Source organism: Solea solea, chromosome 19 (assembly GCF_958295425.1).
Source record: "Solea solea chromosome 19, fSolSol10.1, whole genome shotgun sequence".
In the NCBI taxonomy this organism is placed as follows: domain Eukaryota; kingdom Metazoa; phylum Chordata; class Actinopteri; order Pleuronectiformes; family Soleidae; genus Solea; species Solea solea.
The window spans coordinates 5033103-5177281 of record NC_081152.1 but is presented as its reverse complement, the minus strand read 5'-3'; the positions used below and the strand labels follow the sequence as shown (position 1 = coordinate 5177281).

The window sequence follows — 144179 nt, the reverse complement described above, 5'->3', positions numbered from 1 at the left end:
TGGTGATTTTGATGTCATGGGAACATTAAGGGATCAACTAAAGATGCGGCAACAGCGAGGCAAAGTTATCGGTTCACAAATTCATTTGCAATCCATCGTTAGAGCCATGATGATCATACATACATGTTTGTATTTATTTGCCTCTGAATGATCTAATGCATCATTCCAGAGGCATCCCTTAAATTATTGTTAATTTTTTCCATTAAGAAAATGATATATTAACATATGTATTCATCAGTGACCCTATTATAGATTAATTGATCATTTGCCATTCTTAAAAAAAACACCTTAAATATGAAAGGATGAATGTGCTCCCATTATGCTTGATTGATATTTTAATTTCCTCGTCCTTTCCCCATGCATTTGTGCTGAAGGATAAATAACCACAGCCCCCCACCCACCCCACGCCGCTGCTTTGATGCCTCTTTATTCCTCTCAGCGTCTTTACAGCGCTGCCCTTTGACCCCTGAGATCAGTCATTTTTGTGAGCCGAGTGTGACTGATCCTCGTGCAGCCTCTCCCTCTGAAGACGAGCTCACAGGATCGGCCCATCCCTCGCGTCTCGATGTGGGAACCTCACTTTAGCTCAAGTGTGTCTGTGTTAACATTCCTCAGCATTCCGCGACTGGACTTGACATGGTGTCATGCCTCCGAGTGCAAGTTCAACCATGTCCAAGGTGCTTATTTTCACCCCACAAGATAATTTTCCTTCATAACAAAAATACACGCAGGCTACATTCCTAAATATGAGGTTAGAATGTCACACCCACCCAATGCCACAAGCGCTCCTTTGAAGACAAATGCTGTGTGCAGTGTGTGCACCTTTACACTATGATACAAGCTTCAGTGGACTTATTTTATAAAAAAGAAGTATATTTGTTTTTAAGGTGGTACATTTTAGTATTTAGTGCAAAGTTGGTTAATGATGACTCATGTCTGTAGACGTGGGAATTCCTGCAATTTATTTACTATATACTGTAGCAACATTCTCTTTACTGCGGTGGCGGAGTTTTGCAACGAGCCAGTCTTTTTTTATCGCAGGAAGACGGAATGAAAGACATAAACAAGGGTTGTAAAAGGTGAAAATGTGTGACAAATAAACAGACTGGTCCACTGGGAGAAAGCGAGTGAGTGGGCAGAGCGAGGGAGAGTGAGCAGAGAGCGAGTCTGTGATGTGAGTGCAATGTATGTATACGTATACATACTGCGTGGCGATATTCAGGGAAGGCGGATGCAGCACAAGGCTCTACTGTTAAGGGCAGGACGAGGGGGAAAAGGAGCAGCTGACTGCGATAGCCCCACTCCCCCCCCCATGCTTCAGCTGTCAGAGCCTGGAGAAATGGTCAATTCACATACAGGACATTGGGTCAGTGTTCAAGGACTGATGGGACATCGAAACCTGCGCCGCACATACAGGAAGTTGTGCTTTTTCTGACGACATTGCATGAAAGGAACGCGCACACAGAAGAACGTTTGTGCACAAATGTATGTGAGTGCTTAAAAACAACAAGCAATGTGTGATCTCTGTGTTCATTTTAGGATTGAGTTGTGATTGTCAAGCTTATCATGTGCCTTATACAAAATTCAACAACAAAAAAAATGTAATGTCTGACAAATATTTACCTGCTTCATATTCATAACTCATCAGTTGAGGGTATTCCAATAATTTGATACCTTTTTGGATCATGGTCACAGACTTTCATTCGGCTTCAAATTCAGATGTGGCTTTGTCATAGATAAGAGAGGTTGAAATTGCCTGCTGAGGCAAATTCAAAGGCGTTTCAAGTGGCTTTGGTGGGCCCTCGGGCAAGAGAGACTCTACTCCACAACCTGCTTCTACAAATCAATGATTTATTTAACGTCACACATTTCTTGTTGGGAATAAAAATATTAATATTTCAAAGCTTTGGCAGCAAAGTGGCGGCATGGAGTCCAACCATAGTGCCGATGCAGTCTGCTCCACATAGCCAGAAAAATTAAAGGTTCAGTGTGAAACATTCAAGTATCATTAAAATCATTCAGTTTTCACAGCCTTATTTATGTATATGTATGTATATATGTATATATGTATATGTATATATATACATATATACATATATATATAAACATATATGTTATGTATATATATGTATAGGTGTGGAACGGTTCACACAATCCACGGTTCGGTTCCTATCGCTGTTTTGGGGTCACGGTTTTCAGTTTGGTTGCTTTTTATTTCTATTTTTTACACTCTAAAAATACCATGTATCAGATCTATAGCCTAATAATTAGATTATTTTATCAGATATTCTTAAGGACATGTCATGCAACCATGCAAAAAATTAAATAATGAGGCATCTTGATTAGGGTTTAAGCACATAATTGTAACAATCCAGAGATTGCTACATTTACACGTTTATATTGTTATTCTAGTTTCCATTGCATTCTGTCACTGCTTGTTTCAGAAAGACGCTCACTTGTGTGGCTTTCATAAAGTGGGCGGGTCTGCAAAACGGAGCTTTTCATCTCCCATGCTTTCCATGTTTTGAAGCGGAAGCTTACCACTTAAATAAGGAAGAAAGCTTAATCAGAAGATCTCGGGGGCTCCTCACAGCTCAGGGCCCAATAAGTTCCCTGCTGGGTATATTAATTGTCATCACTTGCTGAATGTGGGCAGCGCAGACGATGACGCACACAGACATCATGATCATGTGTGTGGTCTGTGCTCCGTTTGATGTTGCAGTTGCGGTTGTTGGATCAGCAGTTCTTTGGGTTGTGACATCGATGCAGCGCAGTTCATATCAGGGTCTCCTCCTCCATCCAGCGAGTGACTGTCAAGTGGGCTCAACCATGCAAACATTGTTTCCATTGGTTGAGGTTGCCTTGTCATTGGTATGTATGCACTATTTGAGTTGGATGCCAACTGCCATTAAAGTGGCAGAAACAACAACAAAAAAAGTGACTGTAAAAATAAACGTATACAGCGAAAAAACTCAACACCTACCTTTTATTTTCTGCCAGACACGACTCAAGTTGAATTTCTTTGTCCTTGACAGCAGTCGAGACTTGACACTTCTTCATCTTGACAGGAGGCTTTGTGGTAGTAAATAGTAATGGGGAGAGAGAGGGGAGGGGGGGGGAGCAAAGGACACAGGAATTGCTATTCAGTCCTGTCAAGACCAAACTAGACATGGAGGGAAGACATTCAGCTGGAGATGAGGGCAAACAGCCAAGTGATGTTTTGAAAAAAAGAAGTGTAGAGCCGAGTGTCATCAGTATAATATTTGTCAGAGGAGGAACTGGATGTGATGGTAGAGCTGACATGTGGTCTGCAGAGGGAAACAGTCAGTCCTTGATTAGAGGTGAGTTTGGTGCAGGTGAGTTTGCAGGAAGCAGAAACAGGAGGATGTGCAGACAAAAAATGCCAGATCTCATTTGGAAGGCCTCTGTAAAAAAAAGGCAGGTTCAAACGTAAATGCCTATAAGATTTGTTATTAATCTATCTATCTCATCTTTTATTAATTTTGTTTAATTTCTCAAATCCCTTAAAAGACCCCCCCACACACATTCACCTTCTAATCGCTCTTTTGTTAATTACTTTTTGCAAGATGATGGACTTTTTGCCCCAGTAACTATTTGTCTTGCTCTATTTCAATTAAAGTGACACGTTAATTCCATCTTTATCTATTGATTTCCAGGAGAGCGGGGAAATTCTTTAGCCTCCGTTTCACAATTTTTATCAATTGTACAACCAGTTTACCCACTGATTGCAGATATGAAGATTAATGGCCTGGCCATGATTGTCTAATGATTCTTATTCCAGCTATCGTTATTAGTTGTTTCTACTATAGAAAATCTTATTAGAGCTATACCACTTGATTGGATAGCCTTGGGCAACTATTAAAAAGGTGATAAAAAATAAATTAGACTGATCTTAAGTAAACATTGATTTGCTGAGAAGATACCTTGGGTGTGTTGGGAGTTTAAATAAGTTATAGCATGAGTTTTTTTTTACGGACGGACCACAGATGGAATAAGACAAGATCATAACTGATGAGAAAACATGGTGCAGGATGAGAGGTATCGGCATAGGTGGCAGTATGCAGCTCACAGTATATCCTGTGGAGGAAATGTACAGTACAGAGGTAAAGGAGAGGTCAGGCGACCATGGAAGGAAGAAATCAGCTGGTGGGAACAGAAAGATAGATGACTGTGGGTTTGGGATGAAAGAAAAGGAATTTTCCTTCAGATCTTAAATACCAGAGAGCCAAGAAGGAGTCACGAAGTGGACTGTAACATCTGAGCCCGTAGAGAAGAAAAGTTCAGAGAATAAAGTTGGGAATGTCCGACAACTGAAGACGAAAAACAGCAGGAAAGACTGGTTTCTGCAAATGATCTCACGAGGGTTTAACAGGAGGCGGTGAGAAGGTATCAAATTGGGAGCAGTTGAAAAAGAGAGGCCGCCTCGCTTCTGATCTGCTGCGGATTTAACTCACACACAAAATGTGAGTGTCAGTTTCTTTTCCGGCCACCTACCATGTTCGAATCATAATTAAAGACGGGAAAGTATCAGACACATTAGGTGCGGACTTGAATAATAATAGTAATGATAATAATAAAAAAGTTGAATTAATGCTTTTATATTTGACCTAAGCTTTATTTCAACCTTTGAGGTGTATTTATCGTCTATAAAAGCTTTTATTTTGAAATGACAATATAATGGTGACCAGCGTCGCTTATTAAAAATCCAAAGAAGCATGGGTTAGTTAAACAAAAAGTCAGTGACACAAGCAAAAGTATCCAAAACCATGAGCAGAGGGGTGAATAAAGCACGACGCGACTATTAGGCAGGGAGTGACAGGTGACTGGAGAATATACAGGAGTGAGCTGAGGTGATAACAAGAGACAGGCGAACTAACAGAACACAGACACACCAGAAAGTAAGAATAACTGAACACAGACACCAACACTGATATAAAATAAAACAGGGAATAAAGTTAAGAACACTACAGTATAAGACACTAAGTAATGCAAGAATGTGAAGTGATTTATGACGGCAACAGCAACATTCTGCTGAAGTAAGACAGCTGCAAACACGTTGGAGTATGACTGAAAACACAAAGAGGCGCCCAGAAAAAAGGGAATTCTACAATTATGAAGCAGTTTGATTGGACAAATGCTTCTTGCTCAAACTGGCCTGTGCACTGCTGCTGTTTACCCACAAACACTCCCTCAGTCAGAGCTGATAGTATTGCTTGACAAACCCTTCTTTGAGAAGTACATTTACATGTAAGCATTTTGCAGACACTTTTATCCAAAGCGACTTGCCAAAGAGGAATAAGCTACGTACACAGAAGACGTCTTGGAAAGAAATCCACGACATAGGAACAGTGGACTGACAGAGGGTGAGAGTGCTGAGGTGGATCTAAGTGTAGAAGGAGTGCAGGAGAGGGGGTAAGGTAAGTGCTAGGACAGAAGATGTCCATGAAGACCAAACAGAGTCTGAATAACATCAACAACAAAAATCCCCAAAAGTTACAGACTACAGCTTTGAGTCCAAGGATAATGACAAAAAAGGGCAGAATATCCACATCTGAAAGCATGAAGGCATTTTGGTAAATACAGAGTCACCATCTTTTATGCTCATAATCCTTCAATCAATTCAAGTGATATATTTTTAGAAGTTATTTATATATATATACTTAGGTATATACAAAACACATCATAGTCTAGTCAGCTCACACTAATTGTTGGTACACCATTAAAGGCTCAGACTAAATAGCTGTTATACATAGCAACTATTGAAGGTGCCTCTAAATTACAGCCTTGTCTCCTAGAAATTGAGACAGCATTGCAAAATAATCTGTTAATCTTCGGAACATCAATGTGACACCACAGATAGAAAAGACAGCGGGCAATTCTGAGGGATCACATTTAATACGAGCGCTGAAAGAACATGTGGAAACAGAGCAAGTAAATCACCGGAATATCAAAGTCTTCATTGAAACCTTATGGCGTGTTTCCACCAGCGCTACTCGACTCGGCAAGGCACGCCACTGTTCATTTGCTTTTCCATTAGCTGTAGCACCTGGTCCCTAGTACTTTATTGAATACCTGCTCAGGTGAGGTCCACAAGAATCTACTGTAGATCAGTTAAAAAGACTTCACAACACTGAAAATGTGGGGTTAATCTCCAACATTTAGTAAGGAAATGTCTAAAATCTCATCATTTAACAGAGCAGTCCGGTGTATTTAGCGACAACAGCGAGCCGCATCACAAACCCTGCCGATGTGTCTGACGGAGTCTGTGCTCCGGTCATGGAGGACGAACTGAACAAATCTTTTTAATTAACTGATTCTAATGATTCAGTTACACTGAAGAAAAAAAAACTGCTTTACAAGTCACTAGTTTGTGTCATCCGTGCTGTGATGACTCCGCCCATGTTCAGGAGGTACTATATTGTAATGGAAAACCAACCAAACCACGTAGAGGAGAGGCGGGTTCTATATAGTGGAAAAACGCCATTAGTGTGGATCCAAAAGTGAAAATGTCTCTGGCATTACAGGGAGAAAGTGAAAGAGAGAAAAAACACTGAGTATTTGTGTATGAATTTCCCAGCTGAAGACTCCAGCTGAACAGTATAGATATGTAAAAAGAAAGAAAAGAGAAAGGCAGCGGTGCTGTTTGATGATGAGTGAAAGAAAAAGTTTGCTCTTTGGTGCAGGAGTGAAACATACGACGGTACACAGCAAAAGATTTGAAAACAAAGACGCTCTTGCAGTAGAGAAGTTAAAAAAGCATGGTGAATAACTGGACATAGACAGGAAATATTATACCTGAAACAAAACACAAACTAATGAAACACTTGAAAAGGATGACAAATTAAAGAAAGACACAAATGTTTCCAAATTGATCAACTTGGTGGACAAAATTAAACCTGTTTACAACGATTCATGTTACTGTAAGCCCCTGAAAAACAAAATTAATCAAGTCACATGAATGGATTTCAACTGGAAAATTCCAAAAACATAAACAAAGCTTTTTACATTTCCCACAACATGAGTGACAAGGTTTGCAAATCTTATATAGCAGCATAGATATGTGTTTATGCTCGTGTCAGGAGTCTTATTAGAACAGTTACACACACTGTGCACCAATCAGCCTTGGAAGCCAGCTGCAGTATTTATATTTGTTGTTGTTTCAAAACCACAGAACCAAAAAGTTTGAAAGCTCCTGAAGAGCTTGCAACCCAACACCTTGACCCACACTGTTGGTAGTTTGGTTCCTAAGGTCTCTGATGTGTACACTTGACTCTACACATCCACCTCTCACATTGATGCTGTAAATAATGAACAACTGGAAGAGTCAGGACTGAACTCACAAGGCTGAATTCCAACACTGGGAGGCCTCAGGCTTGCAGACTAAATCAGACTTCACTCACTGTTTACTCTAACCACAGTGTGCTGCTTAATCTGCTTCCAGTCAGACCGACAGCAGCAGCCATAAAGGTGCAGAGAACAAGTGACAACTCCACCGATGTGAATAGTTTTCCTTATTTGATGAGAACACCATGTACTGAATCTCTCATCACATCCCAATGTGCAGTATGCACGACATTATCCATCTACATCTGAAATGCTGACGTGAATGTGGCAGCATACGTCTGCAGCTTTGCCTAATAATAGAGTGGTTTTCATTGTTGTTGTTGATGGTCCTTCACCACCAGCATCAGGTGTTACAGACGTGACATGTAGGAGGGTAACAGAACTGCATGAACTTGAACTCATCTCCCTCGTAAAATAATTTAATCTCAAAAAAAGATCCATGTAAATCAAAACATAAGCCACATAAGGCCCTACAGTGGACTGGTGACCCGTCCGGTGTGTACCCCACCTTTCACCCAATGTAGCTGGGATTGACACCAAGGTTATAATAGTTTTGGATTTTTGAAGTTTTAGTTTTTATTTAGTTTTGACTTTTTGATTTAAAAATGAGTTAGTTTTAAGTCGTTTTTTTTTTATTAGTTTTTATCTTTTGTCAATGCTTAGTTTTAGTGTTTGTTTTTGCATTTGCCAGGTGCTAGATTCTAAATGAGGTGCTAATAAGTATTGTGTCATAAAAACCCAGCAAAAGATGCAATTTTTGAATGTTTATTAGGACAGATGAACAACCATCTCTGAAACAAATATTACAGTCTACAAGAACCTGAAGTACTGAGGTTGGATGCAGTTAGATAATATATAACCAATAGACTAAAGATACACATAAAATACATAACAACATAAATAATAATAAGTGTAAATAACACTCATGAGAGACATGACATTGTTTGGGGAGTTTAATCTGAAAAATAAAAATAAACTTCATATGAACCTAAGAAAATTATGTATGAAATTTACAAAGACGAAAAGTAAACACATTTTCGCTACAATTTGGGTTAGTTTTATTAACAGTTATCAGGTTTTTTAAAACTCTCGTTATAATTTTTATTTTAGTTTTATTTTTTTCAATTTTAGTTTTGGTTATTTTGTTAGTTTTCAATAACTATAATAACCACCATCGGCCCCTGTGATGAATGGATGAACCTTTACTGTGTATCTGAAGTCACAGACTGGTGACAGTGATAATCATCTTTTCATTGAGCTTCTATAAACAGTGAATAATTTCTGTTACTATGACAACAGCAGCCTTGAGTTGTTAATACCAGTTCTGCCTTCATAATAAAGGTTGCTCATACGGTGATTTTGAGATTCTATTACTATATTTTATATATTCTATATACTGCTTCTGCTGTGATATGATATTTAAATCTTCATGGAGAAAACATTCTCATAAGTATGTAACAAATAGCTGATCAACTGTTGTGCAGGGATTATTAATCTAAGAATTGCCCAGTACATGGTAGAACACAAATGAAATGATCTTATTTGTTGAAATCATCTTCACTTCACTGACAGAAAACAATAAATAAAGTTGTCTGGAAAAAAAAGGTGGCATCTGTAGCCATCTCAAAGTGAACAAGCCATTTAATTCAGACCACAAATACTGTCAAAAAATAAATACTGCAATAGGTCAACACTCACATGGTTCTATTTTCTGCAAAAACAGGTTGTTTGACATTTCATCGCACTGCAAAGGTCAAGACTGGCTGTGGCGGGTTGTCGTATCACAGCCTGAAGCGACGTAATGCATCATAAAGTGATTGCCAAGCGTGGCAACAAACTAAATTCTCTTCACACCTTTTTGTTAATATTTTAGTAAAACTTAGTGAAGCCAGATTTATACGATAAATGGTTCACAGGGAGAGTCTGAAAAGTCTGAATTTTGATGAGACTTGAGGGTTGTTGCAGGAAGACGAGGCAACAAACGCAGTGGAAGCGACTCACGTACCTACATTTATTAGGCCCAGGGTGTATTTTTTGAATTATTTTCATATATTTATTTATTTACTTACTTACTTACTTACTTATTTTTAACCTGTCCTGTCCTGTACCTCAGGCATATGCAGTGTGGCTGCCGCAACAGGTTTGCTATGCACAGGAAGAGTGTGTTATACTCACCCTGTTTATTTATTCATGTAATTATTGTTATTTTTATTGTGAATTATTTATTTATTTTCTGTGGGGTAAGTGGACTGGACAGTGAGGCGGAGAGCAGACAGACAGACAGGGGGGAAGGGACAATGAAGGAGTGAGAGAGAACGAAAGAGGGAGAGAAAAATAACATAATTAAGACGAGAGAAAGTACTGGTCAACAACATCACAATGATAAATAACAAGTACAGCAACAACAGTAGTTATTAGCAGCCACATAGAGAAAAGATAACCAAGTCTACAACAGGCCCCACAAAAGTGCTGTGACATAATAAATCTGGCTTTTAGTCTCAAACCTAGTGATTTACTTTGCTTTAAACTGTGTGCATTTGTAAATCAAGGAAACCTTTTCTGATATGTTATTATGGTGTTGCATGGTCTGGATAATACATTGCATCAGGTGTTCACCCTGCTGCTGTATTTCTGTTCTGACACGTGTACACAGGTGCTTACAGCATACTTGCACCCTAGTTGTGTTCGCTCATGCATACTGAAGTATATTCAATTTGCGTTATAGCCAAAGAATTCAATTCAGATGTTTTTCAAATGCAAGACAGGGCGTGATTTATCAGGCTTATCAGTAATTCCCCACACCGCATTCCCGGCGTGGTAAGCTATGGATATAGTTTACAGAGAGTGGGGCTTGGTGGCAGGAGGAAATTGTTAGTAAATAAACAACCACGTATTTGCCTGATAACACAAGAGAAAGAGACGGCCCCTGCAGTGGCACAGTGCGTGTGGGCAGACAGTACCGCGTTCATACCTCCCTGCGCTGCATTTGCTTCCCTATCTCCTATCGGCACATGAATTCCCAGCGAGCGGTCGTCCCTTTGAAATCCTCCCCGCGTGTTTGTTTGTGTCAAGTGCTCGCGTGTTTTAGGGATTACATCTTTTCTTTGCCTTTCCTTGTTCGCCTCAGAGGAATTCAGCAGCAGAGCCCGCCCCCTCCCTCCTAACCTTCCGACACGCACACATTTACTTGTGAGGGTAACTATGGCAAGAATTATGAAGGGTTATTATGACACATTCATGCGTACCAATAATTGTAGTTTGGCATCATAAAAACAGCGGGAAACACGGCAAAAGAACAGGGAGATGAGTCATTAAAGTTGAAAATAAAATGTGAACAATGCGATGCGGTGCGGGAAAACAGTCGGCTGTCGTTTGGGCTGTGCACAAAATATTTGTTGCACTGTAGTTTCTTCCGCTAATTCAATCATCCATTGTGTTCAATGGCCAGGCTAATTAGGCCTTCAGAGAATACTGCTGTCAGAGCGGTCAGAGCTGTCACTGCAGAAGAACCCAGAGAGACCATTAGGGCCTCAATTGATGTCCACTAGACATTCCCTGCAACGGTTGTTCATTTGAGACTAAATGAGCCCCGCAGTTCAATCTGCGTATGCAGGCAGAGCGCTGTAATCGCTGTTGGTTCATTCCATATTTATTATGGGTCGGAAGGCAACGCTGTGTTAACACCATTAAAATTCCATTCATTGCTGGATAAACAATTTGTCGGAGCATGTTGTAAAGGACACGGTAGGTAATGTCACCTGGATTCGATTTTTATGTTCAAATTAAAGGACCAGGCCCACTCTCCTCTCTTCGTCTTCTTCTTCTTCTTCTTCGTCAATGTATACTGTTTTCATCGGGTTCATGTGGGCAGAGCTATTCTTCCTCGATTGTGCATCAAACTTTTGCTTCAGAAACACAGACTGCATATAATAATTGCATGTCAAGTTTCTTTCTTTCTTTCGATACCACTGGTTTTACTGTATAGCTTTGACTTTTCACGTGATCGATGACTTCAGTGAACCTTTTGCCGAGAGATTAGTGGTCTCAATCATAACATTCAACAGAACATGATGTAAATTTTGTTAATTCTCATTTACAGGAAAATGGCAGGGCACATATGAGTGGACACCAGTGTGATTGACAGCTGGTCTCTGAATTTTGCAGGTTTCAATACCTGACATTGCTGGTCAATAAGGCTTCCCAACGGGAACGGGAAAAGAAGGCTTTTATATAATGTACATTTAAAATGTTAATTGGACACACTGTAGAAACATGGCGGTGCACGATGGCAGCCTCAGGAAAGAAAGGCTCCAACCTAAAGTACATATAAAAGGCTTCTATGAAAACCAAATGATTTTATTTTTCATTTTAAAGAGATTATAGACCTACACAAGAACACTTATGGGTATTACATGTATGTCATTAAATCCTCCTTCATATGACACACTGGACCTTTGAGACTTTCCAGACAGATATGTGTGTTCACTGTGAGTGCTGAGGTTTATTAATATGACTTCTCCCTTTAGGGGTCCCCACAGTGGATCATCTGCCTCCATCAAATCCCCACCCGGCCAAAAGGGCTGGGGTACCCCTGAGCAAGGTACCCAACCCCCATTGCAGCCCACTGCTCCTAATTCTAGGATGGGTCAAATGCAGAGGAATACTTTCCCTAAGGGGATTAATAAAAAAAAAAAATGTTGTCCTCTTCTTTGTGTTCTCTTCTTTCTACCAACTGTCCTCATGTCCTCCTTCACAACATTCATGAACCATCTTCAGCATCCGTTGTCCAGCTTTGTTGTTTTTGTGACAGTTAAATTCTGTGATCACTGGCATTTGCAATGACTGATGTGTCTTAAATATTAGAATATTGTAATAATAACATTATTTTACTGTGATTTTGTACCGCTAATGAAAAATACAGACAGTTGCATGGCACCAGTAAAGAACTGGCAGTAGTGTTGCCATTGTTGCCATTATTGTCATTTATTGAAGAAATAACACTAATTTATTTTGTCTGTTAATGAAAAAAAACAGTACTAAATTAGTCCAACATATTTTTCAATCGTGTATTTACCATATGAGAAAATAAAAAAATACTCTGTAAATCCAAATTGTATAAAAAAAATAGTTGGCTAGACTATGTATCTCAATTGGCTTTTAAAAATATCGAGTTAATAATGTGTACAATGGCTGCATCAGATCAGTTTTCACTGACGTCGAATAATACAGCTATACACAGTTTAAAATGCAGGAAACATATGGACAAATTAAATATTTTTTTACAAAGGGAATGGCAAACATGAATCCTATAACTTGGCCATGCAATTACAGTAATACATTAGTATAATATAGAATTAATACGTCATATAGGTGTGTTGTATATATAATGAAGGTCAGACAAGCTGCACATTAGGTTATCTTCACTGCAGGCAGTAAAGAAGCGGGAGCTCTGATTGACATACCAGGAAATCAACCATTAACCACCATCATACAAGGAAAATGCATGCACACATACACAGGCGCCCGCACTGCGAATGATTGTAAAAATGAAATTAATTTTCTCGTGCTGAGGTTTGCTGATTAATCTGTGATATTGTCAAGATTTGGGTGCAACCTTGATCACAGGATAAAATCTCTCCTCTGCCAGTCAGTCCGTGCTGGGGCTATGAATATGCATGAGGAATATAAAACTGTGAATGTGAGCGGACACAGAGCAGGTGATACTTACTATGAGCAGATGTTCAGCTACAACAGTGGCAGTAAAAGTAGTGTGTTTGATCGTTTGATCACCCGCATATTTATTTTGTAAAGCCTCTTTCACACTAAAATTGGATTTTTGAACGTGAATAAACCCGCTAAAATAAGCAATTAACACCTTTCCCTTCGCCAGTGACTGCTCCGCCCTGTGTTTTTTTTTTACCCCTACGTCACCTGAAACAGAAATGAGTCAGAGAAGAAGGAAACAACACCACATGGAGCTCAGTGTCGCAGTTGTTACTATTTATTTGTATGTTTTTTTTGCTTCTGTCCTTCATTTTAACTCAACAGTGGAGAAAAATGAAGTTAGATGAGACAAAAAACTGAAAAAGTGAGGTTTGCTGAAAACATTAATGGCTAATAGCAGTGCTAATTGCCATGAGATGAGTTTGTTGCGTCGGAAATGGCACAAGAATGTTCATCGCTGTCAAATATGAAGCAGAAGGAATAAGAAATGAGTTTGTTTACCTGGGACTCATGTTCCCATCAACACCAATCAGAGCTGAAGCAGATAAAGAACCTGCAGGCAGTGCAGATTAAATTGACCCAGGAGTGAATGTTTATTAAACACAATCTGGTCAAAAACCCATTTAAACCCAGGATTTATTTATATATTGAACAGTGGGATGGGGTATAAGTAATTGCTTCTTCTTTTTCTTCATTCAGCCCCCCCCTTTAGGGTTTGTCACAGCGCCATCTTGTCCTCTACCTTGTGTCCTCATGTCCTCCTTCAAAACATCCATGAACCTTCTCTGTGCTCTGCCTCTTTTCCTCCTGCCCGGCAGCTCCATCACATGACCAAACCAATTCAACCTTGTGTCTTCTAACCGTTCGACCGGAGCTGTCATTTCTAATCCTGTCCATCTTGGTCACCCCATACGAAAATCTCAGCATCTTCAGCTGACACTTCCACCTCCATCTCCTGTGTGAGGGTCTAAGTAATTGCTACTGACAGAAAAAATGAAGGCACGTATTCGCACAAACCTTTCCCTAGAGCATATGTTACGTACACACACACTGTTTCTTTGGAGGGAATCATTTATGTCTCCTCGTCGCATGGGTATAGAATGTCACGTCTCAGCTGTAACATTAGATTCCATCACACAGGACTGAGGCGACCTGAGAGCACTCACATGTATAATAATCAACAGACGTCAGAACTCAGAGTGCGTCCCGAGAGTCTTACCAATGAGTCGCTCTGCAACATGACTCATTCTGAGTCATGTTGCATACGGTCAGAGAGGTTTGGGTCCCTGCTCCATTTGTAAAATAATTTATGCACAGGATTTGCATTCCTCGTGTGCCCTCTGTTGTGGGCTACTGTGGATAATAAACTCTGTCTCAGGTGATGAATGCATTTGTTTGAAATGGCTCCACATTCGGGAGACAAACTTTCCTGCTGACTATCCAGTTCTTTTCTAATGTGGAACTCAACCATCACTTTGTGGTCGTTTTGCTGCGATCACTGTGATTTTCACAGCAAGGTTTAACGAACACGTCTGTGTCGCTCATTCATTTCAAAGCACCATGCTGCAAATGGTGGCTATTCTCTAAAGTAGAACAATTCATGCTCTGTTATTTTGACACTCAGGGGTCCAAGGCAGGAGCGAACTAAGCAGCTGCTTAGGGTGAACATTTTTAACTTATCAGAATAGAATAGAATTACCTTTATTGTCATTATACACTTTCTCTCAATAAAATAAGAATCAACTAATAAGTGAATTAAAAAATTGAGATCATTGGTTTCATTTTGGAGATATTTGCACACATGTCCTATGTTTTAAAAAATCGAAGTTATTAAACTGGTTTACTTCACTAACATCGCAGTACCTGTCACTCACTTTGATAAGTCAACTTCAAATGTTTCGTACTGCTCATCCTTTGAGGTCTGTGGGAGACCTGGAGCCAATTCCACTTGACAGTGGGTGAGACAAACAACTGTTCACACCTATGGTTCATTTAGAGTCTTCAATCAACCTAACCACAATCTGCACATCTTTGTAATGAGGAAGGAATCTGGCGTTCTCAGAGATCGGATACAAACCAAGAACATCAGTGTTAACCGCCAAACCACCATGCTGCCCTCACCAAACAACGCTCATGTAAACATGCTGTTTACATTCGAAATCGTTTTAGACGTCAGAAAAGAGCTAAGTTGCCGTAGAGTAGATGGACAAGAAGACTGAATATTCTTGTTCACTGTTAGTTAATAGTTGAGCTTGGCTCACAAGATGGGAATTTGGAGGAAACGCCTAATGGCAAGCGACGTGACTACATCTCTGCTTCAGTTTTGAATTATTAAATCTATACTGCATAACTTTTGTCGCTGATGTAATTATTCTGCCTCTGTTTCGTCCTTGTCAACAGGAAAACTGTAACATTATTTGTTTGCTGTGTCCAAGAGCAGGTGGAGGAAAGAAGTGTTTATTCCATCAAACTGCGTCATGACTAGCGGCAAATAACAGTAGAATTCACGTCTGAAACTTTTCATGGACACTTCTTTGTGTTTTCAGTCACACTCCAACCTGTTCGCTGCAATCTCGCTTTACTGGCACAATGCTGCAGTTGCCTCCCCCCCGTCTTAAACCAGTTCATATGAGATGTAAACACTAATATACTGTGAAACACAGAGACTCACCCAGTCATCGTCTACTGCTATATCAGCATTGTGTGAACTCAACAATGATAACGATGGTGTGAATGTTACATACTGTAGCTTTAAACTATTGTGGAATGTAAACAGAACGCGTTTTTCCCCTGTTTCCAGTCTCCCAATGCAAAGCTTCATGTACTACTCTCCGTTTTTCCATTAATAGTGAATTGAGAAACATTTTCCTCATTCAACATAAGTCTCATTTTGAATGCACACACACATTTGTCTCCTTCTGCAACAGTAAGAAGAAAATATGATTTATTCCTTCTCTTGACATTAAGTACGGGCTGTGGTGCTTCCAGCGCATTTGTCTGCCGTTTTTTTTCTTCCTTTAATTCAGCAGAATTAGATGTAGAGGCTCCTGTAATGGTCCCCCGGAGGCATGAAATTATGAGAGTTAGAGAGCACAAGGTAATTACCCATCAAGACTTTGGGCCTCAACCAAAAGCACGTTACCCACTTCAAAGGCTTAGAGAGAAATCCAAACACAGAAGCCTGATAGCTGCGTAGCTGCTTCCCTGAACCCTCTGACTGCTCGGTTCTACCACGGCTATGTTTACGGAACATCATAATTTCATTGTTTTGGTTTGACAACGAAGTAATAGTGCTTGGATTTACAGGATTATAATGAATTCTAATTAATTTTTTTAATCTTCCCATTCACATTAATCAGTTCAACAGTTCATACAAGCACTTGCATGAAGGAAGAAATCTCTGACTCAATGCAAAGTAGTCTGCCTCGACCGGTTGGGGTTGGAGAGAAGAGAGGAAAGAGAGGAGGGGGAGGGAAGGTGGGTGAAGGAAAGAGGACGATTGAGGAGGGCTTGAGACCAGGAACGGCTGTGTAACAGCTCTTTTATGAGAATGATACCATTAATAACACATACTTATATCATCATCATGTTCTTGTGTGTGATGTCAGGAGATTATGGTATGACTCGGATCCGTATGATGATTTCACAGAGTGTGAAAACGCCAACAGCCAGATTACGCTCTGATTAAGATGTATACGAGTCCATATTATGTGACTAAGATTGGAATACTCCCCGTCTTAATCTGATTATTGCTTATTCAAAGTAGAACCAGTCAGAGGAGGCTGTTTGCACTGTAGATCACTCCATGATTTACAGCTTAATAATGACTTTTTGAAGTCACAGCGAATGATGCACACATGATCAGCAGATGCTAAGTGGAACATATTGAGACAAGAGCAATGGAGACCTGACGATGATCTCATTTCCAGCATGCTGGGAATTTGATCCAAGCCTGCGATGACTGCAGCCACCCGAACCTATCTGACACCAGGAGAGGGTGACGGCAGCAGAGACCCAAACAGGGAAACAACAGTGATTCATCAGACAGAAGAAGAAGAGGGAGGTCACGGAATTCACAGTGACTCAGCATATTTACATGAAACAAACAAAAATACTGTGTCAGTCCAACACATACAGACAGGAGGTAAACGTTTTTATTCTCACAAAAACTGTACTGAAGTGAATTTCTCAAAGTTGGACGAACACATCCAGATAATGTGGTTGGGAGTCAAATTACCACTGCATATAATGATTCAACTGGACCCAATCTGGCCTAGGTGCTCTGTGCATGTACCACAGTGACCCCTCCCAGGCTTTGACCTGGAAATAAAAGAATAAGTCTGCACACAAAAGAAGAAAAACAGTGGCAAAATCCAAATAGGAGTATTGCTTTGACTGACAAGGAGACAAAATGTATGCTCAGTTTAAATAATGACATTTTGAAGTGAATAGATGGTAGAAAGACGCAGAGTGGTGCTTATCATGGTACCAACTACCCACCAGCTAAAGCAGTTTTTGTCTGTGATGTAATAGATAGACCAGAAAACTCCTAATACTGACAGGTTATAAGGGGGCATAGCGCCACCTAATGTCATGGAGGTGGACACTCTTCATTCAATAAATTGACAGTAATCCAATTAAATTGCAAAGTGCAATTAATCATTAGTTTTAGGTCTTCTTCAATAGAACATAATTGAAAATGATTTACCCATTTAGAGGAAAACAGACAATAGAATAGCACATCATGTGATGACACCACCGTGAGTGACAGCTGGTATCACCTAATAGGAGCCTGGTTGTCTGTGATTTTCCAGTTTAAGCATTAGTGTCATTAAATCACTTGAATCTTGAGGCTTTTGAATGGAAGTTCATTTTGCGACCAGAAGGCTACGTCATTTATTAAATACAGTTTAATGTCAGCCTATTGTCGCAAATAATGTTTCAATATCACTGTCCCTCGTTACAGCAGGGTTACAGCGCCAAACACGTATGGCATATGTACTACAGCTTTAAGACAAAGAAAAATAACAAATAAAAGGATTGTGTATAAATGGTGTCGTGAAAAACAATGTTTGCAGACATGAAGTGCACAAATGGCGTGTACCTGGTACTTTTTTTGTACCTGCTCTGGTGAGGTTCCAAGTGAGCTGAGGCGATACTATGCATGACGTAGCCAGACTGGCGGCCACTGATTGGTCAGAGTGCCGTCACTGGAAGAGTCATGAACGCAACGTCCAACACAAGAATCAAACCAAACAATGCCGAACTGTAGATCAGTTAAAAGGACTTAAAAACCCTGAAAACATGCGTTAATCTCCAACATTTAGAACATTTCTAAACGAAGAGTCTGGAATACTAGGGGAAAATGGTGCGAGCCGCATCACAACCCCTTTTCTACTATATTTCAGTCCAGTGATTATTTTTAATTCGCTGATTCTAAAGATTCAGTTACACTCAATGCAACTGCTTTACAAGTCACTAGTCACTTCTTTGTGTGTGTCGCGTGTAAAACAAAGTCATGGCAGTTTCATGCAGCCGTGCAGTGATGACTCCGCCCATGTTGAGTGGGTACTATTTTGTAGTGAACCTAAACCTAAACCGTGCCGTGCCGAGGCGAGTCGAGGTGAGCTGGTACCGTAGGTGGAAAAGGAGCTATACATTTTTTGTGGCTGTGAAAATCGGGGCAGGATATTGTGGGTTGACCATACTGCAGCAAATATGGCGCCTGTTTCTATCTGCAAAGCCCATGTTTTGTGTTTGTAGTCAATTTAATTTTTACTGCACTTGGATTAAACTTTCTGCAATGCAAATCATACACGGCTGGGTAAAAACTAATAATGTACTCCATCTTTTGGAGTGACTGTTTAACAGTTTCTGTGTTTTATGTTTTATTAATTTTTCTCCAACTATCTCTGTGCCGCCTTTGTACAATTCAGAGGCATCATTGATTTGGTGATGCAACCATTATGCTCTTGCCAATCAATTGTTCTCAAAATGGCACTAACTAGATGCAGTATATATGGAGATGATCTCAGTGAGTGCTCTTCCGTGACTGGGCTCAGATACCCAGCGCAGGCAGAAAAGAAAGATAAAAATCAATGAACAATAGAAAAATGCCTACGAATGATTATGTGAAGACTTTTCAGTCCTGACCCTAAAGTATCCATTAAAAATGAAATAGTGCTTTGGTACTCTTTGTAAAACTGCTTCCACAAGGGAACAGGAACTGTTGCAGTAAATAAAATGGTGGTGGGAGCCTGGAGATTACACGCTGGTGGTTATTACTGAGCTCCATAGACCGCCCGTGAGCGAGCAACACTTTCCTCTCTCTCACCAATAACTGCACGCTTCTATGTGCACTGAGAGACTCATTATGGCTCTGAGCAGCTACTGGATTTATGTATGTATGTAAAATAATATAAATATGAGGTGTGGGGTCTTGCAATTGTTAAAAAGAGTAAAGTTATTCACTGAGTTGAAAGTAAATCTGTAAATCTGCATTTGAAGCACTGACTAAGCAACAGACTCTAAAAAGTAGTGTATGATATTTACATAAATGGTTTTTGCTGAGTTGTTAATTATGAATAATGAGCCAGTCATACCCACGAGCAGCTTCCTCTATCACACTAAACAGTGTTTTGTAGGGTGCAGGCTTTATTACAGTATGGCCAACATGGCCATTCCGCTGTCTCATCTCATCCCTCTGAGGTTGGGAGCAGTTCTGCTCTGAAGATTTAATTTACACCAGCAATAATTGGACCTCTGTCCACTTGCACTCGCAGCACTGAAGTGTCTCGACCTGCAGTTTTAAGCAGAACCAACACAAATTTGGACCAGGGCTCAACGTAGCATGGTGCAAAACAACAAAACAATCCACCCGATCAAGCCAAGAGCGCTTTTCAAGGGCCAACAAGGTGACCCCAATAAACCAAAGGGCCATATTAGTGTATTGATCACTTTTCAATAAACTAAATTCAGCTCCCACATGGAGACCTCTCTTTCATAATCATAACGATGCATCCATTGGAACAATTTGCTGAGTGGTGATCCTGATTGTTTGAGGTTTTTAGGGACCGGTATTAATTACGGTGTTTTTTTGTTTTTTTTACCTTATAGTACTAATAGGACTGTACAAATGTAATGAAAATGTGCTGTTAACATTGTTTTATAGCTGTATGCACAGTATGCTGTATGTATGCTGTAGATAAGTAGGAAGAGTGGGTCTTCTTCTAACAAGGAGGTTGACAGTTTGATGTCCAATTCCTCAAAATATGCATGGTGATGGGTTCTTGGGCAACTTCAAATTACACCATGTGATATTATTATATTGTAGATCAGGGATCAGCAAGTAAATGTGGCCGAGGTCCAATTTTTTTTTTGCAAGAAATTGAATATTGGGCCAAAATATTTTATCTTCATCAGGCAAAGTGCCTCTTTTGGGCTAGATACTGATGCTGGAGGGCCACCAATTGCTGACCACTGCTGTAGATGCACTGTATGAATGTGCGTGTGAGACAGGATACGACGCAGTAACTCACAACCAAAAATGTTTTTAAAAATGTACTTAAAACAGAATAACAAAGTTATATATCAATAGTTCTACTTTAAGTTGGATTTTTATGGGCAGGAAACCCCAAAAAAATGCTGATCAGAAGTCATGTCACTTTTATTTATATACAGTAGCGCCATATCATAACAGTTATCGGTGACTATTACCTCATCAATACCAAAATGAATGGGTATGCGTGGGTTTTTCAAACATGAGTAAACCCACTAAAACCCACATTCTGATTGCAAACAGAAGAGTTTGTCTTTTGCGGACATGGCAGCGACACGGCGGCGTTGAACGCTGGTCGTATCCATTTCCATTGGAGACAAAAGCCAGATGTTAGTGGTATTTTTTATAGTTCAGTACAAAATTAAGAATGAAGTAGGACGTGATCAAAAACGAAATAAGTTGTACATTATGAAATATGAGACAGTTGACCAATGGGGAGGTTTGAATTGAGATGTCATCATATTCACTCACCTGCGTATGTGTTGAGTTTTAAGCTCATGAATCAGGAAGGAAACCGTCTTACTCTGAGTGCTACTGATAGTTTGATAACGATGTTATCTAACGAATGGTATGTTCGCCATCGTTACATGAAAGCCTTGCTTCATCAAAACCAATCTGGCGGACACCACAGACGCTGTTTGGGGATTCATCTGAAAACAGTTTTGACATCAAAGGACAGAAGACAGATGGATCAGCATGACGTGAGAGAGAGAAAAGTCAAGTGAAAGAAAAAGAGACGAGCCGTCGCGGGCCCCCTCTCCCCCAAACACACTGTTTCATGAATGTTATAATTGGACCTTTTTGTTTACACATTTTTGTTCGGAAAATACCGACCAAAAAAGACCAAAGTTCATTCACAGTATGTCATCGCTCATGGCTCGGGTGTGGTGCAGTTGATCCCGCTTTGACGTTTCAGTCCTGGAATTCATCTACTCCTATCAGGCTACACACCCTACTAAAACAAATTATATTATGAACTTGGCATCTTATCTTCCCGTAATTATCCAGACCACAGTGGCTTTTTCTTCCATTCATTCAATTCCCCCTTTGGCCATCGGTGATCTGTGCTGTGATAAAATAGAATATTATTTTTAATGAATGAAGGCTCGAAGCCTCGAAGGGTGTTTGTTGAACGCTAATGATTTATTTAAACAATGTGCTATCTGCAAAATAAACCATCTTAATCTATTCTATTTGAATTTTATGACTGTTCCTAATTATTGCTTAGAATATACTCATATATATGCATTTTCTATTTTCCTATTTAAACGGAGTATACAAGTGTTTCACACATTTTGGAAGGGTTTAACCAGGTGTGACAATACAAACGTTGGATCAAAATTGTGCTCAATACAGTGATTTTGAAGCTTTGAATCTCATTTTGCCACTTGTAAAATTAAAATGATAAATGATCTGTAATTATATCTTCATATACACTTATTCTCTAGTCACAATGATAACCAAAGGAGCTTTATATTTACTGTTCACACACACAGGTTTCCATGACTTCAGAGGACACTACATTCATTTCCTGCAGACTTACTCCAACATAAACCAGAATTACTACTGGCCTAATCCTAATCCTGACCCTAACATTAACCTAGCCCTAACCTCAGCCTAACTTTAAAACATGTCTTCACCATATAATGTAGAAATGTACTTTATGGGAATTTGATTTTTGTCCCTATAAGGATGACAAGTCCCCATAATGTGACTGTGAAAACAGATTTACTGTAGGTCGCACATGCACACACACAGTTTCTGTAGTTGTTTCTCAGTTCAGGGACTGGAACCTTCAAAAAGGCCATGTAGTCAGCCAAGGCTGAGCCAAAATGAAATGGTCCTGTCCACAAAGGATTTCCCTGTCAAGTCATCACTGTCACCTTGTAACTGTGCTGTAGTTGGACAAGGAACAGATCACGTAGAGCAGATGTTTGTAACACGATATTTAAAACAAACTAAAAGTGTGTTCTTTGGTCATTTTGTCATTTTTTTGTTGCCATTTTATTCTTTCAAAATAAAAGTCTCCAATGTGGAATGAATCCCGCAATAGGTTGGCCCAGAAAAAAGTGGGACCAATTTAGAGAAGGCAGGGTTAGGGTTCGCTGGTACAGCTGTCACAGGTTCAGTCGGAATGTTAGAACAAAGTCAATTATATGATTCGTCATGTATTGTTTATACATGTTTTTTTTTTAGACTGAAATTGTATTAAATCTAAAGGATTGGGATTAGGTTACTACTGCATGTACATGTTCAGTCAGACTGGCCTACATGCTCTGCACATGCTCTACAGTTCCAGACTTTTGGAATTTGACCTGGAAATAAAAGAATAAGTGGCTACAATGAAGAAGAAGAAGAAGAAGAAGATGACAACAATGGGAAAAACCAGGAGCATCCAGGGGGGTGCATTTTTGGACTGATAAAAGACTGTAATTATGTTCTGTCAAGGTTAAGAATTAATATCTTGACGTTTATGTCTGGTGGAAAGACACAAAATGGTGCTTGACATGCTAATAACTAGCTGCCAGCTAAAGTTGTTTTGGTCTGTGATGTAAAAGTCAACCAGAAGGTGAAAGGAGACATATCAGACAAGGACAGTAGTCCCATTAAATGGTGTAGGAGCTACAACTGTAGGTCAACCTAACTGTGCACAAACACTCTCGCTCCACTCTCCAAATCTTGTATCTATTTCTCTTCGATAAGCTCCTTTAGTTGTTTCAGTGACATCCACACCAGCGAACGTCGACGTGAGCTCCGTGCTAAGAGAAAACACTTGACAGGGATCAAGGAGAAGTGGTTGAACATGTGTGTGTGTGTGTGTGTGTGGTGAGACAATTTATTTGTCTCCTGTCACGCCACATTTATGGAAACATGAAAATGGGAAATGACAGGGCCTCAGTTCATTTCCATGGTGATTTTGGGAAGATTATGAACTCAGACATTGAGATTTTCGGCCTGATCCTTTGAAAACACTTGCCGGGACTTTACTGGCACAGCACGACACGCGGCTGAAGAGGGTTCAGACAGGTTTCCCAAAAGTAATATGAAAAGTGTCAATCAACAGTGAGTGAGTGAACACAGGTTACTTTCCCATGTCTTCAGGATGCTACATGAACTAAATTCTGATATTTAATTCATGGAAAGGAAATAAAAAGTACAAGCAGTTTTATGTCTGGACAGAATTAGTGTATGTGGATTCTGTGGGACGAAGACAAAGCCCACGTTTGTTTCTCTCTGCACATACTGGTTCCATATGGGATGATCATGATGCTTCTAAATGATGTTGAGGAAAAATGTGGGCTCACATTTCTCCACCAGTAATCTCACATCAATAAACAAGTACGAGCAGTGACCTGCGCTGCTTGGGAGGTCACAGAGGGATCCTTCATTTTGTTGTCTTTCCCACTTTAAATCCCCGCCCAGTGGAGAACGATGTATTCGCGCACATTCTCATCTTTACCTCCTGCAGATAAGACCGTGAGAAAAAAAAAGCAGCAACAATAAAGGATTGGCTTCTTACAGATAAAGTGACATTTTGCAATCGTGTGTTTCTGTATTACCTGTGTTTGTCTGTTTCGAGGGATTATTGGCCATTTTCTTCCCGATGTTAAGTGATCGACAGTAAACGGAGCGTAACATATTCGCGTGCAGCCACATGAAAACAGCTCAGGAACAATGGAATAGCAGGGGATCGGGAATAGAAAAGGCCAAGTAATGGGGTCTGTGTGAGGGATTACGCGGCTCTGCGGACATTGTTTTTCTTACTGTACAAGAGCAGCAGCCATTAAGCCATGTCCACACTGGAGAGCAGATACATCTGAAACAAGGTTCAGGCCACACTTCACTGCATTCAGCAGCCATGCTAAAATATTCACTACCTGCCGGTCACATATTCTTCTCTGGTAAACAACAAGCCTGATTTTATTTTGCTGCAAGGGCACATATGTACAGTGAATTCACGAGGAGGTTGTGTGTTTTTATGGAATTTTACAGTATTATGAGGATATTATGAGTATAATTTTACAGTATTATGAGGATATTATGAGTATTTTTCATCTTTTTTCATCTTTTGTATATATATATATACATATATATACATATATGTATATATATATGTAAATATATATATATATAGTATATACATACTGTATATGTCCTTTATTTATCTCCTTTAAATTTAAAATATCTTTTACAAGAAAGATCTGGCCAGCATATAAATAAAATGACAACTATGGCACAAAGAAAGAAAGAAGTAAAACCCAATATCCAGACAATGTGCAATCATAGAATAAACAGAATAAAATAAGGCACAAGAGCATTTGTATTGGTCTCTTTTTTCCACCTTTAAAATGTATTTAAATCCCCCCAAAGCGATAAATTGTGGAACTTTGTAAATCACAATCAGAATCAGAAAGACTTAATTATTAATCCCCGGGGGGAAATTATGTAAATTATTCCAGGAAACTGGAGCAGTTCAGTTCAAAGCTTTGGGTCCAAGTTCTGTTGTGAATCTGGGGACCGACATGTGCAGGGTAGCGTTTGAGCACATGGTGATTTTGGTTTTCTACACATGTATGAAAGCAGATCACAGGAATGAAACCGAGCGAAGACTTGCAGACAAAAGGTAGCAGCAGAATACAGTACGTGATTGCACTTTACATGCTTTCCAAGTCACAAAATGTCGCAGACAGAACAGTATCCAGACTATTTGTGCATTTTCCAGGTGTGTGTTGTAAAAGTAGGTCACTGTAATCTGATGTTGCAGAGATCTGAGATTTCCTTGACTTGAAAGAGAAGCAGGATTCATTTCCGTAGAGGAACCCCAATTTATGTTTCAGCTTTGAGGTGAGTTTTTCAGCGTGTATCTGAACATTTATAACATGTGACAATTTCAATAACAACCTCGTGAGCTGTTGAATTAATTGGTAGATTGGGTGTTTGTTTTTTTTTCATGGAGAGGATGTCGATGCACAGAGGAAAAATGGCCACTCTATTGTGTAAACATAAAAACAAGGGACAGTAAATGAAAGTAAATACTAGAACAAATACTCTGTCTGTATTAAAGTGGGTAGAAGCATGAGAGGGTGTTACCTTCTTATTGCATTTTCTTACAGTATTTAATCTGCAGATTGTCTTTGTCAAACAAAAACTGACCTGAGGGCAACACATCAAAAGGTGCGTGACCTGGTAGATATTGTGCCTTGAACTATAAATACAGGTCTCATAGTAATAACCAGGAAATACCTACCCTCACTATAATGTCCTTATTTCAGCCAAAAGCAGTTGAAACACTATTTTGTTGACGTGCAGGTTTCAGAATCATGAACTGCACCATATACCGTACCTGCTGTTTGCTTTTCTGGGCGGCAAACAACACGACACGTGTTTATATAATACGAAACAAAGCCGGATATGACGTTAAAGCTCTGTATTTACCGTGTACGTGACTTTGTTGCACTGTAACTGCGTCCTGATAACTGAAGTGAACAGTAACTCCCCGGCAACAGACCCTCGATCAATAAATGGGCAATGGCCTGACAGCGTGAACATGAAGATATGAAGGAGAATTGCTTTTATTGTTGCTGCTGCTACAGGAAGGTATTAGACAGTGTCTGAGAAGATTTGCAATCATAAGCCGGTGTTTTTTAAAATGTGATACTGTGAGACAAGGATTTTCAAATGGATCCCACTCTTGGAGCTTTTTCAAAAAGTTTCTCTTTTCAGGGATGGAAATAATACCAGCACGGAAGATCCAACTAGGAAGAAAGAGCTCATGCTTTGAGATACTGAATGCCTGCATTAGTGTGGTTGTGAGCACATAGTGTATTATTGGCTTACATTTACCTTCCAAAAAAAACGTGTGTATTATGGGATAAAATAAAGATCCAGGGACAGGATGAGGAAGTGGGGTTTCAAATGCAGGATTTGGAGTAATTGTTAAATGTGAGTTGACGATTAACTCTAAGTAAACGCAGTTTACCTAGTGTAGCAACTGAACGTGTTCAACTTTATGTTGACGATGCAGTCAGTTCGTTCCTTATTATCAGCAGCCGGTAATTTATTGTCTCATTAGAATCCACATCTATACCCTCCAGCTAATTCCCTCTCTGGGATCATAAAATTCACAGTGGCAGAGAGCAGATAGATGGAGGCTCCTGCTCCTGTGTTGCATATTAAGGCATAAAATGTTGCTTGGCATTTGCAATTCAAACACAATGATGCTTCGACTGTTTAACTTCTAAATCAATGTTTCTTTTCAGCAGCACTTTTGCTGACGAGTCAGAGGTTTGATTAGCAGAATACGACGCTGGGACACAGCATCAAATGATGATCAATATGATGACAGATGTGTGTGTGTGTGTGTGTGTGGAGACATCTGATGAGCATGTGAGCTGTGTGTTTTCCTGTTTAAAACATTTATCAGCGTCGTTTTTCCACAGCGACTGGAGGAGACAAAACGGTGCGGCTGCCATCAGCGAAAACAAATGCCTGTTGCCATGGCAACAGCGGCTTAAACATCAGCCCTTCTTGGTGGTCAGACGATGAGAGTTTTCATCACACCGTAGACACTCCCTTGTTTACATCAGGGACACGTCATGTAACACATCTGCGGTTATGACAGGGCAGTCCGCTTCCCTTTATGAGAATCACCCGTGAGCCTGTTACGGAGAGCTGCGTTAAATTGTACATGAAAATGCTTTTTTATGGTTTCCTGGCACAAAGGAGACAATAACTGACTAGCTGGGCCGACCACATTGCAGCACGAATACATGAAGACACACAAGGGAGCTTTTACAGCAGACTGTTTTCCCTTCTGCCCATTTTCCTGTGATTTAAAGATGAAGTGCTGCGAAGTGACAACATGGCAAACTTGTGATGAGTCGAATCACACATGGCATCACTTATTTATTACGATTTCAAACTGTGTGTATGAGAGTGTTAGTGTGTGTGTACTACAGTCATCTTGTGACACCTTTTCTTGCTTAAACACTAACCTTGTCAGGACCTTCATGGACCTTCATGGAGACCGACCTCATTTCTGAGGTTTGGGTGAAAGTTTGGCTTAAGATATTAATTGTGACTTTAAGCTAAGGGTTAATCTTTAAGGCTACATCCATTCTACTTCAATTTAATTTAAGAATGACATTTTTTTAGATTGAAATGATCTGTGTACACGTGAGTGTATTAGCTCAGTTTCAGGAGTTCATCCATATAATAATACACCTAAAAATTGCAATTCATGTGACCATTCAGATGTGCTGGTGTAGGGAGTTGATTCTCTTATTATTCTCTATATTATTTATTCAGATCTGATAGTTAGATTGTGTCAATTTGGCAACTGGTCGTGACCTATAAGAATCCAATCCAACTTTATCTATAAAGCACTTTAAAAACAACAACAGCTGATACTACTGTACATCAGAGATGAATAAAACAAATTACATATAAAAACATAAGACCTAATAGACCCAAGAACAAACAATACAACATACAATAAAACAATAAAATACTGTAAGAAGTTTAAAAACAACACAAATAAACAAGTCATACAATAAAACGTCTCATACTGGGTTGAAAGCTAAAGAGTAAAAATGGGTTTTAAGATACGTGGACAATGAGGGGGCGTGTCTAACGTGTGGAAGATCGTTCCACAATATTTGGCGCAGCGTCAGAAAAAGCTCTGTATCCTCTGAGCTTCCGTTTACATTTTGGTAGACCATTTAAGGATTTAAAAAAACAAATAAAAGAATTTAAAAATCAACTCTTAAGTGCACGGTCAGCCAGTGGAGTGAGGCTAAAATAGGTGTTCCCTCTTACGTGTTCCATATGAAAATAAAGTGCGTAATGTTGCAGTAATAACCCAGGCAGGGCGTAATAAAGGCATGGATTACAGTCTCAAAGTGCTGTTTTGAAAGGATCGATTTTACCTTTGCAAACTGACTTAAGTGAAAAATCTTAGCTTGTGCTCTGAAGCCTTGAGATGGGTGATTTGGCCATGAGTGTGTGTGTGTAGGAGGACAGAGAGTCTGAGCCGGCCAAATGGACGGGAAGAAGTTGAAGCAAAAAGTAGGGTGAAGGTGTCAAACCCCACAGGTCCGAGACATTCCTGAGCGCCAAGCTGTGAGGGTGTGTGTTTTTGTGTGTCGGCATGTTTATATACATGTTCTCACAAGAGACTTTGACTGTTTGTGTGAGCAAATCTCTGCTGCTGAGTTTACCCTGATGACACTGTGGCATCCTGAGTTCTGTGTGTGTGTGTGTGTGTGTGTGTATCACGGGAAGACAAAGAGGAAGAGAGTGAGCGTGGAGGGTTGTGTTTGTGTGGTTTGATGGAGGTGTCAAACCACCCAGGGCTAATGGCAACGCAGCTGTGGTGATCCACCAAAACACCTGTAAATAATTCTCAGGCTGGATTACGAGGGAGGATGAAGGAGGAGGAGGAGGAGGAGGAGAAAAGGCCATCAAAAGCCTGGCCTGTGGGTTCTCTTCATCCTGAGTCGCTCTGCGGTTCTCTGATCTTTGTGCCTCTGTCTGTGTGTTGCACTGGATCATTATCATGTGCCACGGACTCGTTTAAGGATGAACTTAAGGAATTCAGAGCCTGGGTGTGATATTTAGTCAGACTGCGTTAAACCAGCACAAAGTGATTCCCGCAAGAGCCACGATAGGGTGTTTGTGATTGAGCAAGCTGTGTTCGGAAAATTCATGACACATTCAAGAGTGAGATGTATAGAAAAGCAGTGTCTTCATAGGCTTTATATAATATATTTGAAAATAAACACTCCTGGACAACAGGAAAATACTGCAATTTGAGCACATTCAAAATTCTGTACAGGAAAACTTGCTGTCAAGCTTTTGAATATACGTGATTCAAGATTCATTTAAAAAACTCAACGTCTACAGTTGACTCGGTGAACAGCTCATCCGGCGTGCTCGTTAGAAAAATGTCCCCACTTTGTTTTAGCGCTTACAGCAGTTTTATGAGTCACAGATGGACACAGTTGTTCATAGTTTAAGTTTGTTTAGTTTACCTCAAGTGTGTTGTGGGTGAGTGGTAAACAGTGGCGTGCACAGACATTTAGAAGGGCAGGGGCAGAAATAAAAAGGGCACCTACTACGCACCGGTGGGGGAGGCAACACTAGTACTGAGGCTTATCCAAAGGGTGACCTGGGGACAAAGGCAGACCGGACCTGGGGACTGAATTTCATGTGGACCTCTATATGGACCTGCATTGTTTAATTAAGCAAGTTCAAGTTGTGCTTATTAGCAATGTCTGTCACCCTTTTACATTGGGGCATCACAGTACATCACTTTTCTCCTTCGAAAACAACCAATTTTTATTTATATTTCGCCAGAGGCTACATATGAATGGTAGCCAGTATGGCACTTCATGTTTTTCCCACTTTAGAGGGCAAACACGTTTTTGTCTATTAGGGCAACAGGGGCGCCCCCCCGGTGCACGTCATTGGTGGTAAAACGGGTCATCTCCCACCTGGAGGATTGGGGATTTGTTCAGATGTGTCCCGGAGCAAGACACTTATCCCCAAGTTGTTCCTGACACCTGTGTCAGCAGTTTGTGAATGTAGCCATAAAAGAAAAGCTGTTAAAAAAGTGCTTTAAATAGTCATCAAGGTGCTATATAAATACAGACTCTTTTTGATTGTGCCCACAGGGTGTGAATAACAAAATCAGTCACATCTGCATCAGATTTGTTAAAAATAAAAATAATTATTTGAATAAGTGAATGTGAACATGGGTCAAGGTTGAAACTTTGACCTTACTTCAAAACTTTAAAAAAAAAATCAATGTCAATACATATGATATGTGTGAACGGTAACTAGTTCATTTTCATGTGTATGAACTGAACCTTGAACCACTTACATTTAAGTGTGAACTGGCACAACATTGTGTGTGTGTGGTATTTTAAAGACTTGACACCAAGTTGTGAACAGGTCAGTACAGAATAAACCAGAGGTCACATTTAAACATGATGATGTAAAGGTGCACATGAGTCATTTTTCTAGGAAATGGTTCTCCTGTAGTGTATATATATATATATATATATATATATACATATACATATATATGTATATATGTGTGTATATATATATATATATATATATATATATATATATATATATATATATATATATATATATATATATATATACATATATATGTGTGTGTATACATAGATGTCTGCTCTGCAGCTCCATTAAATCGCTTACTGGAAACCAACTCCCACTCTCATTTTTTACCTAATGTGTTTTGTTTCATTTTCCAAGCACATAACAGATAGATATAAAAGTAATTAACCAGTGTCCACTACCTCCCAAGAAGTAACTGTGCCATGGGCTTCACTAATGAAAGTAATTTAAGTGTTACAGAGTACAGGGTTTCATATTGGTGATGGATGACGGTGTTTGGAGGCCTATTTTGTATTGTGGTGGAGGTGTATTAATCATTATTAAAGAGGGCTTAAATGCTTCCCCCATACGCCAAGGTACTTTAGACTCTTGGGTAGACAGTGTGTGTAACACTGGGGGACCTGCTGCTGCTGGTTTCCATAATGAAGCACTTACTCAACCTGCTGCCAAGAGACTGCAAGGTCGCGATAAGCTGTTAGAGTCAAGGTGAAGCCGTGTATGTGAATGCACACGCTGGAACATACAGTATGACAACAGAGTGACATGGCAGTGTAAACAAGTACTGTATAGAAAACACAATCATCGCATGAGAACATGTCGGATGAGTCACGTTTCTATTCATCCTCCATTCTATTCTAACTGTTCTATTCTTACCTGTAAGTGGCAGTGATGTTATTGTACAAGCAAGAGTCTGATATTTTGGAAATAACCTCGATGGGCAAATTCCTCACGGTAATCCAGCTAAAACAGTGATTAACAACTTATATGGATAAAAAAATAAATAAAAGCTGTGTTGATCCATGGTTCTCAAACTGTGGTACGTGTACCACCAATGGTACGTGAGCGTCCTCTGGGGGTACTTGGACCAGGGTATGTGATCAGAGTGGAGCTAAGGAATTTTGACTGGAGTGCATAGAAAATGTAATAATAAATGACATAATAGTAATTAGAGTCACCTTATCTCTCGCTCCATTTTAATTTAATTTTGCTGTACCAGTGTGTGAAGTACATGTATTATGTGATGAAGAGGAGGCTGATGATGAGAGAGCAAATTATCTTATTGGGTATAAACCACTGTATTTCAATGTTGGTGATAGCGAAACATATTTTGACACAACACCATCTATTTCTTGGCTCTGAACACTGTGCAGTCGGATTTGCTGACGCTGATCACTGTGTGAAGCCAAGAAATACTACTACAAATTATGCACATCATAAATAAATAACATGTTATATTTATTGTAAGGGATGAGAGGTAAGTGGATTGTGTTTGCTACAGATGGATGAAGCTTTAGCTATAGATCTAAGTTTAAAACAAGAGTGGTCTGATCATTCCAAGCAGTAACTGTGGAATGTTTTACCTTTTACATTACGCTGCTTAAATGGTGTTGATTCTTTATAAACAGGCTTTTATTTGAGCAATGGTTTTGTATGACTATCTCTTGTATGTATTGTATGTTCTTAATAATTTATTGTGACGCAATTTTTTATCCGTGAAAGGTGCTATATAAATAAAGTTTACTTACTTAACTAGCTGCTGGCTAGGTTAAGGAAAGATTGTGCATGTAAACAAGACATAATTAAGGTGAAGTTATGTTTCAGGAACAGAAATACTTGAGCCTAGTGTGTAAGTAGTGGTGCTTTTTTTGTTGTTGTTATTATTCTGTCTCTGTTTGGCTTTCATGAACAGAACCATTGTAGCATTATTTTTCTTTTTTTATTGTTGCTTTGTCAAGCAACACTATCAGACCTGAACTCAGTTTTAATCTAATATTTAAAAGTTACATACTGCAGTTTTAATATTGGAATGAATAAAAGTCACTCACCTGCACTAATTAATGTCACTGACGCGATGCACAGTGCCGTTGATGTCATTTTCAAATTGTGCTTTTTTGATATTGTGACAGAGAAGCATTCCCAAATCCTCCGTGTTCTGCGACTCACAGATGGCACACGTCTAACACACTTCCCTATGCACGTAAAGAAGGAGAGCGTGACAGCGCGAGAGAAGCAGCTGTCATGATAACAACTTCTTGGGAGTCGCACAGATACAGACAGCGAACCCCAACACAGCGAGAGGCATCATGAAAGACTGTTTGATTCACACCCAATCAACGGACACATCACTGACTCCCGCCATCGCTTATGCTTAGCAAGGGTTTGGTGTGTATGTGGAAAAATGTAATTACCTCCACTTGAAAGGCTCCATCAATCTGTCCTCTTTACGAGGAGCAGCGTGGGTTTGGTTTGAAATGCCATAAACACTGCAGCACCTCTCCTCTATCTTGCTTGTTTTATTCCACTCATATAGATACAAAGGGAAAGAGAAGGCAATCGCAAGTGGGAAATGAAAACAACGTTTTGGCTGCAGCAATCAGAGTAAAGTCATGTAACTTTGTTAGTTACGGTTAAATAACCAGAAATAGTTGGTTCACATAGATGGTAACAGATATTAGGAACTAATCTGACATATTATATGTAAATTGCCATATGTCTGCTTTGTTGACTTCAAAATCCTCCTTTTAACATTGAAAGCCCTTCATAACTTAGCTCCTCCAAAACTCACTGACCTGCTCCACACTTACACACCTTCCCCCATTTTCCCTTCCTCCTCAGCCTCCCTCCTTTCCACACCACCTGCCCGTCTGTCCACAATGAGACTCAGCCGTTCTGCCCTCAACTCTGATATACACTTCCACTACACAGCCAAACAATATCATCACTGTCTACCTTCAAATCACAACTAAAAACTTACCTTTTTTCAGATTGGCTTACCCATCATGACCATCCCCCATCACCTCAGCTATCTTTCTCAGTATTCTGCATTTTAAATCTTTGTATAAATTTTTTAACCTCCATCTACTGATCTTGTCCATTTTATTTCATCTTAACTTTTACCTTTAAGGTTTTATTTTATCTTAACTTTTACCTTTAAGGTTTGGTTTATCTTAACTTTTACCTTTAAGGTTTTATTTTATCTTTTTATTTAATTGGTTAAGAAGGCAACACTTTTGAATCATGTATTTAGTGTTTTTTGATTAAAACAAAACAGGAAAATGTATAAAAGTTAAATTTTTCATGAAAATCATTTTTAGACTTATATTCAATTGATGTTCCTTTTGTACATAAATGAATCAAAAACGTCATTACCAAGGTTAAAACCATTAAAAAACCACAGATGGTAATCAAGTGAGAAGTGATCAATAATAAGATATCAGTGTGAGGTTCATCTGTTCTTTGGTGAATATAGCAAAGCTTCCGCCCTGTCAGCATCATCGCGGCCCTCCATCCATCAGGCCCAGTCGGCTGCCTTTCCCACACACTGTGCACCAGCAGCCTCCTGAAATGAATGAACTTCCCTGATAAACAGAGGAAACCCAGCGCGCAGCGTGGAAACAGCCTGTGATTGCATGGCAACAGGAGTGAGAGGAGAGACTGATAAATCGCTGTTGCACGTACGACCACTTCTTGGTGACCTGGAGGTGCAGAGGGTGAGACCCCAGTTAACTCTAACTGTATTTGGGAATGTAGCACTGTGATGTGCCTGACTCTTGTTAGATAGCAGGAAATGGATACTGAGGGCTGATTGAAATGGGAATATAGATTAGATACTTAAATCTGACACCTATTAAAAATGATTTATCGGAAAGGTCCAGCTCACTGTTAAACAGTACACTAAATTTCTCTGTGAGGTTTTTACGGCAATGTTTTGAAGCAAGCAGCTTCTTAAAATCATTGTGTTTGTACTATATACTTTACATTTAACTAACAAAGTATGTGTTGTGAATGAAACACTTAATGTAAACACGCATAATGACTGTGACACAAGTTTGACCGGGTTTAAGGGTTAGAATTGGATTTAGGTTAGAGTTAAGGTAAGGGTTGGGCACTTAGTTGTAATGGTTAAGGTTAGACAAAAAGGCTGGGGAATGCATTATGTCTCACTCACTATGAATGCTGCGCAAACAAGTGTGTGTGTGTGTGTGTGTGTAAAACGAGATTTTAATGGGTAAATAGTCCTTGGCCTTTGGACCCTTTGCCTCCCTGCCCGGTTGCTCCTCTGTGCCACTGGTCCTCTGAAGGAGAAGGAGGAGTGTGAGGCACGTCCCTGTGTGTAACAAGCAGTGTGTGTGTGCATTGTGAAGCCGTCTCTCTAGGTTCGATCTCATGCGCCGTTTAAATAAGCATGAAAATACTGTGCCATTGACTTTAGAACAGGTTTTTGTTGGTCGATGGCACAAACTCTGTGCCAACAATGCATCCGACCACACCTCATTTTAAGAACAACACGCTCATGGTCACATTGATGAGTGCAAGTACATTTGCTGATTAAGAAATAATAAGTTAGAATAGTTCTGACTGCTTTGTGCAGTAAGGTGCTCTAATGTGGCTCCATGGTCCTGACACGTCATCTTTTCCAGCAAGAAAAGAGGCCTGTTTCATGTCATCGGACCAACCTGGAAACCACAGAGATAGATAATGGATGTTAAACACAGAGCAGTTGAAGGATACCCAGACTGTTGAAAAGGTCATATCATTCTGCCTGAGCTTCCATCCACGGAGATTTTACTCTCTCCTCTCTATATGTTTGAATGTCAATCCCTTCACTGCACGCCGTGGTCTTATCACATCCAGCTCACCATCTGATCCTGGATTCCGCAGGTTTCCTTGACACTAAAGGCATCAGCCGGCGCTGTGGAAGAAAATTACCATCCATCCATATTGCATGAGACTTTCTGAGAAGCCAAAGTGTGAAATAAGCTGAGTATGATTCATGTACTGCATGCGGCTACAGATACTGGCAGACCCAAGTGAGTCATGTCTATGAAGGCTGACAGATCCTGTGACATCACAAGCTGACCTGTCATTTCGACCTCGAAGCGATTTGTGTTGTTGTCTTGTATGAGTGTGACAGTGTCACTGGGAATAGTTGACGGGCAGTGTTTAAAAAAAGAAGAAGAAAAAAGCCACAAATAAAAGCCATATTGCAGCAAATTACCTTGGTGCTGCATCCACCCATGTTCCTGGAAACCTGTAAATGAAGTCATGGGTTAGATCAAATACAGAGAATGAAACATTACATCATCGGTTGAAGGGCTTGTTGTTGCTATTATACACACTTTTCTGTAAAAAAAAAAACATTGTGATTCATAAAGCTTCATACACACCGCAGCTGTAAAACCTTATATCATATATATTAAAATAGTAGGCAGGAAAAAATAATCTCAATCCCAGGTTGTTCAATGTAAAGTATGCATTTCCTGTCACTAGTGGTCTCTCAGTGAAAACAATAACAAAAAGACCTAGTCTGATGATGTGGAGTAGCAGCATGGCATCAATTGTATTGTTTGGTTCCCCTGTGCCTTTGCCCTGTATAGAAGGAGATTCAGCAGCAGAACACTGAGTAAACAAAAGTTAACACAATGGCTAATAATTAATCCAGAATATTTCCTTCCTCACCCATTCATCAGGGGTTTTCCCTGGAAGATACAGCAGAAAGCGGATGACATCATTGAAAGGCAAAATAAAATAATAAATGGTCTGTTTTTGATATTGTAATACAGAAATCTGAAATCCAGATATGCATGGACAGATGCACGTTTGTTATATGCACAACAGATGAATGTTTCAATCTCTTCAATGCTACACCTACACTGACTATTTTGATAGTTGACTAGCCATTGATTATTGGAATAATTAAGAATAACTAAATAACCATCCATTTCTCATCCATTGACTGCCGCTTTACTCCACATGAGGGTCACGGGTGGTGCCAATCCCAGCTGATGAAGGGCAGGGTACTCCCAGAACAGGTCAACAGTCCATGCCCTGCAGAGTGTGCTGTGAGTGCAGACTAGCTCCCTCTTTGCTCATCAGACGAAGACAACAGTGATGCTATATTAGCACTTTTTGTGGGGGTTGCTTTGCAGAGTAGGCATTTGTTACCAGTGATGGAATAGCAAGATTTCCATTGAAGTTTGTTATTGTTATTGTTATAGTTATAGTTATTGCTCAGTAAAGCCAAAAATATGTTGCCTACCCCAGATTTAATGCAGTTATAAATGCCTGAATGCTGGGTTTCTTTATTTAAACGTCTCTTGTAGCTATAAATGCAGCATGTGGGATAATTTATACATACTTTTGCAGTCGAGTTCAATTCAGACAGTTTCACAGCACTCGTTTTGAAATCTATTCCCTATGTTAACTGCACACAAGCTGTGTTATTAGTGAACAATGGTGACAACCATGATAAATAAAAGAAACCACCCCGTAGCCTCATTGCATGCAGTGGAACAACCTTCAAGGAGAAAATAAGAGCATCATTTTGTCATGCTTTTCCTGAAACCTCTGGCCGAGAGCAGAATAGAGTTGTCAAAGGCTAATACAAAAGTGGAATTACATAGATAAATCTCTTACTGCTGCCTTTACTGATCATCTGCAGTGCTCTGAGCTGTGCCGTGCAGGTCGATAATAGCTGAAAGTGCTGATGCTGTGACACCTCGGCTCTGTAGTGTTTGTTGTGTCTCATTGAGCTACAGGTGGAAGAAGACTACTTTAATGTCTGTTAATGCATCATTTTATCAATTTAACCTCTCTGTAGTCAACAAAGACCAAACAGCCTAATTATAGTACATCCTCTCTCCCACTCGGTTCATCCTTGCAGCTAAAGTACAGACGTGTGGGTGGTTTTTGTTCCGTTATGGAGCTGAATTAAATATGAAGCTACTGCTTGTGCTTTTGGGATTCGTGCTATTGGGTCCAGGGACATTTGTTTGCATCTGAGCCAAACTGACTTTGAGAAATCAAACTGCCAGGAGATTGTATTTATTTTCATTTCACAGCAGATAATGAACATCCAGGCTCCAACAATAACAGAATCTGCCTCTGCTAATTACCTCCTCTGCCTTCTTTTGAGAGGCGGCACAACTACTGTACAGCATAGGGTGTAACGTTGTTTCCCATTGTTCGGTCCTATTTTAATACATGCTGATGAACAATGCGAGGACCTGGTTGTTCTAGTTATTATACTCTACAGCACCGTTTTGTTTTCTTTGTGTTAAGCATCCGGCTAAGAAACCGCAGGTCACACATTTAGCTTGATGAGACAGAATACTGTTGAAATGTAAGTTTCCCTCTCTCCTAATGTTCTGTGATCTAACGTGTTCTTGAATGTTCTGCGATAAATCCGATCAAGTGTCAATCGTTTATGGGACCATAAAGTCAATTTTGTACTGTATGTAAAATAAAAATGTGTGTGAGAAAGAGAGAGAAAAAAGGGAGATATTAAATTTGACATTTCCATCAAACATGAAGTAATTTCCTATCAGTCATAACCAAGGTAACCACAGATTTGCCTCATGTTACAGAACCCCAAATTGTTACTGATGGTTCTACGATCAGTGTGTATGTGAGGATGGATGAATAGCATGTACATTCAGTCTGCTTTGGTTTAATTTGTTTTTTGGAAAATGTGATGATTATGTGGGATACAGCTATTCTCACCTTACCAAAGCAGAATATTTGCCGTTTGGACAGGTTGTATCACTGCTCTTTGAACTGAAGTGTCACTTTGAAGGGATAGTCCATACTTAGATAAATTCCTTTCAGCTAAGTTACTCGAGTCATTATTGGTTGACTGAAGACTCCGTGTGAAAATGAAAAAGATAAAAAGAGAAGAGAAGATGGGAAAAAAAAAGGTGTGCCTACCAAACCTCTGTAGGCCACTCCCTGTCTCTGCATGAGCTGGAGGTTAATTTAGCCAATAATGGATTATTGTCAGTATTGTGAGTATGTCAGGGGTCAAATTATGTTGTGGGTAATGTAGGAGGCAGGTTTTGACTTCTTTACAGTTTAAGGGTGCTTTCATACCGGGAATGTTACTCCCCTAGATCGGTTCTAATGGGCTTGTCGCGTTCCAGTACAATTCAATCGGTTGCAATCACTCAACAGAGCAGTTCTTTTGCAGTGTGTACACAACTTACAAGTAGTATCCAGCTGCATTTACCCATGAACCGGTGCGAGCAACAGTGATGCCAGAAGCAATTTTAGTAAACAGAGTTTGAGCTCTCAGCTGACAAAGGGCGATAGGCGGGGTCACACCCCGGACAGTTCGGCAGTCTATCGCAGGGCAACATTTAGAGGTTTTTTTGTGGCAGCCCAACAGGTTTGAGTGTCCTCTCGACAGAGAAAACAAACACACAAACCAGTTTCTCACCAGGCCCTGCTTGAAGGGTAACAGTGTTATTTGGTAGTCAGGTGTATTTTTACAAAATTAAAGAAGAAAAAGATGCACTATATTGTTCAAAGCTGCAATTAATAACTTTGGGTCATTCATGTTATTTGTCTGCCTCTGTTTAGCCTTCCAACATAAATATAGGTGTAGCATTATTTGTATGCTGTGTCCTTCATTGGAAAATAACCTGATTGAGGGAGCATCTGTGTATATACAGAAGCATCTTTCCTGTCTCACACTGATGAACAATCCACCTTTTGAGTAGGAGACTATACCTCGGAAGCTTTTCTTGGGTGCTTGTTTATGTTTTCCGTCATACTCAATTTGCTCAATTTCAATTTACTAGCGCAGTGTTGCATAAAATGGATCACTTCCTGCATGCAGCTCAACACAAGAGCTAAACACCACTGCCACTGCAGAACACAGACAGAGTTATGTTTTGTTTTGCTTTCACAGTTTAACCCAAATATCTAATCAGCCAATCACATGAAAGCAACTCATTTTTTGCATTTCGATATGTAGACATGGTCAATGACCTGCTGAAGTTCAAGCTGAGCGTCAGAATGGAAAAAACAAGGTGATTTAAGTGACTTGTTGCATGGTTGCAACAAGTCACTTAAAAACGGTGAAAACGGTCTGAAAAATACAGTTGAAAATATTCAGTTCTCTGGATGGAAAGGCCTAGTTGATGTCACAGGTCAGAGGAGACTGGTTTGAAATTACAGAAAGGCAGCAGTAAGTCACAACACTTACTCAAATAACCACTTAAAAGCAGCAGAGGACCACAGTGCCACTTCTAGGTGTCCTGTGTTCCTAATAAAGTGGTGTGCTATTTGATATTGCGTAAAGCCCTAACATTTGTGCTCCGTCTCTAACCACCTGACCTCAGCCTTTATTCTTGTGAATCCATTTTTTTTTGTACTGGGTGTTTGGGGAGGATCAAAGGTGCAGCTATTGTTCATGCCACGAATGAACTGAGGCACTATGTTATGACTTCTGTGCCGTGCATATTTGTGCGTGTGCCAGTATCGGTGTACATGAATGTGTGTGGTGATCACACAAGCATGTAGCTGCAATCAAAATGTGTCTGCCTTGAAAGGGATGAATGAGCAAGCGGTGCATTTGAGAGCAGGGCAGAGCTGCCACAGTGAATGTGCGATAATTAATGTGTCATTTCCTCACACGACACACCTGGTGCCTGCACTGCAGAGCTGGTTAACGACTGAACTTCAGGTTTAACCCTGGGCGTCCAGGGTTATGAGAGAGATTCAGTCCTTGCCTGTGTTTATGTCGATGGTAACTAAGGGTCAGAAATTAATAAGGGGCAAAAATGCCCTTAAAATATTTGCCCTTATAATTCACAGGATGGGTTTTTTTTTTAATGCCTCCGTAAAATAGATAGTTAAAGGCATCCATAGCATACACATCTCTCAGGGAATGGTAAACAACTTAAATTGTGTATATAATTATTTTTCCTTGTGAAATTGCAAGTAGGATGGAGGAGAGGGGGTTAGAAACTGGGGGGTGATAAGGAAGCGGGGGGGGGATATGGTAGCAGAAGCAAAGGTGTGAATTATTGTAACTCTTCCCGAATGAAATTAGTTTTATGATTTATATACTTGTAAAATATAATGTACTACCTTGTGTGGTGGGAGGTGGCAGGTGCAGAGATGGAGTGGGCATTGCTTTTTGTCCCCTCCCCTCCTTTCTGTATTTTTTTTTATTACTGCCTATAATTGTGACTTGACTTGAATATTTCAGTTGTATCGGTCCCATGTCACTGAAAAGAAATAAGAAGTTGGTGATAAAGCAGGTCTTGACAGTACCCTGATCAATATCTGTAAGTTTTTTATAGATATTTGATAGAATTTACCTGGAAATGATCCAAAATGTCCCAGAAACAAGACACAAAAAAATATCCTAACCTACATGTGTAAACAAAAGCATATGCAGTGACTGTGAATGACGAATTTCCTTGTAAAATGACATCCCGATTCGTAGACGACCCTGCAAAGTTTCTGTCAAGGCCAGTGTTTGTGATTTCAGTAGCTGAAAGAATGAGATTAAAGTCACTGCTCATGCTGTAAGGATAAACCTGAGCAACGCACACATTTATTAAAATACATACACGTAATATACAGCGGTTCTTCCTGCATTCAGTCACTGCAACTATTGCCTTCAAGCTGCATTGACAGAGTTGACAGTGTGCTGTTGCTTACCCTGATTGTGCTTAATTGATTTTAAAAGCCAGATAATTAAATTAAGTCTGGGATATGATGTTGAGTTCTTTTTGCAGGCACTCACTTGCTGTCATTATCAATGAATATGTTGATTATTTCTTGATGATCAGTTGATGTATACAAGTAAGTAATTAATTGGTGTTTTGCAAACAAAGAAACATTTAAATGTAATATTTTATCAATTAATATCTATAAAAAAATACTTAAATTACTGATTTTCAGATACTAATAATAATTTATAACAAAAAATTCTTGCAGCCATAGTTTGTAGTGGAAACGACCAGTGATGTCTGTGATGTCATATCTTGAAAACAATAAAGCAAACCTAAATGTCCCACTATGTGTTTCAATTTACAGTATATAGAAGACAAAGTGTCAACACATACATGCATACATACACACACACACATATACACTCAATGAAGGTGAGCCAAGGTTGGATAATATCTGATGCTGAGCTGCGATGTTTCTAACCTCCTCGCTGATATACAGCAGCTGAATTGGCCACAAACACTCGTCCACACTGCAAAGCAATAAACTTCTCAACATATCTCATCACAGCCGGGGCTCAGCAAATGAAATGGATTTATCTCTAAATCAGTGCCTTTTAAGGCATCATTGTATCCAGCGGAGGCGACGTGTCTTCATCTCATCCCGAAGACATTCATGCAACCTCTCCAGAAGGACGCTGCAGCAGGACAGAAGGAATTACAGCAATGACGAGATGAAGTCTCTCATTTCGAGAATAGTTACAGTCATTTGCATTCTTGCTGAGAGTTTGATTTACATATTGAAATGTCAGTGTGGTAACTAAAGTGCAACAGCTGAGAGTTTATTCATTTAAAGCCTGAAAAAATATGAATAAAATGAATATGCTGTGGCATAGTTTCAACCAAGTGTGAACCCATCATGCATGATATCACACACCTGTTTTGAAGCTTAAAATTCAGTATTTGGAATAAAATGTTCAAACCAGAAGAAACCAGGTTTGGAAAAGCCGGCCTGACGGAGAGTGACCTTTGTTACGACCCCGGCTGGTTAAGGAAGGGAGATTTAGATTGGTTGTTCAAAGATTAAATATGATTTTAATGAGGAGGATTTAATGTGCCGTCACAGGAAGAGACGTCCGACACAAGGAGGCATTCCACCACAACAACAATGGACAGAGTGATACAGGGGCTAACTGCTCACACAAAATCACAGTGTCCACTGATTGAACCTCAACTGCTGGTATATACAGTACAGGTGTGCCTGATGAGGAGGTGAAGGAGGAACCGGGCAAACTAATCACAGTGGTAGAAGGACGGGTCGACCGACGGATGCAGATGGCGGAAGAGAGGCAGGAAGGCAAGGAGCAGGAGCACACAAGAGGGAATGAGGCACGGCACATGCTAATCTGCATAATCCGACACAGTAAACACACGCACAGAAAAAAGGAGCATAATGGCCAGGGCCATGACAACAAGTAACTGTTTACAAACACAAACAAAGACATGCTCTGGTGACTAAATTGGATTCTGTACAATATGAATCACGACCATGGGAAACAATGGCGTATATTTTAATCACAACATGTGTGCGTGCCTTTATTTTATGTCTTTTAATTCCTCAGATTAACGACTGACAATTGACTGTCTGACTTATTTTAAATGTAAGCCCCAGAAGTTTCTACTGCACATCACTCATACCTTTATCACTTTTCTTGCGTGTATGTGTGTGAAATAATATAAATGAATAAAATAAAATAAAATAAAATTCCTCACAAAAACGTTAACTTTTGTCATAAATCAAGGGTCGGACACTTCCTCTTTGAAGTCAACCTATATAGTCTGCATCCATTTTTATATACAACTTTTATATTGCCTTTGTAAATTAAAAAAAAAGCAGATCACCAAACTCTGCTTTAACTCTGGGAGTTGAAGTCCTTTCCCATGTTCCTTTGCCCTTCAGCCGTTGTAGCAGTATGAAAGAATAAAAGCAGAGAAGCTTCACACGCATTACAAAAAGCAATATATTCCAAAATATGAAACCATTCATCTCTGTCCACGGTGATTGGTTCAAGGATTTTATTGTGTGTGCGTGTGTGTGTGTGTGTGTGTGTGTTCATAAATCCATAATAGGATTTTCATTCAATATCCCAATATGTGCAGATTCTGGAGTGGTCAAAACAGAGAGTTGTTGACTTTTTTAGTACAGAGCAGGATTATTGTGGCAGGAATTAGACCTGCCTTTAATTAAGACTAGAAAACAGCAGATGGTAAAGTTTGGGTGAGGGGGTTTAAGAAAGGAAGAGAAAGGTCTTTTCTATGTGAGTGGATGTGTGACAGCTCAAACGCCCCCCCCCACCCCCAGTGATGCACGGACAGGTCTGTTTCTACAGGACTAAATTGGCTGTCAAAGCTGCCACAGATGACCCTTCATACAAGCACTGGTCTCATATTTCTCCTGTAATGTGAGCCGGTGGAGGGAACAGGGAGGAGAAAAATGCAATTACCTCCCCCTTTTCCTATGTCATCTCTGTCATGTATGAAGGTAAAAACACAGAGCGGCTCTTGTTATAATGATTCCCCCCTAAAACTCATTTTCCACTTCCACATCAGACGCTGGTGTGTGGGATCCTATTACCTGAACCACATAAGACTGTCAAACTTGCTTGGCATTGTATGTTATTATTCTTTATTTTCGCTCCGTTTTAATAAAAGCTCTTCAATATACTGAATCCCCCCGAGGCCACCGAGCTTGAATTACATCATGTCCTCTTGTCCATGGGTCCTGAGGCTTTTTGTATTCCCCTCAGCGAGAATGCTAATAGTCCTATGCTTGGCTTAACAAAGCCAAACCATATACTTACCACCTGACAGCCTCATTAAAATACTTAAGCCCAATTTGGAGTGGCAGAAACACATTCTCTGGACTTAAATGGGCCATTGCAACCACAAAATGACTCTTCTTTTTCATTCACAGCAACATAATGTGACCTATTACACCATTATTCATTATCATCACACAGGCTTAATTGTGTCTATGGCTTAATCAAAGAATAATAATCACAATGCTCTAAGTTTGTCTTTGTTTGTTTTTGTTACAAATCACATGATTAAACAAACTTGGATGGTTATCCAAAACCAAATACATCTTATCGTTGTGGTTTGGAGAGACAAAGAGGATGAATGTTCAAAAACACACAATATGTGCAAATACTGTGTGTGGGAGTGTTTTTTGGTTCATCCATTCTCATGTGAAATGATCTGAAATACTGGGGGAATATACTGCAGGTCCAACGCTACCATTATAATGTTCCCACACAACCATAATAACAACACAGCAGATAGCAGTAACAGTGCTGAGCCTAAAATACAATTTAGGAATGTTAATTCACGACTGTTGCAGTGACTAATCAGTCTAATTTATAGCCACTCCGCTGGGTGTGGGTGAAAGACCTGTTTGAACACGCTTCAATGAATGGACGTCCAGGCAAACTTAATCTTTGGGTTGAATTCCCCATTTATTGATCATCTGCGACAAACTGGCTATGCAAGTATTTTGTGAACATGCCTTGTATAGATGTAAAACACCTGCACCCACGCGGCGGAGTGGCTAAAAATCGGAATGATTAGTAAAAACCTGCACTAATGGAGACTCGGCCACACCATCAGCATAACCACAATAAACAATTAAGGTGTAAACAAATAACAAATAATCAATAATAATGATCTTATAATGGTTCTACCATGGTTTTATCTTGTTTCTTTTGTTGGCTTCTAATATGAAAATGATCTATTTCTTATCTGCTGTATTGAAAATGAAAATAATTGAAAAAAATATACATAAATTACAAAATAAGAAACATAAGTGTTCTTTCAAACACAGAGTAAAACAAATAAACAGCTCCTAATCAAACTTTGACTTCCTCTAGGTGTCAGGGACATTTTCATGTGCAGTCTTGTTCTGTTGAAACTAATAATGCTTGTTTAAGGCCCGCCTGGATGATTGACAGCTTGGGCCCTCTTTTGCCCTGTGACGATGTCACCGTCTTATCATATAATGTTATCATAATGGAAAGATGATAATTGTGACGAATTATGAGTTTTTTGCTCAGCGAACCCATTTCAACAATAACCTCCCCCCCCCCCCGGCGGGTGGGCCATCAGTGCACAGTTGCACGTCTCCTTGGCCACAGCACACAGTTTAAAAATCCATCTATCTAATGTCTCCTTGGGAGGTAATGACATTGTATTTCTGCCATCATTTCACGAGCAAAATCATTTACGAGGACAATTTCAATTTTCTCTCCTATCAAAACAAATTCCTCGCCGGGAGAGACCATTTCCCTCAGCCTTTACATTTGGAAATGACTGACAGCCGTCCGCCCCCTTGTCTGTCCTGATTTCCTCATTATAATGTGCTGCTATGACACAGCAGAGGTGATCGATGGCACTGCTCTCGCATCCTCGCGTCTCCCTGACGTGATTTATCATTTATAGCCTCCCTCATCCTCCCCCGTCTAACCTCCTCCATAACAGCACCTCCTCTATCTCGTGGATAACAGAGATGGGTCAGAATCAGGTGTGACGGAGCCAAGTAAATGTCTCAGGCAAGTTCTAATTTGAAATTAATTTGAAATCATTGTTGTGTAGTTGTCCGTTCAAACCACGGATAGTACCCACCCACCCCTGCGCTGTTGCTGTATACACACAAACACTTCCTCAGTCAAGTCTGATAGTTTTGCCTGACAGAGCATATAAATAATGTCACATCATTTCTGTTACCAAACACGCAGAATAATATGTATAACAATAACTTAAAAAATGATCTGCTGTAGCTACTTAGAAACACAGAGTCATGTGAAGCAGCGGTTCAAACATCTTTTGGAGGAACAAAGAGTCCTGGACATTGTGCACCATCATATTGAGTCACTGGTGTGTTCTTCCTGAGCTCCACATGACAACACTCCAAGAACTTCTCACACCTGATGGATCACACGAAAAACTCCCTCACAAATTAAATACCAGTGTCTCTCTCCTGCTTTTCTTTCTCCCTCGAAACAAGAGGAGATGATTCACCACCTCGCAGGCGGTGGAATAGGCCCCGATGACTTGTATGACACGTGAACTCCTCGCACTCTCATTATCCATGATCTATCATCAGCACCCAGCATGTTCTCCCATGGCTGATGAGTGACCGCCAGATGAATCGCAATTAAACACTTCACCCCTCTCCTCTGACACCACCGTGGCGGCTCTATCACGGAGGGTTATCGGCGCCAGACAGTGTGGTGTGTAAATGAAAAGCCGACAGAGACAGGAGCTGTCAGTCACCTTGTTCGGAGTGAGTGTATCCATCTGCGTCTCCACGGAGGAGCCGCGGAGGCACCAAGGACACACGGCAGCACATCACCGCTCTGGAATAGTTCCCATTTCCCACCTCGTCTCTACTATCTGATTATTATGTTCTTCATGAATAAATTTGGTGTCAGAGCAGCGCTGTGCCTCATGTCCTGAGTTCACACACACACACACACACACATAACTTTTCTGTTTGCTGTTTTTCTTAACAACCACAAAAGAAACATATAATGTGTGCCAGGTGCATACACACACACACACACACACACACACGGTCAGCCTCAGAGACATGACTGCTATTGGGTTTCCATACCTCCTCGTCGTATAATGAAATGCAGATGCTCTTTTGTATTCCACAAAACACAGCGCGCCTTAGCATTCGAGCACATGTCAAGTCAAGAGATCTTTATTGTCCCCGGAGGGCAATTTGTAGTGCAGCCAGCAGCATAAGACAACAGTAAAAACCAAGTACAACAGTGACACAACATACGCTAATAATAGAAAGTTAAGGAACAGATTCCAGTGGAGAAGAAAAAAAAGAATCACACACTTTTAGAGTCATATTAATTATCCAAAGAAAGTCTGTTGAAGCACTTTCACCTCTTGTTTAGACTTAATATGAAAGGGAACACTTGGGCTGCTCTTTCTGAATCTAATTGGCCCCTGAAACTGTCACAGTCTGGGTAATTGGGACATTGTGACAGAATTTGCACTTCTATGCTTTACACCTCTGTAATCAAGAGTTATACAGAGCTATGGGATTATGGCGTACCATGTGTTCATGTGAGGCTGTGACCACACTAATGCTTTTTCAGCCTGTTAAATGCTTTCAAGGTCCAGTCTGTCACATTCAGCAGGTTTTATTGGCAGAATTGGAATATACTATACCCATAAGTATGTTTTTTTTTTTAAGCCTGAGAATGAGTCTATAGGCAAAGACCTTCCTTTATGGAAGCTGCAATAATCTGCTACCATGTTTCCACAGTAGCTCTGCAATGACAGAGCAGCCAGAACGTGTGTGTCATGTTTTGAAGAAAGAAGAACGACATCCTTTCTGTTACGTGAAGGGCACTGTAGTGTCTTGGTTCATGGTAATTGGAGGCGTCTCACTGCAGATAGATGCCACTAATTGTATTTCACACTGGACCTTTACCAGCGACCTTTTCTGTTACCAATCCTGTCATCACTAACAGGATTTGGCATGCGTACTTCTCAATAACATAACTCCTACACCGTTTGTGATATCTAGAACATTTCAAAAATATGGACTGGCGATGTGTCCGAGTGTGACCCTGCCTTTTACCTGATGTCAGCTGTGACCCTCGTGGAGGATAAAGCGCTAGAAGATGGATGGATGGATACCAGAAAGCAGAGAAATTGAGCTTTGTGCCCATATACTTGTCATTAGCCCTAAGGACATTTTTTGACATTTCCACAGCCATAAAATCACAATAAATCCTGGCGGCCTGATTATCATGATGGTCATAAGAGAGTTAAACAGATCAGTGGTTGGAAAAACTAAGTAGATACACAAAAAATCTTGGCTTTGTATTTGACTGTGACTTCTGCAACACAAGATTACAAATCACTGAATTTGACTTAAGTTAAATTGTTCCTATTAACCTAATGCCAGCTGAGCAGCACTGAATAATTAAACTAATAGATTTTCCTTGATTGACATTGAATTTTAACACATAAGTCTTACTATCTAACTGATTTTTGGTCTGCCATAACGCCATGTTTACAATCATTGTATATTTTTACTACCGAGAGTAACTGCACCTTATTACATATATGTATATTTATATTATATTTATATTATATTTATATATATATATGTAAATAATTTCTTTCCTACTTACTTGTATATTGTTTATTTGTTGTTGATTATCTATTGTTGAGCTGCTGTAACGTCGTTTTCTCTCCACTGTGAGATAAATAAAAGCTATCTTATCTTGACTCTATGACAAACATAATGAGTTATTTGCATTAAAATAACCATAGTTATTGTTGTATTGAGCAATAAATACAGCATATTGTTTGATTAGTGAAATGTGTATTCATTTCAATATTGGTTCTTGTTGACTCTTGCAAAGGTTTCCATCAATGACAAGGTTTAGAAGGTGAACGTCATGACAGTCAGACGAATGAGGCCCACCTTTTCTATTGTGATGTATATCATCCATATAGAATAGATGGGACAAGAGAAAAATAAAAAGCACACAGCAAAAACATTAATTTATTTTAATTATTCTCATTGTTATTACACTATTTGACCACACAAAGGATGAAACATCATAATTGATGTCTGAAACTGACTCTTAATTGGTGAAGTGGTCCCGTCTGTGCAGACATCGCCTCCCAGTGATGTCAGCAACACATGATGGTGGATCCTGAACCCATACACTGATCGCTGTGTCAGCACAGCCTTCAGTTTATAGACGCAGCATCATGTCCACTCAAACACTGCCAGGCAAAACTGGTGAATGTAAAACCATAATGTAAAAGTGCTCGGAGTGGTCGCTCAGACTGGAGAAGTGTTGCCTATATAAATGCGGTCCATTTACCATTCAATGTAAATGGAGTCCTAATATCAGTGTAAGTGCTGAAAAGCTTTATAAAGTGTTTTCAATTTGACAGAAATACTGAAACTTGACTCACAGCCTCACAGCACAACAATGCTGCATGAGTAATAAAGCGCGGTGTGAACAACAAACACAAACACACATAAAGTAAGGAGGAGGAGTTCAGCTGAGTGGAGGGGAACGCTAATCCAGAAAGTGACTGTGACTTTAAAGCAATTGTGCTCCTGCAGTGCCCAGCCCCCAATCAGATAAAGTCTGATCCCTCTTCTTTCTGTCCTCTGAAATCTTTTAATGAGGGTAAATCCTTTAGATATATATGTGTGTGTGTGTGGAAATGATTACTTTTTTCTTCTTCTGCCGGGCTGGAAAGGAAAGCGCACCAGTTCCCGCTGGAGGAGAAATCACATCAAAGATATGAAAAGATGGAAAAGTCAGAGCATTAACATCAGGTCGAATGAGCATCATCTCACAAGACCTTTGAACCACTGCTAGAATAACTGAAACACACTGCTTTGGAGAATATTAATACTAGAGCATTGCACCAGCTGAGTGTCGGAAAAAAAAAAAAAATCTTTACATCTAATATATTGCACCTGACAGACTTTGAGCTTTTGCTAACCGCTATCCTGGGACTGGAATGTAAAATGATGATCCCGCTGTGAGCAGGGATATAAAATCTAAACGACTTTTAAAATCATATTTAATAAAACAGGGTTATCCTCATTTAATAACAGCCTATTTAATATTACCATAATTAAATCATTTGAAAGGTATCAGTTTACTTTACATGAACACACACACACACACATGTACAGTGCTGTACAGTGACGATGTTCTCGACTAGGTTATAGAACAAGAATGGCGAGGAAATTAAGTGGAAGTACAAAGTAGAAACACATGTTCCAGTGAATGTATTCTGGCACTGCGTTCACACTGAAAAGCTTTGAAGGCCTGGGTATGTAAAGATCAGAGCGCACCAAGTTATAACAAAATCATGAACAAAAACTGGACCGACATTCAGGCTCCCAAGAGAAAGTATCCAACTGACATTGGTAATTCCCTAAATTTCCCTGTTCAGCCAAAACGAAAATGTAAAGTATTTACACAACTTTTGTGAGGACTGCCTTGAATTAAGATTCCACCGCAGGAGAAACCTCAGTTTGACTCTACAGCGCCAACAACAACAAAGGTCAAAGTTTATAACAGCACAACAAACATTACATCAACAAGTCATAAGACTTTTATTCATAAATATTGGTTTTAATCAAGTATCTTGATGACTAGTGAATGGATAAACATTTACAGTTAAACTACCCTATAAACCTTTAAAGCCGCAGTGCGTAACTTTTTACGTTGCTTATGATGTCGCTATTCTGCCTCTGTTTGGTCACATGAGCAGAAACAATGGAACATTATTTGTATATTGCCACCTAGCATAGTGGCATAGCCGTTTCTTGCTGTATGCAAACTATACAAATGCGACTCTAGAGTCCCCCAAGCCACCAGGGGGCGCTGAACATGTATGTTCAGCTTCATCTGAGGAGAATTAACCCTTTAACACCTAAGCCTCAAAATGTCCTTTGAGTTCCTTTGCCCATTTTTAGAGAATAAATTTACTGCATGTTAAAATAATGTATTAACAATTTAAAATGAAGGAAAAACAAGAAGTTTTTATGAGAAAAAACACTGTATTTGTACACTAACAGTCCAATATTATTTTGTTTTGTTTTGTTGTTATTGTTTGAACATTGATATGGATGCTGGCAAGTAATAGCCTCATTATTTCCTGTTGACCATGGGTTTGGCCCACTTTATTTTTTTTTTTTTTTTTTGTTGAGTTGTGTTCTCGCTTTCAATATTCAACCAGTCTTGAATAAAGTACCTAAAATGGATACCTGAGTAAAAGTACAAGTATCTTGCCAGAAAATGACTTTGGTAGAAGTTGAAGTCACTTTTTATATTACTTAAGTAAAAGCCTTAAAGTATATGACATAATACTCTATCAAAAGTTATTTTCTAATATAAAATGTACTTTTTAGGACTGAACCATGGTAGCTCAGTGGTAGGGTGAGTTGTCTTTCAACTGGAAGGCTGATGGTTCAATTCCTGGCTCTGCTAGTTGAAATGTGTCTTTGAGCAAGACACAACTGCAGTGTAAAGTACCAAGACTAGAAAAGCTCTATATAAATACAGACCATAATACCAACTCTTCTTCTTCTGATTTTATTTGGAAGAACAAGTAACAAAGATAGTTAGAGGAAAATGTAGTGGAATAAAAGTAAAAGTTGCTAGAAATATAAATAACAAATATTGCATTAAGCAACAAAGTATTGGTACTATTTTACATTACAACACTGGATTTCAAGTAAACATTTAAAAAAAAAAAACACTCAATATATGTTTCACTTATTGACATAGGATTGTTGTTTTCCATGTATTATAATTTTTTTAATCAGTGTAACCTGCTCAAACGATGAAGTTTAATTTTAATCTGAGAGATTATCATGACTGTAGCTAGTTTTGCTTATGAAGTGTATTAGATTGTGGCATGACTGTTTAACATCTAAAGGGTTAGGAATCTCTCCATTGTAGTTAAACTAGAGGCCCTCAAACAGTAATCTTGCATAGGGCCCCCACAAAGCTAGAAACGGCCCTGCATAGAGGAGCTGGACACACTTCATTCAATAAATCAATTCCCGACAAGTGTTTGTAAACTGGGACAGTTGCAGGAGTCTAACTGAATGGATACACATGTAGCTGGACTTATGGAAATATACTGCATGTGTCCCCAGTGGAGGACCACCTACTCAGCCAGTCGGCTGTAAATAAAAGGCCTACGGACTCGTTCTTACTCATTCTTGGCTCGCAGATTGTGTAAGATGGATAGAAATGTAACATGCATGAGCTTCAAAATGCCTGAGACCTGGGAAAAAAGCCCTTAGAGTTAAACTACAAGATACATTTCAACAAGGAACAGGCCCAGTGTGTATCGTTTGGCTCTCTGCTTTAATTCAGAGCAGCCGTAGCACAGGAAGAACTCTGCTGCCTTTGGACAGGTTTAAAAACAAATAAGCGTTTGTTGTTTTTCGGTTCAAGTAGAATACAAAACCTGTGTTTATCCGCACATAGATCGGCTAAATGTGATCCAGTGTTCACTCGAGCATCGTTGTGAACAGATATTATACGGACCACTCTGACTGGATGAAGCTAATGGACAGAGCCTGACGCTTGTTTTCAAAAATCTGAGTCTGAGCATCCTTTTTCCAGGAGACGGCATCATTTGCTTTTTCCACAGAACATTACACGATTCCGCTTCATTTGCAAGGTAAACAACACGCAAGTGATCCATTTTGCAGTGGCCTACTGACCTTGAACGACAGCACACCACAATGTTGTTTTGAATCAAACGGAACAGAAGGGATTCCTCTCCTTGTTCCCTCCCATCAGGATGTTTTTAGTGAAACATTAACAGAGATGTTTGCACGGCTCCTCTGCTGTTTGTCTTCAGTTTGGAGCTGATGTGACACATGATCTGAACAGCCTTAAACACACGTCTCGGAAAACAAACAGAGAGGATGCAGTCTTAAAGGCGCTGCTTTACTGGTAATGCTGCGCGTGGAAGTATACAGCTCTGCACATGCAGCCCCAGATTTTGGAGACTTTGAAGTTGTGACATCGTTTTCCTCTCAGCAGTGCCAAACTAAGGTTAAAAACTCTTCTCCTGCACTGAAGATATGCACGATGACCCTCTTCAGCCATAACCTGTTTAATCTGTTGTGGCCTAAATAGCTGATGTATACAGAGCGTCACTAATTCCGAACTCCTCGGCTGATCACAGGGCTGCTGTGCCCACAGCAGATGACCAACCACTGAGAGCTGTAATTATTGGTTCATCTTTGTGCACGGGTGGACGGAGGTGTGGACTGACCCTGTTTTCACCTATTTTAATAACATGTGTTGTTCAGGGTTCATAAGTACACTGGGAAAGTTGAACTTTTCCCAAATGCTCTGGTATAATCTGACAATTGTACAGTTTGAATGAAAACTGGACAAAAACACTGTAATTCAGTGTGATTGAAAGCTGATATTGACACTTTTTGGTCTTGACCTTGTCTTTATGACATTAAAATCGATTGCACAGTGTTGTTAGTGCAAAACATGTGAAGAAAATAGCATTCAACCAGCACAGTATCTATGTTTTTTTGATGTAGAGGTGCTTATTAAATTGTATGTATGTATGTATGATAGATAGATAGATAGATGGATAGATGGATAGATAGATAGATAGATAGATAGATAGATAGATAGATAGATAGATAGATGCTTATATTCCTTTAAAATGTGTATTTTGTATATTCTTTTAAACTGAATTATGTTTTTACTCTGTTTTAATTCATCTGTGAGTGTGAACATTTGCTGCCGTATAATTGGCTGATTATATTAACGAGTAGTTGTACACGTGTACATAATAAATTGGCCGTTGAGCGTATTTTACTAGATGTCCTTTCCAGAACTCACCGCTCTTTCTAATCCACTGATCAAACAAGCAAACACACCTCACGCCCCGTTTCCCTCCAGTAGCTCCATCACTAAGTTAGACAATTAGTTATTAGCTTATCTTTACACGTCTGCAACTTACACACAACGCCCCTAACCCTCCATGACCTCAGCGCTTACACCGCCTCGCGTTCACACGCACCACAGACACCTGACAGCGTGCTTCAATTTAGCAGGACAAAGGAGCAAAATGAGGGTCCCATTGAGACGCAGGTGGGCAGGTTGAACTAATGTGTCGGCCTATTGTCGGGGATTACCCCACTGTCACGGTGCAGGATCAGAGTAAACAGCTCATCCCCGCGCTCTCACGAACGCCCTCACAGGCATGTCACACGCTCCTCAAGTGCTGACAGGTACGGTTCTGTGGCGTGCATCACTATGTCTGCAAGAATGCTCACTCACCCACCCACCCACCCACCCATCCACCCAAAACCACGAGGACTGCAATTACAGGAGCCATTTAATGGCCTCCCTCTATTAGAAAAACATTCTCTCTTTTCTTCCTTCATGGCTGCAGAAAGCTGATGGTCTATGACCAAACCACACACAGACACGCACATGATTAAATACACTTTTCCTCCCTCAAGGAAGACACACATGTGCTCGCTCCCTTTAATGTTGTTGTGCCAACAACATCACGGCAGCAGCTGATGGCTCTGATGACAGAAAGAACGACGCGGCGCTGACAGGACTGCAGGCGGTCAACAAGCTTCTGCAGAGACAACAAGCCATAAATAATGATTCACTATCCAGAAAAGGCCTCCAACAGGTGCTGTGAGTGATGTACACAGACGAGTATATATTATAAGACATAGAACAGATCGCAGGTAGAGGTATGGAAGCAATCGGAAGTGCATGGATTGTCAGATGTAACGCTCTCTGACATACATTATCCTGACTAATGAAATTTACACGCAGCGTTTCTTAACTCTGGGGGAAAATTGGGGGAATTTCTGACTCTGACGAGGTTTTACATGCGGGGGGAAAACATGTTAGCATTTGCCTGTTTCTGCTTTTCATCAAAAGCATCTTCCGACCTCGCTTCCAGCTGCAGATGGAGCGCAGATGTTGCAATTACATGACTCGCCATTATTCCTGCTAAAGAACTTCAAAGCTCATTATGCCATGATTGCGCATGAGATGGAAACATGTACTGTACATGTGCGTATCACTGCATTTATATATATAAAAATATCTTGTATTATCTCAAATGTGGCACATACTGTTAATCCCATACTATCTTGGATAATTATTGCCATACCAGTCAGGTTAGAGTACACGATGACGATAATCTAATGCATGTGGGAGGAAAAGAATCAGATAAGAACTCCTCATGAACATTTATGTCAAATTAGAATGCATTGTGTGTGTTGTTGGTTTGAACTACAGGAAATTTGCGACGCAATCACAACAAAAAGAAAAAGAAAGAGTTCTGCAAAGGCAATGAATGCTGCGTTCACATCACACGTAGCAGGCGTATACTTGTTGTTTTCCAACTTTTAAAAAAAACAACATCCAAGTATTAATTTGGACCAGCTGATCGATGTGCTGCCTCAAAGCGAACACAGAATGAAAATATCTGTCAGCAAACAAACACAGATGGCTCGTGTCAAGCAAAGACGACACTTCAAATGTGACTAAATCCTAATTTGAAACTGATTGGATTTGATACCGTTTTTCTTTTTGTCTTGTTCTGACCATCCTACTGTTCCTGGACTAGTTTATCTCTTGAGATGTGATGCACAACCTTGCTTACTATACCCTTTATTACACCAGCCAAGTAGTATAAAACCATGGTTCTCAAACTGCGGTACGTGTACCACCAGTGGTACGTGAGTTTGGAAAATCAGAAATACTGTCCTATATACCAGCGGAGCTGAATTTTTACCTAGTGCATATAAAATTAAACAAATAAACACAAAAGATAATTAGAGTCACCTTATCTCTCGCTCCATCTTGATCTAATTCCACTATAGCAGTGTGTGAAGTGTATGTGAGGAAGAGGAGGACGATGAGAGAGCAAATGATGGGAATAAATCTGCCTCCCGTGAAATGTCCGTAGCTGACTTTGCTCGGCCTATTTACACCACTGTATTTTAACGTTGGCGATAATGGTGTGACCTTCTTTTTGTCTTTTTTCTTTTTACTGTGGCATAACTCTTCCCCCACCTATGCTGTCATTAAAAAAACAAAACACCACCTGCATGCCATCGCGTCAGCGTGCAGATTTGTGGCCGGTGACTGTGACATTGGAGCCGTCTCATGTCTCCAGCGCTGTAATTAGCATTTATTTTGGGCTAAACACTCTTGCACTCGGGCTTGACACTGCTGCTGCCGGAGATGACCGTGACTCTAAAAAGGACATGATGAGTGAGACCAATTATATTAAAAGAAAGGAAAAAAACGGGGTCAAAAGCAAAGATGAAACGGACGCAGCACTTAAGATGTCACGTCGCCAAAAAAAACGAGGCTGCATTCTTTTGGAATGTGAAAGATTTAGAGCTGTAGCGAACACACCTGAAGAGGAAAAACAGAAAGCCTGACAGAGTCCTGAAAGTCAAACACAGACACACTGAGTTCTAGACCTTGTAGATGTTCTCCTCTAAGAGTTTATATATTGAGTCTGGCCTGTCACTGTATATCTCCCCAAGAGAAATCTAATAACCTTCTCTATGTGCTGTATATTGTTCAGGTTTCTCATGAAAGCATTCCTCACCGGTATATGCTTTAATGGCTATTATTTATATTTGGGCTGGGCAGGTTTATTCTGCCCGCCTACAGAAATCATTACACTGCCTCCTGGGAAAAGGCTGTAGCAAACCAGGCAGATGACTCAGCGATAATAAGTTTCACATTTATCGGATTTTCCTTCTGTGTTATTGGTTACCTTGCACGGGGGGTCATTAAAAAACAACTAGTGGAGACAGACGGGAACTGCATCCAGTACTGGGGTTTCTTCAGTGTGTAATGAGAAAGGAACAAGTTATGATTATGGAATCCACACGAGACTGAAGCCGAGGGGGTGAAGTAGTAAAGGGCTACTCCTTATTTAACACTATTTCAGTTTAAATGTGTATTATGTGTGGTTTACTGAGTGGTAAAAGTCAAAAAAATCACTTAAGGATATTATTATATTATAATAGGGATAATAATAAGGATATTATTATATTATATTATAATATTATATATTTTCTCTGGGCTCCACCACTCACACACTGCATAGATTTGACCTCTTACACTTTGTGAAGTTATCAGGAAATGAAAAGTCTTTGTCATGTTATCAGAGGTTGATATCAGAGACCTGCGACGGAAATATCCAGATGGTTGGCTGGCGTTTCCATCCGTGTCCGAGAGGCTGTAATAACAGCTGTCAAACACAGGTATACACACACAACAGACGCAGCACCGTGATGTGCGTACAAAAAGCTTGTGGCATCGCGAAACGCCCTCTTCCCCTTCTCTTTCCGCACCTTCTTTCTTTGTCACACAAAAACGCAAACATTCCCTCCTCAAAAAGCCGTTTGGTGCCTTTGACAGACTTCCACCAGGCAGAACTTTAAAGGGTGCCGGAGCGCATAAAACACGGGGACATCTGAATTATAAGAATCATCGTGGTCCATAAAGTGATTCATAAAAGAGACCTGCTCACTGAGGCGTACAGAGTTTTTCTTTTTTTTTTTTAACTGATTAAACGAGTTACTCCAGCACAGGCTGAAAAAGAGCTGATGGAGAGGAGTCTAATCTCCTTTTTAACAGCAAAGGTGATAAGTATGATGGATCCTTGAATGGCTGCCAGAGGTCTGACCACATCAGCAGATGCTCTGCAGTGTAGAAAGATCAGTGTGAGAAAGGAATGGTAACACAAACAACAGTTTAAAAACAAGATTTAATACCTCAATTTATATTTAAAAAAAACGGTATATTATAACTTGAAGGATTACCCTGATTTACGTAACGTGGGGCTACATAGAAAAATATTGATTTAGCCTGAGTTAGAGTTCTCAGATCTCATCAAGGTTTATTCCAAATGGTCTGCAGAAACGATGTTTATATAAACTTATTTGAACTTGCACAGATCATATAGTGTTCAAGCTATAAGAAGTATGTGGGGTTTGGTTTTTACAACATCATTCACACAAAACAAACAACCAAGAAGTAATGAAAGACATTTGAGAAAACAAAGATATGATTAAAGCCATTTTTTAATTAAGTTAGGTTAAGTTAAGTTAATTAAGTAGATGTGAAATCCCAGTAAGCTTTAGTAAAAAGTCTCATTAGTAGCAACATATTGGCAATACTGTGAAAGCACAGTCAACATTTCAGCCTATTTCTAAAGGGTAATATTAGCAAACGTCTATGTTTTTGTTGCTGTGGTGTAATACTCGATTAACAAATGAACTCATAGCTGTTTTTGGCTTTTCTTTATTTTAAACAACAAAACTATTCACCATCATCCCATTTAACATTAACACAAGTGATTATTTTGACTTACTTTTGTGTTTCGTTTGTTTTTGCATGATTCACGTTAGCAGGGAAGCAGGCCAGTGAATGTGCAGGGGCTCAAATGTTGATCCTTGAGGAACTCCAACCTTTTTTGTTCACTCAAATATTGTACGTCACTTATAACTTATGTAAATAAGACTGAAATCGATTCATGCTGGCACCATAAAAGAGGTTCAGTTAATACATTCTCAAAAAATCTAAAAAGTCTCACAAAACTGAAGTGCATTTTCAACTTCAAGGAGCACATTTTTGGGGGGCAACCGTCATATTTTGGTGTCTCATCGATGGTTACCATAAAAACGCGATTTGCACCAACATCATCATTATCAGGTTTGAAATAAATGAATGTAAATCTAAATCCAGGGCATGATCATGGTCTGTTGACGTAGTACTGGGAGTAGAACAAAGACCCTGTTGATCTCAGGCTTCTGCTCTTTTGTCTTAAATAGAGAGAGAAACACAGGTGGAGCCTATCAAATACATCACTGCTGTCAGGAAAAAGCCTGAGGAGTCTGGCTTTTTTTTTTATTTTTAGCGCACACTCGAGTGTTACAGTCGGCTTTGATTGTTAGGAGTCTCCATGCATTCAGAATGAACGAATGCAGCAGCCCACACATTTATATTCAGCCTTGTTTGTTACTACACAACATATCACTTACAGCCGGTGCTGCTGTGGCTTCTTTTCAGCGGTGCAGCCAGACAGAAAATCAATTACATTCATACACCTTGTCTACCACCTGTCATATCTGTTGACACTGCTTCACGTTCAGTCCGGGAACATAAAAACCAGCGTGATATCTGCACCCGGACTGCGCGCGGTGTCTTTGTTTCAGCCAGTTTTTTAGTTTTATTGCATTACCAATACAACACAAGCCATGTGTGCCAGCATGGAGAACAAAAAAACACAAAGGACTACTTTAAGTTCACTAAAAGTAACTTCATTGATACGGCCGTGTCTGAATATAAAGCACATGTTTACACAGGCACACATCTCTTTACAATACAATCTTCCATAAAAGCACTGTATAACATTAAAACTGGTACAAAAAATACTGCCACTGCCTTATTGTTCTATTTTGTGACCAGAAACATCACGAGACACCTAAGGAATTGGCACACGGTTTAATTTACACAATGAGACGAGTGTAGAGTTTGCATTTGACTGTGGGAGTTTTCCCCAGGTACCTCAGCTTCCTCCCACAGTCAAAGTCCATGCAGACTAGGGTAAACAGGAAATAAACTGACCTGCCTCAGAGTGTGAATGCAAGCTCTCCTGCAACGTGCACAATGACGGACTCAATGAATTTGGCCAATAGTGAGGACATCTTTGAGGTTTCACAAACACAAATTCACTGACGTCTCCTGCAACCAAGCTGTCCAATAGTGTTTGAGACCATTGTCAGAAAAACGTTTACTGATGGGAGAACCAGAAGACTATGTCCAACAGTCTTTGATGATGTTGTCAAACAGGTCAAATATTAACCACGTATTAGTTCCATAGCCTATATCAGTCACTTTTTCAGGTATTTGCTCATGAATTCCAACTACGACAACTAATCAATTCATTATCGACCCCTCAATAAAGCTCAGTCCAAACTATTTTGATGGTGTGATTTGGTTCGAGTGTTTCTTTTCAGATTCCTAAATGTAAGTTCTGACTTACTTGATCCTCATCTTTGATTTGTGGACAAACCACGACATTTAGGAAACAAGAAAACCAAATAAATCTAAAAGTTTTACTTGAACGTGTTAAATGAAACGTCAGGGGAGTGCAATTGGCTACAGTTCATCCTCAGGTGCGCATGAATGAAAATGTAATGATGGTGCTGGAGGAAACAAACTTGACTCATGGAAGTAATAAGTATTCATCCTCTGGGAACAAGGAATGCCTTCACAAAACATTTAGTTTTAATACGTCAAGTCGTTTAACAAATACAAAAAACAACAATGTGGTGGACCAACAGACATTACAATCCAAAGTCTTGCTGCAGGAGAGGCCAACAATATAAATAAGAGTCACCAGAGATGCACAATCAACATCGTTGCAACATAATTACATCAGTGCGTTCCATCGGTTTGGCCAAAATGACTTTTTCTAATGTTCATGTTCCTGCAACGTGACTAGTCTTTTACTTTTATTTCTGCACAAAAAAGATGGTCTCTTGGGGCATCTTTTTTTTTTTGGGGGTGGAAGTCCTCTGCACTGATAAAAATGACACATTAGCGCAGCTGCAACATCTCTCTCTCTCTTGAAAAAGGAAAAAGAAAAACACACTCCAGATAAAGAGAAAACAAATGATGGCTAAGGGCAGCGAGTTGGAAAAAATGTTACACTGATGTTGACATGCCTCATCTATCAATTCTAATGTTTTGTGCTTCGTGTCATGTTTGCACATAAACATAGGCCGTCTGATAAATGAATGAGGGACAGTTTACTCCGTGGCAAGACAATCACCCGCTAGAGAGATGCAGCGTGATGTTTTGCTGATATTGGGTTTATGCTGTCTTTTTTTCTTTCTCTCTGGTAAATTTAATAAATATAGAACTCCAGAGATGAGATATGTGGGACCTGAGGTAGGAGGGTAATGAGGAGGTGGGGAGAGGAGGGGAAAGGGAGAAAAGGTGTTACTGTGGGGGCCCAGGCAGATAGTATAGACCACATATACACACACACACACACACACACACACACACACACACACAGCAGAAAATAAAGAGACACAGAACACCCAGTGTGCCTCAGGCTAAGGTGCATGACACATGCGAGATTGAGTCCGAAACAAACCCAGTTTCTTTATCTCATTTTCTCCCGGTGTGTTTCCAGTAACTCTCCACTTCACAGAAAAAAAAACACAAACACAACAATTTTCCAAATATATACACAATAATAAAAAACAACAACAACAACAATAACAACATACTGTACATTTACAAAGAAAAGTGTTCTAAAGGCGCCAGAATCCAGTCCTGGTTCTGAAGCCTTCATGAAGTGCTGGGTTGGGTTTTTAGACTCTGATATTGATCAATATTCAGAGGTACACTATGGTTTCCTCCCGTCCCTCCTCACCACCACTGCCAGTTTCCAAGGAAACCAGGTCCAGCTGAGGGTCACTGGGATGCGGGAGATCCGGATACAGATCCGCTCCACTTGCTGTCGACAACCAGGTCTCCCCGATGTAGCTGTTATGATCTGGGTGGACACAGACACACACACACACACACACACACACACACACACACACACACACACATACACAAAGAAGACATCATTACACACTCCATAGAGAGGGGATACAGCCACTGACACTGATAATACAGCAAGAGACTTCATCATTTAGAAAACATCAACAAATAATCACCAGGATGGGACGTGTGGCCTCTGTTTAATGAGCTCAGTCTTAATTGTAATCACTAACTGCACACAGACCAGCCACAGCTGCTGCCTCCTGCACTGGAGGGCGAGAGTGAGAGTCAAAACACAAAGATCCCCGAGATATCCATCACTCTCCCCCCCCAATACTTAGAGGTGTCACTTTTATCATTATCTTTGTCAGCCCTATCAATCGTCACGGCCTGGATTCGATGACACCTGCCTCCGCACGCTTCACGCTCCAACAAGACGAGATGAGCAAACCAGAGCATGGAAACGAGGAAGGATGAACGGCCGAGGTGTCTGTCTGTGTGTGTGTGTGTGTGTGTGTGTGTGTGTGTGTGTGTGTAGCAAAATATGAAATCACCAGCTTCAGCCATGCCCCTCTCATCACAAGAGGAAGTTCCTTTTAAGGAGCTGTAACATTGTTATTGAATTCGCCGAGACCTGAAAGACCATGTGTTTTGTGACTAGCCCGGCTGATAATGTGCCCTTGCATTCTCCCACTTGTGTGTGTGTGTGTGTGTGTGTGGTAGCGACCGTCTACTATAAGGGCAGGTGTGCTGTCATGGTAACAGATGGCATGAACTATAAATTGCCTCATTGTGTCCAGTAGAAAAGAGTGTCTGTTTGATTAATTATATTAAAGAGTGTTAGAGTAGCCACCACATATGCCTGGTGCCTGATAGATGAGGCATGAGCGCACAGCACTAAGTGAAACCTTAGCAGAATTAATACGTGACAACACTGGCATCAAACAAATGCTATTTAAAGAACGATATATAACTAGGAAATTGCAAATGCAGCTAAATGCAGCTGTAAGTTTGTTATGTTGATTTGCAATATTTTTATAACTGTGTATAGTGAGGACCCTCATCCCTCATGTATGTTTACCACAAACAGGTTACATTTTAATTTAAATAGTAAGTTTCTTTACATTCAGCGCAAAAACACAACATGTGAACTAATATCTGCAGGAAGTCAGAGGAGTAAAATGAATAACTTAAGTTAAAATACAATACAGAAAGGATTGTTTTCTGTGGATGATTTTTCACTTTTATTTTAGGGACACATTTCTCTCTGTATTATTATTATCAACTTTTTAAGTTCACGTAGCTGCCTGGCTTACAACAACTATCTATTGTTGAGAAATTCAGCATTCCTCTATATTTTAATATAGATATAACATATATTTTATAACTTTGCACCTCTGTGATACAAGGTTGGTAATTGAGGCGGCTCGCTCTGCCACCTGATGCTGCAGGTGTTCACGTCTGCGAACACCCTTGTTCCCGTGTACTCATTAATTCGTTGTCGTCATTCATTATCCTCCACATGAGCTGTACACCCTGTCACCAGTCCATCACAGGGCCACAACACACACATCGATCTAGAGTGTACAGTCCAAATGAGAACCCCGAGAAACGGTGAACATGCAAACTCCACACAGAAAGGCCCTTGGTCAGACTGGGTCTTTTGTTTTTCAATGAAAGAATAGTATAAGGTAAAAATGACTTAATTGGTGAGTCATTAATATTAAACAATAAATATTATGACAAACTAACAGTAAAAAAGTGCTTTGTGACTCCCAGCTGGTAAAAGAGTGACCTAATGATTCACTGAGTCATCTACTCGACATAAGACTTCATCGGTTTTGAAGTCGTGATGCTCTCGGCCTTTGCATAAAAAGGTGAGCAAGAAAAAAAAATGTGACTCATCAGATGAGAGAAAATTCCATCCAACTGGTTCCCCAAGATTATGTTGTGCAGGAGCAAATTATGGAAATCCAATGAATGAAAAAGGGTGTGTGTGTGTGTGTGTGTCTGTTTGTGTCTGCGATTGTGTGCATGAGAACAAAACTTTTCACATGCTCAGGTGATGATGAGAAGTCGGATCATATTTTGATCCATGTGACCGCTGGCACAATGGAGAATTAGCATTTCAAAGAGCCTCTTTTCTTTAAACAGGAAGAAAGAGATACCCGAGTTCCTCCACATACCAGACTGTGCATGAACCAATATGTGGCCACAAAGGAGCTTTTCAAACGCAGCTTGCACATGAAATACAACATCGACTCCTTCCACGGGTTTAAATCTAGCGTGAAATGAAATGAAGATTGGGCATTTTGTTCAGTTTTTCATGATTATTTCATTGCCAGTCCTTGTGGGATCCACTCCGGGATGCATTGTGGGTAAGATGTCAGCTGGAATGCACGTTGCATTGCAGGCTGCAGCCAAGTTTATGCCCCGGGCTTGTTAACAAGTGACTCGGGTTTCACCGGGGCTTGTGCATCTGCTCAATAATGAGGCAAGGTTAATACGCTGATCAATAAGGAAGAGATTGTGCTACCTGCAATAGCTGGGGAAACATAACCAGTAACAATGAGGGCGGAGGGACGAGTCACATGTCACCTGCCAATCCCGCTGTGAATATTCCAGCGAACGTGTATGAAGGGATTAAGAACGCTGACAACAACCACAGGAATGTCACAGACACCTCAGTGGAGAAACACAGATTAATATTCGTCTACATTTCTCATTCCCCTCCTTTCACCTTCCCCCCACTTTCTGCCTGATGCGATGACAAGTCATGCTGTAATGAGTTTTGTAAAGATTTTTCTAGGATCAATGACCCAATCAGTCAGCCATCGCCTGTGAACTGTGATTCACATGCTGTTGTCTGCCCGTCGATAAATAGAGAAACCATTGATTTTCCTTTCCTTTGGCAGGGAAGGGCCCCCAGCTCCCTGCTGGTGCAGGTGGAGCTGCTGGGAGGAGGGGGGGGGGGGGCAGGACTGGGTGGTTCCTTTGTCAGGAGACACTGATTAACTGAGAGGAAGGACAGACAAGGCCTCTCCAGGGATACAGCCTTGAGAGCAGTGTGTGTGTGTGTGTGTTTACAGTATGCTCTCACATCCGTGGATGAAACCAGTGCAGGCTGAGGGTTTGTTTACATTCTCACAGGTAGCAGATTTCTCAGTTAATGAGCAGCAGAGCTTGTACGATAACAGCGCACTACCGTCCAACACGAGAGGCACTCGAGCTGAGTAATATAAGGATATTAAACAAAGCCACTAATGAAAACTAGTAAGTGAGTCACTCGATGCAGTCATTAGTGGGTGTTTTCAGGCCGGTGTTACTTTCTATCATGGACGTTATCTGAAAGCAAAGATAATATTAAAAAAGAAAAAAAAAACTCATTAATGCTAAGTATTTACAACTCTTAAGCTCAAGTCACTTTATGGTACTGGACTTTATGCCTTTTTATGTGAGTCACAGGTTGAATCATGCAGTGTCTTATACTTCTGCATCTGCTGTGACAACAGGAGAACAAATCTGGCTCTCCCAGCCCCTGTGTGCAAACACACACTAATGTCATGACTGAGCACAAGAACATTACAGGCTTGTCTGGCTGTTAGTTTGGTGACACTGCACCTCAAAAATGTATTGAAATCAAACAATCGGGGAAATTCAGAAGTTCAGAAGTTTTGTTTTTAGAGGGTGTTGTTTGAAGGACAAGGCCTCACCCTGGCCCTGGATTTTTTAAGGCTGTAGCACAGTCTCATATGACAGCAAATTGTACAAAAATAAATGCTTTTGGGTCATGGACTGTTACAAGGACAAAACAATACACTTTAAAAGTGTCACCTTGGATTTTAGGAATGGTAAAATGTCTTACCAGCAGGTGTGTGCTGCAGTCCCAGCCTTCCTGCTGGGCTGCAGAGGAAACCTGTGCCCATCACCCACCCTTGGGGTTCTGAGTGTGGATTATGGGGAGTCTTAGCGTTGGGGGACTGTCTGCTGTTGGATCTGGCCAGCAGGGTGTTGAGACAGTTGTGCGCGCTGGGGTCAATCCGTTTGTGGTGGACGTGGCGGTTGTTGATGCTGGTGCTGGTGAACTCAGCCTCGTTTACAAACATGGAGCCGTTGCCGGCGTGGTCTCTTGACTGACTTGGTGCCGAGTCCTGAGAGACGGAGCAGATGCCACGGTCATGCAAAACAACAGAGATGAGAGGGGAAAAATTAGACAGCGTGAACATGTGACAAGTAATCTAATGTTTGTATCCACGTTACTGCTTCTGGAGTAAGAATGGACATTAATGTTAAATAACATTCCTCCAACCCCAATAGAAGAGAATGGGATTTCATTTATGGTGCTCACAGCACTGAACAAAACTACTAATTGAATGTAATTAACAGATTATACAAGTAATTGGAATGACCCTTTAAAGTGATAGTTGTGAGCTGTTAGGTTATTGGAAGTGGGGTAGTAAAAGGAAAATCAATATCATACAGCTGGTGCTGACTTTACTCTGTGCACCCTTACTGAAAACATGGCTCCCTAATAAAAGACAGTCTTTTCTGGCTGGAAACTGATATTTGTAAACCACTCGCTATCCTACACCAAAGTCCATAGAGAAAATCTGCATTTTTTGCTTACAGGGACACAGGAGCTGCTGGTTTACTACTGCCTTGTTTGGCAAATTTGTATTACTGAGGTAAAACTGAACAGTGAATCTCAAACATAAAAGTCACAAAATAACCCATTTGAACTTATGCACGGAAGCAACAGTGCTTCAACAAGGCCAATGTGCCGTGATATAAAATCGCCGCTTTTCTCTATGGACTTTGGTGCAGGGAGCGAGCGGTTTAACAAAACGACACAAACTTCAGTGTCTGGTCAGAAAAGGCTGTGAAACTGTGAGACTTCAGCGAGCATTTATTTTATTAGGTAAGCCTGTCGTCAAGGGGCTTGAATGTTTTTCCTTATGTCTCCACTGGCAGACAGGGTTCTCTCTCAGCAGGGACATGCACGGACTGTGTCAGTACCTCATACAACCAAACTTTAAAATACTATCCTTTGACTGTCTGGTGAAAGGTGTGACAGACTCTCTTTCTATGGCCGTCTCTTGTCTCCTTCTCTTTACACAAAGCTGTGCTGAGGCAGGACTGCTAATTACTAAGGACCGTGTGCGTCTGTGTGTGTGTCATTTGATCCGTCTCTGACCTTGTGAACGGCCGCCTGTGGCTAAAAACATTAGCGGGGGGGAACATAAGGACCTGCCTCTGCACACGTTTGTCATACCGTTGCTGGTACTACAGCCTCCACACTGACGAAACAGGTGAAAGCAAATAAATAAATATGCAAAAAGCCCGGGCGACCTCATTACATCTGGCCTGTAAGAGCCCATGTTAGTGTTAGTGATTAATGAGGCTGAGAGTGAGAACATTGCAAAGCGACTCTGCTCATTTGTCCGTCTGTTACGAGTGCTCTGCGTGCGTCTTTTGAAAACTCACACCTGCTGAACTGAGCAACACAAAAGCCGATCCCGACAGAGGCTAAATGTGCTATATTTGTTTCACCACTGCTGCTTTTCCATGCAAAGTACACCGAGACGTAAAGTACACGGAGAACAGTGGAGCCCTTTATCCTCTGTGCCTTCCAGCTGCGAGGGGGGACTTTTCACTGTAGTGCTTTTCAGACGATGAAGTGTCGATAATTTAGGTCCTTTTGGTCACGCTTGAGGGATTTGTTGGGCCGTGTGCTTCTGGTTTTAATTATTCTGTCGGGACTTTTATTTGCAATGGTTTAATTATCATCAATCATTAAGCTGTTTATTGGTGTGGGGAACTGCTGGAGCTCTAAGACAAATGACGCTGAAATTGCTCTCATTATCGCAGGTCGTTTATCAAGGGGAGATTGAGCTGCTCTGTGTAAATGAGTGTAACTCAGGATGATAGCTGTCTGAGGAAAGCTGCGTGTTAATGAATTTAACAAAGAAATACTCTATAAACACTGTATATCTGCTTTGCATTCTTCTCAGGGTCAAGAGCTTTGGTCAGGAGCATTACTTGCTCAGAGTAAACATAATAAGTTATATTGAAATCTTTGCAGAGAACAAACAGTCTGTCTGATGGATCAGTGGTGAGTCACCCCCGCCTACCTGCTGTCCATCCAGAGGTATGACCATATGAGGGATCACAGCAGGCACACTCCTCTGCCGGCCGTGAGTCCATGTCTGGAGCAGCTTTTGCTGGTTCTCCAGGTGCTCACGATCCCTCTCCACACTCCGCTGTCCCTCCCTGAGCCGCTCCAAGCTCTGTTGGTACTCCTCCAGCTGCCCGTCGAGCTCTTCCCTCTCGCGCCTTAGCCTCTCCGCCTCTAGGTGGCACTGCTTCTCCCTCTCCTCCAGTCTGTTCTCCTGCTCCCCCTGCTGGCTCGCCCGGGCCTGACACTCCCTCTCCCAGCGCTCCTTCTCCTGGCGCAGTCGGCCCTGGAGCCGCTGAACAGCCAACGCTTCCTCCTTCTGCTTCTCCAGGTTGCGCTGTTTCTCCTGCTCTTGTAAGGTGTTGCCCCGGGTGGTCAGGAGGTGAGGTCGCAGGGCGCGGGGAGACGGGCGCCCGCTCTCTCGCAGGAGGAGCCTCTGGACCTCGTAGCAGCTGTCTTGGATGGTCACCGCAGCCTGGCACGGAGAGGGAACAGCACAAAGATGGAGTTCACGGAAACACTGAGGATTAACCACACGTGCAGATCATTTGACTGGCAAAATGTGATGGAAATCATGATCAGGCTCTGCTCGGAGTTTAGAAGTGTTCAGGGAACAAACAGCATCTCCGTACAAGGGTGAATAATCCCACCGATGCTGGCATAATGTGTGGTTTACCGGTTCGTAAGTAAGGAAGGACACAGAACTTTGAATAGGAAAATTCCCTCGAGATCATAAAACCATCCCAATTCCACAATGTGCACATACATCCTTATGCAAATATGCACACACACACACACACACACTACACAAATTTATATTTTTTGATACCAAACAGGAGTGTGTGTGTGTGTATAGTGAAACAAAACACCATGAGCGGAAAGAAAGATCAGTGGGATCCTCTCGTCTACAGCTCATCAAACAGCTGAGTGATGTCTCTGTTTACCAGAGCTGGAGTGTGCAGGTATTCTGATACCTTCATCTCCACTGAACCTGACATTAACATAGCATGTGTTCCTCCACAGTGAGGAGAAGGAGGGCTCTGCTTTGCTTGTTTGTTTGTTTGTTTGTTTTTATTGACATGCTAACTAGGGCGGTGAAGAGAGGCAGAGAGGTATTGTGGGGTATGAGGCACTCACCTGCAGACTGTAGAGCAACTGCGTCAGGCTGTGGACACTCTGAGCGATCTGTTTGAGAAAGAGTGGCACAAAAGCACGCGGATAAATAGGTCTCCTGTGTTCTTCATGCAAAGTGTTTTCACATTTCATCTGAAGAAGAGACAAAACATTGTTGAATTGTTTTCTACCACAGGCTGATTTACTGCTTAAGGGCCTGTATAGTGTGTGGAAAAAAACTAAACAAAACAGAAGCTATTGGGAGTTTCTATGGACAAGTCTACCTGTTTTTCTCAGTACAACCCAGATCATAATAATATATTTACAGCCCTTGTTTTAAATTTTACTATTTTTAGTCACATATTCATGCACTTAATCCAAGGTCAAATGCATTTTGTATCTATGGTAAATGACATAAATATTCAAAATTATGATTTTACTGTGCACATTTAAAGTGGTACTGTGCTAATAAACAACCAACATTGTGTATTGTGTTAGGAGAATTTAAACAAATCAAATGAAAACACATAGACTCACATTAGGTACACCCATTCACCTGCTTGTTAATGCAAATGTCTAATCAGCTAATCAAATGGCAGCAACTCAAGGCATTTAGATGTAAAAGCTGATATTCCAAGTATCAATCATCAGAATGGGGACAAAAGGTGATTTAAATGAGAGTTGATATAATTCTCTATCTAATGAGCAAACTTTGTAGTCAGATAAGTGTTTGTTGTGAAATAGATTACAGTTGCAATTCGAAGCTACAATTGACACACTTTTCAAACCTTGAAAGTACAACAATGATGATTTTTGAAGGATTTCAAGCACCCGTCAAAGCCCTGTATATAAACAACACATTTTCTTTTATCTTGTGTTTTCAGCCCTAAGTCAACTGTGGTTGTTTGACACATGCTATATAAATAAGCCTTGACTTGATTTATAATGTACCAGACACCAGAGGATTTCTGCAGACACTCTTTCATTCTGCTCTGCATGACAATGTGTGGCATAATATAACAATAAAGCTGAACTGAATTGAGTATATGTCACACATTGCTGCCGTGTAACTCATTAATCCTCAGCCAACAAATGAGTTACCGCTCCTTTGCAGGAGTCAGAATCTGAAGTCAAATTCATGGAACATCGGCGCCCCCTTGAGGCTGCTGAGGCTTGAATTATCACTCAGCACTGGATGAGAAAACCATTTCTCTTTTAACAGAGTCATTTACCTCACAGTTCACAAAAAAGCTGCAAACGGTTGCACAACTGTGGCACGGAATGGGTAATTGGAATAAGTCGGTATATCCATTTTTAATGGCACAATACCTTGAGGGACTAAATGGACTTCTTCCCTTTATTACGAGCTTATCAATGATTCATCGCATTAAGACCGAAATGTAATTCTAATAGACGGTACTGAATTATTAACACAACTGCGGGCAATGTTGAGCCACACATCTGAGGAGAAATGGAAAGAGGTGACGCTCAGATTCAGGATGTATTGGCCTGAACTACCTCTGACACCACTGTATAATATCACCACCATCACTCAATACACTAATAGGAAAAGATTACATCACATTAAAGTATCAATGTTTTACTCAAACAGCCTATTTAAGCTTCCATTTCAATCTATGTCATGATCTCAAGGCTTTAAGCTCAAGACATTTCAGAAACCACTAATGTACCTTCAAATCAATGTCATCTGACTCAGCGTTTTGCACGTGGGATGGAGCCTGAAGAACAACAGCCTCAGTCCATCTCCCTTCTGTGGCCTCGGGGTTTTCAGGTGAGGGCTCAGGGGGGTTTGAGGGGAACTCTGCAGGTGTCGCAGGGCTGAACACAAAGTGGCTTTCAGAGTCCGGACTGTGGCTGGCTGGAGAGCAGGTCCTCGTTGACAAAGTGGATTTGAGGTTTTTGGCTGCAAAACAGAAGCAACACAAGTATGAGACTGACTTTGAAAGTGTGCCTGAATTGTACGGTGCATTCAAGTCTGAGTTTTCCATGTAAATTTTGGTTGTTTCAGACAGAAGCCGGATTTATGACCTCAAAGCCTGCAACCTGCTATTTTTAACAGGGGAAACAATATGTAGGGAATAACATTTGTATGATTAATGTTACACTAAACACTTTGGTATTTAATTGGTGATAATTGTGCAGAAACGGTAAAGCAATGTCTGCCTCAACTCAAGCAGAATACATTTTATTTATTATTTTTCATTAAATACAAACAAATGGGATTTATTAGTTTAGTTTAAGTTTTTTTTAGTTCAGTGTGCTTCTGCACTAAGTTGCAGAATATGATTAGCCCCAAATTTGCCAGGAAGGAACTGCAACTATGAGGCGTAATCCATTCTTTTCTTTTTCTAATTTTTTAAATTTGAAGTTGCCTAGATAATACACTTCTTTGTGACTCCAACATTTGACATTTCAAATTCAATGTGTCCTTTAACTTCTTATCTTTGATGAATTTTTACATTATATCTTTATGTCACTATTATACCTGAGTTAAATCCCAGATATGCAAATGTCTTTATGCCTTCCAGCCTGAAACGATGGACTGCAACTGTCACTGACCTTTGACTTGAGACAACTATATGAGTAATATAAGTAGTACAAGTCAAAATAAATGCTGCTATAATGTAATTGTTTTTTTAAATCAAAAAAAGAGAGAGAGACAGTGTTTTTGAGTGTTTGTTTATGCCAAAAGCCTCACACACCTTCTTGCAGAGCTGCAGCGAGCAGCGTGGCGGCCTGAGGCAGCTCCTCTGAGTGTGGCTGGACGAGGAGCCGAGGTTCGACCACCGGAGCGTCCGTCCTCCCACTCAGAGCCGAGAGCTCAGTGTAAATGTGCAGCTTCTCCTCCAGGCTGGAGCAGATCTGCTGGTCGTGGCTCATCAGACTCCCTGATAAACAAGGTCACGTGGGTCAAGGGCTTAGCCCTGAAATATCCGAGATTGCGAAGAAGAACAAGCATAATAAATAATTTCACATATTTCTCAGTTACCTTGTAACTTATGGATCTTCTGAACGCGAGCCTCAGCAGCTCGCTTCTCCTCCTCAGATTCACTGGTGTATTCCTCCTCTTCCTCTGGACAGCTGAGTGGAGGCAAAAGTTGAGGAAAGTTAGAAAATCTATGTGTGAAAAGTAAAATCTTTCAATTTTTTTCAGCTTCTCTCCACAAACCTCTCGACAGCCTCTCGAATGAGCCTCATCCAGGTGTTACGCTCCTCTTTGGACGACGTGTGGACTTCGTACATTTCTGGCCCGGCAGCTGATGCACTGATCAGAAACATGCCTCTCTCTTGATTAGCTACTTCTCGCACTATTAACTTCTGCAGAGCGATGACTGGTGGTTTCTGGTCCTGAAGCCCATTAAAGAAGGGAAAATGAACACTTTAAATTCACATTACATGGTAACAGCACAACATAAAATAAGGTAATAGGATATCACGTTTAATTACTGCCATAGATCAACTCGACTAATGAGCTCGTACCACAGAAGCAAATGTGTACTTCTGGTCTTTTTCTTGCAGGAAGATGAGCGTGTCTGTGAGGAGGAGCGCCAGGACATCTGTGAAAGAAGAAATACTATCAGTATTTATTTATTCATTCATTAATCAAAGGCCCAGTTTGTAAATATTAGTGATATCGAATGGAAAATGAAATTGCAGCCTTTGCATTGTTACAATACAATGAATTGTATAAAAAAAGAACAATGAGGGCATATGAGGGGGTAATTTGTCTCGTAGGTTTCTCATTGATTGTGTTGCTGTTGATCTGTTTTTTTCACAAACAACTGTATTTATTATTTGTCTGTGCATAAATGGAACAAATGAAAACAAAAGAGTCTGTGTTGCTATTTAGGACATTAATAAATAAAGTACATTTTAATGATTGCCTGAGAAATATCCTCGTCTTACCCTTTAATCGACCAGTGGCAGTCTTCCACAGGAGCAGGCCCTGGTGTTTGAGCGCTTGACCCGGCCTCATCATGTCCTGTTTCCGGAACGCGTGGCCGTTCTTCAGTTTGGCCAAGCTCCGATTCTCCATGCGGCCCCACACTTCCTGTAATCTCTGGTGCCGCTCGTATTCGCTGACTCTCAGGTCCACGGCTGCGACCACCTCCCTGACCTGAGCCAGGGCTTTGGAAAGATCGGCACATTCCTCTGTGTTTTCTGAGGGATTTAGGAAGAACAAACACACAAGGAACTAATGAGATCATGTCATGTTTTTGTTGTATGTATACAATATACAACAGTGATCATTTAATCTATTCCGCCAGCAGATGGCAGCAGATGACTTACTGTACCTTCAGTGTATTGGAGGATCCTCTCCAGCAGCACTGGGTATTTTGTAATCCTTTGGGTTACCAGCAAGATGCATTCTGGGATCTCCCTCCGGCGCACCAAGGAATTGTTACCTTGTTGCTTGAAAAAGTAGCAACAAAATCTATTCAGTCTCGGAGCAGAATGGCAGCGATGCTTATATTCTAACACTGGTCAGATAACAAGTCAGATAGTAAGAAGATATGAAAGCATGCCGTTATTTAAGAAGGCTTTCATATGTGTCACCTGATTAGACTTGAATTAATTTGCAATTTACAACAGTTTTCAATTACAAATTAACAATGTAAATTGACCGTGTATTCTGATAGGGAACCAAATAAATGCAAAGAAAGTTTAGATGCCTTCTCTCTTTCATACAGGCTGTGTATTAGGGTTGTACAACCCTCGTAACAACATAAATATTATGTTGTTCACACTGTTTTTAGTATGTGTATGTGGAGGCTACAACTACAGAAACACGATATCAAACAGGTGACACAGTCTCGTTCTCTCTTTGTCTCTCCATCCGTCTTATTAAACAAAAATCCAGATGAACAAACAGGGCTGCAGCGTTAATATATGTAAACGGACTTAAGTGATACAGGCAAAGTGATTCTGTGACGGAATTAATTGATTAAAATGAATTAACTAAATGAATTATTTCACTAAATTATTCATCAGCCAACGATCACACAATGATCATCAGCTGTTTTTAAAAGTGTGACACCCCCATCTCTCTCTCAGTAAGCAGATCTGACACACTCGATTAACCCATTAATGCCAACAGAACTGGAGCACATTTATGTCACTTACTTTTATAATGTTTTTATTTCTTTATGTTTTACTACATGTGTCTGCGAGGATCCAAGATTGTCAAGTACCTTCAGGAAGTTCTGAAATCTCTTGTTATGCTGCTGGAGCTCTTTGAAAAAGCCAACCGCTTCATTGTGACGACTGCAGAATTCTCCATAGACCTTCTTCATTTTCTCGCCATTTTCCTCTGAAAACTGCAAAAGAACACACACGTTCATATTTGCACCCGCTCCCGTCAGTTAGAAGTGAACAGAAGAGGTGGCCTCAGAAGACCAACCTGCTGGAGCAGGACGTCTCCTATTCGCTGGATGAGGTAGTTCCTGTGTCCCTGAGGCTCAGCAGAGCTGAGTCGCCGCTCCTTCATGGCAGCGAAGAAGCCATGGTGGAAGAGAAGCAGCTGGTCCAAACAGGGGAAAACCCGCTTCACCGCTTCTGTATCGAGCTGCACCTCCTCCCTCATTCCTCGCCGGAAAACCTCTGCCATGATGTGGAGCGTCTGCAGGTGGTGGAGCTCAGTCTGCATCAGCTCTGCATCAGAGGGTCAACGCGCGGACACTTATTAAAAACATGTATGTATCGTGTTTTGCCTCCTCCTAACAGAGCCATCCGCAAACAATACCGACACTTCTCATCCATGTCTCTTACTTACCGTAGATGACATCCTGCCTCTTGACGGCTCGCTTGTCGTGCCTCTTGCAGAACTTGTGCTCAACTGTCAGACTCCACGACTCTGCCTCATAATCCACAGTGTCCGCGGAGATGTCACCTTGGATACACGCGTCCACACAGTCTGTGAGTCGAAAAGGAATAAAACTGTTTTAGGGAGAATGTTTTTTTTATATCAGAGAGGTTCAAAACTATGAACTAATCTGAAACATCATAAAAATAAGTAAGACCCATTTTGCACTGACAGATACGTCAGTATTCTACATATGTTTGTATTTTTTTTTTCCAATTTAAGGTTAATTTACCTTATAATCAGGAATCAGCAATCTTATAAAAGTTTCCTAGGCTTTAAAATACCAAAACATATTTGTTAATGTTTAATATGTCTTTGCATGTGCTGGTGAAATACAGTACATGGATACTAGAGCTGAAACTATATACTCTAAATGTATATACTTGATTAATACTAAATTAATGGTCAACTTTTTTGATCATCGATTAATCAGTTTAAAGCTTTTTTCATTATTAAAACAAGATTAAAAACTGTATTCATTATTGTATATTGGGAAATTGTATTGTATAATCATTAAAACTGTACTTTTTTTACGATATTTTATGGACCAAACGATAATTTGATTAATCGAGAAATTAATCGACAATTATGAAGATAATTGCTAGTTGCAGTTCTAATGGATACATTTTATTCCAAACACATTCATGTGGAACGTTGTAATAGGAAATGCATTTTTCCCGAAAAAAGTATACAATCCACTGCCTCAGTAACAAACTATAAACCATGATACCAACTTAAAAATTTGAATTGTCTAAACCTGACACCTTCACTACACAACAGGACACTTGCATCATGACAGTATTTTAAAATGGTAATGATCTGTAGTTATACAGCTCTTTTCTAGTCTCTACTCTCCTTTCCTCGTCCTCATGACCTCTCAAAGCTGACCTCATCCAGACATTCATACAACCCACAGCCTTCCAGTTGAGAGACTGGAAGGCTAATTATCATGGTCGGCTTGTACTAGTTTTATTCTGTGGATCATGAAACCCATTTTCAAGCAGCTCCTATATTGTTAACAAGTACTATCATTAACTTACAACTTACTGCATTTCATCCTATGAAGAATTACAGTTTTTAACAAAAATCAATCTGTAACCTTGCGGGGAGGTACTGTACAATTTCAATTATTTCAATGATTTGTTGTCTCGTGCTTTACCCTCTCGCTGTGAGGCAACATTGCCAGCCACATGCACCACCATGTGATTCCTGAAAACAACAATGAGTAAATAAATGAATGAGCTTCATTCTTCTTGTACCTTCTGCAAAGGAAGAGTCTGCAGAGGTGGAGGACACTGGAGTGGACAGCAGCTCCTCTGAAGGGCTGGTCACCTTCGCAGCATCTGACTCCGTCTCTGAGCTCTCACTCAGCCGACTGTAAACACAGAGCAGAAGCACGGACACATGCATAATTAAGGGGAATATTTGCACCACGCCGTGGATTATTATGCAATTTACGGCGTCTGAGAGTTTAATGACCTGTCACTTCCAAACGCAGAGCTCGACTGGGTCACCGTGTCCTTCTTTTCCTTGGCAGTCATGAGAGGTGGAGAGGCAGAGACGGGGATCACACTCAGAGGAGGACTGTCTCTCACTGTGAAATCTGAGGACGAAGAGACGAAATGTTAGAAAAACAGGAAAGGAGAGTTCAACAACAGAAGTGCCGGTGAGTGCTGACCCCTGTCTTGTAAACTCACTCAGTGGGAGGGATGCTGTCCTGTTTTTTACCATTGTCACAGCACTTTTATCCAGAGGTTTCTAAGTAATACAAACGAGAGAGGCCAGTCAGAGCATATAAACAACTGATACAAGGACAGTTTTGGTCGAGACAAGCAACTCAATTCCCTCCCAACATTTCAGAACAACACTCACCTTCAAACATGGTGGAACAGACTCCTTACAGCCCTTATGGACAATTGCAGTGCAACCTAGAGGAATAACAATAATTGTTTATTTCTGTTCCCCAAAAAAAGAGACTGGAAGCCTCTTAGAGAAACAACCTTACTCACTGGGGCAATGCAGCAGGTCCTTTCCAGATGCTGGTTTGTCACACACCACACACATGGTCGGGCCCAAACAGGATCCTGTCGCAAACCGATGTCCATTGAGCTGCTTATCCTTGGCTTCTCTGTCCTTCGCCTTCCCCTTTGACAACCATGTCAGAGACATATGCGTAAACAAAGGGACCGCATAGACAGAGAAAATGCCCAATTGACAAATACACCTGTAATCTCAGGCCAAGAAACAGGCCTTAATTAATGTTTCCATACACCACGATAACAATCTTTGTCAGGTTTCTATTTGCAGAGTAAACGCTCCCACAAGTTAGATAAATATTCCTGGAAAGAATCCGCGGCTTTTTTTTCCAAACCGTAAGAAAGTCCACCGACAAGGAAACCAAGCACGGCATAAACAACAGATGCAGGTCAGAGAGAGCTTCCAGTATCTGTGTTGACTCAGCAACAGGGGATTAATCATTGAAGGAAAAGAGGCTACACACCATGTTTGGTCGTCTAACCTTGAGCTATTCCCAGAAACATTTCCTGGTTCTGTCTCCCACAGAGCAGAGACACACGGTCAGACACGACACACGTGAGTCCACACCTGGGAAGCTTCTCTTTACATACAACACCACCCCTGTATAAGAATACTACAGTTCGGTGAGCCAGTATGCAAACACCTGCATCATTAAAGGTCACACATGAAAAGAAAATGCGTCTCAGACCATTTTTTTGCTTTTTTTTTACATATTGTGCCCACATACAAAACAGATTTTTATTATTATTATTATTTATTTCTAAATATTTCTGCCACTTTTGAGGTTTTATTGAAAGCAGACGGTAGCGTGAAGTGAAAAAGGCAGCAAACTCGCCCGGAGCCGAGCAAACCTGGGACTGCTGCAGAGAACTGTGACCTCAGTGTATTAAATGTCTGCTGGAAAGATCCCATAGAATGTGTTTGCAAAAGGACAAAGCGGATAATCTATTTCCTCTGCTGTCTTAGATCATTTGGGGGCAAGCAGGCAAATTCTCCTTGTTTTTTACCTCATCCTCTAGTATTGTAACAGCGTAATTGTTTCATGAAATAAAAATAAATCGCTCCAAAGATCAAACTTTAAAGAGCCTCTGTGAACCAGCTGACAATAACAACAACACACTGAGACTGGACAACAACAATGCCTGTGAAACGAATCATAAATAATCATAAACATCTATTCTGAATATGAACTATTCCATTGTTACATATTCAGACCACAGATACAGCGTTCTGTGATTCAATAGGATCAGATTGAAAGATGATTCTGTGCATTAATCCATCTTCAAACTTAATGGAAAAAAGAATCAAGGTCAAATACATGGCGCCAGGTTTCCTCTCTCTTTGCATCGACTGTTGTGCAATAATGCATCCAATTGTATTTTGTAATTAATTGTATTTATATCTTATAAATAGAATTTATTTACATCAAAATACACATTTTAAGTCACTTTGTCTGGATCACAATTTGGATCCCTAACAAAATGTTTCTACGTAGTATGCTTGACTTTTTTTCAAAATGATCTGTGTATTTTCAGGAATCCATGACAATTAAAACAAGAGATGCTTGCACTGCAATGCATTCTAGTGAGAACTCTAGGTACTCACTAGTATGCCTTGCAGCAGCAGGCCCTAATAAAAACAATCGTGTAAAGTAACTCCTGTATACACCCATTTAACTGGATCCACTCCAAAAGTTAACGTGTTCTTCCTCGGCAACACCCTCACGCAACGTTTCACGAAAACTGGTTTAGTCGTGGTTTTGTCGATTACCACTGACACAGAGAGAGAATATGATACAGAGACGTGCATGGACAGGCAGGTAGACAAAAAAAAATCACAAATCTATTGTTGACATTGTTGTTGTCATGCATTAACAATGACACTAATGTAAATCTCACTTACCATAAAGGCAATAATCAATCATTGGTATCTCAAACACATATATGTGTCAATCATAAAATAATCATGACAAAACGACAGATCTATTTTAATCAAATGTGGATCAGCTGTTAATTGCCGGATTAATTTGAGCTGAATTTTTCTTGGGTGTGACAACAAAGGCACACCTGCTTGGACTGCTTGAGGTCGGGTTTTACCTTGCTCTTGCTGCGTGTGCTGGACATCCTGTTCTTCAGGAAACTGAACGTGCGGATGACTTTGTACTTCTCTGACTCCACCTTGGTCGGGATACTGTACTTATCCAGCTCCTCCTCCTCAATTCTGAAGAAACATTGAAATAATGTCAGCGCTACTCGTCAACGTGAGCACCTGTTACTGGATTGAGTGCGACAAAAGTTAAAAAAAAAAAAGGTGGAAGAAAAGAGAAATGTGTGGTGGGACAGGGCTGCAACTCTATTTTCATTAGTGATTAATCTGTGGGTTATTTTCTTCATTCATTTGATCCACAAAATGCAGAAAATGGTGTAACCTTTCGATCTGTGTTTCATAAACCTCAAAATAACAAAGTCCTCGGTTCAAAGTCATGAGAAAATATTCACATTTTAATTTGAAATTTCAAAACTTTCTCTAAAAACAACCCTCAAATTGATCAATCATCAAAATAGATGGTGAGTTACTTAGTTATCAATTAATAATCAGTTAATTGTTGCCGCCCGATGGTGCCTCAGCATGCGACTGGTGCATGACCTGAGGTGTGATTAGTTCATTTTCAATCTGATATTTCACAGTTATTAGTCTGACACTGTAAAATAAATGGCAGGAAAAGGACAAACAAATCAAAATGTCATCATCAGTTCACTGCAACCTTGTGCTGGAAAAGTAAAGTAACATTAGTAGATTATTAGACATGCAAAGCTTTATACACAGTGTTTTCTGCTGTTAAAGGGAGGGAAAGGGGTTTATTGTTGTTAGGGTGGTAAATGTGTCATACTCTCTGTAGGGCTGTAGGATATTTGGGGGTTAGTTTATTCCAATTGGTCAGTGAAGGAAGCTTTAAACTGCCCCACATACTCTTTGAGGAACTCAGACAGTGTGAGATGTTGGAGGGACTCTGCCAGTTCCACGGTTTCCTCATCATCAGCAGACTGGGCACGCTTACGGAACCTAATCTCCCTGTAAAGAACACGGTAGTAAAAATAAATGCCATGGATTTGTGGAAAAAGATTGCTCCCTCCTTGTCAGCTCATGGAGTTGGAGTCAATCCCTGCTGGTACTGTGTTAGACACGGGGCAGGATAAACCCTGGACAGGTGACCAGACTATCACAAAAGCATCTACATGCAAACCCTAAGGGAAAAAAAAGATTCCGGTCGGTCAACTGATCATTGAAACGCCCACTGAAACATCCCCGATATCAGTTTCTTGAATCAGACCTAACAAATATTAAAATGAAGTAGTTATATCTGTAGAAGAGCTCACCCCTCACAGCAGACATGTTCACATATTCTGCTTAATGTATATAAAGTCATTATCACAATCATTGTAATTATCATGAGCAGAATGGTTGCAAATAATTGCAGCTTTATTGCAAACCAAAAAGTTGTGCAAAATAAGTGCAAACATATGACACCTCTTTGGGGTCTTCCACTAGGGGGAGCTACTGAAGTGTGGCAGTTCAATGAGGATGGTTTTACATTCATTTAAGTGGCAGAGGAAATAACCATTCGCATCATCTCTGATGGAGGAGCAGTTACAATTCAGAGTGGACCAGGAAAGGGAAAGTGCCTCTCCCCTTGGAGCACAGAGAGGCTGTGTAAGGCCACAGCATGACCATATTTTCTCACAATTGTCTTCTAATTTCTGTTTTGTTAAATTCATTCAAGGGATAGCAGGGAGTTTTGAACATTGAGTTGTATGACACAGACCCCAGGAGTAGAGCGGATGCAACGTCGTTAAATCATTTAACGAGTGTCCGGTTTGGAGGTCTCGCCCCGGTTTGGAGTGGAGAAAAGTGACCTGGGGTCACAGAACTAAAGGCTTTTAAACCACAAATATGCATGCATGATATTTTATCCCATAGTCAGACATGTTTGTTAATTTCCCTCACTCACTTGTGACTTGCATAGGTGCCCAGCGTAGTGATACGGGCCAGAAAATAGTGCCAAATCGATAACGCAATCTGACATACTGATGGACAGCGGTCCATAACATAGGCCTGCATGTTTGGCGTTTAAAACCCATTAGTTCTGTGACCTCAGCTCTTGGCGAGATCTCCGAACTGGACTCCTGGGGTCTTTGTCCAAAAAATCCAAACTATAACGCTTTAACGCTATTTTGCATGCAGTATGTCTGTATGTTAATGATGCAGCCACTGAAAATAATCCATAGTTTAAAAGTAAAAAAAAAAAGTAGCACAGGGCCATCCGGATATCTGTGCCTCAAACATCAAAAGCAGCAGTGACATGTACAAAAACTGCTCTGCACGCATTAAACTTTATGGAGAGGTGCAGGGTGGAGCGCTGTAGTGTGACAAAGACAGACAAAGACAATGAAATATCAAAGCATAAATACCTTTTCTCATGGGACTGCTCTGATATGCCGCAGCCTCTTTGCTCTGGGAACATAAAGAAAGGGAGGAAGTTATTAAACTGGCTGTTCAAGATTAAACGGGACAGGAAAAGCAGGCGTTGCACCAACTATCCATGAAGAATCAGTAGGTGAATAAATGCAAAAAGGCCTGTCTCGTTTTTCATTTACAACACAGAGCTAAAGCATCTGAATACAACCACAAATAATGATCCCCACGTACATGACCAGGACACAGCGAGACATGTGAAGCACAAACAGACGCACATGCAGCGCTGACCCTTCCAAGCCTCCTCATGCATCTTCACTGGGCTTATCTTTCCTTTTCGTCACAATTCACCTGATTTGTTCTCGCACTCCTCTTGACGCTCTCATTACAATAATGTTATGTGGTTATTGGGAAAAAACAAGACACCAACACTGACACACACATTCAAGCAAAAGCCAAGGTTATTAGAGTGACTTTTTTAATTTGATTTTAGATGTTTTTATTGTGTATATCTTATTTTAAAGTCACTTATTTTCATTGTTTTTTTGGATTATCTCGATTACATAAGGCAGGGGCAAACTCATTTTAGTTCAGGGGCCACATACGGCATCATCTGATCTCAAGTGGGCCAGAGAAGCAAAATAATAGCATAATTACCTATGAACAACAAGAACTCTGAATATGTTTTCCTTTGTTCTACATTCAGTGAAATAGCTTTATAGTGCAATTCCAAAAATATTATGCCTAAAGTTACCACTGACACATGTGCATTACAACTTACAGATCACAGTGGATCAAAGGCACAAAACATTTAGTCACAGGTATCTTGAAGTGAAAAATGTAGTATTAATTAATAAAAATTATAAATTAATCCTGCGGGCCGGATTGAAACCTCTGGTGGGCCAGTTCTGGCCTGTGGGCCATGTGTTTGACACCCCTGACTTAAGGTTTAATTGTTGTTTGCATTGTATTGTTAGTACAGCACTTTGGTCAACTGAGGCTGTTTTTAGACATCCTTCAAGTTCAAATGTCCTGTACAGTTATAAATGTGTAATAGCAGGTAGATGTAGTATTATCACAGTATTCTCAGTTGATATTATTCCAGATGTTTGGTCATGAAAGTCCAAAATGTACGGTCACGTTCACTCTGCTATAAAATATCTTGCTAAATCTTCCACCATGTTCTGCCAAAAGTTGCTGTTTATGTGTGCCAGCTGTTAACTGCTGATGAGGTCACATACAAATGACTTATTTAAGCCTTCAAATGTCAGGCAATAATTCTCCAACTGTCATCTATTTTACATAACATTATTTTTTTAATTGTTGAAATGAATAACCTTGGCTTCTCACACACACATAAGCGCTGACACCGACAGCGACGTGGCAGCTACACGGAGCCTTAGCGCAGTGTGACGGCTGCAGGTGTCCAGTACTTACTACCAGGGTGGAGCAGAGACAGAGATTTAGACAGAGACAGGGCCTGAAGGAGAGATCGGCTGTGGCTGACACAGTGCAGCGCGGCATCTACAGGGCACAGTGGACAGAGGGCAGCTCACACATTAACTAGAGAGGTTGCAAGCTGTCACAGCTCTTAAATCACTAGTTCAAGCAGTGCTGAATAATTCAAATGAGGAAAAGTACAAATTCCTCACTAGTTTCGTATGACTCATATTTGATTTTTTGGAAAAAAAGGCTTATTTGCTTTCTTGCTGAGAGTCAGATGTAAGTAATTATATCGTTCTGCCAGTTTATACAGCTTAGCATTAAGATGGGAAACAACCTGATTAACAGAATCTATGTAATGTTGTACGTACCTGTGTGTGTGAGCTCTGAACTCGTTATGATTGAGGACAGGGATACAGTTTTGTTTGTGCTCACATGATATGGATCCGATTATTTTCTTGTGAGCAAAATATGTTTTTCTTTAAATTCACGTGTTGCTTCAGATCCTCACATCAGCCACAGAATTGAGAGGATTTAGCAAATCATGTTTCATTTTCAACTGAGAATGTCATAACAAGAGATCCTTGCTGCTTTACCTCTTAGACACATGGCCTGTCGTGAGCAGCTGTCAACAAGCAGGCATGTTCAACGTGTTCATTTTACATTTTACAGGATCACCGTAGATCCCCAGAAACAGCAGATGTGGATCACTGTCAAAAAACATGTTCAAAGTGATCACAGAAGACGGAGTGATCTCCAGAGTAGGACGAGGAAAGCTGACGATGTCAGAATATTGCAGGTCAATTGATGTATTGCTCAATCTCCATGGCTGATGGTTTTCCTGCCAACAGCGCTATAACATGAGGAGGTTGAAGCCTGGTTAATATCAAGTTGTGCTACTAATGTGACAAAAATTGTATATTATTTTGGACGGATAAGGTTTGTTCTGCCGTGCAGCTGATTGGACCACGACATACTCTCTCTGCTGCTCTTTTGTTTGCTGAAAGGCACACCTGACCGCCCCCTATTGTCCTTCCAACAGAGGTTTAAAATATCGTATTTAAAACCTCTGTTTTGTAAAATCATTAATCAAAACAATACTTAAAGAAACAGAGATGATATAATTTATGTAAAAGAGCTGGCTAGAACCGTGTGGTTATAATGGAGATGAATGGACTCTTTATCGAGAAAAACAAATAAGCCTATTTCCAAAAACACCAGTTCATCCCTACAAGCACATACGATCACTGGGATTTGATTGTACTTTTTATGTTTATTAGTAGGGAGGGAATCGACAGACGGTGACATTAGTGATCATCAAAAAAGGGGAAATGGAAATAATGTTAGAGAAGTGTTAAATTCAATCCAATTAAAACTGTTATGTGAGGGAGTGTCACTGACCTGGGCTCATATCTGAAGTGTGATTGTCGCGAGCAAGTCGAGCCGGTCGCAAACTGATTTTGGATGAGTAGGAATAGGAACGCAGTCGAATCCCCTGGTCATCCAATTCCTGAATAAGAGAAATTAAACAAGATCAAAGACATACGTATGAATTCAAAAACATTGCTTCTCATTAATTGAAAGAGAAGTGGAATCATCTGACAAAACGGATTGACACATGAGACGGATGAGATTACTTTTGAGACGGGTTCAAATGCCGAGGAGGCAGACTTGCTGCGGGTGCATGTGAGGTCAGGTGACCGGCAAAAGGTTTCTCTTTTATCGTCACTTTTCTCAACATCTGACGACAGCGGGGAAAGCGGAGACTTCGGCTCGGCGCTGTCCTCCTCACTGTCCATCTCCAGAGCCACCAGACTGGGACTGGAGTGACAAATGGCCGTGTTACAGATAAAAGACACCCACAACTCAACACGCCTTCAGACTCAAGGGAACTATAATATTTAATACCTGAGGACGCAGGTATCCATGGGCAGACAGTCTCTCTCATTGGTCGTCTCTATGGAAGTGAGGCGGTTCAGCCTGGCAAGGGCCTGGTCAGCGAGTGAGCGATGGCGGGAGCACTGTCCAGAGTCAGGGTAGATGATTTCTGAATAAGGTGGAGGAGTGTTGGGGACTAGCAGGATATCATGTGTGTCCACCGGGTCCCATAATTCACAATCGGTTCCTGTGCTCTCCCTTGTCACTCCACTGATGCTGTACTTGAGGTCGACATTGTCCCCCTGTGGCGCACACACACAAATGAATAAAAAAGAAAGAATCCAATTTAATGATAAATAAAATGTGAGAAAAATATAGAACAATGAGAAAAGAGTGGATGATGCACAACCTGAGGCTGCTGTGTGGTTCTCTGATCGATGCTGTTGACCAAGGAGAGAACAGGATCCGTGGCGTGCTGGGTAAACTGGCTCTTAACATCACTGGACTGCATGGGATTCCTATATACTGTAACAAACATGCAGGACAAGCACATCAGTTTCAGTATACGTTATAATAATACAAACACAAATACTCTCCCTTTTCCTTAAAGGCACTACATGTCAGAATTGTATTGTATTAAGTCATAAGATGAAAAGAAATCATCCATCCATCCTCCACATGCGGGTCGTGGTGGTGCTGTACCAATCTCTCAGCTGGACAGTTGGCCAGTCCATCACAGGGCCACATAGAGACAAACAACCATGCACTCTCACATTCATGATCAATTTAGAGTGTTTTTGGACTTTGGGAGGAAACCAGAGAACCTGCAGACTTCATGCAGAAAGGCCCTTGTTCCGACCAGGTCACAAACTGCAAAGGCAAGAGTGCACACCACTACACCAACCGTGTGGCCCATTAAGAAAACATATTTCATTGAAATACTGGCTTCACTGAAAACACTGGTGCAGCCAGTATATTTACAAAATACATTTTCATCTGCAGGCTTATGTTTTGGTTTGGGTTTGGTGTTTTGGTCTGTTGCTCAAACCACCACTAACCACATAATCAGGCAGGTTCTTAGTGCTTCAACACAAGGGTTGCCAGCAGAGTCACTCTAACATAGTAACCTGCAGCTATGGGTTGGAAATGCTAAAGGTTACTAAGCCCTAAAATGACTCACTACCCCTCTCAAAAAAATGCTGGTGTGAATAATCAGCTAACTTTCAGTCTCTCACATACATTTTTGTCAGTTATATATATATATATATATATATATATATATATACGGCGGGACAGTTATGTACAGTATGTGTACAAGTTTGTTCATGAATACAGTAGTATGTTACACCTGGTAAGTACAGCTCCCCATATCCATGTTTCAACTCTGCAATATCTATTTTAAACTCCCGTGTCCCTTTTACAAATATCTCCTTTATGCTTTGCAGAATCATTTACCGTCACAGAGCTCAGTGAGAAGCCATCTTTGATTACTATAATCCCCCCCCCCCAACATTGGCCAGATACACCCGAATGTCTGGTTGAATAAAAATAAGAACTTAAACAACTTTCAGCCAAACAACAGATTTGTCACATTATCAGACTCCAGAACCATATTACATCCAGGTCTGACCTTATGTTGTGCTTTATTCGGTAACTTCCCTAAATCATAATCCATTGATCTTTCAATACTGAAATGCCACGGACTAGAGTGAAGAAGGGAAAATGTAATGAGGCAGCATACCGACTCTGTGTTTGACCTTTAAAGGTTTGTTTTCACAGAAACCTTCACATATCATCCTAACTAACAGGGCGCCTGTTCTCCGAGGAAAAAAGAAAGTGTGTTATTGTCTCGCACTGAGTCGCACACTCTCTCTCTTCTGTGTGTTGTGTTTGCTCAGTGATGTTAATCTACACTCGCGCTTGCTTTATATTTATATTCATAAATGAAGACTTTACATTATCCAGTGTTTCATCCACATAAGCTGTGTGAAATGGCAGCGCCTCCACCAAATATACAGTGTGTCTATTATTCTGAACGCCTGAATAGCGTCAGTAATGAAAAGCCTCGCAGAATAAGTGTGGAATTTGTGACACACATTTTTACATAATCATTATCATGGATATTATTAGTGTTTTACACTTGTAAATAATGGTGTCACTGAAGGAGAGGGAATTCATTTTAACTGGGATGTTAAGTTGATTAGTCTATGATTTGATCAACAAGAAAAATTATTCTGAAAAATCTAATGTTCTGACCAACTAATTGGTTCAGGCAAAGATTTGCTTCTCTTTTCTATCCTTTGGACAGTCAAAACAAGAACATTCCAACATTTATTTCTGTATTTTCTGCACTTTATGCATATTTTTTTCCCCGGACATGATAGTAAAATGAGTTTTTTGACATTATAATGTCTAGATTTTCTGGGATTTTATACACAAAATCATTACAGAGAGAAATAATTGTTAGTAGTAAGTGCTGGTTAAATAAATATTATAATTAAATATCAGATTTTTTATATAAAAAAAGGAGAATTACCAGTAATGTAAACTAATGTATTGCTGAATATAAACAAATGTCTGTTCCATTCCAAACACTGTCAAATGAGTTTGCACGTTGCTGATTAAGCCTGTCAGATCCACACGACTCTCTCCGTATTTTACCTGTATAGCAGTGTTTAGATCTTGTGTCGCCTAGTGACAAACACTCCCTCAGTCAGGTCTAATAGTTTCAGGTGAAGGACACAGCATCAAATTATAATAATACGTCATTTCTGTTTTCACAAAGACCAAACAGCAGAATAATAACATCACCAGAGAAGAAGTTTCAGAATACTATTAATAAAATTAAGTTAGGATGCACGGACTATGCAGGTCTGCTGGTACCACTGTTGATATTACTGCAAACAATGTGGTGGATGGTACTGGTATGATAACAATGTGGAAAATTACCTCCTGATTAGATGCTATTTTTTTTATACTATAACTATAGAACTGCACTTTCCACACAGACTTTGATGTCTAGTGCAGCTGAGCCTGCACTAATGTAAGGGAAATCCTGGGCATCACAGAGGCATTTCCTCTCTGCTGCTCTCACACAGTGTTGGCAGCAAACTCAGACATCCAGCACAAGGCAAACTCCTCTCATATCCAATCACTCTATTTACCTTTTTTCTGTCTGCATTCATTGGTTTGTTCAGATGAAACTGAGATTGACTATGCAGCAGCAACCCACACACACAAAACACAGAAACACGTGTTTGCACAGTATTGGTAGTGAGGACACTCATTCCCTGTTATCTTACCCTAACCTTAACCATCACAACTTAACGCCTAACCCGAGCCTAAACCCAATTCTAACCCTAAAACCAGGTCTCAACTCTCAAAAAGAATGTGAGGACCAGCCAAAAATGTCCTCACTTTCCCGAAATGTCATCACTCCCTATGGTTTATAGGTTTTTTGGTCCTCACAAAGATCCATACAAGCACACACACACACTGTAATTTACGGTCACCAAGTTTACAGGCTCCATTCAGCGGCACCACAGTCTCTTTGGATTTTACAGCAAACTCCTTATTCTTCTTCCTCAACAACACACAGGAAATTAGCATTCACAGTAACCGTGGCAACAACTGAAGCATTTATGCGTCCTCCTCACAATTTTTACAAGCCAGCGAGTGTTTGAACTTGAGCTGGCTGAGCTTGTACAATCCCGTGTGTGTGCATGTGCTTAAAGATAACTCAAAGTTAATGTATCTTCAGCTGAAATGTCAGCTTTTTTTCTTCTCTTGTAAGCCCGGGACAATTCGGCTTGTTAACATTCCCCCCTCTTTAACTTCAAGTACGCAGCTCCAGTGTCTGGCCCAGGGGAATCGTAGGGGTGGGGGCGCTGGGGCAGAGCAACAGACTAGAGTGGGGCATCTCCAAGCTCAGGCAGAATTTGAGTGGAACAAGCCTGACCCCATTCCCGTCTTTGTCCCAGTGACAGAGCAGATTCCTGACCTCACACAGACTGTCATTGTGGATGCCGAGCAGGAAAAGACCCTAAAGTCATAATATATCCATGTAACAATCAAACGACGCTGCCGCATGAAAGCACATCTCTGTCTGTGTCTGTTAAGCTGCAAATGTATTGATTTCCTATGATGTGATTGAGAGCGCTGCACATTGTGCCAGCACCACAAACCACTCAGGGCTGCACTCTCCAGCTACAACCAGCTTTGTATGCATTGTTCCCACACCCTGCTGTTCAGAACAGCCACAAGTATGTTGTTGTGGGGTTTTTTCAAAAGGACTAGCCAGTCATCATTTAAGCCAGATGTCCAGATGAATAGTTTTGCCATAATAGTGAAATGGAAAAAGCGTTTTGGCCAAGTCAAAATGTTGAGCTAATAAAAACACTTCTTTTGTGAATCCTTATAAATAGACAGAGAAGAGGAGAGGAGAGGAGAAGAGAAGAGAAGAGAAGAGAAGAGAAGAGAAGAGAAGAGAAGAGAAGAGAAGAGAAGAGAAGAGACGAGAAGAGAAGAGAAGAGAAGAGAAGAGAAAATAAGAGAAGAGAAGAATTACCAGATAATGAGGATGGATTTTCATTTACATCATCGTCCTCATCCAGAGACAGAACAAGCTGTTCTTCAAAAACCTATTAAACAGAACACAAACAATAAACAAACTCACATACACACACAAGTAGGGCTCTTAATAAATCTCATAAACTGTGTAATCAGTCATTTGGTTGGGACCCACAGATGGGTCACTAAATTAATTTGCACAATTTCTTTTCTAGCCTTTTACTTCAGATTTATCGGATGTTTTAGATAACATGCATACAATTACATTGGGAATCATTAATTAAACATATTTCTTGGAAAATATCTGCTTTACCGAATATATAATATAATATAATATAATATAATAATAAAAGTATAGTAAAAAACAATAAAAAATAGTGCACATTTGCTCCTGTCACGATTGTTTTTGTGAATAAGGTCACCACAGTTTGTCATTTAAAAAAAAAACAAATGTGTCCCCATATAAAAAGTCTGGGGAAAACCCTGGTGTTGATGACAACAAACAGACAAAAACAAATATCGAAACATTTACAGCTCACTATTACAGACTAAACATACTGTATATTTGGACGTGTACTCACGTTGTCCACCAGCACGTGCTCGTCCCCTCGGAGGTTCTTGCTGATGCCTGTGCAAGATAAAATATTTTACTGGACGTTGATGAATGTCACACTAACTCGTCCCTCGTCCTCCCGCTCCTCATCTTCTCTCCTCAGGAGAGACGTGTGGACAACATCAAGTCCTCTGGATGTGACTCTGTGTATCCAGTAATGGACAGCTAGCCAATTGCTTGGAGTTAGTGTTTATCCAAAGCAGCAGGTCCAGAGGAAGAGCACATGCTCCCCACTGTGCGGCTGTTATTTCGAGAGAATTAATGGACGGCGGCTAAAGTCCGGACAGGGTTAAGGTCAATACTGAGGAACACTTCCTGCTTCTCTACATAAGTCGATACTGCCGTCCCTATGGTTACCAAAAACAGTTAAGGGAGAGCGAGCAAACGAGTCTCGAAAGTGGGAGCATTGGAAATGGTGTGTGTGTGTGTGTGTGTGTGTGTGTGTGTGTGGCTGAGCATGCCAGTCTGAGCGTGTCACCCCAGGAAAGAAAAACAACAACGTGCCCCCTGAGTTTTCTCTGTAATCTCAGAGGAAGAGCAAACACGCGTGTGGAGGAGAGCGTGGGCCTTTTATGGTGTCTTTTGGACATGTTTGCTTAGTCTCTTCAGGACTGTAAGTGATGGATGTCTGACTCTACAAATGTTTGCTCAAGTCAACCTGTGGTGGTCCGTTTCTCAAACCGCTCTTCAGCGGAGCCTCTGCACTCGCATACCGCCGCACGCACACACACACACACACACAGAGACAGACATAGCAAATATAGTCACTCTTAATTATTATTTAGTAATCTGTTGATTATTACTTATGAGGGTCTCAGAGAGTAAGAAAAAGAAAAGTCATGCCAGTTTCCCACAGCTCAAGAGAAAGAGTTTTTAAGTAGATTATTTAAACTGAAACAACTGTTGATTGTGTTGGTAACTGTTGATCACCATATGGGTATTTGAGATGGTGACTAAATGGTATTTATCAGTAATCTGCTCAAAACATCACAACTGCAATACAAATACAAAAGTGAGTAAGAATTAGTGAGACTGCAGGTGATAACAAGCAAAGGACTCTTGGGCTCATCCCTCTCTATCTCGTTTATCTGTTTTTCTTTTCATTGGTTTATGCATTGGGTTCTGTATACGTGGGCAGATCCATTCTTATGTAGCAAACTTCCATTTCAAAATACACGCTCCGCCTGGTTTGTCCTTTAGGGCTGCTGTCGAAAACAAGGTGGTGCAAGATGTAAAGCAAGGCCTTTGCCAAAACTGCATACAAAAAGGCTTAATCTGAGTCTACAAGGACTTATAAAGCTATTATACACTTATGCAAACATACTTATGGGTAGTATTTTCCATGTCTGCCTATAAATCCTGCTTAATGTTACACAGTGGACCTTGAATGGGAGCATGAGCGTGTGCTGATGCTCTTGTTTTTTAACTTGTTGACGGTGTTGTGTCCTTTTTGTACTGATTTTGACAACATTCAGTGCAGAGCAATGTCAGTACAACACGCCACTGCTTCATAAACGTATTTATGTATTGATTAAATAATCTTTTCAGCACTAACCTGTGTGCAGTCATTATATATTTACATGCATGGGAGTGCCTGCATGTCTGGCAGTGTGAGTTTTTTTTTAATCCTCGCGGCTCATGTTACGAGCACACGTTGAGAACACACGTGTCTGGACTAAGCCCATCTCTCTTGTGCAGGTGTGTCCCAAGTAAAGCAGCCACTTGATTTTAACTGATTGAGAGCTACAGTCTCAGATCCTAGTCCTTTTTTCTTCTTTTTTGTAATATTGCCTTCATAGTAACAACCTTCTCATGGTGAAAAGCATCTTATGCATTGGTGGAAAGAGTCGTGAAAATCTGTTCTTCAGTCGAAGTATTGTTACTTGACTGAAATATTACTTAATTACAAGCACTGGTGAAAAAATATACTTTTGTAGGTAAAAATAAAAAATATTCTTCTAACTACATAATATCGTATACTGTAATTACCTTTTAAAGTGACATTTAATGCATTCTCAACAACAATCAAATGGCCAGAATCTCATACTACTGCAGCCTAATAGTCTCAGCCTCATAAAGGAGCTTGTATCCTCCTCTGGAACCCTTCAGAACCTTTTCGAGAACCATAGAAGTTTTATAAGCCGATATCATTCTCGACTTTTGGTCTCCATTCTGTTTCTCCTTTCCAACCCCAAACTCTCTACTGCATGACATCAAGATTCCACATTACATGTGGTAATATTGTAGACTACTCAGTAGCGAATTCGATTTTAAATGTAGCGGAATAGATTACAAAGTAAATTGTACTTAATTACAGTCATTTGAGTGGATGTAATTTGTTACTTCCATCACTGATCTGCAGGCAATACAGGAATTTAAAGCTGTAGTGCATAACGTTTGACTATAAACAATATCATTACACTACAGCTATTGGCATATGAGTTCACACAATGCTATTAAAGTCTATCAGCTCCTCATGACTCTCTGTGTCTCATTCCCCAGAGTGATTTGTTTTATGTCCAGCAACAACAACTGCCTTCAATTTTATTTATTTTTTTTCCTTGTGCTTCTTGTATTTAAGTGTGTGGCAATACCATATAATTTGCACTGTTCTGATTTTGTCCAGTTTTGGCATTTAGACATAAAATACTTTTCTTTGTTTGCTTTGTGTCTAATTTGTGTGTGCTGCGATAGTTTCACAACAGTGAGACGTTGCAGGTTGGACAACAACAACAGGTTGGAGCATGACTGAAAACACACAGAAACAACAAGTTTTAGAAGTGAATTCTACTGCTCAAAAAACTTGGTGGTCCAGTTTGATGGGATAAACCTTTCCTGTCCCCGCCTTCCCCTGCACTGCTACAGTAGACACACGTTCCCTGACAACATGGTTAGTGTTCAAAAAAAAATCACCAAAAGTTACAGATTGCAGCTATAATGCTTCATAAAAGTCACCTTACCATCACAGTTTGAAATGTCTTCATCTTTGCTTTTTCGATTTTCAGCTCTCAGCACATTTATCTGCAACAAAAGCAGATTTTAGAAAATAAACAAACAGTTTAAAAAAAAAAAAAAAAAACCCATCATATTGGTTACTAAAATAAGGAAGATTGGTAGATGTTGTAAATATAGATAATATAATTTATAACAAATACTACAATTAAAATTAATAATATTGGAGAGCCCCCTCCTCCCCAGAAACTCAAAGTTGCCAGGTAGTTCTGCACAAACCAAAACAGAGATCTACAGGGAGCTACATTAACACCCAGAAAATAGATTTTGCAGGCTGTTAATCCTAAATAAAGGATTAACAGTTAAGGCCTAAATAAACCGACATCTGAAAATATTGAACATCTTTCCTTTTCTGATGACATATTGTGGACATTTTATGACATAATACAATACATTTCTTACATAAAGCCCTTCTAAAGGCTTACTGTTGGTACGAGTGCACAAATCATTCACAGATCTATGGGAATATTTTTCAGGCATTCAAGTCCTATGCAGCAATAGATGACTAGATAGAGAATAAAGTTTTCCAAACCAGTTTTTGGATGCTGCGGTCTTCCATTCTGCCTCGGAGGACCATGATGGCATCCAAACAGCAGCTGCCGGGAACCTGTCGCACTGTCAGGGTCAGAGAGTTTGTGCCAGGACAAAACCTCAGGATGGAGAAGTTGTCTGACCACACGCTGCACACACCTGGTGCAGGGGCAACTGTAGGACCAGGGGAACTAGTGAAGAGAGAGAGGACAAAGCAAATGCACTCTTAGGTTGAATAAAGATTCTCTGCAGTGAGACTCTCAGACAGAGGAGATTCCCCGTTTAAACAGTCATCCTCGTAAGCTTTAATCATTTGTCTGCTTGGTCTGTTCTTACAGTCTGTCTGTACAACTTGATCTATGCAGTCGTGGAACACTTGGCGCCCACTGAACATACTTTTAAGCAACCCTGATATTTAGTTTTGCAGCTCTGGAATGACAGGTGTCACATTTTTGAAAAACGATTTCCGAGCACCTGAAGCTACTGTGCAGCTCGAGTTCAGATTCCAGCCACTGTCAATGGTTTTAGCTTTGAATTGTTTCGTTTTTGAGAGAATTAAACACTTTCTATCGATTGTTGAACATTCTTCACTTTTTTTTTTACTCCAAATATAAGTTTGTCCTTTAATCTATTGTCTGAGGATTGTGTACATTAGAACTTTTTAATACAATGCTGTCTTAACATGGCCCAATAACTGGAAATGTAATGTTTCACAACTGTTTTGCTGCTACACGTTTATATTTACATACATATTCTGAACCGTAAATAACAAACTGTCCTTTGAAAATCAAAACATTGTGTCCTCAATAAAGTTTTTGTCGCAGGAAGTAAGTAGGTGTGCTCTCCATCTATTTTCACAGTTACATTTTACACATTCCCACTTATTATGTAACTACAAGGCTAATACAGTCTAAGAATAGTTCACATTAGGTTCAGGGCAGGTTCTCAAATTAAACAGTGCATGCATTTGAAAAGACCACAGTGCTACTAGAATATTTACAATATTTTAAACTGTACAAAAGATTATTTTTCACAAGTATGTTAGTGGTTCACTGTGAGTACATTCTGTTCTTATCTAAGAACAAACCCCAGATAAGAAATCATTAGTGTAACTTTTCTAAACTTAATATATAGAATTTTTCTCTTGAGAACAGGCTCAATTTAGACCTAGACAATTGCTTTAGATCATTATTGTTTTTACAGCTCATCCTTATAATTGGAATAAAACAGCAAGAGCTACACTTCAATAAAAATAGGAGGCTATGAAAGCCATTAAAGGTTTCTGCCTGAGAAATTGAAAGGAAGCATATTTAAAAGTACTTCATACTTATGTATTAGAGTTCTCAATGGGTCGGGCCTCGGGTTTCCTTTTTATCCGCTCAAAAAACACATTTCTTGCAGGTTGTAAATTACAGTATATGTCGTTTGTTGTGAATTATCACTGTTCACGTGTGGTGAAGAGTAAATCTGGAGAGGGGCAGACCTGACGCCGCTGCATGAGAAACCCCCGACACTTTGGCCATGTTAGTGTCATTTTTGGAGCCTTCTATGATGCTCAGCGTGACATGGAGGGGGACAAATATCCCACTCTGCACCTTGTGCTGCTTTGGGCAGAACGACTCAGACATCACTGCCAGCAAAATGCCAACAAAGCCCGTTGAGAACTCTATTATGTATACAGAATCCCTGTGTAATACAGTTGCATTGTCATTATACAGATTGAACAACAGATAGGGTAGTATTGTCGCCTTACGCTGTCAGCACACGGAACACATCATGCCGTCCATTCTTCTGAGCCAGCTGCAGCGGTGTGTCTCCCTCCTGATTCGGTAAGGTCACTGCCCTCTGACCTCTCGATTGGTGAATTAAGTAGTGGGAGAGATGGATCAAACCCAAACGCACCGCCAGGTGAAGCAAGGTTTCTTTGAGCTGAATGTCAGCAGCTGCACAGAGATGTAAGAAAATGCACGATGCAAGCAAAAAATAAATCAAATGCAGTAAAAAAAAAAGACAAAACAAAGCAGCACACAGCAGTCCGGTGCTCTTCAAGCGAATGAACTTGCTGTTCTAATGTTCTTCCCTGTTCAAAGCAAAACCTCTCTGCACCCTCACTGTGTGCGGATGGACAGATTGCTGGTTAAGTACAGAATGTATGGTATGTGCAGTTTTAGGACACTGTAAAAGGTGAAAGAATGGCATACAGCTCTTGGTTGCGTAACATCTACAACATATCAATAATATTACGACCTAGAAAAACTGGATTTGTTTCGCCGAGACAAAACCTGCAGTTAAAGATGTTCTGTTTCTTCACTCATGGACACTGGAGTAGGACAGGGTGTACAGTCCTGATTTCCTGTGACTGAAGGATGTTTTAACAGTAACACTCAAAAAAAAACTTTCCATATACACTCGAGTAGGCTCGATACCATTATTTTGTGTCCATTCCAATACTGATATCACATCGCGAGTATCTACAAATACAGATACCATGCCAATATAGACTCTATTTACCTAAAAAAACATGCGCTCCAGCTGCGTGGCAGACATTCACTGCCCTCCGTCATGTCCTTTGTCACATGCATGACTGTGACGGCAGTCCGTTTACAGCATGTTGTTTGTTCAGTGAAGTATTTGCATCTGACTGATATTGAGTATCATACTGGCTCATCCCCAATACACACAAGGTTTTAATGTAAGCATGATGTGAAGCACTGTTGTACTTTATCTGAGGCCCTTCCTGGTACTTTCATGGTTAAATCCTGGAAACAATGTTAAGTTTTCCCACCAATTTGTCTCTGGCGCCCTGAGTCGAAATGAAATGGCCTGTCACCTCCAAAATGGTGGCGCTAATTGTGACCCAGTTTTCGGCGCTGAACACGCTCCTCATGCAAAGTTCAGCACACAAGAATGTCATTGTCCAATTGACCAGTAAACATTGAGGGACCAGGGGCTGGCAGCTGCTTTGCATTTGCACCACGCCTGTGTTTTGCATGGACATTTGCTTTTTTTCTGCACAAGCCACGCACATATGGTGCAGGCAGGCAGGCAGGCAGGCAAGTAGGTAGGAAGGTATTTTATTCATCCTCTTAAGGAAATTCCAAAACAGACATTTCTATTTTTATCGGCTCCAGTCTGTCTATGAAAAACACGTTTTTCTGTCTACAACAGAAAAACATGGCAACAAGTGTCCGTGTGAACTCAAACCTTCTCGTCTCTACACCTTCACCTAGTATGTCCATTATAAGGTAATGCCCTGGCACACTACTTGCATTTCTGAATAATGCTTTGAAATAATGAAACATAAATAACAACTTGAGTTCTGAGGCCAGATGCCAAAAACAACTCTGGCACAGCTGTGGTGTAAAGGAGCGGGAGTGCAGTGCAGAGGGGGATTGTGGGAGTTGATTTAACAGACACGCAGAGCTGCAAGACAACTCTAATCTGATGGAAGAGGAATAATGGCAATAATTGCTCCGTCTCCGAGCACGCTGGCCTCTGCCTGCCTGGCTGGTCTTGAACATCATGTGATAGAAGAGCTGGGCTGTACAGTCTGATCCAATGTTGGCTCTGAAACCTCTTGAACAGCAGCGAACCTTAAAGATTAATATTCTCTGCATGTTGCAGCTTGTTCACATTACTGTTTTCTAATTACTTATTTACTTTAATTAAATTTCATTAAGTGATATATAGTACATGGACATGTTTTTGGCTCCAATTTGTTCAGGATTTAAAACTGTTGTAGGATTTCTATTATATACTGTAAATAGAGTACTTAGGTATATACTGTACTGTAAAATAGCAAATGTGTCATTAGAATAACTTTAATCTAATTAATTAAAACATATCCCTGTGCAACGTTGTGGCTTACACGTGTTAATATTCCTGCAGTTGTGAATAAATGCCATCGCTAGGACGCTTGGTAGTTTGATTGCACAATTTAGCAAGGTAGACTCTCCTTGATGATGAAAATGACAAACAGTACAAAGTTTAAATAATAAAGTACATAGTAGGATAAATAGAGTTGGCCCATTTACAATAATAATAGGGTTGGACTCTAAATTTTAGCTGGGTAACATTTAGGGAGCGCCTACAAAATCTTGACTATAATGAGTTGACATAGACATAAAACTCCTAAATTCTTTGTTTGATTTACGCCAGTTTTGATTGAAGTTTAATAAATGTATACAGCTCAATATGAGAGTGTATATGTGCAGTGCAGGCTCTTTAATGAAACCTACAACATCACAGCTCATGACTTTCACTCTCACTTCCGAATCATTACCTTCTCTTTGTTGGCTCTGAGTGTTTTTCCACTGCTGAGGGTAATCCATGTTGGCCATAGCCTGGGTGATCTGCTCATCCAGTTGTCGGAGATCTGCTTCATGGCCTCTACTTTCTCTGAGTTGCACATCATCGTCATCACCCTCATCGCGATGTAACCATCCAGCAGAGAGCTCCTCATCAGCCGACTGCACCCACACCGGAAACCTCTTCAGGACTTCTTGGTAGCTCTGGGGCCCGAGCTGGTCCCTGTGTGCACTCAGGTACTCTGCTGCTGTCTGGGCAACATCACTGACGTATTCAAGAGATGCTTCACCCTCACATGGCTCGACTTGGCCCTCTGTGCAAAAGTAGGAAGCAACGGAGGCAACTTCCACAAGGTCATGACCTATGAAAGATGGAACAATCACAATGTTTACTTAGGTCCATTTGGAAATTCACAACCTCACACTCCAACCACGATGAAGAAACGACATACAAAAATATATTACTGGTCATGTGGCCCAGGCGGATTGCCAGACACAGAGAGAGGATGGTTTCCATGAATCAAATTAATTTTAAAAAATAATGACAAATGTAACATGTTTCATCCCCCGAAGAAAGCCGCTTTTCGTCATTTCAGGTACGCAAAAGACAAAGTTAAGGTGAAACGGAAAGTACGTTTTAACGTAGGTTTTCGTTTACAGATCTTATTCATGTTTTGGCTACAAAGAACCAGCAAGGAACTGAAAGCTGGTAACTGCATCATCATTTTTAAATGTCTCAAATTCTGCCCGTGCACACACAAAACACAACTGGAGCCAGCGGCACTTTTAATTGTCATTGTTTTCAGGGCGTGAAAACAGCAGGCTAGTGTTGACAGCAGGCTTATCAAGGACAGACTTTATGCATTTGTAAAAGAAAAAACCCTATGGTAGCTTGATGGGATATAATATGTCTCCAGGGTCACTGATCATTGTCATGGAATTCTGCTGTTGGAGATTGTGAGACAATGACAGGTAAAATAACGAAACCTACCGGGAACTGTGAAGCGAAGTGTGAGCCCATCATCTCCTCTTTTTGCTGTGGTCACATGTGTGAGTCTCGAACCTTGAACGACGATGTAAAACTCTGCATCTTCAGGAGCGCTGGCTTGCAGTTTTACACTGGCCTCCATTTGCCCCTGAGATTAGAAAAAGAGAAAAATCGGCTTTTACAACACAACCACAATAGACGTTTCCTCATGAATATGAGGACTGTTTCAAGGGTAAACCATCACAGATTTCAAATTTAAAATAACATTTCACTGTCACATTCAAATAGCTCCAGGTAAAGCTGGAAATAATAGCAGGCAGATTCTTTTTTGGAAGCAAAATGTTTTTTTCCCATTGATTTCACAAAGTTCACTTTAATTTGGGTGGAAGACAGAGAAATGGGGCAGCAAGAGGAAAAAATTAAGAATGAAGAGAGCCACTACTCATTTTCTCACAATGGGGGAGAGTCTGCACCCTACTGAGCGTTCATGATCCACCTCTATAATGAGTTCATTATTTCTGTTCAATCATTGACCTTGTTTCTATTGACCTCATATAAACTCAAAGACCCACCTAACTTTTACAGTATAATTTTAAACTTTAACTTAAAGTACATGACATTTAAAGTACTTCATTATCAAAAGTAATTTTCTGATGTAAAATGTACTTAATTCTTCGAAGTAAAAGTGAGGAGTGAGTAGAACTGAGCGACGGTAGCTCAGTGATAGAGTGAGTTGTCTTTCAACTGGAAGGTTGCAGGTTTGATCCCCGGCTCTGCTAGTCTATATGCCGATGTGTCCTTGGGCAAGACACTTAACCCCACATCGCTCCTGACAGCTGTACCGGCAGTGCGTAAATGCTATGAAAGATGTGTGATAGAAAATGCACTGCACATAGATGTGTCCTATGAATGTGTGAGTGAAAGGGTGAATGGCAAAACTGTAGTGTAAAGACTAGAAATGCACTATATAAATACAGACAATTACCAACGCTTCTTCTTCTGATTATATTTGGTAGTAATGAAGATAAGCTAAGGGAAATGTGTTGGAGTAAATGTAAAAGCTGCTAGAAATATAAAGAAATGAATCATGTGCTTAAGTACAGTAACAAAGTATTTGTACAAGAGAGACTCCTATCAGCAGAAATGACATTCTATGAGATACAAAAACAACTAATGAATTGCAAAATAATAGAATTTTAAACATATGATATATGAAATGTTTTGTCTGACAGACCCTTTTTTTAAAGACATGGTCTCACATTAACCAGTGCATGTTGTATTCACGAACAAACAACATGGAGTTTTTGTTGCTCGCAATACAATATATTAAGATGGATGACCCAAAGATAGAAACCACAGGGTTTACTTCAACTCCTCAGGTCTGTCCTTCCTCCAGAGACTGAACTTTCACAGAGGGTTAGCTCACAGAACACCTTTCAAAGGATCACATACTTGAAGTTCCATGCTTGTGCAATCTTATCTTCTGTTTTCTCGTGCTCAGCTTGGGGCTTTATCTTGGGATTTATGGGCCATCCTTAATTCGCTCTGATTGTGAACACTTTCGGCGAAGTCATTCATCACGTTTAAATGTACAGCGGCTACATTTTCTTCACTTAAAAAAAAAAAAGACATTGTGTATCAATTTCTTCATTCCTGTAACAGTTCATATCACGTAAATATGATGGAACTGAGGCCTACGCAGGTGACAATTACAGTTTTGAGTTTGCACGGATTAAACGTAATCTACATTATTATACATAAGCAGGACTAAGTGTCTATATCCACGCGAGCAGCTCCATGAGGCTGTACTTAAACACAGCAGAGCTTTGAGTTAAATGCTAACGTAAGCATAATAACAATCTCACAGTGATAAGGCATCAATGCTGATGTTCTGATTGAAATGTCTTTACTTTCAGTATTTATACTTTTAGTATTATTTTTGCAGCAAACCCTCATAAAAAAGGGTTCATTCTTCTTGATTTGGTGACTGAAGAAGTATAAAGTATGTAAGTGTAACTAAAATTGATGGAAAGGTCAATTGACTTCTATTGATATTTAATTTCTGGTATAATTAAAAAGAAAACAAGGGATTTTCTGTATGTTAGGGCAATTGTCTTGGACTAGCTTCTACGTAGGGTAAAGGAGTACATGATGTTACTTTCGAGACGTAATTAAAGATCCAGACCTCACCACACAACCTCATTAGGAAAGACCATATGCTCCTGGTAAACCAATCAATCAGTGTTAATGTAAAGTCTACAGTTCTGTCTCTGGGAATATTTAAAGATTTGCGTTATTAAATCCAGTATGAAGTGACTCAGAGGCAGAAATGCATCCATCTCAAGTGTTTGAGAGCGATAAAACAGGTCTGACTCAAACTGCAGCTTCTCAGCTTGTTACTGGCACTAAGTGGTTCGCTGCAGGATCACTTAGCGCACACACTGTTAATGTTATCACTGATTGTTTTTCCACCTAATGAAAAGATAACACTTCGGCCATCGGACGCCGTTGTTTGTGCAGCCAGTCCGGATTTCTTACAAGGGATCAAAGAGAATTAGCATTTGGAAATAGAAGAAATAAAAGATTCCCTTTATGTGGCATAATTCCTTCAACGAAATAAAAGCAGTAAGCCGTAAAGGACCTTTGGTTTTCCATTTTTCTGCATCAATTTCATGTCAGTTAGCGTTTGTATTATCACTTTAAGAGCCATATTCTGAAGAATCAATCACATAAAGAAGCTTTATCCATATACTGTATTTGGTATTTTTTCTACATTGTCTCCCAGCAATTTGATTTACAATATGTGTATGATACAAGAACATGTGTGACCACTACGTTCTCATTTCTTTTGATTTTGTTTTCAGTCCTCGGAGGGTGCTGTAGGTCTTGTTTATTTGCCCCACCAGTCTGCAACAGCCTCAGACATTATTGCTTCTCACCAGCACAATGTGATCAGAGAGAATTTGCTTGATCATAACTGTATGGGCTGTGCCTGAGAGAAGGGGAAGGTGGATGGCTGGGAGGTGATAAGATGACAGACTGATGTGATCTATGGCCTTTTCTCTTTGGCGTCATCATGACACAGCCTGATCCAGTAACAATGAAATATTCAGCACCATGTGGTTTGACCTCATGCCTCCCATATGGGCAGTTTTCAGGCAGTCAATCATACTATGTTAATTATGGAACACAAACAAATGAGGAGGTTTCTCACAGATGGCATAGCTTGATACAAATCTACAACCGTGCTATGCAGGATTACCTCAATATGGCACAATAATAGGTGGACATTTCATTTAACGGTGGTTTTAATTAAAAGAAACAAATTGGATGATACAACAGTGGCATGATTATGTAATCTACATGTGTTGTTGTCTAACCAGTGGGGAAAAACAACATCAGATCTGCTGCCTGTTGTCTCCAGGAAACCAGCAGTCATCGACTCTACGGCTCTTTGCCACGATCTCCTGAGTACGACGCGTAAGTGACGTCAGGGGACTAAGATCTCTGCCACTGCAACAACAAAAACAGCTCCAATAACAGCGAGTGAGAAGAAAGCTTTGATGTCAGCAGGGACACGCAGTATTCTCTGTTTCAAATTTAACATTTTCACAGTGTAGTTTTAGTCAAGGGACTGGCATGCATGGCATGTCATTATCATTTGGAACAGGCCAGACCTCATATTATTACAGTTAGTATAAGGCTACAATCAGAGCACGAGCTCAGATGTGTCTCGCATGTAAATGTGCCTGTCCTCGTGAACAGCACACAAACACTGTACATTTTTACATTTGTCATCAACAACAACAGAGGCCTCGTATTTGAGGGAGATATGAAGGATAAGATGTACCTATATGGATCCGCACAGGGGAAAGTCTGTCTGTGAAACCAGAATTTGTGGATGAGATTTAGCTCCATGGCTAGAGCCATGGTTCTCAAACTGTGGTACATGTACCACTAGTGGTACGTGAGCTTCCTCTGGTGGTACTTGTGAGGAAAATCGGAAAAAAACTGCTCTACTGTACATACCAGGGTATGTGATCTCGGCCAATTTACACCACTGTATTTTAAACGTTAGCTCAACATTTTCTCAGGTAGTACTTGGTATAAAACGTTTGAGAGTCCCTACTCGAGAGGATGACACTCTCCTCCATTGATGATGTCAACACTACGCATTCATATAGGCAAAAAGCAGCATAGATTCTGGCCACATGTCGGATATATAGTTGATCTTGTAACGTAAACAGAAAGGACACATATCTGATTTAATGATATGCATGGTGTGAGAGTGAATGGTTGTTTGTCTCTATGTGGCCCTCCGATGGACTGGAGGGAACTGTCCAGGGTGTGCCCCGCCTATTGTCAGCTGAGATTGGCAGAGCCCCCCCATATTTGTATAGCGCCGAATCACAACTTACATTACCTCAAGGCACTGTACATAGACCACATCACCGAGAGCAGAGAAACTCAACAATTCACACAATGAGTAAGCACTAGGCATCAGTGGAAAGAAAAGCCAATATCGGCTGATACCGATAATGTGCCGATAATAAAAACACACAACGGACATCAGCCCCTTCAGCAACAACAGTTAAACATGTAAAAGACACAAGCGAGGAAATCAGTGCAGCAGACTCTCTGTTCTCATAGTCTGCTCAAGCACATACCTCTGATTTAATCTTCTGTGCAAATGAGATACTAATACCCAGTGCACATGTCAGAAAAGGCTGTCAGTAAAAGTGGCACTGACACTTCACATCAAAGAAGGGGGCTGCCGACGATAGATGTATTGTTACATAATAAAATACCGAGGAGAATTTGGTTTCAGTAATAGTTATGAAGCTTAATCTCGGTATTTTCAGTCTGCCGTTAATGACAGACTGGATTATCACTAGGTTGAGGTTTTCTTTTGGTTCCGCTTGTGAAAAGCATGGTAAACACAATCGCTACAGCACTTAAAGGAAAAATAAGTCAGAGAAAATATCTCACAGGCATAAAGTGACTGTCTATCAGCATCAAACTGCAAACTGAGCAAACACAGTACAACAAAGGTACAGCTAATCTACCTCCATTTGTGCTTTTCTGAGATAACAGTGGCTGTAAAGAAATAAAAAGCGTCTACTGACTCACTGTAGCCCAGGGTTAGGATCAAAGGCTCATAATAATAATAATAATAGAAGCATTAATTCACTCTGATTGTGGACACTTTCGGCAAAGTCATTCATCACGTTTAAATGTATAGTTTAACAGGTTTTTGTTTGTATTATTTGTGGATAGTAAGTAATGAAAATTTTAAATAGTAAAATTAAGAATTCAATTAACAACATCAGTTTTTTTCCAACCTGGGTCTTTTGTTTATAAATGGCTGTGTGTAGATGATTGCTATTTTCAGAAACTTTTTGAAATGGGTCACCTCTGTAAGCAGCCGCAGGATGGTGTCAGTGGCAGGGGGGGGTCAACTGCTACAGGACATGGCTTTTTTATTATTATTATTATTTTGCTGATAAAAGGCTTTCCAGAGCTTTGTAACTGTACAGCAACTAATTCTCCCTGCTCTGACTGTTGCTAAAATAAACAACCACAATGTTTACGACAGATATCGCAATTGCAATTTGATTTATGATCATGTTTTTAAGTCAATTGAACAGATTTGAAACATGTTGAAGCATCGCCACACAAGGCACCATCAAAACATGAACTATACTCATAAAGATAGGAATGACCATGACTTGAACAATCGAAATTAAAGTTTTAACAATGGTTAAGATATGCTGCATAACATGTATCCTGAATTGCAGCCTCCAAACTCCTCTCAACAACTCTTTTTTATCTCACACTCATGTTTCCATCTTTGTCTTAATTCCTGCAACAACAAGTCTCACAAGGCCTCTTGTTGAGTGAGACCGATGGTGGAAATGCTCTACTGGACCGATTCCAAAAAGAGTTTTCAAGTGCAATTTAACATTCTCCTTTAAGACTTTTCCGAGTCTAAATCCGACATGACAGCCAGGGGAAATCCTTGCTGTCACGACAGTGAGGAAAGGACGAGTGACAAAGAAAGGCAGAGTGGATAGGTCAGGGATTCATCCTTCAACAACATGACCCCAAACATTACAGAACAGAAACATACCACAGTTTTCAATAAAAGAAGACTCTCCACTCTCCTGTCTCCAAAATTTAACAAAGCTGGTTTGGGCTGAACTGGTCAGTCAAGTGAAAGCAAAGAAAAACTACAAGTGCAACACATTTGTGTGACAAACCTCCTACAAACTAAATATGTGATTCTATTATTTAATATTTGACTAAATTAGATTTGAGTGACATAAAAGTGTGTTTTGCTGCTGGATGAGTCAAAATACTTTATTAAATTTAGCCCAACAAGGACATTCCAAGAGTCCTTCCGTGATTTACTTTTAGAAACACTGAAATTGATAAGTTATATAAAGTTAAAGCTTTTGTTGTTGTAATGTTATTATTCTGTCTCTGCTGGGTCTGCATGAACGACATAACTTTATTTGTATAGGCATTCCTTCATTTGAAAAGCAGCTCGTTCAAGCAGAACTCTCAGACCTGACTGAGGGAGTGTTTCTGTGTATACAGCAGCAGCGCAGGGGGCAGCATTTATCCCCTCAAACTTTTTCTGAGCAGTGGAAGTCACTTTTGAAACTTTAAGTGAGTGTTTCTTTGTGTGTTCAGTCCATCTGTCCATATTACTAATCACTTCCAGCCGCACAGGAATGTCGCCAGGCGACACGAGATCTAAACGCTGCTATACTGAGAAATACAAAGAGACTTGAGTGGAGCTGTTTGCACATGTGCATACATGGCCCACAGGTGTGTTCATACGAGCTATGTTTACGTTACAAATGTCCGCATTCTGAGAAGATTTGTCCCTATTGGAATTTACAATCCCATTATTTACATGTATGTATTAAATTACCTGATTGTCTTTTTATTGTCTAAGTAGAATCAGCTTCCATAGTAATCAAACATTGCATGTGCCCTCACTGTCCGCTATCAATGTCATTTTCCTCCTCTTCCACGGCTGTGACTATTGTGCCTGTTCATTGTTCTTTATTTTGGAATGAAAATACAGCAGTAACAAAACGGAAGTAGGTCACATTTACGTGGCTCAGACACGTGATAGCACCAAACCAGGAAGTCATGATCTGTTTATATGAGCAACGATCGGCATACTTTCCAGTAGTGGCAATTTCTCACAAGGAGTTTGCTCTCATTTGTATTTTCTTATATCTTTTGGATGTTTCAGTACTGGCTGATTGGTTTGCAGCCCAATGCAGAAATGGGCGGATGATGAAATGAATGTCACGCAGACCCTGGTGGACCTCTGCACACTTGTGGACCTGGAAACTATGACCCGGCCCTTCATCAGACTTGTGTGAACTCATTTGAGATCGGTTTGAATGCAACGGACATGTATTTACATTTTAAAGTCATGCAGTACAGTTTTAAATCCAATAACAGCAGAGTAAACTGAGGTGCTCCAAAATGTTTGAGCAGTCCTTCACACACCTGGACGACAGAACGACTTTGACATGAAGTCCTGCACTGGAGTGCAATAAAAACCTCATTAAACACGGGAACTCGCACACGTTCTGTCTGCAACTGAATGCAGCCATTTATCCATTGATCTGGCCTAACAGTATCTCCTATGGGTCTGACACTGTGCTGTACGTGTGGAGGTGCACCATAAAACTTCACCAGGCGTGTTACAATAACAGCTTTATGTCACAGCAGTGCACCATGGCTTGCCCACACAAAGGCCGGCATTGAAATCTGGATCTCATTCAGCAGTGAGAGTTGCTCCTGTTGAGCTGTGACCTGAGAGGGTGGAGACGCCACTTCCTCTTAATGGAGAGGTGTATGGGTGTGCGTGAAACAGCCTACAATGACTCACATGCCCGGGTTTTTGGAGCACTCCTCAATCAGTCGTGCAGAAGCAAAGGTTCAGGAGGGAGCCTCCCACACCGTGTCTAAAAGTGGTGACACAGCAAAACATGCCGACACTCTGCTTACCAGAAATCTGGCACCGCTTCAATGACTGGCCCACCCACGATTTCATGCAGACGGGAGAAGAGGGGTGAGAGAGAGAGAGAGAAAGAGAGAAGGAGACATATAGAGAGGGAGAACGATGGGGGATATGGAGGATAGAAAAGAGAAAGGAGGACAGATGGAAGAAATGAAAGTAACTGCACGAAACGGACTTCTACGGCGTCAAAAAATGGTTTAAAATAATAATTCAAACACACCTGTACACTTTCCAAAAGAAAAATGTGTATATTTATAAAAATCGGGCACGTATAGTCCTTAAAAAGCCAAGAAACAAATGGGCTTATACTTTTTTTTCTGGCTTCCCTGTTTCCTCTGTGCAGGCTTTTCGAGGGTCTTGTCAGTTGGTGAACAGTCTCTGTAAGGCTGGGCTTCCCCAGGGACTGAAAGCCTCCTGGATTGTGTTTCACCTATGACACAGGGCTTGCCAGTCAACTACTGCACAGACGGAGAATCAGTACTGAGAGAGAAGCAAAAGGGGTGGTTGAAGAGAGGAACAAGAGTACTCTAATTCTGGTGAGAACAAAAAAAAAACAGAATTGGGTTTAAATGTGGGGGACTGATCCAGAGGAGCATTCACGGTTCATAGATTTCCCCGACCACTCCCAAAAATACCAAAACAGATCCCAGGAGAAAACCACCAGCACACAAGAGAATCATGTGTGTAACATTTGGGGAGGGTTTATTGTATATGTATATGTATATGTATATATATATACATATTTCATATATACATATATATATACATATTTCATATATACATATATATATGTATTTCTCTGTGTAAATATTTACTAACATGTTTAAAACATCAAGATGCCTTTTTCGTGATGTTATTGTGTTGATTCTTCATTCATTCCATTATAAGCTTCAGGTTTATTTTCGCGATTAATCACTGAGGGGAATCTTGGACTTTGTAAGGTTAAAGTAAGTGATTAAAATGTCCGATATTGATCAAAAACATAAACATTGTTATTCAGTAGTTGCTTCAGTACTAGGGATTCAACGTGGCCTAAAAGGTGTTTTAAATTTCAGCGTTGTGAAGGGACAACACTGCAACACTTCTACGTCGCTTAATACTCTTGGTAACAACAGGAAATGACCATGCAAATCGCCAATTAACAGATTTCTTCAACTTTCATTCAGTAGGAAAACTTGATCTTTAATTACCTGACATTTGGCTAATTTTAATCTTTTTGGATTTAAAAAACCCAGCCCTACCTCAGAATAATAATTTTCCTTAAGGAATGGGTCTTGCTTTACAGGGGCTGCCATCTTGTACTGCCATTTTTCTACAAACAAACCAGCCAGAGCTTGTGTTTCATGTTTTGAATTGGTAAACAAATGGAAACAAATGGCTCCACCCACATACACCTGATGCATAAACCAATGAAGAAGAGCAAGGGAACAGAAATAGCAGAATAGAAAAAGTGTCTACATCATTTCTAGAGTGTGAGGGTCACTGCAGCCACTGCACCTTTACGTAAAATAAGATAGGACTTACATATAGAGGCACCTCTCTTCTGTTCAACTCCATTTTCTCCCATCCGCCAGATACCTAGAGAGAAAATAGTCACATTACAATAGAGTAATAACAACCAAAACAATTTGACCTTTAACTTTAAGTGCATCTATTTGTGTAGTTTATAATTACAGAAGGGACAAATCCAATCCAATATGGACTTAAATTACTTACTGGATGATGATGAACTGATGTCACCATTCCAGAGTCCAAACTAGATTCAAAACGGAGTCATAGTCTGACGTCTTAATGAATTATGATTTCATTATGTACTGATTTCAGTGGGAGTTATGTAGCCGTTAAAAGAAAAACAAAATTTGAAATTTAAGAACAAACTGGAGCGTGAGCTTGGCAACGGGACCACTAAACAAAACTCCAGAGAACAGTCATCCAAAGGTAACAACTGGACTTTTCACCTCTGATCCAAGAGGCTTTCTCAGTTCTGAAGGTTGGTGGTGAAAGAGAACAGTTCATCCACTCCAGCTGACACAGAACATCTCACCACTTAACTGCTCAGTCTCATATAACATTACACAACAACGGCAATGATATTCAACAAAAACAAAGCTCTAGTATCAATATCAATCCAGGTTACAGCCAGTGAGTTGAGCTGTTCTGTTCAGGGAGTAAAGGCTAAATGATGATTATTTGAAAAGACGTAACAACAACAACAACAGTTGAGGTTATTTGGATGAGTTCAGACGAAAAACACCAAATACGATGCTGTGCTCTTACATCCTTTGGGTCACCGTGGTCAGCCACCACCAGCAGTGTCAGAGTCTTCAGGCACAACGCAAAGGAGGAGGAAAAAGAAACTGTATCTTCTGCAAAAACCTGATCTTCTGGTGACTTCACTCTCAGCTGTGAATAGTACATGACTTCAAAGCCGCACAGCGGTGTCTGCTCTGCGGGATGCACGGTGTCTAGACCAGGGGCTGGGAAGCTTTTTTTTTCTTCATTTTTATGATGTCCTCTGCAGGCTGTACATAAATACTGAACACATATATCACATTAAACTATACTAGACTATGCAATACAAAGGCATCGGTATTGTGAGGTGTCAGATGTGAGATGGTAGTGGTGGTGATGATGGTGTTTGTAGCCATCAGCCATTTAAAAACTGGTTTTCCCCACAGACTCGAAACCCTGCTTCATTTTTTAGTTCAACCAAATATAATTTTTTGTCCATTTCTCCTGGAAAGAGGGTATCATCAGGATTATAACATGTTACTCCTACGTGTGCATTCTTAATACTTTCTGCAGTCATGCACATACTGGCAACTAGGGCTGCAACTAAAGATTATTTTCATAATCGATTAATTTGTCAATTAACCTGGAAATTATAATGTTCTTGTTTTGCCCACGAAGCAAAATTATTGTTTTAATGATTTCTTTGTTATATGGAGCAGAGAAACCAGAAATGTGCTGAAAAAACACTCAAACCAATTATCAAATAGTTGACGGTTAATTAAGTAATTTATTAATAATCAATTTATCGTTGCAGCCCCACTGGCAAAACACTGTTCACATATACTGTTTCCACTGATATTGCACTTCCTTGTGTGTATATATCCTTACTTACTTTTTCCTTGTGATCAGGTGGCGGCACAGAGAAAGAATTTCCCTGCAGAGATAACTTGGTATTTTTTGCACATGACAATAAAGCCTTTGAATCCTTTGAATGTTATTTAGCCAAAAAGCTGTAAAAAAAAAAAAATTCTGCTAGAGAAGTCTTCTTATTCTCGCCTCTCATGTTGCTCATCAGACTGTTACCAGAGATGAGAATAAGATGTCTTGGCACGGAAATGTTGTCTACAGGGAAAGTCCCAAGTTAATGGGCCATTGGTTCCGAGCTTGCCCCATCACTGACCTTCTAGAAGCCACTTCAGAGCGCTTTCATTCATTAGTGTTGTATGTGGCTGTTTTGTTGAGTGGGATGTTTGACAGCCTCTTTGAACATATAAAACCTAAATGAACAGTCTGGAGGTTCGAGATCCTCCACCACTGGTCTGGACACTCATCTGCATGGGCTGTATTGTTCTGTAATTACACTGAGCCTGTTGCACATGTCAGATAATAGCTTACATTGACAGCATTGGGATAAAAACTAAAAATAGTGCATTGTTATATTTTTTGATACAAAATGGACACTAGTAAACTTATCATATCCAAATGTATGATCTGATATATTATAATATTTATAAAGTGGGCGAGAGTATAGGCATGTCATGCTTCAAAAAACTGACCCAAGTTTATATTTGATGCTGGTCATTACTGTTGAAGTTCAAATATCCCATAAAAGGTGACCACGAATGTATGATGGACACTTTCCACAATCCTCTGAATCTGGGTCAACATCATTTTATATTATTTGATGAAAATGAGCCTGTGAAGTGACACAACAGGCCAACAATAGGAACAGGATTTGGTGTCTTAAGTGTAAATCCAGTCCTATTAAAGTAATACACTGACTGATACTGTCCTCTGGGATTATCTAATGTCACTGTCATGTTTGTGTGCTGTAATATTAACATTTTATTGATACACGAGTGCAGCGCCAAAGGCCAGGGCGTCTTATACCTAGTTGTAAGCCTAATCATAACAATGGGTCTTTGGGGTTCTTTCTTCCATGTGCAGTTGGAGCAGGAACATGTCATAGTGTTGAGTAAACATTGTCCTTGCTTTGCAGGTTGCGACCTATTAGGTCAACAAAACGTGAATATTTTGGCAGCTGTTTGTTGACGTAAGGTTTAAAGACATAATCCCAATCCACATATTGAAGGACAGTGAGAACATCCATCTAGATTTGAGATTCCTGCAGCTCATCTGTGAGCAAAACTGAATGTAATGTGATCAGAAAACGCTAACAAAACACTGTGCATGCAAAGATGTGTCTGTAAGCCACGATTAAGGGTTGAGCTTTTCTACGATGTCACTGTCATTGTCCTCAGCCTTGACATTAGCCTTTGACATGTTCAGTCAGTGTGAATAAGAAACCTGAGCTGGCTGTTGGCCACGCACTCTAAAACAGGGCGTGAGAAAAGAGATTACACATAAACAAGAGAACACATGCTATCAAAAAGCATTTCAAAAAATGATTTTGACTTCTGTTAATGTGAGGCAAATACTTTTCAGACACCATCAACTTGATGACTTGATGTCCAGAGTTTTTTTTTAGGTGACGCATGATTAAATAATCTAATTTATCTCACATGACATGCTGCAATTAGTTATTGAGTTAGGGTGGGAGGGGGTTGTTATATAAAAATGGATATTTTTCTGCTTTTAGCTTCATTTATGTAAAAAAATAAATAATTTGTTACACACACTCTTGTATGTGAGGCATGGAGATAAATGTGGAACCAGTGTTTCTCATTACCTCTCAGAAGAATGTGTTCAACGCAATGATGACTAACGCCACAATGAGAATCACAGTCAATCAGCACAACAGAGTCACCATGACATCAAGTGCTGCAAAGGTGTTTCCTGCTGACTCCTTAATAATTGTATGATTACAGTAACATAGAGATATTGTCTCCTATTGTGGATACAGTTTTTTAGTGCAGCGAAAACTAATGGAAAACATTGGAAAATATGGAAATAACCAAAATCAGCTGCTTAAAATCTGGATACAGTTTACGATATCTTAAGATGTTCACCACTTTTTCTCAACGCTGAACAGTGTTTTTCGAATGGAAACTTGGAAACTGTTTTCCCTTCCAACCAAAGTCCATACGAAAAAATTGCGATTTTACATCACCGCACACACGAGTTTCTGATTTACTGCAGCCTCCATCACTGAGTTCAAATATATCATCTTGTGACTTTGACGTTTGAAATCCTTAATTCTGTTTTATGTAAGTGACACAAACTCACCAGATGAAGTAACAGTAGACCAGCAGTTCCCGTTTAAACACAAGTTAAAAACGATGATTTTCTCTTTGGATTTTTGGTGCAAGAGAGTGAGCAGTTCACAGACTTCCGTTTGCACACGCAAAAGACTGTCTATCAGTGAGGTAAAGCTGTGAATATGTTCTTAAAGTATAATAGACAGATTTTATTCAGTCGGCCTTTTGTTAAGAGGCTTAAATCTGTTTTTCTCTGACTCTACTGGCAGCCATGTTATCATTGAGACCAAGTGTCCAGGTCCCAGGCTGGTTCTCAGAAATGGTGGCGTGCTTAACGAAGTCATTGTTGATAATAAGTCAATACCTCATACAATAAAAAATTAATTATGATTATTAATAATAATAATAATAATAATAATTATATATATATATATATATATATATATATATATATACATATAGCACTGATTGATAACTTTACACAACTGGGACTCGACTGTCAACACTCAAACATATCCCTCAGAAACAATACAGCTGTCTTTCCCAAACATTTTACATGGAGACCCAAATTTTAAACTAGCGACAACAGTAAAGTTGTACTTAAAATAACTTTTCTGACTGTTTTTAACACCTACTATTATTTGAATGGAGAGACCAGAGATTTCCTGTTTGATTCGTGACAACTTCATGTTCGGCATGTTAAAATAGGGTTTTCTTCATGTGACCCATAGTTCATCCTTTCTTCATGTGACCCATAGTTGGGCTCATACCTACAACACTGTGCTGACTTCACTCATGTATCACACTATCAAATCCAGTCAGTGAAACAAATAAAAGCAACACAGTCGTGAAATGAAGTGACCACAGCACAGACACAGAGCACAGTTTGATAGAACAACAGACACTGAAACACCTCCAAACGCGACACAACACAGACTTTTTCCACGTTTTACCTGTGAACCTGAACGCACCAGCGGTGTTTGACCACATATACACTGAAGACAAAACGAAGCAACAGAAAACGAGGAGCAAAAGAACATGAACACAGTCGCGATAATGTCTCACACATCTCTACTGAACCTGTGTAAAGCTGTAGTTTACAGTTGTCAGCGTGTTGCCATTACCTGCTGCCGCTTCTCTCTCCTCTCCTCTCCGCACTCGGGGAAACTCAGAATCGATGAAAACGACTTTCTGCCTTCAAAAACTTTTCTCTGTAGTTCGATTCGCTTTCGCGATGGAGCTAATAACTCTTATTACACCTTTGTTACACATTACTATCGCGTCGCTCAGCTTCATCAGCCTCCTCCTCTTCCTCACAACAGCTACAGGACTCAGTCAGTCTGTTGCTGTTGCTGGGAGTCGGTTCGCAGGTGTCGCCAGAGTCGTTTCCCCTGTTTTTTTCCCTTCTTCTTCTTCTTCTTCGTCTCTCTCCAGCGGCCTGCTCTGCTTGTCCAGCCCCCTCTCTCGCGCACACACACACACACACACACACACATAGGACCTCCCATTCAGTACTGCTACAAACGTGCTGCAAAAACAAAAATGTCAAAACATCATAAGTTTAATATGAGTTATTTATGAAGATGACATAAAAGATGCAAAGGGAATTATTGTACCAATGGACAGTGCCGGCCCAAGATTTCATGGGGCCCTAAGCAGAACTTGATTTGGGGGGCCCCTCCCACCACCTCAGCACATGATAGAAATGTAATACTTTACATTGCAATAGTTATAGTTGTGTTATTTACACCAAACCACGCTTGTTATTTGCACTTTCGTTTTCAAAGTGAAACATTAAGTGTGGTGAAACTGAACTTGAATTAAACAAGTAAACCAGTTTACTTTTTTTTTTTTTTTGGTTTTTAAAACTTAGAAGAGATATGCAAATGTGCCCTTCTGCAGGGTCATCAGGGTTCAACTGCAATATAAAACCAGATAACTTGAGATAAACACGGCTGTATTAGGGCCAGCCAAAAAAAAAAAACCAGCAAAAAAAATAAATAAGAAAACCGGCACAAGGGGAAAAAGGAGGCAAAAAAAATCCGGCTGGCCCTAATACTCCTTCGTTTATATCTAAATCGTGTTTATCTCAAGTTATCTGGTTTTATTTTGCAGTTGAACCCTGATGAACAGTAAGTGCACATTTGCATATCTCTTGTGTTCTTTTATATGTTCAAATGTTTTTATTCTCCACACACTATTATTGGCTGCAGCTTAGTTCACTTATGCCTTAGGTCGACTGCGCCAAAGGAATCATGTAGCCATTGCAATATTTGTCGCAATATGGTTTTGAGGTTTTGCCTCATTTCGACTCAGCTTTATAGTGCACATTTAGGACTAGTGATCACGAAAAAATGACAGAAAAGGTCCTAGAGAGGAGATAAAATCATGTATTCCATGATGGTGCTGTACACTTCTATAAAACTCAATTAAGTAGGTTGCAAGTGATATAATATGTTAACTTGTACTTTTACATTTTTTATTGTGCAGCAGTATGTTAGCTGACACATGATATATAAATGTTAGTTTTTGCTGACAGTACACAGTAGTGTGCTGGATAAATAATATTCACCTCACTGTCTCTTCTCAACTGGACGCAAACTAAGTTTTTTTTTGCATTTATTATTGTCCTCCATGGCTCCACTTTAACTTCTCTGCTATTGATAGTATCACTCTAATGTGACTGTGTTTGCAATGGAGTGCTTCACTTCCTTCTAGTCCTCCATTAGATGAAAATCTAATCTCAGCTGGATTCTGACTATAATAAGACACAGAAGACACAGACATGTGACATTAACAGGAAGACAGAGGATAACTTCCCCACCCTTCCTGCTCCCAAACTCATCCTGCTGATTATGAGCAACAAATAAAACAAAACAAAAACATAAATGTTGTTACATATTTACAGTTGCACAGTCTTTTAAGTGAGTTAGTTCAACAGTTTCCTCTCAGACAGTGTAGTCTTGCTTTAACTGGAGAGATGAAATAATTACAGTCCTGCAATTTATCCCATGAGACAATGGTGCCATCTGTTGGCACAAGAATATAAGAATGTGAAAAATTGAGTGAACTGAAAATCCTGCCACCTTGTGGAGGATTCCCAAACAACACTGTCCATGCTTAACCTCACATTTGTTTTTTCTGTGTATGCTGCAAAGTGATGTTCAACGTAAGCCTCATACCCTAGTTTATACAACAAAGAATATATAAGCAGTTTTTTCTATGTTTATTTTCAGTGTATGTGATCCCGGTGTCCAGCAGATGGCGACAGCACACTGTGTCCATAACACACAGAGAGAGAGTCACGTTTTGATAAAGCTGCAGACATCATAGTTGCAACTCCTGCAAAGAAATGTCTAATTTAAAACTGCACTGTGTAACTTTTAGATGTTTGTAGTTGACTGTATTAGTATTCTGGGGCCTGATAAATGTCGACTTCTTCTCACTCCTCTTTGAACATTTATAATTTAGATGAATGAATAATCTTCTTTTTTGTCATTTATATTTCATGTACATGTTTCATGTTCAAAATAAAATAAATCATAATCATAAATAGATTAATGGGTTGGTCAATAAAATGTTAGGGAATTGAGGAGAATGTATTGCTCTGCCAACAAACCAAGGATATTCTGTTTAATGTCATAAAGGAGCAAATGTCAGAATTAATTTAGTCGAGGATTGATTGTCTTGGTAAAGTGTGTTTTAATATTAACATAACACACAAACTTACTGTTGACGGTTTTGTTCAGAGTGTTCGTTCTTAACATATATACTGTATATCTATATATATAGATATATATATATACATATATACACATATGTATGTATATATGTATATATATATATTTATATATATATATGTATATATATATACATATATACATATATACACATATGTATGTATATATATATATATATATATATATATATATATATATATATATATATATATATGTATGCATGTATGTATAAAACTTCACTTCATCTTTCATTTTTTGTAAAACATGAACATGATGTACGAAGGCTCTGGTCCGGAACTAAAAATAGGGAGGTTAATAGTGGATGCACCCCTTTGTAGCCCAGACCATTCGCGCATGCGTAAATCGATAAAAACACCGAGAGGACAGGGATGTGTACGTGAAGACATACAAACAAGCAATGTCTTTTTCAGTGAGATGATTTTATTTAATAAAATTCTTATACTGAAATTTACGTGTAATGTAGTCGCATGTCACACTGTCTTAGTATCGGCTAATTATTTGGTATCCTTAACAGAAGGTAGTGATAACTAGCATGCTAACTAGTAGCTATCAGTACTATAGTATTTTATCAATATGTTTTCTATTTAGCTTAGCGTTTGTCAAATATATCCATAAATTGTTTATGGACATTTAAAAGTTTGTCATCAGCTAATGCTCAGTAACGCAGTTTAAGATTTAGAAGGGCAAATGGCTTCTTGGGATCTACTTACTATTTAATATTGTATATTATTACATTCACCTCGCTTTATTGCTTGAAAACAATATTGTGCCAAATAATACTACACTTACATTTAACATATGACCAATTGTTTATCATATTACATATAACAATTAGCATACAGTATATTTTTCATATTGTATATTAGTTTTAGGTAAACATGTCCCATATATACAGATTGATGTACACTGTCTGTAAACTGCATGTGTGTAGTTTTTTTATTGCGACTGTGATGCCCTCAGGCTTTGACACTTGTGAACTGTCAAAGTAATATACATAGTATGTCTCTGCATTTCAGGTGCTCAGTGTCTCCAGTTTATTCTGAGTGTGACAGCCTGGTGAATGATCAGAAGATGGACAGCGCCACCATGTCAGCCTCAGATAGGGCAGCAGAGTGCTCTATGGTGTCTGAAGAAATGGAGGGGATCTGTGTAATGCCAGACTTGAGTGCCATCAAGACTGAGGTTGCTACCCCGGATGATGCTGGCAGCCAAAATGTGGCCATGGGCATCAAGTTCATCCTGCCCAACCGCTTTGACATGAATGTTTGCTCAAGATTTGTCAAGTCGCTCAATGAGGAAGACAGCAAAAACATCCAGGACCAGGTGAACTCTGATCTGGAGGTAGCATCTGTTTTATTCAAAGGTAGGAAACTATGAAACTCTGTTTGTGTGTTTTCAAAATGATTACTTATCCTGCGAGGATATGTGATGTACGAGGCTGTAACGCCACAAAATGTTTCTTTCAGCTGAGTGCAATATCCAGACCTCACCCTCCCCAGGAATACAAGTACGGCATGTTTACACACCATCCACCACCAAGCATTTCTCCCCCATCAAACAGTCCACAACACTCACAAATAAACACCGGGGCAACGAGGTGTCTTCCACTCCTCTTCTGGTGCATTGTAAGTCACATCGTCTACTTTTGCAAAATATTTTTAACAGAAATATAAAGCATGTGTTTACTAATAAGTTCACCTATTTCCTCTCAGCTTTGTCTGTTCATCAGCTGGCAGCTCAAGGAGAAATGGTGTTTCTAGCCAGCAGGATCGAACAAGGTAGGAAGTCCGTCCAGGTTGTTAAGACTCAAACAATCATCATCAAGTTCAACTAACAATTATTTTCTCAAAGATATGTAAGCCATAGAGTAACTACTGTTTTGTGGCCCAAGCATATTATAAAAAATACAATATTTATTTGTATTTTTAAGTATTTTAAATGTTGTCCAAGTAACAGCAGGTATAAAGTCCAGCCACCCCCAACACGCAAATTATTAGATGTTAAAAATAATAATAACCTCTTTTTAATATTTTGCTTAAACAGAGTCTGTGATCAACCTCCAAGATGAGGAAGGCTTTACCCCCCTGATGTGGGCAGCTGCACACGGACAAATCGCTGTCGTCGAGTTTCTGCTCCAAAATGTATGAAAAACTTCACGTATCACTACGATATTGTGGTTTTATTACATCAGAGAGTATCATGTGTATTTATTAACTGACCTTCACTGGGTGTCACTCTTCATTTTAGGGTGCTGACCCCAATCTCCTGGCCAAAGGGAGGGAAAGTGCATTGTCCTTGGCCTGCAGTAAGGGATACACTGATATTGTGAAGATGCTAATCGACTGTGGTGTTGATGTCAATGAATATGACTGGGTAAGAATATAGCATATGATAATATATAATGATATAAGACTTTGACTTTGTACTACTATGTGTGTATGAGTAGCACTTTATAGTTTGGCATACTTGAGGCATTACTTACTTCTAGCTCTTGTTTGTACCCAAATGTTGAAATGCACTTATTGTAAGTCGTTTTGGATAAAAACGTCTGCTAAATGACATGTAATGTAATGTATCTTCTATGTTAGAATGGAGGAGCCCCTCTGCTGTATGCTGTCCATGGGAACCATGTGCGCTGTGTTGAAATCTTGTTAGGTAAGTAATGAACATAGCAGCGTTTGTTTAAGGACATGTTATATCCAGCTAGAATTAAAATTTTGATGTCTTCTAGAGAGTGGGGCCGATCCTACCATAGAGTCAGATTCTGGATTCAATGCAATGGACATGGCCGTGGCTATGGGGCACAGGAATGGTATGTGAAATGTAATTATGTAATATGTAGTCTGGGCTTAAGGGGCAAAAACATACGAGGTATACAGAGACTGAGAAATCAGAAATTGCATGTGGAGATACAATACATAATTGCACCATACACAATTATAGTGATATGTACTGAACAATTATGTTGTTAGTAAAGGTAATTGTGATCATTATTGTCAAAAGATTGCAGCTCGAAAAGTATGTGCTCACATGAACTTAAATGCAACTCACAATAAAACATTGTATGCTTCTCTGTTCAGTTCAACAGGTGATGGAGGCTCACTTACTGAAGTTACTGATGGGAATCAGAGAGTGAACTGTGACACGTGAGGGACATCACTGCTGGTTCCTGGACAATCAGCCAGCAGGAAGTGATGAACTGAGACCGAATTGAACTGCACCATGTGTCTATTATTTATGTTGGGCGTGATGCACATAAACATTTGTGCTGTGGACATTTTTTTTTATTTGACCCATCCAAAGCATTTTACTCTGAACTTTTTTCACACTGAATGTGGTGTTGCTAATTTTATCAGAGCACACACTGAAGAATTAAAAAAAAAAAAAGACAAGAAAAACTTGTTGTCCACAACAACTCAGCATTCACTGCACTCCACCTGCAAAGTGCTACCAAATGACCAGTGCTGTGCGGATGTTTAATTTTTCTTCAGCTAAGCATGGTGGTTCTGTTTTGACTACTTTTTAAATAATGGATTAATTTATTAACAGTAATAATAACAGGATTTTATTGTAACACGTTGATTTGCTTCATGTTCACACTGTGTAGTTTTTACTGAAAAAAAGGTTACAGCTACAGTTTCAACAGACTGTACTTTTATGATGCTCCCTCCAGAGCTGTCTGGTAAACGTCCTAGTGTCATTTGTACTTGTTTTATTTATTTGAATAATTGAGACATTTGTGGTGTGATATGATAAAAATGTTCATGTTGACGTAACTGTTTTTGTTTTCTATGTATATTGATGCTCATGTCTAGACGTGTTCATTTTATAACCTCTCACACCTCAATTAAATGTTCCACAAAGTTCTTGTGGTTCCGTCATATGCCACTATATGACAATGCTTGTGTTTAATTGCAGTCATAAGTGGTTTATTAAGGAATAACCTCAGTGTCAATCGTTCTGTAACAGATATTTATCTGATTTCCTGTGAAAGTTTGGATCACTAAAATGAAGCTGTTATTTAATTAAAAGACCTTTTTAAAGCATGATAGAGTGGCTTTTATTGGGAGACATACTTGTTTTGTAGCAACTTTATATTCTACATAAATATATTTAGAATCAAATGGTGGAAAGTGCAGCATCTATGCTTGATATGAAATAATTACAGCCTATATATAATTGAATACTTTTATAATAAAATGTTTATTTTATTGTTTCATAATCTTTATTGCTAAAACAGGCCTTTATTTTATTAATTACATTTATTTCATGTTCTCAGAAGAAAGCACTCACTCACTTAATGAAGTCTGTGCCATTTGTCTTAAAGAGTAGCCTCATCAAAACTCAAAAGATGTTGTTTGTCCATTGTGGGCTATTGTTAAAACCATGGTTGCCCAAAATAGCATCTTCCACAGATGATTCATGGCATCAGGTAGTTTTACACACGGAAAATTAAATCTAAATATGTTATATTCAATTTCTTCCAAATTAATTTCAATTTTACACACTGGACCATTAAGTCAACAACTGTGAGCTCTATTTTCTTGTGTCCAGGAACTACATATGGAAATTAGCTTGTAGCTAAATTTGGTGCAAATTTGTATTTTGCCCTCTATGCGTGGCACAAATACATTAAATAAATTAAACTAAACAGTCTTAACGTCTTAAGCATAGCTCTAGTAGTCTAAACTCAACTCATTGCTGTTGCTTGACATGTAGGTTACCCTTTTTTAACATGTTACTTTAGCTTGTTAGCATGCTTAGTCATGCTAGTTATTGCTATAAAAACAGCCTCTGTTGAGAGAGTGGTAAGAGTTTGTACTAGGGTTTGGTGTGGTTGTAAGTGTAAGTATTAGGATATCAGGATATCAACAATTTCTTTAGACATTTCACAAAAGTCAGTGTCAACCAAGACCAGGAACATTTTAAATGTGTTTCGCAAACTTTAATCTTACAGGTAGGGTCTGATCATTCTTTACACGTGGTAATAAAGCCAAGACATTTTCATCAAGTACTCCTTTAAGTGCATTTACGATAAGCTTTGAGGATCTACACAGGTTCAATTACAGCTGTGAAAAGAAAGAAAGAAATAAAGGCAATTTGGCGATTCATCGACAGTAGCAAAGGTTTATTCCACATTCGGTGGTTTAGCGAGGCCACAAGAATTAAGGTTCAGTAACACAGAGGAAACAGATGCAGAACAGGAGCCTGAAACACATTTTATACACAATCTCTCACTAACTGGACCACAGAACACAACAAGCATTTGGAGAGTCTGGTGGCAAACAAGAGGTGGAATGGATACTAAAATACCTCACTTAAATACTGCTAGCCTGGTTTTTAATACTTTAGAGTACTATTCTAAAAAAATACTCCAAAATAGTTCACTCGGGAGTATGTAATTCATTTGTCGAGGTGTTATACATGTTACAGAATGCTCACAGCAAAAAAGTTGACAGATTAAAAATCTTCTCGGATACTTTATTAACATTCCACCTCTCTAAAAAGACATTAAAACATCTTGTGCCCACATGGTCCTGTCAAGTTTTGACACTCCGGGGAGTCCAATTTCCTCTAGTTAGCCTCATCCTTGGATGCTTCGTCGAAATTCTCCACCAGATCTGAAACATTAAAAGATTCTAGGGTGAACCGACTTGGGTGGAGGAGGGAGAAAGGCATGTCCATCTGCACGTATGACTCACAAGAAGTGCCAGAGAACAATTCAGGAAGAGTGCATTTATCTGAAACATGATACTGCTTTGCATATCTTTCCCACTCCTATATAGATTACAATGTGCTCAGCATGAGGACCTCGAATAATTAATGAAAGCAGCTAAAACTATGGTGAAACACCAAATGAAAGAACACTACCAGCAAATTCTGACTCAAAGGGTCGAGGGTTAATGTGGAAAAAAAAAAAATCAAAGGCTCTTATAAATATGTGCCTTCGGTGAGGGAACAAAAATGGAAACTTAACACCAATTACAGCATGATGGCAACTAACCCTGCGCTATCAGGCTTCAACTACATCCATTGCTGAATGTATGTGTAACGGTTTGGTTCATAAGTGAGAAGACAGGGAGAGAAGTCCTGGGAAAGGTTCTGAGTGGTGTAATGGCAACCTTATGTGTCGGGTCCATTTCACTCACAAAAGAAAAACAAACATAATCTTGAGATATTATAAACAATGAACATGATTGAAACATAAAAATGCTACATCGCACAATCTGCTAAAGCAGTGGTTCAAAAACTATTAATACAGGGTGCCACAATCTCAATATTGACACAAGAAGATTTGTGGATTAACTATTTTTTACTGCCATTTCCGTAAGATATGTCACAAGTTTATTATATGCACGTTTGCCTTATTTTTTTTAAAAAAGGCCTGGGAAACAGAATGTGCAAATGTCTCCTGTGACCACCTGTGAGTCTCACTAGTCTCTGAGAATGACCGGTCTAAATGAACGGATGAAAATCCCCTTTATGATCCTTTCCCTACAGCTAGATGCATCGTTAAGTGTGTTAACACTCACCTGGAACGTCATCATCTTCTTCCTCTACTGTTGCAATTGGCGCTTTTCCATCTGCAGCTGTTGAGAGCAGAAAAGCTCTGTCAGTGTGAAGCTTGAAGCACTTTAAATGGGTGAAGCTGCCAGAAACAAATCAAGCTCGAGCCCCGAGGGCAGAACTAAAAACTCTAATCAAGTCTGACCAAATGAGAAAATAAACACATGAATCTTCAGTGAGGCTGGTGGAGGCCAGCGTGTCTTTATCAGGGAATCTACAAGCCTTTTCCCACACTGATGTTCGCTATGTCATGCTAAAGCTTATTTCAACATGCTTTGTGTGTGTTACTATAACAGATGACTGACCCTGTTTGGGCAGGGCCTCGGCGAGTCTCCTGAGGCTCGTCAGGCTGTCGGCTCCCAGCTGGTTCAGGATGCCCGGCAGCATCTCGGTCAGCTGCTTGGTCTCAGCGTGGCCAGTGATGGTGAAGGTGTTGGCTGCGAGTGAGGCCTGTACTTTGGGGTTGTTGAAGTGGATGACTGTTCCTTGATTTGTAAACATGTTCACCTGTAACAGATCACAGAAACACATCAATGACAACGTTCATGCTGAAGTAACAGTGAGGAAAAAGAGAGAGAACAAGTCCTTTACCTCTTCAATGCCGGAGATGTTGTTGACACCAAGCTTCTTTAAGGAGAACTGGAGCTTCTTGTCATCTGCAGTTGCGGTTCTGTGGACAACCTTCTTCTTTCTGCGAGCACTACCCTGTGAGGACATTCATAAAAGTCATGCACCACATTCTGTATTTAGCAAAACCTATATATTGGAATTAGCACTTATTTTACAGTTGACCATCATCTCTCTGGCCAAAGAACAGATAAAATTGCCAAATGTAGTAGTGAGTAGTGAGGGCACTGTTATTTTTCTAATTACCTTTCCGCCGATGCGGACTTGTGCCTGTAGTTTAGCAAGTTTTTCTTGATTCATAATTGTTTCTTTCATCTGAAAAAGAAAAAACAAAATTAATATGTTTGAAAGATTATGTATTATTTTAGCTTCAGCAACACAGCTGATATTCATAATGACCATAACAGTCATGTCCTGAGATGTCAAAAATGCCTTAGCAGGTATGATATTCACTTAAAGTATGTATATTTAGTGCACTGCACAATCATGCATGAATATGATCTCAAATCAACACTGCAAACACCATGCACCATGAAGAATAGTAGTCAGCACTCATGTAGTGTGTGCAGACTAATGAAAGGAGAAAAGGTTTATGGTGACAGACAATGTGATCTAAGGATGTTCCTTGATGACAGCCTCTTGGCTGATGTGTTTCTGGTCCCACCCTGCTGACGGTATGAATCAAGGCTGAAATTTGTGTTATTTTAAGCCAAAGGACACTTAAGTTAGATTTAACTCTTCTTTGTAAAAATGTAAATCACATAGGCTGAAAGCAATGTATTAAAATTTCCATTACTAAAAGATGTGATGTAGTGTGACATTGTTATAATCATGGTGATTATTGACGAACCTTTGACTTAAAAAAAATTACAAATTAAATCAATAGAATAGTGTAATTTACAAATTCCAAAAAAACAAATCACCTGCCAAAAATAGATGATTAAAAGAAAGGAAAAAATATATTGGGACCCTTAATACAGATATGGTTTCTGTTGTCATGTTTCAACTTGGTTAAGACATGAAGCCTTAAAAACAGAATCTACAAAAGAAGTTTGAAATCACATTATTGATGTTTTGAAAATTAAATCCACTCAACATGTTGCATTGTGCTAGGAGTAGTGGCGTTAGTTATTTAAATAAAGTACTAGTATGTGATGTTTTAGATTAATTTTAATTGGAACTAACTTCATTATTATTTATTTGTGGTTGTCTGTGCAGATATTATGTAGACGTTCAAGAAACACGTTTAGAAATGTATATATTGTTGAATAATAGCGTTTCTGCGATATAAATGTAACTATAACTTGTCTACAGGTGCTGCGTTCACTCACAAGATTTCCACCCAGACTTCATTACTCAAGTATATCTTGGCTAACACCTCGCAAAGGCGTGATATCGCCTCTGTAAATGTCCACAATACGTCGGCAAACAAGAAATTAGTGAAATACTGTAACACACACATGTTAACACACAAGCAGCGAGCAACGGCTTTAATGTTGGTTAGGAACTAATATGTAAAGCTGTAAGTATATAACATACCCGCAGTCAAATGCGCCGAGTTAGGCTAATTAGCTAAAAGCTAACAATTGTCTATGTTTTGAACAGCAAGCGAGAAAAACTACACAATAAAATGCCGTGATAGGCCGCACAAGATGAGCAAAAACTACCGCATGTGACGCCAGGGCTGGTTTAAGCTAACGCCTGCTGACTAATAATTGAGCCAACCATTGCACCGACACAAGGTGTGGTGGAGCTTTTGTGGGCTTCAACTTGTGGGCTAACTGCAGCTAGCCTCTGAGCTAACAGAGAGACCGTGAAGCAGACGGCCTGTCACTCACAGCCACACACCGCCGTCAGAGAGATTAGCGTCAAACTCCGGCAGATTTCAGCAATCCAGAGAGAACATGCCTTCGTTTACCTTTTGAGGTCGGTTCGGGGATATACAGTGCAGGGAAGAAGATATTTAAAGCTCCACACTGACCTGTAAACTAACAGCAGACACATGCGGGAAGCAAGATGGAAGCGAGAGAGGAGGGAGGAAGTGACGTACGGCAAAACGTGCAAGAGAGATATCCGTCCACCTGCCCTGAGTTTAGACTTGCAGGCAAATGTTCCCTCCCCAATCAGATGGCTCCATCAAAATTGATTGTGCTTTAAGTTGTATACATATGATCATAATTGTTATCATTATCATATCAATAATCAAGATATTTATTATTACACTGGTTCATACAATCAAAGTGTAAACTCTCATGATCAGAATCAGAATCAGAATCACCTTTATTGTCATTATACAGTGTACAACAAGATTAAAGGACAGCTCTAGTAGTGCAAGTGAAGAGATAAGAGTAGAAGAAACAACAAAACAGTGCACCAACACCTTCGACAAAATTAGAAGGATATGTAAAAAAAAAAAGTATTTACAGTGGGAGCCAGTAAGGGAAATATGCAGTATATGATACAGTACATTGTACATTGTACATCATCTTTTTATTATCATCACTGTTCCGACTTAATTCAAATATACAGCTAAAATATACAGGCATATCATCAAATGTGTATTTACAAACAACACTTGTAACAACATGTTCCTGAGAACATGCAATAAAAACTAAAAGCTGTAACTTGTTGAACTTTCGGATACAAAGTACAAATGAAACATGCTTTCCGAACAAACCTAATTTTATTCTTGCAAACATAAAAGATTGAATGTGACAGCTGCAACACACATAAAACAGAAAAGATTGTACAAGAGTCACTATTCTGAAAGGTTATACAATTAGCCAGTCAACTGGTAACAGGTATGAAAATTGTTTATAAAAGGAGTATTTACAGAGCCACCGAAGATATGCACAGAAACAAGTTCAGCACATTACAAACAAACGTCACATTTACAATCTAGCACACAGCAAGATTTATATAGCATGTTTTCTGTGTTTCAGCTTCACTGACAAGACCTGTGTTTCAGTATAATGACAACAAAATACATGTTCAACTTGATTTCCAGTCACATTTATAGCCCAATAATGATGTTGTAGCAAGTGTGCACCCTGTACAATTAATCAATTCTGTCTGTCTTTTATCTAGAAGCAAGAATTTCAGCATCAAGCCACATCTAACTCACTATTGCACCCACTGGCCACATGCAGTGGGCCATTGTCTTCTTCTACTTACATCACTGTGCCGCTTTCATCGAGCATTTGTCATCAATAACTGAAGTAAATGCATGCACTGTATAGTTGTGGAGGCAAAAAGCAGATCAGAGCATATCATATGTCTTGATACCAAAAATCACCATCATAAATTACAATTAAAAGGTCTGTATTTATATATCACTTGTATGGTCTTGATGACCACTCGAAGCTGCTTTACACTACAGTTTTTGCCATTCACCCATTCACACCCAATTTCTATCACTCATCTTTCATTCCCATTCACACACTGCTGGTACAGCTGGTTAAGTGTCTTGCCCACGGACACAATCGCATGTAGACTAGCGGAGCCGGGAATCGAACCCCCCACTCGCTTTGTGAAACTTCCAACGATAGTTCAGTGGCAGCAGAGACTTTTAAATAGGTCTACATAATGGAACCAATAACTGCCATCCTACAAATGAAGATGGACATTTTTACCCAAAGATGGATTTGTGTTAATATGTATTTGGGTATTTGAAAAGTGCACTCAGAGGATTGTTTACTGTTAAATCATTAATATGTATTATTATTAATATTTACTTTAATATTTTTTATTATTCTTGTTTTCTCCTTTATTATTACTTTTGTATTTATGTATATTTATGTATTTATTAATTGTTATTCTTCTTATTATTATTTGATTTACTTCTTTATTTACTTTCCACCTCTCTATTCCATTAAATCCGTTGTCAGGAATGATACTTGATTTTGTAAAAAATGATATGGTATGATATGATATGATATGATATGATATGATATGATATGATATGATATGATATGATATGATATGATATGATTTGATATGATATGATATGATATGATATGATATGATATCTCTGCTCTCGTTGATGTTGTCTATGTACAGTGCCTTGAGATATGTTATGATTTGGCGCTATACAAATCAAATTGAATTGAACTTGTTGTACTTTGCTGGCGAACATGAATAAAGAATAGCAATGTGTTCCAATACACTTATTTAACAACCTTAAAATTATAAATTTAGTAAACATCTTGGAATAATTTCCGTGCAATTAATAATACCTGCATAAATCTTGTATAGATACATGCGATAAGTGTAATCAGAGTCCAAAGGGGTTGAGTGTAGATAAGGAGTTAGGTAAAGAATATTGTTTAGGTTTAGGGAAGCCTGACCCTCTCATGGTGAAACAATTCTCTGGAACCATTTTTCAAACACATTTGTATGAAATCCTTGAGAGAGAGGAAATATAAAGATGACAGATAATAGAGATCCACCACAATAAACAGATGTGTGTTTCCTGGCTTTCTGTTCATTTCTAAGTAACAATGAAGCCTGAAATTGGTCAGTCCTGCATGTGGGACATTTCAAACAGCTCTGTGCAGCTGCAGCACAATGTGCTCCATGGAGGCATGTGGCGAGCAGTGATACAAGATGTGAGGATGAGGAGCAGAATCGTCTTTTTAAATGTAAAAGTCATTGGTAAATCAGAGCAAAAGCCAGACACTTTCCTATAGAATTTGTTGCAACATTGCAGCTCAGTCCAAAGTCCATCAGATGAACATGTGGGACACTCGAGCCATTTTCACCTATACCACAAAAAGACGTGCTTGTCCTCAAGTCTTATCTGCCTCAACCAGCTCCTGCAGTACAACCTGGATAGACAGAAAGACGTTACCAGTTATATAAGGTCAGGTTATTTCAGGTTACTGTTGACCTTGCAAGATAAGGAGGTGTATTTACACTCAGTGGAAGCCAATATGCAACGGAGATGCATTGTAAGGTGTGTATTGTATTGACACATTGTAATCTGTGTGGACTAAAATTCAGCAACGCAGAAGCTGGCAAACACACAATAATGCCTCTTAGATTATGCTGAACTGTCACTGAAACCTCCTGTAATGTTCAATAAATCTACTAATCTCAAATATCAGGAGGCAAACCAAATTAAATAATAAATAAATGAACACTTATGAGTGTCTTTTGACATATTTTAATAATCATAATCAGTTGCGTAATCTATGTGCCTTCGTTAGAATTTGGTTTTTGTATTTTCACTAATTAATTAATAATGAACAGGCAATGTCATGAACCTGCACTTTTGTCGCAGAGGCTATACATGAATATACACAATATGTTTCACTTTTTATTTGTAAACAATGTATCCCCTCATGTCTGGATATAATGCAATACAAGAAGCACTGAAAAAGTAAATGCACAGACATCGACATTTGATATACACAGATGTGAAAAACAGAGAGTGTAGAGGACGAATGTTTGGAACATAATCATTGCCAAAGTAAAACAGCAGACTGTTTATAATATATGAACGTTTACTGTGGGGAATTAGGTTCACAGCAATGGAGAGAAAACCCCCCAAAGAAGCCTGTATTTAACATATATGCTCCTCATATGGACACTGTGGTTTAGTGGTGTTGTCCTTTGTCTCGCCCCTGTCTGCATGTGATAAACATTAATCACATGATCCTAAACTGCCTCTAACTGGCTGACCATGTTTGTGACAGTGGTGGAGGTGTATGTGTGTGTGGTGATGGGTGGTAGAGATGTCTCACACCAGGGGGTGGGCAAGTCAATTTGTCCACATGCCAATATTTTCTAAGCAATTGAATACTAAAATAAAAAAGGGATTTACCATGTATGCTTTAGTTAGTAAGAAAGAAAGAAAGAAAGAAAGAAAGAAAACTCCACCAGGCTTCATTCATGTCATTATGTGCATTCACATAAACCTCATGATGCTGAAATATTCTTGATTTTAATGTTAGAAAGTTATAAATTCATTCAACAATTGGAATAACTCATGACATAGATCTGATGAGTCATTCTTCGCTCTTTGTGGCCTCAGCGTTTGATGTTTAGTATTCGGATTTAAAATTATTAATCATCAACTATAAACCCATATGACTGACATGAGTTTCCTTTAGTTCTTTTTTTGTTGGGCTTTTATTTGATGCATTCAACGGAAATCACACAATCTCTTTATGATCCATATAAACTGTGGCCAATAAGTGATCAGACAAAACTATTCTCTGAGGTAAACAAGTAAAGCTTTTGCACATTTTTTAAAAAAACACAAAGTTCTGCAAAATACATAAAAGCCTACAGCTGACAGTTAAATACAAATATTGACAAAGTTCACATTAGACAGTTTTAAAATGTATTTTTAGAACCTATAGAACCTATTAGAACCAGTATAATCAATATAAAGTTTAATAATGTTATATGTTATTCTGCTGACTATAACAGGCGCATTAATCAAACTTGTCATAAAAAAGTACTGTATATTTGTTTTATAATAAAAAATAAAAATAATAATAATAACTTAAGATACTTTACTGAGAAATATCCCTTTAGTCATACAACGTATAAATAAAATACTGTTATTTTATTAATAAAATATAATATAATATAATAAAATACAGACAGACATATTATAATAATACTACTACTAATACTAATACTAATGCTAATACTACTAATAATAATAATTATTATTATTACAACAACAACAACAACAACAATAATAATAGCAACAATTATTATCATTATTATTATTGTTAGTAGTAGTAACTTCAGATGGAGGCTACTATCCACGCTGCTCTAACTGTTTATTAACTGTATTCACCACTAGATGGCGCTGGTGAAATGAAAACCTTGCTGAGAAGTAGCTGAAGGGCCTCACAGCACCTAAAGGCAACATGTTTGACAGACAGAAAGTCATAATAAGTTTATATACTATATATTATTAAATTATACGTCTCAATTAGCTTTTTATTTCGGCCACATTAAGGATGTTTTGTTTTGTTTTACTTTTTATGGGAGGAAAACAGATAAATAAATAGTTTAATGATTCAGTTAAACTCAACAGAGATGTACTTGCTGCGTTTAAAGTTTTGATGAAAAGAAAAAAACAAAAACACAGTATCATATCCAGTGTGATTTCTGACAATAAAAAAAATGGAAAAATTGTCTTTTAAAAATATTTTTCAGTGAAGTTGACAACCATGAAGTTGCCACATTAGCTAAGCGCTACATGATAGTGTGAATGTAAAACAGAAATAAACACGATATTTATTAGTATTATTATTATTATTATTATTATTATGCTTTTTTTTAAAATCTGTTTTGAAAAAATCAAAAAACAATCATTTGGCTCCGTTTCACACACTTAAATAAATAAATAAATACATGTAGATTTATATAGAGGTTTATTATTATTAATTAAGTATTATTATTACCGGGTGTATTTGAAATGTAATTTTTCACTTGACCCTGACTCAAAATTTACACTTATAAATCTGGATATTTTTTTATTAAATATTAAAAAAAAAACAGAAGCAGCCACTTACCCATCAATATAAAATACTGCATACATACACACATACACAGACACACACACACACACGCACTGAGCAGCAGTAGCAGCAGCAGGGGCATGATGGTGCAGACTCACGGCACTCAGGCCTTATATGTGTGGCTCTTGCATGCTCTGCGTGACCCGTGACTGATTCGAGTTAACAGCTGACTCTTTTCCATTACAAATGGCTCGCGGATAATCTAGATAACTACCGGATCACGCAAACCGAGCGCAGCCTGGACCACGCACTCCACGGCTCGATACTATATCACAACAGAGGCCATTCATGCTGAAGAGCACCTGATGGCTTTTCTTCACAGGTATTCTTCACACTGTTTATTAGCTCATTGTTATATTTTGTTTATTTTTTGAAAATTGTATTTGATATTTCTATCAAAGATTAAACTTAAAATACAATTTACTTTTACATTCATAAAAAATGTATAATTGCTGTATAAATACTGCATTTAACTGTATGAATTACACCTAAAACATCTCTGTAATAGCCACATATATAGCCATTTCACATCATATATATATGACATTATGATTTATTTGCATAGGAAAATCAATAAAAAAATCATTATGTCAAAAATGTAAATATTCACTTTAATCTCACAGGAGTTTCTTCTCTCGCGGTCTAATTTAACTTTCCTGCATTTTCTTTTTGATCCTATTTTTACAGCAAACACTGAGGTGAAACACAAGCTTCAGATGATGACTTATATGTGGACCATAAATGACCACTAAAATGGATGCAGGCCACACCAAACTTATTTTAAACACTCACTGTTCATTTTTTTTTCGTCTGTTATTTATTTTTCTCTTTCTTTCTCTCCCCCCCTCGCTCTCTCTCTCTGTTTTGGTGACGTTTCCTCACCATGTGATCACTGTCGCGGTATAAATAAAGAGAGGATCCTCCCCCTTTGTGATTTAGGTTTGGCCCTTTTCGCAGGTTTCCCTGCACATTTCTCTGCCTGTCATCCACGGGGGTCGTTCGTTAGTCGGCAACAGAAAATAATCAGATAAAAAAAAAATATATATATATCTGCATATGGAAATAGAGAGAAAACAGCGGCGACGCGTGCTCCTCTCCTCCTCCTCCTCCTCCTCCTCTCCTCCTCCTCCTCAGATGAGTTTGTGAAGAGGGAGGGCAGGGCAGCTGGTGCTCCTCTCATCCTCTCTCCTCCAGTGGCGTCCAGAGGGAAGCGGTGTGAGCCATGACTCTGAGCTCGGAGATGTCGGATGCCTCCATCATCTCGGAAGAGACCGACATAGACGTGGTGGGCGAAGGGGAGGACGCGGACAGCCACACGCGCTCCTACGTGGACGAGGTGGCGCAGATGCACGATGGGATCCTCCTGGCCGGCTCTTCTCCTCCTCCGTGCCTGGACACCTCCACCTCCTCCAGGGACACGTACAAGCCGGCGGGCAAGAACACACTGGTGAAGCCTCCTTACTCCTACATCGCCTTAATCACCATGTCCATCCTGCAGAGCCCCAAGAAGAGACTCACGCTCAGCGAGATCTGCGACTTCATCAGCAACCGCTTCCCCTACTACAGGGAGAAGTTCCCGGCCTGGCAGAACTCCATCAGACACAACTTGTCCCTCAACGACTGCTTCGTGAAGATACCGAGGGAGCCCGGGAATCCCGGGAAGGGCAACTACTGGACCTTGGACCCGGAGTCGGCTGATATGTTTGACAACGGGAGTTTTCTGCGGCGGAGGAAGCGCTTCAAGCGGCAGCAGACGCAGCAGGACTTGCTGCGGGAACACAACACTTTTATTCCCGCGGCTGCCGCAGCCGCAGCCGCCGCAGCCGCGTATGGGTACGGACCGTACGGCTGCGGAGGATACGGCATCCAGCTGCAGTCCTACCACACGCACTCTGCGCTTTTTGCGTTCCAACAGCAGCAGCAACAACAGCAGCAGCAGCAGCAGCAGCATCATCACCATCACTCCAGGCATTCACATTCACACACGGGAACCATTATCCCCGCTCCCTCTTTGATGCCCACCACCACCACGGACATAGCCAGGAGTAGTAGGTTTTACCCGCAGCTCAGCTCCAGCCTGAGCGCAGCAGCGGGCGCAGGAGCCCCGCTACAGAAATCCAGCTCCCCGGTGCAGCGCTCTCCCTTCTCCATAGAGAGCATCATAGGCGGCTCACTGAGCCCCTCCAGGACTTCTCCCTCCCTTGTCCCGGTCTTACCCTCCTCTCTGGGGCCTCCACTGTCCGGCCAGCCGCAGATACAGACCGTGCACCCCGGAGCTGCTGTTTTACACCCGGCTGAAAACTTTCCCAGCAGAGTGGTGAGCGGCACCAGCGGCTGTTAAAAACTTTTCCCAGCAAAAGTTAGAACAAAAAAAAAGAGAGAGCGAGAGACATGCAGCAACAAATCAAAAACCGTCCTCCCTCCCTCCTCTCTTTGAAGGTAGGATTATTTTTGTATGTTTATTAGAAAGCACGCAGCTGAATGATGGACATAAAGAAAAATAAATAACACGTGGTGTGCCTCTCTATATTCACGCTGTTCAAATACATATAAGGCTATTTATGTTCATTTTCTTAAAGATTTCGGCGTGAATCAGACTTTATTGGACCACGGACTCTTTTTTCCCTTGTACTCTCCATGAAGTGATTCGTTCCAGTCACTGTTTAGGTCGTCTCAGGATATAAACTGACTTAATAAACAGGTTATGAATGATCACATGTTTTTATTTTTTATTTTTGAAATAGACTGAAATGTATTTGTGTCAAACACATCCATGTTCTCTTTTTTTATTACGAGGAAAATCAAAACACCCTTTTCTTAAAGTTTTGATTTGTATTATAAGACACAGAAAGCAGAATCTTACATTTATAATAATAATAATAATATGCAGTGTGTGTTTATTTCAGTAATAAAAACAATGTACATTTTCTTTTTTGGGGGGGTGGCAAGTGTTTTGTCATTCAAGTGTGATATTTTTTACACAGTTTGTTTTAAACAAGAATAAATTCCGTTTTGCAAAAAAAACCAAACAATTTGTATGGAAATACATTTATTTAATTCTCATAGAAAGAAAATGAGGTCAGAGGATGTTGCTTTATAAACACGTGCAGGTGCTTCAATTATGGTTTATTAACGAGTGCGTGACTGTGTGTGAGAGAGCGATACAAAGATGTTTTCTTCAGTTCAGAGAGGCGCGTGTGTGTGTTTGCGTCACGGGCCTATAAAACATTCATACATACATTATATTTGCCACCGTTGTTTGTTCAGATGTTGCACACTGTCTGATGCTGTGGCGCTGCTCACTGTGGAACATGCGCACTGGTTACTGCGCGTCCATCTCTGACCTCTCATCTTCATAATTACAGTGAATGGACGGGAGGGAGGGAGGGAGACAGTGGCTGAGTGAGATGGGCTGTATTTATTACTTTTTATTTTTTTGTCTGGTCGGTGGTTACACTGGTGTTGGTGTCAGGCGCTGGTCAGCCTTCGTTCAACTTCCAGAATTCCATTATCTGCTCATATTTTGACACAGTTTCACAAAAAGGGAAAATGGAGGCTCGCTCATGGTGCGCCATGCACCGGCCCATGCGCGCATGGGGCATGGATGCGTGGTGGGTGTTTTTGGTGGGTTAAAAACACCTGAATACAGTCATCACTTTTTAAGTCTTCACTCACTTTTATTTTGGCCTTTATTTGGGCAGTATATAAGGAGGAGCGTGCATTTTATATCATGCAAAATCAAAAAGGTAAAGTTGGGTTTTTACGCACGAGATATTGACGCTACAGATTATGAGACATCGTGGATTTTCCAAGTGTTCAGCCACTTAGGCCTTTAGTCGCCCCAGATATTGGTAGGAGCATGTTTTATCACATTGCGTTTTTACGCACGAGCGCAGAGATGATCCCAGATAATTAAAAATATAAAATAATAATAATTAAAGACTCACTTGAGTGAGACACTAGCTGAGGCTCAGAGCTGCTGCAGCACATGTGATACCATGATGCTGCGTGATGTGTCAGACCTGTGTGTGTGTGTGTGTGTGTGTCCTATACTGTTAAAGCACAGCTGCTTCCGTGACTACAGTGTGTGTGTGTGTGTGCGTGTGTGTGTGGGGAGCTTCGAGCCAGTTCACTAGGCCACGGAAGGACATCTCGGGCTATTGCGTGATGATGTAACACGCAACGAGAGTCAGACACAAGACAGTGAGGAGAGGCAGAGCCTCAGGGGAGGAGGTCGTTTACTGTATTCACGGTACTTTATATAAATAAATAAAGACTAAAAAGGGGAGAAGAATATTGGTAAAAAAAAGAGAAAAGAAGTGGCAATAACAGCCTGTGTAGATTTTCACAGTAAGAGTCTCATCATTACATTGTGAGTTTCTATCGATTATATCTACGCACTTTGATACTGATGATTGTCTATTATCTCTGTACGTATAAACACAGGTATAGAGTAATCATTTCAATTCTATGATTTACTCGTCCTATAAAAGCTTGTAGTATTATTATTAATAGTATTATTGCTGTTGTTTTTCTTATCAATACTTGTCTCTACATAACTATAGGGCTGCAACTTTTACTAATTGATGACTAAATTAGTCATCAAGTATTTCGATAGTGTTTTTTTTAATTATCATTTTACTCTTTTTATGACTAAAACTTGGATTTGTCAGCTCCTTAAACGTGAATTCATTCTGAATACATTCATATAACACACACAAAAATGAATTAGTGAAAACAATCAGCTGATGAATCATTATGAGAATAATCGTTAGGAGCCGAACTAAACAATGCAATTTCTGAACAGCAAGGGACATTTAAAAACATACACAGTGTGCACGTGCACTTTATCCATGATAGATTTTATACTGTGTGTAAATTGGAAGATAACCCTCACTTTTAACTTGATTTTAAGCACATCGTTGCGTAACAGTGGTTTGTGGCTCAATTAAAAGGTGGGTGCTTACGGGGGCTAATCATTTTGACCCTGGTAGTTTTTGGTTTTGTGGAATAATTTAATTAAAATTAACTTAAAATCTATCTATCTATCTATCTATCTATCTATCTATCTATCTATCTATCTATCTATCTATCTATCTATCTATCTATCTATCTATCTATCCATCCATACATCCATCCATACATCCATCCATCCATCCATCCAGCCAGCCATCCTGACCGTGCTAATACAATGACAAACATCATAAATATTTAATCTTGATGGCGACACAGTCACTTTGACCTATAGGGAAGCGTAAACATCCAGGTTCTTCGTTAAGCAATAACGGACGTGATTTTATGGATTTCACGAAGAAGGAAAAATATTTGGGAAGAAAATACGAATTATAAAGTTATTCAACTCTTTATGAAGAAAGATGCATGTTAAGTGTCTGTCTGCAGGTGAATGATCACTAAGTGTCTTGAGATGTCGTTGGTAGAGTATGTACAATAAGGGGGGGGAGTGTGTGTGTGTGTGTGTGTGGGGGGGGGGGGGTCTTTTCATGAAATGTCACGGATCATGTGGACATCAGCCTCCTTGAGCATGACTGAAGCTCAGTTAGCAGTTTATCCTGCTGGGTCACAGGTCATGAGGAGAGGGGATAAAGCACAACACTCAGCCCATAAAAGACACTGCAGACATTTGGGTAAATGTGTTTGGTGCGTTCAAGGCGCTCAGAATAATCTGCGTCTCGAAAAGAAAAAGAAAAAGAAAAAGAAAAAGCCATAAAGACGTGGTGACTTTGATTTAAGCTGCACACCAGTGAACACGTTGTTTTTATCCTTCAGGAATATGAAGTCTCACACTGACCTCGTCATCTCTGGCTATTGTTTGACAGCGGCAAGTGTGTGATTAACAGGCAACAAGTCAAACTGGTGCAGTTGTAGGTTAAATTATTTTCAGGTACAAAATAAAACTGACATATTACACAAGAAAGGATTAAAAAAAATAAAAACAACATATATATATATATAAGCTACATAAATCAATTTTCCCTGTCCTTTATTTTGGTGAGCTTTCATTTACGTCTGAGCACGTGTTAAATTTAAATCTATGACCACAAGCTGCATAATAGATATTTTAAATGAACATTTTAAGGTTAATAGTATTTCCCTTTCCTCTGTTAAACCTTTAACAGTAAAAATATAAAATGTAAAATAATGTACAACTTCACAGCAAGACGTTCTCAGTTACTCTTGTTCGCTAATGTGGATGTTGTTATTGTGCTATATGTGGATAATAGAACAAATAATATATTATAACATAAATAATACACACAAACACAATCATGAGGAGACTAAGAAGAGTTAACACAATCAGCAAATAAATTCTTTATAGCAAAGTCATTTAGTGCAAACATTTTATCTTCCATAAGATAAAAAAGTACAAATTAAGTGTTTTAATTAAAAAAAGAATCGAAAAAAAAATCAAATAGAACAAAAAAGGAAAATATAAGTGAAGAAAAAATATATTAAAGTTTCAAAGAGTTAAAAACCAATTCAAAAGTTACTTGAACATAAATAAAAGTTGAACGGACCAGACATTTATTTTATATTTTCACGTTTGAACCTGCGAAAGAAAAGTTCTAATTCAATTTAATGTTTTCTTTTATTATAATAATTATTATTATTATTTCTCTATAACAACCACAGAGTACTGTGCTGCTGCTCAGCTTCGCTGTTCTTCCTTACCTTTTTCTTTTTTAAACTTATATTTGTCACAAACGTTCAGTGAATGTATGGAAAACGGAGGAGCGACACCAGAAAAAAGAGAGCAATTGGACGAGATCAGAGTACGAGGAACGGAATAAAAAAAAGGAGTAAAAAGAGTGAATACCTCCCACTGAGGTGTAGAATCTCTCCATCTGCTATTCAGCGTATGGAACGGTCTCTACACTTATCCTTCCCTCTAAAAGGAGCTCTGCTTTCCACCCCATTAAAAAGTTTGGGAACTAATGCCACCCCCTGAATACTGGCCTAATTAGAGGCTGCTCAGGGCTGCAAGGACCTGCTACACAAGAGTGGCTCTGGATACTTTCCCCTTTTGTAACACCATCATTTTGCTCTTTCTTTTTCTGACCCATTTCATCCTCTTTCTTTCTTTCTTTCTTTCTTTCTTTCTTTCTTTCTTTCTTTCTTTCTTTCTTCAGTGAAAAATGGTTCATCGGTTACTTTTTTTTGTTTCCTTTGCTTCCATCTCTCGTTTGAACTCAAAGGCAAGTTAACAATTTTTGGAGTCTGTAATGAAACGAAGCGAGATGAAATGAAAACACCGAGTGCTGTCCTGAGTTGTAAAAAGTAAGGTTCCCAAAAAAACACTCAGGGCTCGAGGTTTAGAGCAGAATTTGAAAAAAGTTAAGCAGATGAAGAAGGAATGAACATGTTCAACCAGTAGATAAAAACTGAATAATTTGACCTTGGAGTGAATACTAATTAAACACATTAATACTGGTAAAAAAAAACCCAAAACAGTTTATTAACCAGTAGGAAAGGAACTTTTTTGTGTCCTTTACTTCCAGCTCTCATTCGAACTCAAAGGCAAATTAACAATTTTTGAGTCACGAATGAAATGAAGCAACACTGAGTGCTGCCATGAACTCTCATAGCTCATGGTTTGAACAGATGAGGAGGAAATTAACTTGTTCCACTAAGTAGATAAAAACTGAATAATATGATCATGGAGTGAATATTAATTAAACACGTTACCACTGGTCAAAAACCTAAGTAGTAGTTTATTAACCTGTAGGAATGGGCTATTCTTTCTTTCTTTCTTTCTTGAGTGTTGGTGACAGTGTGTACAGTAAATAGCAGTGATGAGCCTCACAGTTCCAGTAACAGCTGTTCAGATGTATGAAGTGCTGTTTGACAGAGGATTTGAAAGTCTCTGGCGTTGGGCCACCTCGGCACAGACAGGCCCGGGGAGAAACTCTGAGCTTTCACCACTTCATAAAGTGCAGGCATACGCATCCGTGCACATAATTTATTCAGATGAAGACTTTCAGGGGTGTTTTTATTTGTTCTACATCTTGCCTGTCTCACCTCGGTGTGAACCCGCAGATCTGGGATCTGCTGCAGAGTTATGTTGCTGCCTTTCACTGCATTTTTCACTTTTTTCGGCCTGCACGTGTTTGCTTTGGCATGCTATCCGCTCATACAAACAACTGGGGCCCATAGCTTATCCATCACGCTTGTGCAGAATGTGATGATAAAATAACAGGCGGCTTGAAACAAACCATTTGTTACAGGCAAATTTATTATTCTGTCCACTTGAAACAAAGTACAGAGGTTACCTAGACATCTCCTACTTAGGTTACAACAATAAATAGAGCCCCCCCCAAAATTGGCTGCATGTAGCCAGGGCATCTCGTCCAGTTGGAAAGTCCCACCGACCGAGTCCTGGTCACTCCAAAGACTTGTGAGTCCAGCAGCTGTGTGATGTCACCACAACATCCGCTGACCGTTTGCATCCTCCACATCATTAAGCATCATTGTGTTACCGTTCAGCAGGCGCTGCCAAAGAAGCTTTGACTGCTTCCACTGCTGCTTGTGACTACCGGCCCCGGGCCTGATTAGTTACATGCAACAACGCCTTTCGGTCATAAACACATCATTGAGCTCCAGCAGCCCGTTCATCATTGTGACACCCACAGGTAATCTACACCAACGGCTGCAGCCGACACAAGGCAGGAGCCAAACATTTCCTCCGAGTGTCTAAACACAGACTTCCAGCAGTCGGTGCCACAAAAACAGAGGGTTGCAAAACATAAAATGCACTATGTTCAAACCTGTAAAACCTCTGCATGAGTATGTGGCCCGCTTCAAGAAGCTTAATCTCCTCAGACAGCTTCATGTTTAAAAGTTCAGCCTGCATCCTCCTGTTTTATGTCACACATTTCTCAATGACGACGGCCTTGTCACTCAAACGAGGAAAAAAAACATCACCACTGAAAGCCACCCATGTAGGCCCATTCACTTCTCACTTTTCCTTCCCTAAATATCCTCCCCCTCTCCTCCCTGGACATTCCCCACTGTTTGTATATTTCTTTCCTCCCATTCTCCTCTCTCTCTCTCACTCTCTCTGCTCTCTGCCTCATTGACTTGACCACAGAGTGTCTACGGCCGATGACATGGATCTCCACAAGGAGCAAACAGGCGCTGGAGCTGAGCGTTTAAGTGGTCGGGCCCGAGCGGGCCACACTATATGCAACTCCACCTCGTTCTCGGTGTCCCTGTGCCTTCTCAGGCTTCTGGAAGTTTGCCCAAGTCTGTTTTGATATTTGACAGACGTGCTGCACTCACACAGCAACAGCTTGACCCACAATTACATCCAGAGATTTCAGGACACACACACACACACACAAGCAAATATAGGCCTTGGCAAAATGTAGGCCACATAAAAGAGGAAACTATGAGCCTCTGTAACTTATTACGGATGCTAAAGCTTTGATTTCCCCATCGCACACTGTACAGCTATATATCACATTCTCGAGGTGAGGAAAATCTCTTGGAAAGTCACATTTGTCGGCAAGTGACCTGCGCGTCATGACTCTGTGTGTGGAAAAACAACACGTTACTGAGTGTGTGGGAGCAAAAGAGTGACAGGAGACACAGAAAATGGGAGTATTTGAGTGTATTTCACTGTAGATGTTTGCATGTGCACCTCGGGGTGGCCTACAGTCAATCTTGTGTGTCATCTCAGGGGAAGAGGAAGGAAAAACACCTAAAAACTCCAGAAGATCATCCTCAAAATACTGAGAAAGGAAGTGGCTGTCATAAAAAAACTGCTGTGCATCACATTTAAATATGAACAAATGTTACATCCATCCACACGCATCAGCCCCACATGATTTTCCTTGTGTTTCTCAGTATAGCGCTGTTTAGATCTCGTGTCTCCTGGCAACATTGTGAGCTGCAAACACAAAGCGATTCGTTTCATGTCGAGACAGACGGAGGCAACGGCAACGCTGCACTGAAAGAGTGAGACTGAAAATACAAATAAGTGCCCACGAACTTCCAGAAGTGAATTCCTCTGCTCAAAAAAAACAAAACCCCGTCCTTTGTCAGGTTCATGGGATAAATGTGTCTTGCCCGCACCTACGCTGCTGCTGTATAAACACATATGCTCCCTCAGTCTGGTTTTAACAGAGCCTGTTTTCCTTATTTTGGAAACACACCAATTAGTGATAGTGAATTTTGACCTCTGCATTTAACCCATGCTTTTTACACACCATAATGAACACACACAAGCCTGGAACAGGAGCAGTGGGCAGCACTTATTATCTGCGCCCAGGCAGCCCTTGCCCTTGACTCGTCACTGGATTTTAACTGGCAACCGTTCGGTTAGAAGTCCATTTCCTTTTGACCAAAAGAGAGGCTGAATAATAACATCGACAAGAACAAATAGCCAAATTCTACGCTCACGGGATGCGTCACAACAGTTACAAATAAGGAAATAATGAGGATATTCTTGGAAAATATTAGTTAAAAGTGTTTAAATGTGCCATATTACCAAACCCCTCTCCACTCCACAAGACACCCATTTAGTAAAATATCCATGTTGACTTTCTCAAAGGATTCTTTACACTTTACATCCATGCAAGGTCTTTTCTGAGAGTCTCCCTTGGTGTCTCTGGAGTATCAGCGTGAAAAGTCAACACGGAACATCGAACTGGCAAGATCGCACCAAAGTGGAAAAAAAAGATGCTGCTTTATTTGATACTTCCTCCCAAGGCAGCGGGCACTTCCTTCAACTCCAGTCACAACATCTTCAGTCACCGCCATCAAAGCATCGCTTCGCACAGGGGGGGGTTCATTTCCAGGGTGGTCAAAGACTTCTGTTGGATTTGTGAAGTGGCTCCACTGGCCAAGTAACTGGAGACACTTTCAGAAAACAGCAGGGAGCCGCAGACCTGCTGACATGCAGGCCACCTCGTGTGTTAGCACATAGGCTACATTCACCGGCTGAGTTTCACCAGTCGGAGCGAAGAGCTCAAACTGTGTGAATCGTGACGGTTCACGAAACAGTGAAGAGGTCCATCTTGTGTGTTTATCATCACCTGAACTGCGCTTTATGCATTCCAGTTGACTCTACAGTCGCTCTAATTGGGATGGTGGGCTTCACGCGTTTTATCTCCAATGCCTAGAGTGCCTCACTTATGATTCCATTTTGCCCTCTTGTGCACGGCAAAGCTGGGAAAAGTGGCTTTTACACACCCACATACCCGCCGTTGCCGTGCACACGAACGCGAAACACCAAGACTAATTACCGCCAACCAACAGAGGTAATTCACTGGGATCATTTATGTGAGCGGGCCATGAATCAGTGATGGTGATGGTGTGACTGGAACAAGCAGCAGCAAGTGGATTGTCTTACTTTATTCATTATTTATAGGGTATATAAGGGTAATAATTCATATTGATTCAAACAACCTGAGGATTTCTACCACATAGTGGATTTTATATACAATCCAACTTTATTTGTAAGGCACTTTAAAACAATCCCAGTGAACCAGTACACCATGTACGGAAGAAGGAATAAAAGATTAAAACAATAGTTATGAATAAATATCTTATATATCAGCACTAGAATGAACATGCGCCGCTTTAGGTGTGTTTTATTTTTATGTAGCAAGACAATTTGGAGGTCGAATGCCTAGTTACATATGTATGCGTACAAACTGCATTTCATTAAATGATGTAAATTATTACAAGGAAAATTCATGTGACATACATGCACATATTTATGACCGTGTGTGAAAAGCGAGATATCTGAAAAGCACATGGTAGTTTTTATCTAATCTTTTATCACATGACGCATCACAAGATGTCCTCCATGTCACATGTAAAGCAACCGTGTCAAATAAGATCAAAACAACACAAGACACAAATGTAAAATGTCCTCATTTGAAATGGACGTCCGTGTTTCTCTTTCTATTGAGGCTGTTTTAAAAGTCCAACCTTTCTCTGGGAGTGGGTGGGCACCAGGCAGGAATTTGAATGTGTGACCTCAGTGTTTCTATAAACTCGGCTACAACGTTGCTTTGGTCTCTTAAAACTCTGTTCTTCTATTTTAGGAGTAAGAGACTGCATGGGCACCTGGTAGCTGCACTGTTTGGGTAAAACGAAACAAAACGAAAATAAGCCCAGAGGTCAGCGCTGGCCTTTAATGTGCCGTGTTTGGTCAGGTGTTCCTCATATAGACTCTCTGACTGTATTTTCCCCCCTTTTTTCCCTTTCAATTAAGCAACAGAAAGCCAAATGAAGGATAAAACATTCCCCCCTAACTATATAAATGTGTGTATGGCGCTCACTTCTTCCTCCAACAGTATTTTGGAGAGGTGGTGTTTTTTTGGTGAGCAGTAGTCTCACTGCATGAGAAGCAGAAGACAGCAATATCTAAATTTGTTTTAAAGTCTGTGTTTTTGTCTGTTTGGACATTTCTCAAACGATACCCTGGACGCTCTTCAGTGGTTGTTTATTCTTTACTGATTCATGCACAGCGCAGCGGCCAACTCAAACACGGTAGAATAATACATTTGGAAACTTTCAACAGAACTGGATTACACAGCGAGGTCTTGTTATGAAAGCAAAGATATTAGGAGCCAGATAAACACAGTTAAGAATTTTGACAATAAGTAAGACAGCTGATAGGGGAAAATACTTTGAAAGGGGACAAAGCTTTCCTGGAAGTTATAAAGGAGCCTGTTCATTCTGATTAAGGTATTTTTATGTAAATAACAAGCGTGACAAATCCTGGACGCCTGCAGACAGGACGCAGGACAGTAGCGCGAACCCTGACAGCTGTGACGTCTCCGCCCGCCTGTGCAGGCTTGTTGTTTTTACAGTCGCTTAATTGATTCACTGCTCTCCTCCTCTTGATCTCCTCCATCCTCTCCCCTCGCCCTGCGCTCAGGTGGAACGAGGTGGTGGTGGCAGGGCGTCCGGAACGTGGCCTGAGTCCAGCATGAACACACACATGCTGCTCAGATCAGTGTCTTTCCACTGGAGGAAGGGGAGGAAGGATTACCGTGTGTTGATGAGGGAAGAGGAGTGAAATACAGGCACTGGTGGGATGATGCTCGGATGTGACTGAGCAAATAAATCCATGCATCTCAATTCATTTGTTAGTCGTTGGACTTCTCACTCCCTCGTGAAAATTGGCTCAAGTCAGTAGTTGAGAGGTTGAGGAGAGTGCAGTGAAATGATGAATGGTCTGCTTATGTCTCTCTCTCCCTCTCTCTCTCTCTCTCTCTCTCTCTCTCTCATGGAGTTTAAAAGAACAGTTGAGATTAGTAGAGAAATGCACCAGCAAACATGTTTAATGGCACATTTCGAGGGGATTTAACGTGAAAATTCCAAACGTCCCAGTGCATACTGTTTCGCTCTTTAAACTTGCATTACCATGTTGAGCAAGAACACACTTTCAGATTATGAAGCTATTTTAAAATTAAGATATTAATTAGTGAAAACACTTCAGTATGTCATTACAGATTTATAGTAATAGAACTGGCGTCAGTTTTCACTTTTTCAAAGTTCACAATTAGTTAAGACACAGGGTCACTTTTAAAAACTTAATAACCGGAGTTAATTGAGTCCAAGTTTCAGCAACCCATTCAAACATTGTCACAATAAGTAGTGTTAAAGACAGGAAATGATTTCACGTGACTTAATCTGGGTATTGTATTTTACAGTGTGGAACTCAAAGCAGTTCCTCACTGTTAAATGAATGAGTTCCTTTATGTTCTTGCCAGGATTTAGAGCAGAAAGTCAGTGTCGTC

At 39.9% G+C, this 144179-nt stretch overlaps 4 protein-coding genes across 9 annotated transcripts; 2 read left to right on the top strand and 2 right to left on the bottom strand.

Moving 5' to 3' along the window:
* Positions 1-60117: 60117 nt before the first annotated feature.
* Positions 60118-113306, bottom strand: arhgef28a (Rho guanine nucleotide exchange factor (GEF) 28a). Of its 5 annotated transcripts, none has more exons than XM_058617526.1 (36): positions 113030-113306; positions 108040-108093; positions 98469-98613; positions 97453-97839; positions 94924-95113; positions 93172-93361; positions 92588-92648; positions 89596-89642; positions 89013-89085; positions 84855-84970; positions 84476-84747; positions 84205-84388; positions 83969-84077; positions 82562-82648; positions 81121-81163; positions 79622-79723; positions 78748-78871; positions 76624-76759; positions 76487-76542; positions 76312-76372; positions 76094-76217; positions 75874-75989; positions 74525-74665; positions 74153-74403; positions 73944-74069; positions 73047-73164; positions 72658-72912; positions 72232-72308; positions 71921-72099; positions 71741-71832; positions 71454-71639; positions 70422-70654; positions 68755-68802; positions 67574-68092; positions 65308-65593; positions 60118-61449 (listed from the first exon to the last, which is right to left on the bottom strand). In XM_058617526.1, exons 2-36 carry the CDS (start codon positions 108070-108072, stop codon positions 61289-61291), a joined length of 5328 nt encoding a protein of 1775 aa, XP_058473509.1. In that variant the 5' UTR covers positions 108073-108093; positions 113030-113306; the 3' UTR covers positions 60118-61288. The 5 variants fall into 5 exon arrangements, with proteins under 5 accessions (XP_058473509.1, XP_058473510.1, XP_058473512.1 ...); XM_058617527.1 differs by lacking the exon at positions 113030-113306 and adding an exon at positions 109640-109676; XM_058617529.1 differs by lacking the exon at positions 79622-79723.
* A 2685-nt stretch (positions 113307-115991) lies between these two features.
* ankra2 (ankyrin repeat, family A (RFXANK-like), 2) lies at positions 115992-119712 on the top strand. Its single transcript, XM_058617386.1, has 9 exons — positions 115992-116075; positions 116683-117029; positions 117133-117291; positions 117379-117444; positions 117710-117807; positions 117914-118039; positions 118255-118321; positions 118398-118478; positions 118747-119712. Exons 2-9 carry the CDS (start codon positions 116738-116740, stop codon positions 118800-118802), a joined length of 945 nt encoding a protein of 314 aa, XP_058473369.1. The 5' UTR covers positions 115992-116075; positions 116683-116737; the 3' UTR covers positions 118803-119712.
* Positions 119713-120779: 1067 nt separating this feature from the next.
* Positions 120780-124948, bottom strand: btf3 (basic transcription factor 3). Of its 2 annotated transcripts, none has more exons than XM_058618185.1 (6): positions 124842-124948; positions 123107-123175; positions 122825-122938; positions 122539-122740; positions 122200-122256; positions 120780-121287 (listed from the first exon to the last, which is right to left on the bottom strand). In XM_058618185.1, the coding sequence occupies exons 2-6, from the start codon at positions 123173-123175 to the stop codon at positions 121241-121243; spliced, it is 489 nt and encodes a 162-aa protein (XP_058474168.1). In that variant the 5' UTR covers positions 124842-124948; the 3' UTR covers positions 120780-121240. The 2 variants fall into 2 exon arrangements, with proteins under 2 accessions (XP_058474168.1, XP_058474169.1); XM_058618186.1 differs by having other exon boundaries at positions 124779-124918.
* Positions 124949-131416: 6468 nt separating this feature from the next.
* foxd1 (forkhead box D1) lies at positions 131417-133436 on the top strand. Its single transcript, XM_058617390.1, has one exon. The coding sequence runs from the start codon at positions 131627-131629 to the stop codon at positions 132743-132745; it is 1119 nt and encodes a 372-aa protein (XP_058473373.1). The 5' UTR covers positions 131417-131626; the 3' UTR covers positions 132746-133436.
* The last annotated feature ends 10743 nt before the right edge of the window (positions 133437-144179 follow it).

Bases quoted from the DNA above. Each gene is read 5' to 3' on its own strand.
- arhgef28a (XM_058617526.1), bottom strand. From the start codon at position 108,072: ATGGAGTTGAACAGAAGAGAGGTGCCTCTATAT. The intron at 84,748-84,854 runs GTTGTGCATCAT...TGTGCGCCACAG, and splicing joins GAACCACACAGCAGCCTCAG to GGGGACAATGTCGACCTCAA. The intron at 68,803-70,421 runs GTACATTAGTGG...TTTCTCAAACAG, and splicing joins CAGATGACATTGATTTGAAG to ATCGCTCAGAGTGTCCACAG.
- ankra2 (XM_058617386.1), top strand. From the start codon at position 116,738: ATGGACAGCGCCACCATGTCAGCCTCAGATAGGGCAGCAGAGTGCTCT. The intron at 117,445-117,709 runs GTAGGAAGTCCG...TTGCTTAAACAG, and splicing joins AGCCAGCAGGATCGAACAAG to AGTCTGTGATCAACCTCCAA. The intron at 117,808-117,913 runs GTATGAAAAACT...TCTTCATTTTAG, and splicing joins TCGAGTTTCTGCTCCAAAAT to GGTGCTGACCCCAATCTCCT.
- btf3 (XM_058618185.1), bottom strand. From the start codon at position 123,175: ATGAAAGAAACAATTATGAATCAAGAAAAACTTGCTAAACTACAGGCA. The intron at 122,939-123,106 runs GTAATTAGAAAA...ATGTCCTCACAG, and splicing joins AAGTCCGCATCGGCGGAAAG to GGTAGTGCTCGCAGAAAGAA. The intron at 121,288-122,199 runs GTGAGTGTTAAC...TTAATGTTTCAG, and splicing joins AGAAGATGATGACGTTCCAG to ATCTGGTGGAGAATTTCGAC.
- foxd1 (XM_058617390.1), top strand. From the start codon at position 131,627: ATGACTCTGAGCTCGGAGATGTCGGATGCCTCCATCATCTCGGAAGAG.